General features: G+C 42.4%; 1 protein-coding gene and 1 non-coding gene across 5 annotated transcripts; one reads left to right on the plus strand and one right to left on the minus strand.

Annotated features, from left to right (window-relative positions):
* The first annotated feature begins 41,734 nt into the window (after window positions 1-41,734).
* Window positions 41,735-120,645, plus strand: EHBP1L1 (EH domain binding protein 1 like 1). 4 transcript variants are annotated; one of them, XM_075281579.1, is made up of 20 exons: window positions 41,735-42,425; window positions 70,090-70,147; window positions 78,360-78,455; window positions 84,522-84,575; window positions 89,521-89,699; window positions 93,379-93,518; window positions 94,552-94,587; window positions 94,712-94,771; window positions 94,856-95,114; window positions 97,149-102,405; window positions 104,242-104,387; window positions 106,217-106,265; window positions 106,673-107,422; window positions 107,515-107,578; window positions 107,958-108,040; window positions 110,009-110,129; window positions 110,363-110,462; window positions 112,414-112,487; window positions 116,974-117,088; window positions 117,177-120,645. In XM_075281579.1, exons 1-20 carry the CDS (start codon window positions 42,322-42,324, stop codon window positions 117,262-117,264), a joined length of 7,833 nt encoding a protein of 2,610 aa, XP_075137680.1. In that variant the 5' UTR covers window positions 41,735-42,321; the 3' UTR covers window positions 117,265-120,645. The 4 variants fall into 4 exon arrangements, with proteins under 4 accessions (XP_075137680.1, XP_075137682.1, XP_075137681.1 ...); XM_075281581.1 differs by having other exon boundaries at window positions 94,988-95,114; XM_075281580.1 differs by lacking the exon at window positions 94,552-94,587.
* Window positions 120,646-131,802: 11,157 nt separating this feature from the next.
* Window positions 131,803-131,884, minus strand: TRNAS-CGA (transfer RNA serine (anticodon CGA)). Its single transcript has one exon. It is a non-coding gene; the product is annotated as a tRNA-Ser (tRNA).
* Between the last annotated feature and the right edge of the window lie 10,171 nt (window positions 131,885-142,055).

Below are 142,055 nucleotides of genomic sequence, written 5' to 3' on the forward strand. Positions count from 1 at the left end.
GGGAGCCTCTAACCAGCCCAGTTTGGACCAATTAATGGTGGAGGGAGCCTCTAAACAGCCAAGTTTGGACCAATTCATGGTGGAGGGAGCCTCTAAAAACCCCAGTTTGGACCAATTCATGGTGGAGGGAGCCTCTAACCAGCCCAGTTTGGACCAATTAATGGTGGAGGGAGCCTCTAACCAGCCCAGTTTGGACCAATTAATGGTGGAGGGAGCCTCTAAACAGCCAAGTTTTGGGAAATTCATGGTGGAGGGAGCCTCTAACCAGCCCAGTTTGGACCAATTAATGGTGGAGGGAGCCTCTAAACAGCCCAGTTTGGACCAATTCATGGTGGAGGGAGCCTCTAAACAGCCCAGTTTGGGCAAATTCATGGTGGAGGGAGCCTCTAAAAAACCCAGTTTGGACCAATTCATGGTGGAGGGAGCCTCTAACCAGCCCAGTTTGGGCAAATTCATGGTGGAGGGAGCCTCTAACCAGCCCAGTTTGGGCAAATTCATGGTGGAGGGAGCCTCTAACCAGCCCAGTTTGGACCAATTAATGGTGGAGGGAGCCGCTAAACAGCCCAGTTTGGACCAATTCATGGTGGAGGGAGCCTCTAAAAACCCCAGTTTGGACCAATTCATGGTGGAGGGAGCCTCTAAAAAACCCAGTTTGGACCAATTCATGGTGGAGGGAGCCTCTAATCAGCCCAGTTTGGGCAAATTCATGGTGGAGGGAGCCTCTAACCAGCAGAGTTGTGGGAAAGCAGGGTGGAGGGAGCCTCTAACCAGCAGAGTTGGTGGAAATCAGGGTGGAGGGAGCCTCTAACCAGCAGAGTTGGGGGAAATCATGTTGGAGGGAGCCTAGTATTAGCAGAATTGTGCAACGCTTATGGTGGATGAGTATGAGGATGCGGAGGAATTGGAGAGGTTGAGTACAGACATGGAGTTTCATGTTGGGGTGCTTTACACAGGTGGGCACAAAAATGAAGGCTCTATCCAGTGGTGGTTCATTTTTATCAAAGTGAGCCGGTCGGCACTCTCAGCTGACAGACGGGTGCGCTTGTCAGTGATGATGCCACCGGCTGCACTGAACACCCTCTCAGATAGGACGCTGGCGGCAGGACAGGACAGCACCTCCAAAGCATATAGGGCAAGTTCAAGCCACAGGTCCAACTTCGACACCCAATACGTGTAGGGCGCAGAGGGGTCGGAGAGGACAGGGCTGTGGTCGGAAAGGTATTCCCGCAACATGCGCCTATACTTCTCACGCCTGGTGACACTAGGACCCTCCGTGGCGGCACTTTGGCGAGGGGGTGCCATCAAGGTGTCCCAGACCTTAGACAGTGTGCCCCTCGTTTGTGTGGACCGGTGAGAACTTGGTTGCCTACTGGAGGAACTGCCCTCCCTGCCGCCAACGTCACATGCTGGAAACATCTCCATCATATTCTGCACCAATTGCCTGTGGCAAGCATTGATGCGATTGGCCCTCCCCTCTACCGGAATAAAAGACGAGATGTTGTTTTTATACCGGGGGTCAAGGATAGCAAAGATCCAGTACTGGTTGTCCTCCATGATTTTGACAATACGCTTGTCGGTTGTAAAGCACCCCAACATGAACTCAGCCATGTCTGCCACAGTGTTAGTTGGCATGACTCCTCTGGCCCCACCGGAAAGTTCAATCTCCATTTCCTCCTCATCCTCCATGTCTACCCATCCGCGCTGCAACAATGGGACGATTCGAAGTTGCCCGGAAGCCTCCTGTATCACCATCACATCATCGGACAACTCTTCTTCCTCCTCCTCCTCCTCCTCCTCCTCCTCCATTAAACGCAGTGAAGCGGACAGATGTGTGGACCTACTCTCCAGCTGTGACGGATCGGATGCTATTCCTAACTCCTCTGTGTGATCTGAGTTATCCCTGATGTCAATCAGGGATTCTCTCAGAACACACAAGAGCGGGATTGTAAGGCTCACCATCGCATCCTCAGAGCTCACCCTCCTTGTGGACTCCTCAAAGACCCGTAGGATGTCACAAAGGTCTCTCATCCATGGCCACTCATGGATGTGAAACTGAGGCAGCTGACTTTGTGGCACCCTAGGGTTTTGTAGCTGGTATTCCATCAAAGGTCTCTGCTGCTCAACCACTCTATTCAACATCTGAAACGTTGAGTTCCAGCGTGTGGGGACGTCGCACAAAAGCCGGTGTTGTGGCACATGCAGGCGTTGCTGGAGAGATTTTAAGCTAGCAGCGGCTACTGTCGACTTGCGAAAGTGGGCGCACATGCGCCGCACTTTCACCAGTAGCTCTGGAACATTGGGGTAGCTCTTTAGGAAACGTTGCACCACTAGGTTGAAGACGTGGGCCAGGCATGGAACATGTTGGAGTCCGGCAAGCTCCAGAGCTGCTACCAGGTTCCGGCCGTTATCACAAACGACCATGCCTGGGCCCAGGTGCAGCGGCTCAAACCATATTGCCGTCTCATCGAGGAGGGCATCCTCGGAGGCAGTGTGCTGTCTGTCCCCCAAGCTGATCAGCTTCAGCACAGCCTGCTGACGTCTACCAACGCCAGTGCTGCAACGTTTCCAACTCGTAGCTGGGGTCAATCTAACAGCGGAGGAGGAGGCGGTGGCGGAGGAGGAGGCGGTGGCGGAGGAGGAGGCGGTAGAGGAGGAGGAGGAGGGGGGTGTTCTTCTCGTGTCCCTGCCAGGAATGTTAGGCGGGGAGACGAGGTACACCGGGCCAGTTTGGGAAGCAGTCCCAGCCTCAACTACATTCACCCAGTGTGCCGTCAGTGAAATGTAGCGTCCCTGTCCGCATGCACTTGTCCACGCGTCGGTGGTCAAGTGGACCTTTGTGCAAAGCGCGGAACTAAGGGCCCGCCTGATGTTGAGTGACACGTGCTGGTGCAAGGCGGGGACGGCACACCGGGAGAAGTAGTGACGGCTAGGGACGGCATAGCGAGGTGCCGCAGTTGCCATCAGGTCCAGGAAGGCGGGAGTTTCAACAAGCCGGAACGCCAACATCTCCTGGGCCAGCAGTTTAGCGATGTTGGCGTTCAAGGCTTGCGCGTGTGGGTGGTTAGCAGTGTATTTCTGCCGCCGCTCCAATGTCTGAGAGATGGTGGGTTGTTGTAAAGAAACGCCTGATGGTGCCTTTGATGGTGCAGGAGAAGGAGATAAGACAGGACCAGGGGAGGATGAGGTAGAAGTCAACAAAGTGGCGGAGGCAGATGAAGTGGTGTCCTGGCTCGTCCTCTGGAGTGCATCGCCGGCAGAGGCAGTGGCAGAGGCAGTGGCAGTGGCGTGAACGGCAGGCGGCCTTTGTCCTGCCGTTGCTGCCTGCCACTGATTCCAGTGCTTGGATTCCAAATGACGGCGCATTGAAGTGGTGGACAGGTTGCTCTTCTCAGAGCCCCTAATCAATTTCGAGAGGCAAATTGTGCAGACAACACTATATCTGTCCTCGGCGCATTCCTTGAAAAAACTCCACACCTTCGAGAAACGTGCCCTCGAGGTGGGAGTTTTTCGGGGCTGGGTACGAACTGGAACATCTTGGGAGATTCCGGGTGTGGCCTGGCTTCGCCTAAGCTGCTGACCTCTGCCTCTGCCTCTAGCTACCCTTTTTGGTGCTGCACCTGCCTCAACATCCACACTACTTTCCCCGCTTGACATCCCCCCTGTCCAGGTCGGGTCAGTGTCCTCATCATCCACCACTTCCTCTTCCAACTCCTGTCTCATCTCCTCCTCCCGCACAATGCGCCGGTCAACTGGATGCCCTGACGGCAACTGCGTCACATCATCGTCGATGAGGGTGGGTTGCTGGTCATCCACCACCAAATCGAACGGAGATGGAGGAGACTCTAGTGTTTGAGCATCTGGACACAGATGCTCCTCTGTTAGGTTCGTGGAATCGTGACGTGGAGAGGCAGGTTGAGGGACAATGAAAGGAGCGGAGAACAGCTCTGGGGAGCAGGGACAGTTTGGGTTATTGTTCTGTAAAGCTTCGGAATTTTGGGAGGAAGGAAGACAAGACTGTTGGGTAATAGGAGGAGAGGAGGCAGAGTCTGACTGGCTGCTGGACAATGTGCTGTAAGCGTTCTCTGACAGCCATTGCAAGACCTGTTCCTGGTTCTCGGGCCTACTAAGGTTTGTACCCTGCAGTTTAGTTAATGTGGCAAGCAACCCTGGCACTGTGGAGTGGCGCAATGCTTGCTGCCCCACAGGAGTAGGCACGGGACGCCCTGTGGCTTCACTGCTACCTTGCTCCCCAGAACCATTCCCCCGACCTCGCCCACGGCCTCGTCCACGTCCCTTTCCGGGAGCCTTGCGCATTTTGAATTCCTAGTTAGAAATTGGCACTGTATACCAGTAGTAAAAATTGTGGGTGCACGTAACCCCAATATATTCTTTGAATTACCAGTCAGAAACTGGCACTATATGGCAGTAGCAAGAAATGAGGGTATTTGTATTCCCAATATATTCTTTGAATTCCCAGTCAGACACTGGCACTATATGGCAGTAGCAAGAAATGAGGGTATTTGTATTCCCAATATATTCTTTGAATTCCCAGTCAGACAATGGCACTGTATACCAGTAGTAAAAATTGTGGGTGCACGTAACCACAATATATTCTTTGAATTACCAGTCAGAAACTGGCACTATATGGCAGTAGCAAGAAATGAGGGTATTTATAACCCCAATATATTCTTTGAATTCCCAGTCAGACAATGGCACTGTATACCAGTAGTAAAAATTGTGGGTGCACGTAACCCCAATATATTCTTTGAATTACCAGTCAGAAACTGGCACTATATGGCAGTAGCAAGAAATGAGGGTATTTGTATTCCCAATATATTCTTTGAATTCCCAGTCAGACAATGGCACTGTATACCAGTAGTAAAAATTGTGGGTGCACGTAACCCCAATATATTCTTTGAATTACCAGTCAGAAACTGGCACTATATGGCAGTAGCAAGAAATGAGGGTATTTATAACCCCAATATATTCTTTGAATTCCCAGTCAGACAATGGCACTGTATACCAGTAGTAAAAATTGTGGGTGCACGTAACCCCAATATATTCTTTGAATTCCCAGTCAGACACTTGCACTATATGGCAGTAGCAAGAAATGAGGGTATTTGTATTCCCAATATACTCTTTGAATTCCCAGTCAGACAATGGCACTGTATACCAGTAGTAAAAATTGTGGGTGCACGTAACCCCAATATATTCTTTGAATTACCAGTCAGAAACTGGCACTATATGGCAGTAGCAAGAAATGAGGGTATTTGTATTCCCAATATATTCTTTGAATTCCCAGTCAGACAATGGCACTGTATACCAGTAGTAAAAATTGTGGGTGCACGTAACCACAATATATTCTTTGAATTACCAGTCAGAAACTGGCACTATATGGCAGTAGCAAGAAATGAGGGTATTTATAACCCCAATATATTCTTTGAATTCCCAGTCAGACAATGGCACTGTATACCAGTAGTAAAAATTGTGGGTGCACGTAACCCCAATATATTCTTTGAATTACCAGTCAGAAACTGGCACTATATGGCAGTAGCAAGAAATGAGGGTATTTGTATTCCCAATATATTCTTTGAATTCCCAGTCAGACAATGGCACTGTATACCAGTAGTAAAAATTGTGGGTGCACGTAACCCCAATATATTCTTTGAATTACCAGTCAGAAACTGGCACTATATGGCAGTAGCAAGAAATGAGGGTATTTATAACCCCAATATATTCTTTGAATTCCCAGTCAGACAATGGCACTGTATACCAGTAGTAAAAATTGTGGGTGCACGTAACCCCAATATATTCTTTGAATTCCCAGTCAGACACTGGCACTATATGGCAGTAGCAAGAAATGAGGGTATTTGTATTCCCAATATATTCTTTGAATTCCCAGTCAGACAATGGCACTGTATACCAGTAGTAAAAATTGTGGGTGCACGTAACCCCAATATATTCTTTGAATTCCCAGTCAGACACTGGCACTATATGGCAGTAGCAAGAAATGAGGGTATTTGTATTCCCAATATATTCTTTGAATTCCCAGTCAGACAATGGCACTGTATACCAGTAGTAAAAATTGTGGGTGCACGTAACCCCAATATATTCTTTGAATTCCCAGTCAGACACTGGCACTATATGGCAGTAGCAAGAAATGAGGGTATTTGTATTCCCAATATATTCTTTGAATTCCCAGTCAGACAATGGCACTGTATACCAGTAGTAAAAATTGTGGGTGCACGTAACCCCAATATATTCTTTGAATTACCAGTCAGACACTGGCACTATATGGCAGTAGCAAGAAATGAGGGTATTTATAACCCCAATATATTCTTTGAATTCCCAGTCAGACAATGGCACTGTATACCAGTAGTAAAAATTGTGGGTGTATATAGCCCCAATTCTATTGCTAGGGGACTTGCAGGGTATTTCTGGGGTGAAGGTGGGGGGGCACACCGTTGGAACGGGTATCGGGGTATATATCGGGTATACGGGAATACACTGACAGTGTATTCCATTCAGGATCCTGGGAAAGCTGGGTTGCGGCGATTGAGCCCGTCAGTGCCACGTTACACTGACAAGCTTCTCCCTGGAATTTAGCTCTTACAAGAGCTGTTGTGGTTGTCTTCTCCTTCCTATCCTAGCCTGTCCCTGCCTACCCAGAATCTAACCCCTAGCTAGCTGGACGGAAACCTCCGTCCTCGGTGAATTGCAAGCTCAGAATGACGCGAAGCTGGGCGGCGCTGTTCTTTTAAATTAGAGGTCACATGTTTTCGGCAGCCAATGGGTTTTGCCTACTTTTCTCAACGTCACCGGTGTCGTAGTTCCTGTCCCACCTCCCCTGCGCTGTTATTGGAGCAAAAAAGGCGCCAGGGAAGGTGGGAGGGGAATCGAGTAATGGCGCACTTTACCACGCGGTGTTCGATTCGATTCGAACATGCCGAACAGCCTAATATCCGATCGAACATGAGTTCGATAGAACATTGTTCGCTCATCTCTATTTACCACGTATAGGGATTCTGCAGTTTTACTTGTTGCAGTCAAAATATTGTGGCATGTTGTATTACAGACGCTTTCTCTCCTGGAAGCCTTGTATAAATGTTACATCCACTCAGTCTATAATCACAATGCTAAAGCTTAAAAAGCTGTTTGTTCTGTAGTGTTTTGAGAAAACACATAATATTATTAGAATAAAAGCTTTTACATTGTTTTCCCTCAGTAATATAATAGTTTTTGGACAACAACTGTAAGATAAGTTTGACAGTTACAACTAGTATTAAAAATTGCATTGTGTAAAGGAAAATGTAGTAAGGATAACCAATCCCCAATATATATTTTATACAGTTTTTCTCCAATTCCATTCCGAATTTGTTTCCAACGATGGACAATTTGTGCCGCAAACAATATAATTCTATACAAATCACTGAACTAAGACAGCCATAAAGATAAAGAACCTGGGAACTGGGAATTGATTATTTGTTTTTATATGTATATAGTAATAAGCCTCTTCCCCCCTCCCTCATGTAATCCTATCCCTATGTGTCCAGTTGTGCATAAATATGCAGCCTGCAGAAACTGTTTTTAGATATATCTGAAGAAGAAGCCCAGAGTAAGCTTCGAAACGTCATATTCTGTCATCATTATGAGTTAGCCATTAAAAAAGGTATCACTTACTGAAGACTTTTTTGTTTTTTTTTATATTTCATAACCACTGGCTAACACGGTACCAAAACAAACATTTTCCTTTTTAGGCAGAAACTGGAGACCACATGAACCCCATTTTCGTAGGTAACCATTTTTAAAGCAGATTAGGTTCCCATTTGGGGAGGTCCCCAATCGGACCTCCATAACATAAACCTGAACGTAGATGTGAACCTAGCCTTATACTACCTACCTACTAATTGGCCAATTGTTTAATTTTTTTCGTTTTTTATTTCTATGCACCGCTCTCTGAAAACAAGAACATGACAAACACAAGGTGAACATTCACTCTAAATGATATTCTTTTATATTTCCTGTTACATATTACACAGTACTTAGTATTTGCATCAACCCCAGTCCACAGTGTGAGAGTTTATGGTAATTCCTTATCTCGGACACATTCTAGAGTCCATTTCATAGGAGGACAATTATTAGTATGTTTTTGGACTGTGGAAGGAAACCCACACAAACACAGGAATAACAGATGAACTCCATGAAGATATTTTCCTTGGTCACATTCAAACCAGCACCCTAGGGCTGCAAGACAACAGTGCTACGTTACCATACTGCACTCCACCTTTGTTAGTGCCATGTGAATTTTCAGATTTATTAAATTTTGCCATAAATTTTACACTATTTCTTTATGCTTTAAAAACAGTTGCTTATTTCAGAGATTGGTGTTATTTGATACAAATGAAGTATCTAGTGTATTAGGTGATCTGTATATAAATTCAGACAGGTTTCTCGTGCAACTGCTGTAAATTTAGAGGAAGAGGCTTATAAACAACAGTTCTCAAGCTGTTCATTTACAGAGATAGCTTGTTGCAAATTGCAGAGCATTGTATATGTAGCCCTAGCCTTAGGTAAGGTGTCTGATGGGTGTGTTTGCTTCATTTATATGGGTGTATGGATCACTTTTTCTAAATACATGTTTGTTCTCTGAATACATGTCTGCAAAATGAGTTTACAACAATGACTCATTGTAAAGTTCAAAAGATCCACGTGTGACAGAACTCTGGTGACTTCTAATAGTCTAATTGTTATTGTAATCAATTGTATTCAAATGTAAGCACTGTGGAATTAATGGTGCTATATAAATAATAATAATAATAATAATAATAATTAATAATAATAAGATTCCACTTTACTGGCACTTCAGGGACTCTGCAAACATGACATGGAAAACCAAACCATCTAAATCTGAACTCTTCAAGCCAAACAGCACTTCTGGTATTCTGTGCCCTGCTGCATGCCCAAAAGCAGTTTATGCCCCCATATATGACATTGTTGTATCTGGGATATATGTGGATATAAACTGCTGTTTGTGTACATAGCAGGGTGCAGAAGAGAAGCATCTCTATTTGGGATTTGGTGATGGTTTGGTTTTTGGAAGCTATGCCAGTTCGACAGCGTTCTTGAAATGCCAGTATAGTGAAATCACTAGTGTAAATAAGGTCTTCTGGGCCCCGATGCAAACTTTTGTCTGAGGCCCCCTACCCTCTCCTTAGAGCAAATTCTTGATAATGACAGTTACAGATGCTGCAGCAGTATCTCAGATGCTTGAAAGAGATACAGCTTTAGTACCCACAACTACATTTCTGAAGAATACTGTGAGTGAGCAGCGCAGTGCCAGCATGTAAAAAATACTGGGACAGTATTATATGCTCCACAGTGGCTCCCATGCAGCATTATATGCTGCACAGGGGCCCCCACACTGCATTATATGCTATGCATTGGTCTCCACGCGGCATTATATGCTGCACAGGGGCCCCCACACTGCATTATATGCTATGCATTGGCCTCCATACAGCATTATATGCTGCACAGTGGCCCCCACAAGACATTATATGCTCTACAGTGGCCTCCACACAGCGTTATATGCTCCACAGTAGCCCCTCATGGCAATATATGCTGCGCAGTGGCCCCCACATGGCATTGTTTACTCCAGAGTGGCCTCCACACAGCATTATATGCTCCAGAGTAGCCCCTACATGGTATTATATGATCCACAGTGGCCCCCACATGGTATTATATGCTCACAGTGGGCGATGCAGAGTATTATATGCGCTGTAGTGGCCCACACACAGTATTATATGCTCCTAAGAGTCCACCTCCCTCCAAAGTAGTATAATATTCAGAAGCCCAGAAGAAGTGATTAAAATTAACAAACACATACTTATGTTACCTCTCCAGGACATCCTTGGTTTGTCCATGTGTCTTTGTCATCTTCCATTGGTCCTTGGTGACTGAGGTTATGTGCCCCAGATGTCAGATGTCACAGGCTCCAGCAGTGAGGTCTGACCTCAGTCATGACACATTAAAATGATTCTGCCCTCCAAACACCTAATTGCACTCCTTACTTTCTGTGCCGAGCCCTGTGCCAAAACAGTAGGTTTCCTCAACATGTGGGGTATTTCCAAAGTCAAGAGAAATTGCATAACAAATTGTTGTTTGTCTCATTTTCTCCTTTAACCCCTTGTTAAACTAAAAACATTGTGGCTAAATCAACATTTTATTGAAAAAAATATAATTTTTCTTTTTCACTGTCCAATATTAATAAAATCTATGAAATAGCTGTGGGATCAAAATGCTCAGTATAGCCCTTGATAAATTCCTTCAGGGGTGTACTTTCCAAATGGGCTCATGTTTTGGGGTTTTCTGTTGCACTGGTATTTTAGTGGCCTGTAATGACATGTGAGAGACATGACACCCAAAAACAAGGAGAAAATGAGAAATTTGGACCCAATGTGACATTTTATTTGAAAAAAAGTAATTTTTAATTTTTTACATCCCATTGGTAGAATAGGGTTAAGATACAGTTAGGGCCAGAAATATTTGGACAGTGACACAAGTTTTGTTATTTTAGCTGTTTACTAAAACATTTTCAGAAATACAATTATATATATAATATGGGCTGAAAGTGCACACTCCCAGCTGCAATATGAGAGTTTCCACATCCAAATTGGAGAAAGGGTTTAGGAATCATAGCTCTGTAATGCATAGCCTCCTCTTTTTCAAGGGACCAAAAGTAATTGGACAATGGACTCTAAGGGCTGCAATTAACTCTGAAGGCGTCTCCCTCGTAAACCTGTAATCAATGAAGTAGTTAAAAGGTCTGGGGTTGATTCCAGGTGTGTGGTTTTGCATTTGGAAGCTGTTGCTGTGACCAGACAACATGCAGTCAAAGGAACTCTCAATTGAGGTGAAGCAGAACATCCTGAGGCTGAAAAAAAAGAAAAAATCCATCAGAGAGATAGCAGACATGCTTGGAGTAGCAAAATCAACAGTCGGGTACATTCTAAGAAAAAAGGAATTGACTGGTGAGCTTGGGAACTCAAAAAGGCCTGGGCGTCCACGGATGACAACAGTGGTGGATGATCGCCGCATACTTTCTTTGGTCAAGAAGAACCCATTCACAACATCAACTGAAGTCCAGAACACTCTCAGTGAAGTAGGTGTATCTATCTCTAAGTCAACAGTAAAGAGAAGACTCCATGAAAGTAAATACAAAGGGTTCACATCTAGATGCAAACCATTCATCAATTCCAAAAATAGACAGGCCAGAGTTAAATTTGCTGAAAAACACCTCAAGAAGCCAGCTCAGTTCTGGAAAAGTATTCTATGGACAGATGAAACAAAGATCAACCTGTACCAGAATGATTGGAAGAAAAAAGTTTGGAGAAGAAAGGGAATGGCACATGATTCAAGGCACACCACATCCTCTGTAAAACATGGTGGAGGCAACGTGATGGCATGGGCATGCATGGCTTTCAATGGCACTGGGTCACTTGTGTTTATTGATGACATAACAGCAGACAAGAGTAGCCGGATGAATTCTGAAGTGTACCGGGATATACTTTCAGCCCAGATTCAGCCAAATGCTGCCAAGTTGATCGGACGGCGCTTCATAGTACAGATGGACAATGACCCCAAGCATACAGCCAAAGCTACCCAGGAGTTCATGAGTGGAAAAAAGTGGAACATTCTGCAATGGCCAAGTCAATCACCAGATCTTAACCCAATTGAGCATGCATTTCACTTGCTCAAATCCAGACTTAAGGCGGAAAGACCCACAAACAAGCAAGACCTGAAGGCTGCGGCTGTGAAGGCCTGGCAAAGCATTAAGAAGGAGGAAACCCAGCGTTTGGTGATGTCCATGGGTTCCAGACTTAAGGCAGTGATTGCCTCCAAAGGATTCGCAACAAAATATTGAAATAAAAAATATTTTGTTTGGGTTATGTTTATTTGTCCAATTACTTTTGAGCTCCTAAAATGTGGAGTGTTTGTAAAGAAATGTGTACAATTCCTACATTTTCTATCAGATATTTTTGTTCAACCCTTCAAATTAAACGTTACAATCTGCACTTGAATTCTGTTGTAGAGGTTTCATTTCAAAACCAATGTGGTGACATGCAGAGCCCAACTCGCGAAAATTGTGTCACTGTCCAAATATTTCTGGCCCTAACTGTACTTTGTATATGCTTTTTTAAAAAAATTATTTAACGGGTGCAGTTTTGAAAATGGGATGATTTATGGGAGCTTCTTATACAGAGGCCTTTCATACCCCCTTCATAATTGAATTAGTCCCTTTAACCCCTTCCTGCTACAGACATTTTTCGATTTTCGTTTTTGACTCCCCACACCCCCTTCCAAACCCCATAACCCCATTTGCGGGACAACTTTTTCTTCCTGATGCTACCATTAATTATTCTGTACATTGTACTGGGAAGCTGGAAAAAATATTCAGAATGAGGTGGATTTGAATAAAAAGTTAATTTGTGCGACTTTCTTACGGGCTTAGTTTTTATAGCGTGCACTGTGCACCCAAAATGACATATCACCTGTACTCTGTGTTTCGGCGCGATTCGAGGATACCAAGTTTTATATGGTTTTATTTACAATGTAAACCCTTAACAAAAATCCAAAACTGTGCCAAAATTAGTTTTTTTCTAAAAATCGCCATATTCTGACACCCGGAACTTTTTTATACTTCCGTGTACGGGGATGCATAAGGTTTTTTTTTTTTGTGGAACCAGGTGTCCTTTTTAGTTATACCATTTCGGGGAATTACTATTACTTTGATCACTTTTCATTAAAATTTTTATCAGAGAAAAACGAGTAAAAAAAATGGCGGTTTAGCACTTTTAATTTTTTTTTCCCCGCCACAGCGTTTACCGTAGAAGAAATTTTTTTTTTTTATAGATTTGAAGAGTGGCCATTTTTGGACACAGGGATAGCTAATATGTAGATGTTTCACAGTATTTAAAGGGATCCTATCATTCAAAAACATTTTTTTTCTCACTAACACATCGGAATAGCCTACCTTTCGATGTTTTTTCCGTGCCGCCGTTAGCTTGAAATCCCGGTTTTCTTCGGTATGCAAATGAGTTCTCTCGCAACACTGGGGACGGGCCCCAGCACTCAAACAGCACTTGGGGCATCCCCAATGCTGCGAGAGAACTCTCCAACAACGCCTCCATCTTCTTCAGGAACGTCCTCTTCATGCATCTTCTTCCAGCACAGGCGGTCAAACTTATAGGCCTCGGGCAGAGCCGACTGCGCATGCCCACGGCCACAAGAAGAATGGCTGCTTACACAGCACGAAAGTGTTTGAAATGTTCTTGAAAATTTAGAAAATTGTTTGACTTGTAAACCTCATAATGTCCAGAATAAATTAAGGGATATTAAAGGGATTCTACCATTAAACTACTTTTTTTTTCTAATTACCACGTCAGAATAGCTTTAAGAAAGGCTATTCGTCTCCGACCTTTAGACGTGGTCTCCGCCGCTCTTGCAGTTCAATACAGGAGTCGGCCAGCGGCCATTTTGGGGTAGCCGCTCTTGCAATTCAATACAGGAGCCAGCCCGTGGCCATTTTGGGGTGGCCTCTCTATGCTCCTGTATCGAACTACAAGAGCAAGAGAAGCCAGAAGAGGCGGAGTTGCTGCAGAAGAAGGAGGCGGCACAGGAAAGAGCTCTCGGGCAGCAATGGGGATGCGCTCATCGGTGTTTCAGCGCCGGGGCCCGCCCTCATTGCTGCGGAGAGCTCATTTGCATACCAGTTAAAACTGGTATTTCTACGGAACGGCGCAGCGGAGACCACGTCTAAAGGTAAGAGACGAATAGCCTTTCTTAAGGCTATTCCGACGTGGTAATTAGAAAAAAAAGTAGTTTAATGGTAGAATCCCTTTAAAGTTTGATGCCGACATAAAGCAGAGATCTGGTACATTAGATTTATTATATAATTTGGGTGGTATGTCTATCTGTATGAAAAGCACATCATTTCAAACTGCATAGTTTTCAAAATTCCTATTAAACTTCCTATTTTTTCATAATTAAACACAAAACATATCGACTAAAATGCACCACTAAAATGGGGTTCAATATGTCATGAAAAAGCAATCTCAAAATCGCTTTGGTGAGTTAAAGTTTTCCAAAATTATTATTATTGTATTTAAAAAAAAAAAAGAAGACATTTTTTAAAACACTGCGCTTTCCACAGCATTTTCTTTTTTAATGGAATGTAAAGGGTAGGCCCAAAGCGGTTGTTCCCATTTGTAATGACGCATTAGCTATAGTATCCCTTGATGGGAGTGAGGATGCTATTATACTTGCAGGCTGTGTTGAGTGATGCTGCTTGGGGACCCGAAATACAGAAACCCAATCCACTTAAAAAAAAAGGTTACCCACAGACACCCATGGACCCCATAGACTATGATGGGGTCTGCCGGGTTTCTGCCTGACAAATGCAGAGAGAAAAGTTCTCCCCGAATAGGAGTGTAGCAGCACCTGAATAGAAAAGTACGTGAGAAAAGTGAGCGCCTTGTTTACTCTGGTTTGCATGACACATATTGCCACTTTAAATTTTCTTAGCTTCTCCAATGACATCACCTTTTTCCAGCTGTTTGGACCCCACCTTTTCTTAAAGTGGCCTAACCAGCAAGTTTGTAATGTTTTTCAAGTCAAGACAGGAAAACCTGCAGTCGCTTTGCTGAAGCAGATAACTGGAGCTGTGAATGTCCCCACCCTGTGGGCCTGCTTGTCACTGGCATTCAGGAAAATCCTTTCTGGAAATGTAAAACGTATGTTCGATTAAGGAACGTACTCCAGGTTGTATTCTGTCGTTACTGAGAAGCTGGAACCAACTGTAGATACACGTTATAGGAAACATACAAAATCTAAATAATGACAGCTTTATTAATAGGAACTGGAGATGAGTGAACACTATTCAAAACGGCCGTTTCGAATAGCACGCCCCCATAGAAATGAATGGAAGCAACCGGCACGCAGACTTTGCTGGCGGCCGGCCGCTTAACCCCCCCCCCCCCCCCCCCCGCTTGCCCGCTACGTCCATTCATTTCTATGGGAGCGTGCTATTCGAAACGGCTGTTTTAAATAGTGTTCACTCATCTCTAATATGTTCTAGGAACATATTAAATTAAAAGATTTTTTTTTAAACTCCATTGTCAAGAAACATGACACAAGTTAAGTGATCACCTTTGAAAAGCAGTGTTAAAATGCAAGTGTTTTTTTGCTGGGTTTCTGCTGCGTTTTACTATGTGTGACACTAACCTTAGGCTGGGGCCCCACATTGCGGAAACGCAGCTTTTTTTGTTGCAGATTTTGTTGCCATTTTTTGAGCCAAAGCCAGGACTAAACTGAACAAAAGTTAGAAGTTTAAGAGCTTTGTATATATTTCCCATTCCATCTGTAGACACTCTTGACGTTGACTCAAAAAACTGCAACAAAATCTGCAATAAAAAAAAGCTGCTTGGGTCCTTAACCCTAAAGGGGTTTTCCGGGCAAATATTATTTTTTTTAAAAAAGGTCAGTTAGTGCTATTAATAGGTTAATAAGCATACCCAAATACCTTTAGCAGCGTTTTAAGTGATTTCTGGGTTTCTCTAGGAACTTCTGGCATCTTCTGCATTTGTTTACAAGGTTTTTCCTACAACTACCATGATACATTGCTCCTCACTCAGATTCCCCTTTCACTACCTCTCTCTCCCTTTCTCACTCCCTCATACCCCTTCCCTGTCTCCCTAGCTAGCCTGAACACTGCTAGCTCTTCCCAACCAACTAACTCAGTACAACCCCCTGGCTGGAGCCGGGCCCAATGTCACTTCCAGGAGTGACATCATGGTGCAGCTCCAGACCGGAAGCAAGAGCAGCCAGGGTAAGTATTCTGTGCCGGATTCCCAGTAGTAGAATTCTCGCCTGCCATGTGGGAGGCCTGGGCTCGATTCCTGGCAAAAAAAACCCAACATAAACAGATGCTTAACATCTGTCATGAAACTATTTTTCTTAACGGACACAAAAGTCCTGTATGTAGGGTTTTTTGTCGCTGAAAAAAAAAGGACATTTGACGGACCAAATTAGGACATGACTTATATTTTGATGGACTGTGAGAACAGATTGTCAAAATCACAGAACCTGCAAAAAAAAATAAAAAAATGTTGTGATCTCTATTAGGACATAAGTGTCTATCACACTACTAGTGCTGGGACGCAGATGTGCTGTCTATGTTCTTGGCACCTTGTCGGACTGATGCCTAATTCGCAATTAGACTTCTATTAATCGATAACATTTTCTTTGTAGTATAGATCAATGTCATTGACCACATTATTGATCCATATGAGAATCAGTGAAATTGTTAGCAAACCTAATTAGAAATCTAATGGAATGCAAATTAGTAGGTAATAATACCCTGGCATGTGTATAGAAGCAGCAGGGGGGGTTACTACAGTTACTACAGAGGTAACACATTCTCATAGTATTTTACTCATGAACATTTTCTGCCAGTGGCTCAGACCTCTGGTACCTTTATCTCATGCCGAAGAATAATTATATTAATATATGCACCATAATGCTGACAAATTGGTGGCTCTAAGCTAGTCAGCTCTGACCTATGAGATTGCTGTACGGAGTACTGGCGGTGAGTGACAGTGACAGAATTAGTGTCACCTCTAGGAATATCTTGCAGCTGTCAATGCCTATCAGTCCCCTTTCATACATAATGACAATGACAGAGGGAACAGTGTGACAGCTGAGGGAAGATAGCATGAGGTTGGGGAATATAGAAGGACAGAGGGTGAAAGCATTTTAACCCCTTGTGCACTGGAACGCCCTATAAATCTTCACTTCAGGCACGTGTCTGTTGCTAATAACTTAAAGGTGTGAAATACAGTATAAAACATTTTAAAATATCTTCATTTTGGAGGTCAGATATCTTATATTACATTCACTCATGCAATTTACAATAATACCGTTGCTATAGTTCATTGACCGGTAATGAAGAGGTTTGGTTCACATTGACATTTAAGTAGTGTTTGGTATGTATTGCTCCCCAATGGGAAGAATAACATAGCGTGCTGTGCTTTTCTACTTGGTCACAGAATAAAGGATACTTGATGAATCCTATCATTTCTCAATTAAATATACATCTGTTATTCTGATCTCTCATGGACCCTCTCATGGAAAGTATAATGGCAATGAACATAGCTTCAAGTAAAGATTAGGGTGGCTTCCCACTCAATAAGATCTACAACTCAGGGATTTGACACCTGTTAGATTATATCTATATATAAAATGGATATGTTAATATACTCGAGTATAAGCCGAATTTTTAAGCACAGTTTTTGGGCTGAAAAAGCCCCCCTCGGCTTATACTCGAGTCAAGCAAAAAAAAATAAAATATATATATATATATATATATATATATATATATATATGTTATTTTTATTTTTTTATTTTTTTTTTTGGGGGGGGGGGGTCTATGACCAGCCGCAATAGTAATGTATAGAATCTCCCATAAAATAGTGAAATAAAAAAATATAGAAAAATAAAAAAAGATAAAAGCCAGGCTGAGTTCCAATTGGGGGTAAAAAAAACCCAGTCCTCAAGCTCGGAGAAGGGGCAGACAGATAACCAAACTTCCCCCCCAGCACCCAGCAACTACTGCACCCAAAAACCATTTTAATTTTTGAAATTTTCCAGTAGCTGCTACATTTCCCCCCAGGCCTATACTCAAGTCAATAAGTTTTCCCAGTTTTTTATGGTAAAATTAGGGGGGGTCGGCTTATACTCGGGTCGGCTTATACTCGAGTATATACGGTAATTATAATTATTATTATTTATATAGCACCATTGATTCCATGGTGCTTTAAATTTGGGGGTTTACATAAGGTACACAAAATATACAGACAAATATAATATATATATATATATATATATATATATATATATATATATATATATATATATATAATATAACCATGACAGACTGGCACAGTCGGTCGAGGGATTTTGTTTACAAACAGCAGTTTTGTTGAGTTTCCGATCCTTAAGGCTTTAATCACACAGAGCATGCATCCAGCAAGTTATATAATTCAGCAAGGTGTTAGCATTTTAAGAGTATGTTCACACAAAGAAAACTTCCGCAGATAAGGGAGTGGATTCCGTGATTTTAATGGCTGAGATCATAGTAAGACACAAAAAAAAACTGTGTCTTTCTTGATCTTGCTGCGGATTCCACGGCTTGGGAGTCCCTACCGATTAGGTCCATCCATCTGGGGCGAATCAGTAGAGGAAGGCTATGTCATGGCAATCATGCAGCCAAAAACAGGGGGAAAATTAAGAGGAATATCTCTTCATTTTCCGTGAACCTAGCCTTAGGCTGAGACTCCACAAAATGAATGGGTAATATATAAGACGTACTTGTACTTCTCCCTTCTGCTAAAAAGCACTCCAGGCTTTGGCGTGAATAAACACAGCAAAATCTGCAACAAGAAAAGCTGGGTTGCTGCAATGTAGGGCCTTAGCCTAAAGGAGTTGTCTTCAGATCACATTGAAACAATTGTAATTGTAAATAATCCTAAACTGTCAATTAATAAGCTTTATCAAAGCAGGTATCAGGTCATCTTATTTATTTATTTATTTATTTACTTACTTATTACTTACTAAGAGGTTAAAAATGCCATGCTCTTTTCATATATCAGTTGTTACAATAACAAAATTTTGACTTTCCTTCCTATACTTAGGCCCCTTTCACACGGGGGGCGGATTTTGACGCTGAATCCTCCTCAAAATCCGCCCCCTCACAATAGCGGTATATGTAGATCGCTAACGTCCTTTTTTCCAAAGAAGCAAGCTGCCCTTTCTTCAGGTGGATTCCGCGGCTTCTCCAGCCACGGTGTCCGCCTCGCGGCAGCACCCTCTAGACTAGGCCCATTCATTTGGGCCTACTCCGGAACAGGAAGCCGCGACAGTCGCAGCAGGCGCATTTTGGTCCTATTCTGACGCGTCTTCCTGCGTCAAAATCAGGACCAAAATACGCCATCCCGTGCCCGTGTGAACGGGGCCTTAATGTAGGATCACGATTCTCAATACCAAAACTATACTATTTGTAGCATTCTTGCAGCCTTACTGAAGCCCCACGTTGCGAAAACGGCATGATTTGGCAAAAAACGCAGCGATTTACAGTACCTGCAAAGTGGATGGGATTCTGGCTATTTCCATCCACATACTGCAGACAAAAATTAACAGTGGAAAAGCTGTTTTTTAAAAAACACCTGTGATTTTTTGAAAATTGCAGCATGTGAATTATACAATTAGACAGTGGTGTGTTCTCTGTAGTGAGTGGGACCATCCTGCTAATAAGTCTTGCAACTGCACAGATTAGTATTAAAAACACGTAACTATCGGTATTAAACCATTTGGTCTTAGGGTGAGTTCACACTGAGTATACGCCAGCTTATTCTGAACGTAAAACATGTTCAGAATCAGCGGCGTGTAAAGCAGTTCCCATTCATTTCTATGGGAGCCGGCATACGAGTGCTCCCCATAGAAATGAATGGGCTGCTTTTTTCACTACGAGCACTCCCATAGAAATGAATGGGAACTGCTTTATACGCCGCTGATTCTGAACGTGTTTTACGTTCAGAATAAGCTGGCGTATACTCAGTGTGAACTCACCCTTACAAAAAATTTTAAGTCTAGGCTGTGGCCCCACCTTGCATAAACGCTGCAGTTTACAGTCCCTGCAAAGTGGATGGGACTCCGCTCTGTTTTTTGCTGCAGCCTGCTATGTGGGGACTTAGCCTTACAAGCATTTTTTTCTGGGGTTTTTTTTTATTATTATTTTGTCATATTTCCTACTTGTCGTTTTTCACGTCCTATGGAAGATGCCTATGGAAAATTGGCAAGAAAAAACTCAGCACACATTTTCAATTGGATTTAGTAATGGAGTCATTTGGAGTCAATGACAGGGTCCTGTCCGTTCTTGTAGCATAAACGGTGGTAAAACTGTAGCGTGTGCCCCACACATTGATTTGCCTTATTGAATAGGGCTGATCAGTGAGCATATCCATAGCAGAAGTCTGAGACCAGGCCTTGGGCAAAATATAACGGCCTAAAAACTACATAAAATGACACGTGTGACAGCACCCTAAGGGCTCGTTCACATCTGTGCCTGGGGTCTTCGCTTTCAGGTTTCTGTTTCCTGTCCGAAACTGCGCAGGAGATGGAAACCTGCAGGCATTTTTCAAATCCATTCAAATGAAAGGGTTTGAAAAGTGTCCGGCCATGAGCGCCAGTAAGCGTTTTGTGCTCTCCGCAGCTAAACCATTTTTTTAAACTGGACACAAAGTCAGACATGCAGGACTTTGTGTCCGGTTTAAAAACACCGAAACACTGCAGAAGACAGAAACCTGAAAATGGAGACCGGACGCTAGTGTGAACCCAGCATAAGAATGTAAAAATGGACTTCTGATTTGTATGACTATTGGCCACTTTACACAAGGCAAAGTTCAGGCCATATAGAGGGATCCATGTATTGGTTGAATTTAATAGCCTGAACATGACTCAACTGAAGAGAACCAACAAGTGGAGTTCAGTGAACTGTGCAACACTCAGACTGGAAAATCTGGATGATACATTGTCTGTTTATCTCAGCCAAGGCTCGGCCATATGAACAGATTTTATTGAGCAGGGATAGTTATAGCAAGTTGTAATAAGAGCTTCCTTTATATTTCCCATTACTGTCAAAGCTGTTCTTGACTGTGGCTCAAAAAAACCGAAGCAAAATGTAGAACAAGAAAAGCAGCACACTTATAAGTTGCCAAAGGTTGCGTTGTTGAACGATAAATCTGGTGATCGGGCAGACCACGGAAGTGTTGTATGCTAGCAGAGACAATTCAGGGACACCATTGCTGTGTGTGTCCTGCTAAAAAATGGCATTTGGAAGGCCCATCATGTCCTGCACATGGCTGAGATGTTACTATCACTGTTTGGCATCACTACTAGGGGTGACTGACTACCGTATATAATGGCAACCACATTATCACACCAGCAGTTGGGGAAGATTGTCACTCCACATCAAAGTCGAAATTGAAGCACCTACTATGAGGTCTCCATACTCAAAAATTAGCAATGGCTACCTACTTTCATCCAGATTTTACCACTGTGGTCACCAGACTTTTGCTTGTGGGGCACCTTGAAGGGGAAAATTTATTGTAATAAGCCACAATCTATCCAGAAAATCAAGAGGAACATATTATGCAAGACATTGTTGCTTTGATACTGGACATGCTTACCAGGGGGTTCAGCGATATTGATTCATGTAAGCTTAATATCAGAGGACATCACATGTTTCTCATTCATTATGAATGTTTTGACCAAATTTCATTAAAAGTGTTCATTACTCTTGGAGTTACAGCTGATTTTGCCAGGCCTCCAGTACGTAGGACACCCTGTACAAGGAAGGACAGATGGCTGCTAGAGTAATTTGATGTAAAGTGCAAATAAGCAGAGGATACTCTGAAAATACATTGAACCTGCAAGGGATTTAAATACTCTGGTCTATAGTATAGAATATAATTTGGGATCTAGACAAAATATGTAATGCAATGTATGTAAAGAATTGCATTAATTTTACCAATGTATAGCATCACATACAGGGTTGGGCGAATATAATTGGTTGCTGGGGCCCAATGGCAAATAATTGCTTATTTCTCCGTCATTTGGGGCACAGGATTCTACTGGAGGTGAGAATTTATTGGGTGAATCTCGAATATTTACAAGGTGTGCCTAAAGGATTTGTTCAGACAAAACACGTCCAAACTGAATCTGCTATTATTATACAGTGGGATCTTTTCAGTGATATGATGCAAGTGTGACCAGTGTGACTGAGGCCTCAGTGGTCCTTAACATTATTCAGAAGGCCAAGGAGCTGTGCTAGAGCCCACGGGAGGTGGATAATACTGTTTGTTGTGTTTACTTACCTCCCTTGGGCCTCCGCTACTTATAGAATCCCATCCACTTTGCAGGAACTGTAAAATGCTACAACCAGACCATGGCGTTTATGCCATGTGGGGTCCCTTCTTTACAGTGTACAAACTTGTCAACAAACTTTGTATAAATGAATAGTGCAGACTGATCTACATAACTTTGAACAATATCTAAGGGCTCATTCACATCTGCGCCCGACACTCAGGGCAGGAGACGGAAACCTGCAGGAGTCTTTCTCATTCATTTGAATGGGTGAGAAAGCTGTCCGGCCGTGAGCGGCGGTGAGCGTTTTATGCTCTCCGCCGCGAAACCGGGTTTTATAATCCGGACACAGAGTCGGACATGCAGTAGAAATAGTGCTACTCATGCATACCTGTACTAGTGATATATTCAAAGTTTGTTAATGGTTAGATGAAACTGAAAATTCCCATTAACAGGACTATTCTCGGGGATCATTTAAAAATGAGTATATTTCAGAGAGCGAGAAAAAAATGTGAACAGAGCCTGATTTCTATCTATATAGAAATGATATACCCTAGAAGTCACTAAGGGTGGAGAATGTGATTATGTCATGCTCAAGTGGTTAGAAACCTGTTTTATACGTATATCATCACAATGTCTGAACTCTTGAATATATGGATTCTTATTACTATTATTATTCACTGATTGATTCATTTATGTTCTACTTTCTGTATCACAGGATACATAACTATTTGGTACACAACATCACGAGCTGGTGTTATAGCCTTGTTCATACACATCAGTTTCCAAAGAATTTCAAACAGTGGACAAATTCTAATTTTCTACTTTTTATTCTTGAAGTACACATCTCCTGTGAGCATAGTGATCCCTGATATCTGCTCCCAGAGAGAATATTACAAAGTCAACAAAAATGCATTTATAATTATACCATACCTTGCTAGGAGTTTCCTTTAAGGCATCTGGGAAAGCTGGGTAACATACCAGGTAATGCAGTAACAGGGAATGCTGAATATTAAAAATACCAAATAAATCTTCCTGCATGCTCCCATATTATGCCAAAGCTTGCTAGAATTGCCTTTCAGGGTTCTAGGAGAGCTAGTGAATATGTGATAGGGAATTCAGAATGCTATATTTATATCTAAATAAATCCTACTTTTTTTCCATAATTGTACAACACCCTGTCAGATCTGCCTTTCAGGGTTCCAGGAATGCTGGGTAATATATCAAATAATACTGTAATAGGGATGGCTAAATAGTAAATATGCCTAAATAAGTTCCCCTCCTAGCCATGTAATTGTTCAATAATTTTCCAGTTATGCCTTTCAAGGTCTCATAGAAACTGGATAATATGCCATTGTAAGCTGTAATAGAAACCATGTAAACAAAATCAAGTTAAGTAAAAATAATTGTGTTATGACATATTAAATTTCAGGGTCCCAGAAAAGCTGAATAATGCTGCAATGTGGTAGTATAGTAACGCTTTTCAGTTTCCTGGAAAAATATAACATACCAGTAGAGATGAGCGAACACTGTTCGGATCAGCCGATCCGAACAGCATGCTCCCATAGAAATGAATGGAAGCACCTGTGACGCTGACTTTGCCGGCGGCCGCCGGCGTCACAGGTGCTTCCATTCATTTCTATGGGATTGGCTGATCCGAACAGTGTTCGCTCATCTCTACATACCAGATAATGCTGTAATAGAGACTGAAGAGTTCTAAGTATACCTAACTAAACTCCCTTCCTTGCTTTGTAATTGTTCTTTAACTTGACAGATATGGCTTTGACGGTCCCAAGAAAGCTGGGTAGTATGCTAATAAGTGCTGTAATAAGGACTGGCGAAGCAAAATCTACCTATATAAACCCAAATCTGTATTTCCAAGTTATGACACAGATAGCTACTTTTGACTTTCAGCAATCTGGCAAAGTTGGGTGACTTTCAAAAAGTAATTTAAAACTGCAAACATGTAAGGTTGCATTCACATCATGTTTTTAGCAGATCTAGCAACGGGGCACATAATTGGAAAGCCGACAGTGAACTGAATTCAGTGTGTAATACTGCACATTGATGAGAACATGAAAGGTCCTTTTTCAATATGGTATCCTGCCTGTCCCACCAATGGCGGGGCTCCAGCTTCTTCCTGTTGTCATCACATGGTAATTATATATCGATTGACACTCCATGGCCACAGTAACCAATCCCAGATTGGATTGATGACAAGTCATCCATTGTGATATTACTGTAATATCCTAGCCAGCTGCAAACTCAGTGACTGAAACCCCTGCATAGATCTTATGGTGTGGTGTCATCATGTCAGAAGGATAAAAACCCAGACACTCTTTAATAAAGGAACCAAAACTTTAGTAATCTTGTTTATAGGTAACAACTCCTAAGCCACAAGTCCCGCCTTCTTCCTAGCTCTTTAAACACTAACCTGGGAGACGGGGGCAGCGAGTTGAAGAATAACGAGAATACCGGGAACTGGAGCAGCCATCTCTGCAGGTAAGTAGCTACTAGAGATGTTAGCTAGTCTCCCATTACAATGAATGGAGGCAGCCGGCGCGCAGGGGGTTAAGGCTGTGTGCCGGCTGCTTCCATTCATTCCTATGGAACCGCATCGGAGCTTTCACACTGAGTATACAATACTCAGTGTGAAGGCTAACATTGTTAGCTTTTCCCACAATGATTGGCCAGTAGCAAAGCATTCTGGGAAATAATCACCAATCTCGATCCCACCTTAAACGATCGTGTTCGGAATTCCGATTGCGATCGTGAAAATTTCTCGATCGCCGATCGGAATCTGATCTTTTCCGAACACGATCGCTCAACCCTAGTAACAAGACAACTGATTAACTCTTAAGTGTTTAGCACACTACAGTAACTTGAGTCTCCTAGAGCATACACATGTGAGTCAGCGGACATCACTCCTGTTACCACTGGCAATGCTCCCTAATGTACTTGCAGACGTCAGGTTCCTTGTGATGCAGTAGCTGCTATACTGGATGGCACAGGCTGACCAACCAAATGTACTCAACTCGTAAAGGCCAAAGCAAGCTGTCACCCTGGAATATCTTGAAGGTTTCTCCACAGCTTGCTCTGGGACAACCATGGTTTGTGCCAAAAATCTATTCCCATGGTACAACTCTTAGGCACAACAGAGGTTCTGCCTCCACTTGTTGCATCCGCAAAGGATACACAGTAATACACATATTGCATCACCAAGGGTAACACAATATATCCAAACACAGTCAAACACAACATCAAATAAAAACCATTAGCCAGCAAATGCTAACTTAGTCTTGGGTAGGGACACTGTACATGGTCAGCTACACTATCAGCCACCTAATGTTGGGTAACTAAGAAGGATAACCTTCACCTCCTTGTAATGTCATGACTCAGAACAGGAAGCAACAATTTTAAAAGGAGTTAGATTTTTTTTTTCAACTCAGATCTATTTAGAAATATTTTGGTAAAGTTTTTTTAGGGGTTTTGAAAACTCCTTTAAGCCAGGGCCCCACATGGCGTAAACGCTGCAGTTTGTCCATGGCGGCAAATCCGTGGCATTTTACAGTCACTGCAAAGTGGATGGGATTCTCGTGAATCCCATCCTCAGGGAGCCTTCACACGGACTTTATGCTCACTCATTCTGAACGTAAAATTCGTTCAGAGTGAGTGGCGTAAAAAACAGATCCTATTGACTTCACATTACAGAAAAATACGTGCAGCAAAAATGCTGCAATTTCCATTTAGAAATTGCAGCTTGTCAATTATACCTATGGAAACACAGGCAGTTTCTGTCAGGATACAGAGTCGCCGCGGTCTCCTTGCTGTGCGGCGTCTCTCTGGGAGACGTGTTAGGAGTTCTATTGGGTGTGCTTAGGTCATTAAGGGTTAATCTTTTCCTTGCTCTCAGTCTCCATGCCATTAGACATCAGGTGTGTTCTCTGCTGCTATTTAAACCCCACCCAGGCATGGATCCTTGCCAGCCATTCACTTTGTGTTTCCTGGTTCCCCTGCTCAGTCTGTTTCCCTGTCTGTTTGTATTCCATATGTTCCTTGGTTATATATCTGGCTTGTATTTTTGACTATCCCTTGTCTTTTGATTCGGTACCTTTTTATATCTCCTGGCTTGACCTCTTGCTCGTCTGACCTCGCCTTCTCTTCTGTGTCTTGCTGGGACTTGTGGTCCTCCCTGGTTCCATGCTGTTTAATCTTTTGTTTTGCATTGCAGTTACACTGTGCTTTCTGTTTAGGTGTGACCCCGTGACTCCAGTCCCTAGGACTTTCAGGGCCTCCTCTCCCCTTATCCTAGCCGCCGGATAGAAGTGTAGGAGTCGTGGTAGGCGCACTTCAATTAGGAAGTGCATTGGTCTGCCTCATCTCAGATATTACAGCATAGTTATAGCTGCAGGGCCTGCGACCCCTTTTGTCATTAGTTGCACAGTGTTGCTTTCCCAGCTATGTCACTTTGCACTGCCTGCCCCTGACTCCAATCCTTACATAATGGCTGGCCCTTACCCTAGGCAGGCCGCCCGGCGGTTTAGTATGGATGCCGAACACTCCGTAACTGACCGACTGGACGAACTGTCAAGGCAGGTGCGGGGCATGGCTGGGTTAATTAACCAAGTCTCGCAGCGTCTGGAGGCTTTGCCTGATCCAACATCAGCCGCTGCAGGTTCTTCTATTCAAACGCCAGGTCTTCCTATATTGAATACCCGTCAGGATCCTAAAATGCTCTTGCCTGACCGTTTTGACGGTAAACCAGACAGATTCCGAACATTTCGGGAATCTTGCCGTTTATTTTTTCGTTTTAATTTCCTTTCTTCTGAAGCAGAGCAGGTGGCGCTGGTGGTGTCCCTTCTACGAGGGTCACCACAAGACTGGGCCTTGGCTCTACCTGCTGGAGCTCCTGAATGGAATTCATTAAATAAGTTTTTTCAAACATTAGGTCAGATTTATGATGACCCTAATAGAGTTGCCTTGGCCGAGTCCCATCTGTTGTCTATTCAGCAGGGAGTTAGAACGGCCGAGGACTATTCTACGGAGTTTCGTCAGTGGAGCTCTCAGTCAGGGTGGACAGACAGACCTTTGTTAACCCTTTTTAGACAAGGCTTATCTGATTCTGTAAAAGATGCTCTAGTAAGTCATCCAGTCCCTGAAAATCTAGGAGACTTTATGTCCTTGGCTATTTCTATTGATAGGAGGCTTAGGGAAAGGCGTAGAGAGAAATTAAGCAAACCTGGGTCCTCAGCTAAATCCTGGTCTGTCCTTTCGGAACCTATACCTCCTTCTGCTGTTCCTACCTCTAGTCCTATACCTAAAGAAGAACCAATGATATTGGGGTCCACATCCGCCTCCAGGAGAAAGTATCGCCTAGAAAACGCTCTGTGTCTGTATTGCGGCAAACCTGGACATATCCTGAGAAACTGTCCAACCAGACCTAAACCACCGCCGGGAAAACGCCAATGCCTGAGTGATTGCCGGGAGGGTCACTCAGGCACACAGGTACCTCCTAATAATATTGAGAAATGTTTACTCCCTGCTATTCTTGTTAATGGTAATAAAACTTTTGCATGTCAGGCGATGGTGGATTCAGGTGCCGCCATGAACTTCATCCATGAAGTGGTGGTACAAGCCCTAGGAATTGAATTGATTCCCTTGAAATACCCATTTCAGGTATCTGGAGCAGATCTAACCCCTTTGTCTGAAGGGAAAATCTTAGCCCGTACTGCTGAGGTGCAGTTTTTTGTCGGCAGTTTACATGTTGAAAAAGTGTCATTTTTTGTTATGAAAAAACTGGCTGCAGACGTTATTCTTGGTTTACCCTGGTTGCGTGTACATAATCCAGTGTTTGATTGGGAAACTTCGGAGTTGGTTAGATGGGGAGATTCCTGTACTTCTCATATTAATACTATTTGTACTATCAAAAATGATATCAAAATTCCGGAATTTATTACCGAGTTCAAAGACGTCTTTGACGAGCTCAGTGCGGAGGCCTTGCCTCCACATCGACCTTATGACTGCGCAATTGATTTGGTTCCTGGAGCTAAACTACCCAAAGGTCGCATTTTTAACCTTTCAGCTCCAGAGCGCGAGTCCATGCGCCAGTACATTAAAGAGAGCCTATCTAAAGGACATATCCGACCTTCAGTTTCTCCTGTGGGGGCGGGGTTTTTCTTTGTTGAAAAAAAAGATGGTGGCCTCCGACCTTGTATTGACTACAGGGAATTGAATAAAATTACGGTCAAAGACCAACATCCTCTACCACTCATCCCGAATCTTTTTAACCAGGTGGTGGGGGCTCGGTGGTTTTCTAAAATTGACCTCCGCGGAGCTTACAACTTGATTCGGATAAGAGACGGGGATGAGTGGAAAACCGCATTTAATACCCCGGAAGGTCATTTTGAATACCTAGTTATGCCTTTTGGTTTGAGCAATGCTCCGGCGGTATTTCAACGTTTTGTGAATGACATTTTTAGGGATCTGTTAGGTAGATATCTAGTAATTTATTTAGATGACATCCTCATATTCTCACCGGACTGGGAGTCACATCAGCAACATGTAAAAGAGGTTCTTCTTAGGCTACGTCAAAACCACCTCTGTGCTAAGTTATCCAAGTGTCAATTTGGAGTCCAGGAGATAGGTTTTTTGGGATACATCCTTACTCCTGGTACCATTGGTATGGATCCCAGAAAGGTATCTGCAGTACTTGAATGGGAGAAACCTACTACCTTAAAAGAAGTTCAAAGGTTTCTAGGTTTCGCCAACTATTACCGAAAATGTATCCGAAATTTTTCTTCTATTGTTAAACCTCTCACCGATTTGACCAAAAAGGGGGCGGATCCTGCCTCCTGGACACCAGAGACGGAGGTAGCGTTCGCCACCTTAAAACAACTCTTTACTTCTGCCCCAGTCCTGGTCCATCCTGATCCTGAATTGCCCTTTATTGTAGAGGTTGACACTTCAGAAGTAGGTGTAGGAGCCGTCCTGTCTCAGGGCACTGAACCATTTACCAACCTCCAACCTATCGCCTACTTTTCCAGGAGGTTCTCCACTACCGAGGCCAATTTTGATGTTGGCAATAGAGAGCTTCTGGCGATTAAGTGGGCCTTTGAAGAGTGGAGACACTTCCTGGAGGGGGCCAGACATAAAATTACTGTACTAACTGACCACAAAAACTTATTATATTTAGACAAGGCAAAAAGATTAAATCCCCGTCAAGCCAGGTGAGCTCTATTTTTGACTAGGTTCCACTTTGTAATTACCTACCGTCCCGGCTCAAAGAATATTAAAGCAGATGCCTTGTCTAGAAGTTTTGGTCTTAGTGGTAGTTCTGATGGGGAACCTGAAAATATACTTGCTCCTGGGGTGGTAGTGGCAGTTTTGACCTCGGATCTTGAAACCCGTATTTTCAACACTCAGGATGCTGCTCCTAGTGCGCTACCACCAGGTAAATTGTTTGTCCCTAGCCACCTCCGCTTGGAGCTCTTAGAGGAGATCCACTCCTCTGTTCTGGTGGGTCATCCAGGCATTGCTGGTACTGGGAATCTGTTATCACGAACGTATTGGTGGCCATCTTGGCAACGAGATGTTAAAAATTTTGTTCATTCTTGCGAGACCTATGCCAGATCTAAGGTGCCCCATGAACTTCCAGCGGGTCTTTTACATCCACTCCCGCTACCCAATAGACCCTGGTCACACATCTCCATGGATTTTATTACCGATCTCCCGTCCTCTAAAGGGAAATCGGTAATTTGGGTTGTAGTAGATCGTTTTTCTAAGATGTCCCACTTTGTTGCCTTGAAAAAATTGCCTTCAGCTAAATTGTTGGCCTGGTTGTTTATCCGCCACATTTTACGTCTGCATGGTATTCCTTCAAATGTGGTGTCGGACAGGGGCGTACAGTTTGTGTCCAGGTTTTGGAAAGCCTTTTGTAACAGGTTGGGAGTCTCGCTTTCTTTTTCCTCAGCCTTCCACCCAGAGACTAACGGTCAAACAGAGAGATTGAATCAATCTTTGGAACAGTATTTGAGGTGCTTTGTGTCTGATTGCCAAGATAAATGGAGTGAATATTTGCCCATGGCTGAGTTTGCACTAAATAATCATGTCAACTCCTCGACTCGGTCGTCTCCTTTCCACATTAACTATGGTTTTCACCCGAGATTCTCCTCAGGAACAGGCAATGAATTCGCCTTTTCCTCAGTAGAGGACGTTGCTAAATCTCTCTGTACAGTATGGGCTGAAAGCCTGGCATCACTGAGAAAAGCCCAGGCTAATCAAGTCAATTTCGCCAACAGAAAGCGCCGCCCTGGACCTGACTTTGTGGTGGGTGACAAGGTCTGGTTATCCACTAAAAATCTCCAACTTCGTGTTCCATCTACTAAATTTGCCCCGCGTTTTATTGGTCCATATCCCATTTCTGAAATAATCAACCCTGTGTCATTCAAATTATCACTTCCTAGGTCCCTCCATATTCACCCAGTTTTTCATAAGTCCCTACTCAAAAAGTATGTTCCGGCAATGGTCACTCGTTCCCCACCCGAACCAGTGATCAGAGGGAATTAGAGTATGAGGTGGAACGGGTCATTGATTCACGCAGAGTGCGGAATTCCCTTCAGTTCCTCATACATTGGAAGGGGTATGGACCAGAGGAGCGTGTTTGGGTGGCAGCCAGAGACCTTCACGCTCCTAGATTGGTGGAGAAGTTTTACCGTTCTTACCCTACTAAGCCAGGGGGTCCTCTTGAGGGTCCGGAGGCCCCTCCTCAAAGGGGGGGTACTGTCAGGATACGGAGTCGCCGCGGTATCCTTGCTGCGCGGCGTCTCCCTGGGAGACGTGTTAGGAGTTCTATTGGGTGTGCTTAGGTCATTAAGGGTTAATCTTTTCCTTGCTCTCAGTCTCCATGCCATTAGACATCAGGTGTGTTCTCTGCTGCTATTTAAACCCCACCCAGCCATGGATCCTTGCCAGCCATTCACTTTGGGTTTCCTGGTCCCCCTGCTCAGTCTGTTTCCCTGTCTGTTTGTATTCGGTCTGTTTTTTGGTTAATCTGCCCGGCTTGTATTTTTGACTATCCCTTGTCTTTTGATTCAGTACCTTTTTATATCTCCTGGCTTGACCTTTTGCTCGTCTGACCTCGCCTTCTCTTCTGTGTCTTGCTGGGACTTGTGGTCCTCCCTGGTTCCATGCTGTTTAATCTTTTGTTTTGCATTGCAGTTACACTGTGCTTTCTGTTTAGGTGTGACCCCGTGACTCCAGTCCCTAGGACTTTCAGGGCCTCCTCTCCCCTTATCCTAGCCGCCGGATAGAAGTGTCAGGAGCCTTGGTAGGCGCACTTCAATTAGGAAGTGCATTGGTCTGCCTCATCTCAGATATTACAGCATAGTTATAGCTGCAGGGCCTGTGACCCCTTTTGTCATTAGTTGCACAGTGTTGCTTTCCCAGCTATGTCACTTTGCACTGTCTGCCCCTGACTCCAATCCTTACAGTTTCCCTATAGATATAATTGAAGCAGAAAGTTCTGTGAAAAGCAACAAAACCACAACGCTTTTCCGTCACGCTTTTTCCCCACAGCGCTTCTATGTTGCATCCTACTACATGGGGCCTTAGCCTTGGGCACCTTCAGTGTTTTGGCTGCGACAAACAATGCAATGTTTTACAGTACCTGCAAAACACCTATACAAACATTGCAGAATAAAAAAAGCCCGCGTTTTTGAAAATCGCTCCATGGCAATTAAACCTGCGGAAATACTGGCATTTTCCATAGAGGTATAAACCAGCAGAAAATCTGCAGAGGAAAACTCTGCAAAAACACAAAGAAAAACTACTTTCGTTTTTTTCGGTAGCATTTTTTTGCTGCAATTTGCTACATGGGCGTTAACTTCTTCCACACTTTTACTGTACATATATACCAGATGGTGCCTGCTCAGCTGCATTTTATATAGCAGGGTCCCCGCAGCAGCGTCCATGAGTAGACAACTCTGATCGTAGGCAATTATATCTCAGGTGTGACTACAGCATATGAGAGATTTATTTTTACTTTAATCTTGGTTCAGAGGACCAAATGTCTCCCATGCTGCAAGATTACAGAAGCTGCCATCGCAGCCAGGCGCTTACTGGAGACTATTAGATCTGACAATGCCATGTATTGGCTTGTGGTAGGCCTCAGTATGGGCATAGCTAATTCCCCATAGACTGCAATAATGTTGCACTGCAGTTTGTGGCATAGGGGGTCTATAGATCCCACGTTCAAGCCACCATGCACTTCAACATAAAAAACAAAAAATATAACAATTCAAACCACCCTTTCCCTATATTATATACAAGGAATCACCAAAAATGCAGAATTCCAGAGCGCTTTGTGTTTGTCTTTTGTGCCTCTGCGTTGTGTTGGTATGTCCCGTCCTCTATGTTCTGTCATTGTATATATGTTATAGGTAATTTATGAAAAGCAGGCATTCTATACAATGCCTAGGCAATGTATAAAATGGGAGAATTGTTACATGCTTTGCCTAGGCATTGTATAGAATGACAAATGCTATTTAGGCAAAGTATGAAAAAGCCAAATGAGCTTCATAAAGTATGTGAAGAAATAACTCAGAGTCTGTGACGTAATACTGGATAGTAGTTACTGACGCCTTTAACTGGATAAATGAGTTGACTTTTGTTTCCTACAATCATCACATCATAGCGATTCAGCAACCAATAGTCCCTGGGTTTATTCTTAGTAGTCATTTTTGGCGTTTTTGGACATCATTAAACAACTTCTGGTAAGTAGTTTGGCTTAAGCAAATACTGTTTTTGGCAGCGTTCCCTCGAATTTTGGACAGTTCCTAGTCGAACCGTTGTTTCATGTCCTTCTCCAACACTCCAGCTTGCTCCTCCTCCTCCCACATTTTCATGGACATTCATTCTTGAGAAAAAAAACTAAGGGTCCATTCACATGGAGTAATGTGCCGCAAAATAACACGGCGTATACGATCCAGGCTCCCATTGAAGGCAATGGGAGCTTTTACGGTGCGCAAAGTCTCACACGCCGTATACGTGCCACATCACGCGGCGCGTTACTCTGTGTGAATGGACCCTAAGTCTAATTTAAAATGCCTGAGGCAACGGCAGAGACCGTCGGGTTCATGCTAGCAGCGAAGCATGCGATCGTAGATGTTGAACTAAGTGTAAGCCTGAGCAGCGGCAGAGACTGTCGTATTGCGAGTGGCGGGTTCATGCTAGAAGCGCGTGCGATCGGAGATGCTGCTGCTAGTGCCTTGCCTAGCCGAAGCGAGAATGAAGGGGCCCCGCAGAGCTGTATGGCTCTGGGGGACACATGGTAGCATGGTTCCAGCATAACTAGTTAACTTTGTGTAATAAAATCTAATGTTTCTCCTCAGGGAAGTAATTTATATTATTGACCAGCACAGGAAGGGTTAACCTTCCCGCACTTTTTTTAATTCACCTCAGGCAGCTGAATCTGGGGTAAGGGCTAGTTCACACGTGAGTATAAGGGGAGGTTTTTGACAGCGGATTTCGCGCCCAAAACCTCCCCTTATAATGGTGGTCTATGGAGACCGCCGGGCTTCTGTTCTCCGCTAGCGGCGAGCTGCTGCTAGCGGAGAAAAGAAAGGACATGTCCTTTCTTCAGGCGGAAGCCGCACAGGCTCAGCCGCGCGGCTTCCGCCCCCGGCAGCTCCCTCCTATGTCGGCTCATTCATTTGAGCCGACAGCAGAGGGTTAAGCCGCGACAGCGATGGTCGCGGCAGGCGGGTTTTGACAAGAGAGAGACGCGGCTCGCCGCGTCTCTCTCTGTGTCAAAACCCGCGCGGGCAGTTCACGTGTGAACTAGCCCTAAAGGTGAACTCCAGTCAGCTGACGAGACCTTCTAGAAGCTTCAAAAAGGGTCAAAAAATCAGCTGTTTAGGTCTCGTCAGCTGATTGGTTCTTGACAGTTTTATGGCGGGAATTTTAAAAATAAATATCGGCTCAATCAGCTGCTTTGGCCATTCGGGAAGACGATCTTCAATCAAGTCCCCGCCCTCCCTCCCAAGGAAAAAGCTATGTTTGAAAATGTTGTCGTGGTGTTTGTTGAAGGGGGTTAGTCGATCACTTTATGCTGATTGACTTTGCTTTTATTGAGAAGTTTAATTTGTGGATTTGGTTGTTTTTAAATTATTTATGAGTAATTTATTATTTATTTATTGATGAATTATTTATTGTTATGTAATTACCTTAATAAACACCGTGGCCAAATAACATCCACAAATGAATTTTGGTTGTCTTGTGTTTAATTTCAATTCTAAGTTTAATTATTTATTTCTAAGTATTGGGTATTTACTTTTATTTATGCAAATTGGGACCTATGCTGCCATGTCACCTATTATTTCATACTTTGCCGCTTTCTCATTTGGCATTATATAGTATTCCTAGGCAATGTGTGAAATGACACAATCATTTCATACATTGCCGGCTACTTATAGGCATTCCATAGAATGCCGGATTTCATGCATTGCCGGTAATATATACACTGTTTTGCAACTTTTCCCTTGTTATTTTCCCGCTATGTGTTCAAACATTCCCCTTGGTTCAACCCTGGCCAATCACAGGCCATTGGGCAGGGTTGTAGGAGAATTTTATCTTCAGGGAGACCATTGCGGCTTCAGTTTAGTGGAAGTAGAGATCCTGCGCAGGTCATGCTGGACTGTACAGAGAGGAGATCACCAGCACTGAGACTGTGCTCCAGCAGTCATCTATACAGCCTCTAGCAGGATTGTGACTTGCCCTAGGCTCATCCAGCTCATCAAACAGCCCTGAGAAGGGAGTTCGGCTTCAGGAATTTTCGATTCCGTGCCAGGAGGAGCAATGGAGGACACTGACAGGAGGAGTTGACTCGGGCCTAAGCAAAGGTAACCAGATCTACTGTCCCTGGTATCTTAGCAGGGAGTGGCATGAGAGGAGTGATAGTTGGAGAAAAGTGGCACGGCGTGAGGAACAAATTCAGCAGCAGGACAGCTTGAGAGCTGCCGAAACGCCAGAGCAGGCAAACCATCGACAGCAGCAATTTTCTGAATAAAGGTGGATCATTGACACCAACAACAAGCAGACGAAGTCGAGAGCGGAGGCTAGTATAGAATATTATATGGTATTACGATGAACTACAATGTATCCTGCAAAAAAATAAGGCCTCACGTGACTCTATGAACACAAGTATATGCCTTATGGAAAATGAAAAATGGTTGCAGCAGGAAGGGGTTAAAACACAGCAATGTCAATTTCACAGACTGTCCATTCTCATCTTTTGAACCTGTTACAGAAGAGGAAGTCTCCCAACTACTTTCTTCATCTCGCCCTACAACCTGCAGTAGTGACCCCTTCCCCTCACACCTTCTCCAATCTCTGTCACCTGCTGTCACGACTTACCTTACTAAAATATTTAACCTCTCTCTCTCTTCTGGAATCTTCCCATCCTCCTTCAAGCATGCTGTTATAACTCCACTATTGAAAAAAACTCTCCCTGGATCCGTCCTGTGCTGCTAACTATCGACCCATCTCTAACCTCCCCTTCATCTCTAAACTCTTGGAACGCCTGGTCTATTCTCGTTTAATCCGGTATCTCTCTGCTAACTCTCTGCTTGACCCCTTACAATCTGGTTTCCGTGCTCTGCACTCTACTGAAACGGCTCTCACAAAAGTCTCCAATGATCTCCTAATGGCTAAATCCAATGGTGGCTTCTCTCTTCTTATTCTTCTGGACCTCTCTGCAGCTTTTGACACTGTTGACCATCAACTCCTCCTCACTATGCTCCGCTGAGTTGGCCTCAATGACACTGCGCTCTCCTGGTTCTCCTCTTATCTCTCAGACCGTACTTTCAGTGTATCATTTGCGGGCTCTGTTTCCTCCCCTCTTTCCCTTGCTGTTGGGGTTTCTCAGGGCTCGGTCCTAGGCCCCCTGCTCTTTTCTCTCTACACAGCCCCCATTGGACAAACCATTGCCAGATTTGGCTTCAGGTACCATCTTTATGCTGATGACACCCAATTATACACATCTTCCCGGGACATCACCCCTGCACTCATACAGAACACCAGCAACTGTCTCTTGGCTGTCTCAAATATCATGTCCTCACTCTATCTGAAACTAAATCTCTCTAAGACTGAACTACTACTGTTTCCACCATCTAATAGATCTGTCCCTGATATATCCATTGTAGTCTCAGGCCTTACTATAACTCCTAGGCAGCAGGCCCGCTGCCTCGGGGTCATGTTTGACGCAGACTTTTCCTTCACCCCTCATATTGAATCACTTGCACGTTCATGTCACCTCCACCTCAAAAACATCTCCAGAATACGCCCTTTCCTCACCAGAGATACACTAAAGACACTTATTGTCTCTCTGATTAATTCTCGCCTTGACTACTGTAACTCCTTACTAATTGGTCTTCCCCTTACTAAACTCTCCTCTCTACAATCTATTCTGAATGCAGCGACCAGGCTCATCTACCAGGCTAGACGCTGCAGCGATGCCTCTGGTCTGTGCCAGTCGTTACATTGGCTGCCTATTCATTATAGAATAAAATATAAAGTTATCACCCTCATCCACAAGGCTCTCCATAATGCCGCACCTCCATACATTTCCTCCCTCATCTCTGTCTACCGCCCAACCCGTGTTCTCCATTCACTCAGTGACCTAACACTTACATCCTCTATTATCAGAACCTCCCATGCTCGTATACAAGACTTCTCCCGAGCTTCACCACTTCTCTGGAATTCTCTACCCCGGACAATCAGATTAACTCAAAATTTCTACAGTTTCAAACGCAAACTAAAGACCCATCTTTTCAGACAAGCCTATCACAATGTCTAACGTAAACCCTTAACCCTCCTCTGTCCCCGCTCCCACATTTCCCCACATGATATGATGTCATCTCATGCTAACTTTATAGGTCCAAGCTCCATCCACATGTTAAAGGACACGACTGTCGATGGCTCATAAAGTCTTATGTTTATGTAATGACACTAACCTCTATTACAGAAGTGTCTGACCTCTGCATAAGCAATGCCGCCCCTGCTACCTCTTGTATCACCCCCTCTACCTCATAGATTGTAAGCTCTTGCGAGCAGGGCCCTCAGTCTTATTGTGTGAAATGATTTTCTTTGTAATGTATCTTTCTGTCTGTATTTGAACCCTACAAATTGTACAGCGCTGCGGAATATGTTGGCGCTATATAAATAAAATTTATTATTATTATTATTATTATTACAGTGATCATACTGACCGGCAGAATGAAGGTGGGATGTTATTTTTTCATTTCCTCTTCATTCTGAATTTTTTTTTTTACTTCCCCAATTCATTAGACAGAATATTAAATGCTTTCATTAGGAAGTGCAATTTGTTGTGCAAAAAATAAGTTCCTCATATATCTCTGTGATTGGAAAATTAAAAAAAAATTATGGCTTTTTAAAGGCAAGGAGTAAAAAACTAAACATGCAAAAATGAAAAATACTACAAACATTTCATAATTCAATTTTTTTTTTTATTGTTTTTAGGATTTCATTGCAAAGTCACCAACTTGTTGATGATGAATGACTGCAATAAATAACAATTCCCAGGTTACTTGTTACTTTTACAGATCATTTTTCTTCTGGTAAGGTTGCTCAGTCATTTCTTAGGTACACCTTAGCAAGATTGGTCAGAGCTGGTATGCTCAAAATTACAATGCCTAAAGGGTAAGGCTGGGGCGCAATGTAGTATAAAAGTCACAGTACTTGCCAAATGGATGGGATCCTGGCTAATCCTGTTCAAACATTGTAGAAAAACATCCGCAGCAGACATGCTGAAATTTTAAAAACCCTTGCGGTTTTGTAAATTGCAGCATGTCAACTACACCTATGGAAACAATGACGTTTTCTGTATAGGTATAACTGAAGTGAAGTGTAAAGCACACCACGTTTTGCCGTGGAGTTTCCATCCTGAACAAAATGCTGTGTATTCATTATGTGGGGCCTAAGGCTGAAGCCCTACATTGTAAAAATGCTGCATATTATATTACCTGCAAAGTGAATGGATTCTGGCTAATCCCATCCACACATTGCAGAAAAAAAGTTCTGCAGCGGAAAAGCTGTGTTTTCAAACACCCGCATTTTGAATATCGTAGCATGTCAATTATACCTGTTTTCCATATACAGTCCTATGAAAAAGTTTGGGCACCCCTATTAATCTTAATCATTTTTAGTTCTAAATATTTTGGTATTTGCAACAGCCATTTCAGTTTGATATATCTAATAACTGATGGACACAGTAATATTTCAGGATTGAAATGAGGTTTATTGTACTAACAGAAAATGCGCAATATGCATTAAACCAAAATTTGACCGGTGCAAAAGTATGGGCACCTCAACAGAAAAGTGACATTAATATTTAGTAGATCCTCCTTTTGCAAAGATAACAGCCTCTAGTCGCTTCCTGTAGCTTTTAATCAGTTCCTGGATCCTGGATAAAGGTATTTTGGACAAACAATTCAAGTTCAGTTAAGTTAGATGGTCGCCGAGCATGGACAGCCCGCTTCAAATCATCCCACAGATGTTCAATGATATTCAGGTCTGGGGACTGGGATGGCCATTCCAGAACATTGTAATTGTTCCTCTGCATGAATGCCTGAGGATTTGGAGCGGTGTTTTGGATCATTGTCTTGCTGAAATATCCATCCCCGGCGTAACTTCAACTTCGTCACTGATTCTTGAACATTATTCTCAAGAATCTGCTGATACTGAGTGGAATCCATGCGACCCTCAACTTTAACAAGATTCCCGATGCCGGCATTGGCCACACAGCCCCAAAGCATGATGGAACCTCCACCAAATTTTACAGTGGGTAGCATGTGTTTTTCTTGGAATGCTGTTTCTTTTTGGACGCCATGCATAACGCCTTTTTTTATAACCAAACAACTCAATTTTTGTTTCCAAAATGAAGCTGCCTTGTCCAAATGTGCTTTTTCATACCTCAGGCAACTCTATTTGTGGCGTACGTGCAGAAACGGCTTCTTTCTCATCACTCTCCCATACAGCTTCTATTTGTGCAAAGTGCGCTGTATAGTTGACCGATGCACAGTGACACCATCTGCAGCAAGATGATGCTGCAGCTCTTTGGAGGTGGTCTGTGGATTGTCCTTGACTGTTCTCACCATTCTTCTTCTCTGCCTTTCTGATATTTTTCTTGGCCTGCCACTTCTGGGCTTAACAAGAACTGTCCCTGTGGTCTTCCATTTCCTTACTATGTTCCTCACAGTGGAAACTGACAGGTTAAATCTCTGAGACAGCTTTTTGTATCCTTCTGCTGAACAACTATGTTATACAATCTTTGTTTTCAGATCATTTGAGAGTTGTTTTGAGTAGCCCATGATGCCAATCTTCAGAGGAGATTCAAATAGTAGAACAACTTGCAATTGGCCACCTTAAATACCTTTTCTCATGATTGGATACATCTGGCTATGAAGTTCAAAGCTCACTGAGGTTACAAAACCAATTTTGTGCTTCAGTAAGTCAGTAAAAAGTAGTTAGGAGTATTCAAATCAATAAAATGATAAGGGTGCCCATACTTTTGCACCGGTCAAATTTTGGTTTAATGCATATTGCGCATTTTCTGTTAGTACAATAAACCTCATTTCAATCCTGAAATATTACTGTGTCCATCAGTTATTAGATATATCAAACTGAAATGGCTGTTGCAAACACCAAAATATTTAGAACAAAAAATGATTAAGATTAATAGGGGTGCCCAAACTTTTTCATAGGACTGTAGGTATATTATGGGCAGAAAGTCTGCAATACAAAAAGAAGCTTTTTTGTATTTTTTTTCTGCAGCATTTTCTTTGCTGCATTTTGCTATCTGGGGCTTTAGCCTAAGACTTTAAGGGTGCATTCACACTGAGTAAACGCTAGCTTATTTTGTAAAGTAAAATTACACTTGTAAATTTTGCTATCCCATTGACTTCAATGATATTTTTTTACAAGTGTAAAAATACGCCTGTAAAAAATACGCCTGTAAAAATACGCCTGTAAAAATACGCCTGTAAAAATACGCCTGTAAAATGTCATTGAAGTCAATGGGATAGCAAAATTTACAAGTGTAATTTTACTTTACAAAATAAGCTAGCGTTTACTCAGTGTGAATGCACCCTTATTAGGCTGAGGTCCTACATTGCGGAAATGCAGCTATTATTGCTGCAGATTTTGTTGCATTTTTTTTTTTTGAGCCAAATCCAAAAATGTCTACAAAAGGAATGGGAAATATATAGGAAGTTCTTATCCTTTTTACCTTCTGCTCAATCAAATCCTGGCTTTGCTTCAAAAAACGGCAGCAAAGTCTGCAACAACAAAAAAGCCCCACGTTGTGGAAATGCAGCTTTTTTGTTGCAGATTTTGTTGCATTTTTTTGAGCCAAAGCCAAGTATGGATACAAAAGGAATGGGAAATATATAGGAAACTCGTATACTTCTCCCTTTTGCTGGAATCCACTCCCGGCTTTGGGTGCGTTTCCGCAATGTGGGGCCTTAGCCTTAGGCTGAAGCCCCACGTTGCAGAAACGCAGCTTTTTTTGTTGCAGATTTTGTTGCAGTTTGTTGAGCCAAAGCCAGGAGTGGATTAAGCAGAAGAGAGAAGTATAAGTGCTTTTTATATATTTCCCATCCCTTTTAGCTATTAGCTATTCTTGGCAAAAAACGCAGCAAATTCTGCAACAAAAAAAGCTGCTTTTCCACAACGTGGAGCCTCAGCCTTAAACCGTCTTTGTTGCGGAAAGACTGTGTTGCTGAGGCAACACAGCAGGAAAAAATACAGCGTTTAACAGTAGCAGCAAAGTGAATGAGAGTCTGACTAATCCCATGCACATACTGCAGGAAAAAAAATTGCTGCGGAAAAGCTGCGTTTTCAAAAACATTTTTTTTAAACACATAGTGTGTCAACAATACCTGTGGAAATGCTTGTGCTTGGTTTCCCTATAGGTTTAATATGGGCATTAAGCCCGCAGTGAAAAATGCAATGACAAATACTGCGGAAAAAAAATGTGATGCGTTTCTGCAGCATTTTTTAGCTGTGGTTTACAACTAAACAGTCAAAGGCCTGTTTCACATCTGCGTTCAGTATTCCGTTCAGAGATTCTGCTTGGGGACGGAATACCAAACGCAAAGAAACCACACAGACCCTATAGACTATAATGGGGTCCATGTGTTTTCCGCACGAATCTTCTTGCAGCACTTTTTTCTCTGCATGATTTATGCGGACATTGCGCAAAAAACGCAGTCTGGGGTCATGTTTGCGGATGATTATATATCCCAACACATTAATATGTGATGCAAAGTGTCGTGCAGGGGCATCATAAATATAGAGTTCAGTTCAAATGCCATACTTTCTCAGAAAACAAATGTACATACATTGATGAATCTGTCCCATAATAGTTGGAAATGCAACAAGGACTTCAGTTTCCTGGAGGGCATTTGATCAGAGTAAAAAATGCTGATAATTTCTGCAATGAGGAACCGACGTATACAATTACTAGTAAACATTTCCAGACTACACCAAATCTCTGCATCTAAGGAATTTCTATCCGAAAAAGTGAATTTGTTAAAGTATGTGACATGGTATAATGATTTATTATTCATGTGCAGGGCGACACATACACAGACAGTTCTGTATACACAGAGATATATATATATATATGTATATATATATACAGTCATGGACACACCCTCTGCCCTCCCTCCTTCTTCAAGTTTTACTTCTGCTTAGCTGAGGGGAACAGGCTGTCTCTAACTCAGAGGGAATGCGAAGACAGAACGACTTAAAAAAAAAGAAAAAAAAACACATAAAGACATACAGAGCGGGAGAGACAGAGAGGAACTTATAACCGAGACAGGGGGTCAATGTGAGAGAGACTGGCCAGAAGCAACCATAAGGCTGAGACTGTCAGTGCAAACAGGAAAGACTGAGGTAGATTGAAAGAGACCTTACTCCAGTGAAAGAGCTGTCACTGACAGGCGAGGTTATTACATGGAGGCGCAGTCACCGTACTTGGCTCTGACAGCCAGACACACTGAAAAGTAAGGTAAAGTTTCAGAACAGACATCAGGATCTGCTCCTCTACATAGGAAAGAGAAGACAAGGAACAGCTTCAACAAACAAATGCTGGATTTTAAGAAAATGACAAGCATATGAAGTGTGAGACAGACTGAAGGCACACAGGAAGGGAGAGGCAAGAAGAGAGAGCTCAACTGAGTCACCAAGCAGCAAGGAAAGAGAGCATTTGTCATCTGCACCCAACATCATGCTGGAGACTGTCAGAGACTGTCACTGAGAGAGACAACCATGACTTCAGTATGGAAAAGACTGCAGCGTACTGGCAAGAGAGCGTCCCGCTTCCAGTTTGTGGCCTCTTACCAGGAATTGATATTAGAGTGTACCCAGAAATGGTGAGATGACCGCACTTTGTCACATTATCTCAGAGTCCATTGTACGGTGTTATATAGTGGAGAGCAATATGATACGCATGTGCCTATTATGTGTGGAGTGAATGTGTGCTCTCTACTCAAGTGTCTGCAATGGAAAAGACGCACTCTTTATACCATGATATATCATGTTCCAAGATTTATCGCCATATTTATATATGTACAACGCCCTGATCTATATACAGTTATCTGCTAAGTCATGAGAAGTGCCATAGTAAGGTGGATCTATAGTAGGTGGTGGGAAAAACTCATGTACAAATCTTATATCAGGTTTATATCTATACGTCTCCATTTATATAGAGGATTGCTGCTGTAAGTGGCGTCTCTAAATGGTGCATGGGCCATGATTATTGAAGCGTAACCCCAATGTTTGATATTTGTCACTACTTTCCAACGTGATGACGGTATTAAAACTTTGTGCAGTATTTTCTCCCTTACAACAGGAACTATATGAAACAGATACGTTACAAATAATATATATAATGAGCACGAAATACCCATCTCCTGCCTCCAAGCTGAGTGCTGTGGGGACTCAGGTTTGGAGAATATGTCAACTCATTTCATCCAGTAACTATTTCACCACTGGGGGCGCTATTCCATTTGCTCCTGTATTCTCTATCAACATAGCAGCCATTACATAGCAAAGTATGCGCAGTGTTTACAATGTATATACTCTGTTATATCACTTTCTTGGACATGACAGTACTGCTCTCTATATTACAAGAAGATACTATCAGGATTGGGCGCTGTGATAATACGCAACAGATAATAAATAGGTGTCTATGAATAGGCACAAGTCATGCTAGACGTAGAGTGGTTATCATATTACATAGAGCAGGACTGTATTTACTAACATTCCTGTCTTCACGCTATTCTAAGTCCTTTATTGACTCCAAATACTGGAGAGCGACCTTTGTGCCTTCTGACCATCTTGTTACGGCCACTTTTTTTTGGGATCGGTGAGTAATCGCTGATGGAGCTGGAGACAAACGTGCTCTGGCTTGGCCTCTGCCGCAGTCACTCTCTTCAGGAATGCAGTCCTTTTTTGGGGATTTTAACTGCTTGAAGTATTCAAGAATTTCCTTTATACATTGCAGATCTGTAAAATATTCTCACTTTAAACATCTCAGATTAGAATTTATTCATCTGCCCCGCTAATGGCTTGTTATAGGGTGTATAGTAAATTCTGGTCCTGCTTTCAGTCAGTATTTTGCTTTTTCTCTTCTTTCTGCAAATTTAGACACTTTGTAATACTTTCCTTCTAAACAAGGAACATTATCTGAGCCTGGTACGTCATAAAGTACTAGAATATTGTTAGATATGAAGAAACTATATAACTGTGGGCTTTATGAGGGGCATGTGACAGCTTCCTGGAAGAAGCCTAAGGGGCAATGAATATTAGGATTCATTGACACTGACTGATGTGCGCCACGATATGACCAGCTGATCGGTGCTCATGTAGGCCCTTATACACTACACAATGCAAACTGTATGGAGATGAAAGATCACAAAGACAATCATTCAGTCCCCATAGCATATAGCAGCACTTCCTTTGTATACTACTGACAACAATTATTTTTTTTGCCTTATGTACAAGCCAAGAAACCAGCCTATGTTCATTTGTTGGACTTGGACATTTTACATAGGCCATTGATGTTTCAGAGATTATTGACTTGTGTACAAGGGTCTTAACCTCCACTAGAGATATACTATCACAGTATCTGTAGGCTTAATGAGGGGTGGTACGTCTGAAAAGGAAGAAGGAAACTTGCTTCCTTTACCTTAGGTTTCTATCATGGTTTCTTAAGAGCTGTGGTTCCTTATTTTTGTTCTCTGCAGGAACAAGCTGAAAAAATGTTTTTTTTTTCAAGGCCAGTAAGGAGCTGCAGCCCTTATATCCTACCGTATATATCCACCCCACTGTTTGTAATGACTGTCTTCAACATGTGGCTTAAGTGACATCTGTGAATATCTTTGAAATGGCAATGGGTGGTGCTGCCTATAGGAAAAAACAGTTGCTTTCAGTTTCACAGAATCCGCAGAGTTGGTGATGGTTGATATATGATACTTGATGATATATGATATATATGATACTTGATGGTTGATATATGATACCAACTACAGAGTTGGTGATGGTTGATACTGTATATATGTACAGTGGTGGCCCTGCAGATGATATGTATACCTCTTACTACGAAATCGACTGAAAAATGTACAAAATTGCCAAAAGACAAGAAATCATTTTCACTACAATAAATATATTTTGTGAAATGGTGCGGTTTTTTTGGCCACCACTGTATATGTATGTGAGATCTACAGTTTAATTCCCTGGCAAATGCACTTTTTGAGATGTTTTGGAATACACCATATAATAGGAATGGGAAAGAGAAAGGGTTAAAAAGGTGTTATCAAGAACTATTCTGTACCCCTAATTTTCTTTCCATTGTGACACACCCCATGTATTTAGGCGTATCTGTTTTTTTTTATCAATCTCAACATAGCTGTACTGAATTAAACCAAAGCTAAATATTCAGAAGGGTTTATATGTGTGACAGGGGAATAATCCAATTTCAGGCCTTTATATGACTTATATTCTATATTTTGTAGCAGTTTTCCCCTCTCATTCTCAGCCGTCTCTGAGCTGGTTGGCAGAGACGTGATGCTGTGATGTCTTCCATTGATATGATATGGAGAAAACAGGAGATTCTGCTCCCTAATTCTCGCACTTAGAAGCAGCCGCACCACTTGATAAGATATTATGGAGAAGTATTGAACTGTTTTACACTTGGGTTGAGATAGAAAACTTACTGTGTTCTGCAGCAGTATAACACTTTTGTGGGCACATGTAATTTCATACTCCATTGAAAGTCTATTTTGGGAGACTAATACAGATTCAGCTTAGATTTTAGAGTAAAAGTTAGATTAAGACTATGGATAAGGAGGGGAAAAAATGATAGGTTGAAAAAAGCATGTTTTGCTTGTACTATTGATTTATACAAACTTTATTGAATATTAGCAGTTATTTGTGCATATGTGTAAATATAATTTCTGTTTTCAGCCATAATTCCCTCACTATTGGATAAAGCTGCAATAATGTTATTGATATTGGGTATAACTGTATCAATATTGCAAATGGTGTGTCCTTTATGCAACATAATAACACAATATACATCGATGTCAGATTAGTGTTGATCATTTGGGGTGTTGAGTGTCCAAACCCCATCAATATGATATTGATGGCCTATAAGGATAGGCACTAGAGATGAGCGAACACTATTCGAAACATCCGTTTCGAATAGCACGCTCCCATAGAAATAAATGGAAGCGGCCGGCACGCAGACTTTGCCGGCAGCCGGCCGCTTAACCCCCGTGTGTCGGCTATGTCCATTCATTTTTATGGGAGCGTGCTATTCGAAACGGCTGTTCGCTCATCTCTAATAGGCACCTAAACAGCAGAAAAAGTGAGATAAACAAATACTGCCCCAAGTCAGACATTATGGACCTCTCTTCTGGAAGTATAATCCATGGCTATGGCCATGTTTGGATTATATGCCGTTTACCTCACCGCTATTGGATGTACAGTGTGTGTTGAAGTACTTGGGTTAACCTGTCAACTAGATCAGTCCAACCCTCAGAGGGTTTGGATGACATATTTCTATCATAGCTATTAGTTCTTGTGTTCAGTTGGCCCACTCTGGGGCAGCATTTTTTTTTTTTTTTTTTTGTACTGTGTTGGTCTGGATATGGATCCTAAGTATGATCCAAGGTATATGCATAGTAGCACCTGAGCTGCTGCGTGTCATCCATTGTTATTGGTGTTTTTTAACCATAAGTATTAAAAATTACCTTCGCTGCTCTACCAAGACTTATGAGCAAAACCTTGCATCTTACCATAGCAAGCTACACCTGTACTTACCCTGTCCGGCGTGCCATCTTCTCCATATCTATGCATCATCACGCTATTACTTTCTGTCTTAATATACAGTCTGTAGTTTGTCAGGATCGGAATATTCTGATATTTTATTCCTTAGGTGAGTCCATCCTTTGGAATTTGGGTCTTCCTGAGCCTAGTCAGAACAATAAGAGGTGACAGCTTTACATTAGGAATGGTTTAGTTGTACAGTTTCTATTTCACAGAGAAATATTTTGACAGGCGTTTCTCCGTGCTTAAAGGGTTGCGAATTTATGTCTGTAAACCCATTTATAAAAGGTGAGGTGCTCTGTTGTAGCTGAGATGTCTCCTGATTTTCAGATCCCAGGGGCACAGCAGGGGCAGGAGTCTTTTCTGTAAGGGACGGTAAGGCTAAGTTCGAGACTTCCATTGGAGACTGCTGCAGAAACTGCCAAAAATCGGCAGAGAGAAAAGTCCTTCATGGAGGACTTTCCTTCCGCTGGTTTCAGTTTTGAAATGGTGGATACCTGACGAACCCCATTATACCCAAGACAAGTGCAGTTGTGAACCTAGCCTAAGCAAGAATAAACTGTTTCCTGGCCATACAATAGCCAATGCTTGGTCCCATTATTGCATTTTACAGATAGCTGGAGCATGCATGCTGAACAATAGCTTTGAAGATACAAAATGCTTCATGTTAAACTAAAACAAGTTTAATGTAGCTTAGAGCCAAGGACTGAAAAGTGGAGGAAAGTCTACCTTACACACTCATAGCCTTCACCTTTGCTCTATCTACCTGTTATCTTGTTGTGTGGCTCCTTCCGTCTTATTATGCGTAATACATTTGTTTGTTCTCAAGGGCCAGGATTCAGGTTATTGTTATAAATGCGTGTGTACAATGAAAACTATGTGTAGACGGCCAGGCTATGACTGGCATTATTCTGCAGGCACATGACCCTTTGTTTGATAAATAAGGTCACCCCTTTTTAACAAAGGCTATGTTGTTCTGTGCACAGGTTACCCATCAGGCTCCCAGTAATAGCTTGTGTAAGTACAGCAAATGACTAGATAGAAGCAGACGTTATCTGATGACTATTAGGCCCTATGTCATAGAGGTTGTTCTCAGAGTCTACTTACATCTCAGGGCTGAGGGCGATAGATCACTGCTGTGAAATCTGTTTGCAACCACATTGTGACAAATGCAAATCCCATGAGATAATATAAAGTCATGTGTAGAATTACCCACAGGGCATGTATTATGCCTCCTACACCCATACTTCACTACTTGCTACTATGTGTAATAGATAATGGGTTTATACAAGGTAATTCAGGGACACGTTAATCATAGGACAAATGGTGCATCTGCACTGGCCCCTATGGTAGCGGGGCCCCCTCAGCATCAAGCAGCCATGTTTGTTATGAGGTGCAGCTGTATGGTCCCCACGCACTCACATGTGGAACAGTGGGTGCCTTGTTTATTTATGGGAGCTTGATTTTTTTTTTTACTTGTGCGGTGTATAGCTGACACACTTTTCATGCACTGTGTTACTATGTAGTAGGACTAGTGGCAGGAACATATCACACAGGGACCACCAACAGAGACTCCGCTTTTCCCAAGCAGAAGTTTTGGCTGTAAATTTCAGCCTGTTCTCCACATGCTGCCTTGCTGTATAGTCCCTAAGTACTGAAAATCTAGTGGCTTTTTACTTGTAGTCCTATGTAACACCTCAGATAACACCCTATCACTATGTCTTAGGGGGCGTTCACACTACCGTTTGTGTCCGACAGGTAGTGTCCGCTCCTAGTGTCCGCTCAAAATCTGGCACGGACATTAGGAGCGGACACTAGCTGTGTCCATGACACCTGTCATTTATTTAAATGGTGATCAGGTGCGTTCTTTTGCACTCCGTGCCCGTCCTTCCCTGTCCGCATGTAAAGATGTCCGACTTTTTAAGCGGACAGAAAAACCCTACAGCCTTCACAGAATGGAGCATTGTGGGAAAGCTTCTCACTTATTGAGCCCCCCCAGCTAGTGCTAATTAAACCTCATTAACATCCTAGCTGTCTGACAACTATATGGAAATACCCAACTTTCTCAGATTTTCACTCCCACCCAGCTTTTCCTGGGTGAGACGTTCATTTTACAGAGGACTTTTCACGTCCTCATAGATGTTCGGTGTTATATACCAGTAGAAAGCTGGCAGTGTACTGAATTCAGAGGACTGTCGGCTTTCCCGGTATGCGCCCAGTGCTTTAGATATCGTCCTGAAACTTAACTATGGAAGCGTACAGTCAGAGGGGGCGTTCTTGGTGATGCTAGGATGTCAGGTCCAGTGGTGCCAATATCTCTAGCATTAGGGTGCATAAAAGGATCAGCGCACTGTCACATTTTTGTTATAGGATCAATACAAAGCTGCCTTTAAAAAAAAATGTTCAGCATATAGGCAGTCAACAGGGTTTTTGGCATACAAGGAATAAGAAAAAGTCTAAAAAATTTTTTGCAACTGCACAGCAATTTTTGAAATTTATAACTTTAGTGCAACCCTTGTGTATTCTTCCCCAATATCAGAGCTATGAAGACCAGCGTTAAATACCCCGGTCCAAGTAAATCACCCCCATCAACTGTATAAATTGCCAGTCCACTAGCTGTTTAATTGCCAGGCCCCCTGCAATTTGCCCGCAACAGAAATGCTGCGGAAAAATTTGCGGTGTTTTACGAAAAGGGCAAACTGGATCGGATTCTAGGGAATCCCATGCCCACTTTGCGGTAAAAACCGCGGTGTGGACATCTCACTATTTCTAAAACTTAGCGCGGTTTTGGAAATTACAGCATGTCAATTACACTGACGGAAATGCCAGCGGTTTCCCCATAGATATAATTGTAACAGAAAGTCTGTGGAGGAAAACTCCATGAGCTTTCTGACTAAGGCTCCGTTCCCACGGAGCAACGCGCCACGCATTCAGACATGTATACACATGTCAGAGTGTGAGCGCTCAAAACACATCCCATTCACTTCACTGGGTGCCGGCTTACGGGCGCTACACATAGAAATCAATGGGAGGCTTTTTAACCCATTGATTTCAATGTGTAGCGCGCATGAGCCGACACACATTTGCGGCCGCAAAATCATGGTCGTGAAATAACGTGGCGTATACGATCCAGGCTCCCATTGAAATCAATGGGAGCTTTTACGGCGCTCAAAATCTCACACGCGGTATACGTGCCAGGTCACGCGGCACGTTACTCCATGTGAATGGACCCTTAAGCTGCATTCACACGATGTAAACGCGAGCTGATTTTGTCAAAATTTTTTACACGTCTATTTTGACAAAATCAGCTCGCGTTTACATCGTGTGAAGGCAGCCCTAGTAGTAGCATGTAGTAGTTCTTCATTTTGCGAGGATCATATCCACTTTACCAGTTGTGGTCGGGTTTTTTTAGGCTGCTATTTGAAGCAGCATTCCTTGGGCTGGCATTTTTCGTCTATGAGAGCATGCTAGCTGCAGCATGTGTCGTCTTCTGAAGCTTTTTATCAAAAAATCAGATGAGTATTTTCTTCCGAAGATTATCAGACGGTACAGACAGAATTTTCATTGTGTGAGAAAATTATAATTTTAATCAAGTCCCATGGCTGCAAAGAGTTATTACTGAAGCAATCACAAACAGTTGGCGAATTCTGTAAAACGTTATCAACATGGAGAAGAATATTGAAATGAATTATAACATGATAACATGCAGTTACTTATGATCTTTATTCTAGACTGCATGGTATATACCCTACTGTCCCCTACACCTTTATTTCCAATTCTGAGATTGCCATCTTGCAAGTTTCATCTGGAACCAGTAAGGGCTGGTTTTCTAAATATAAGCACCAAAGACTCCTGAGCGAAATCCAAAGCAATAGCCAAAGTGGACATCAGCAACTTGCAGTTTATCTTATCATGCATTAGTGCCTTATCTCAACCTTCCAGGAGGGCTTGATATGTGATAAGAGATGATAATATCTAGAAGACAATACCAAGTTTTTCCATTTATCATTCAGCTTGTGTCTGATTTTGTTGCAAATTAGCAGGTTAAAAGGTCATAATTGCCCAAAATTTGTTGTCTTCAAAAATACAGGCAGTCTAAACAAGTCTGTTCGGTTGAGTGATAAATTTTTAAAACTTATTTTTTGTGGGATAAGTTACATTTTTAATTCCATCATTTTCCACCATGTTATGTAAGTAAACTTTATTAGTCTTTATTTAATTACTTCTTAGTCTCACTAGGGACCTTCACAATGTGATCAGCTGAATGGTTCTATAAAACCTTTGGTATACTCCGCACATACCTAATAGGAATAATGCCAGGGCGGGACCAGCCATGACAATCTGTGAACTGTGGACACCAAAGGGGTGACAGAAGGAATTATGCACCCATGCATTGCATAGTTTTTTGTTTGTTTTTTTTTCTTACACAAAAAAAAATATTTTGTGACAAAGTAAAAAATAAAACAAAAACATAAAAAATTCTTATAAGGCTAAGGCCTCAAGTAGCAGGGCGGAACAAAAAAGCTACGCGGTTTTTCCTGCAGCATGTTTCACAGAAACTCAAAGCGGTTCAATTATACTTATAGGGAAATCGACGGGATTTCCGAAAATACAATTAACCTGCTGCAATTTCCAAATCTGCAACATTTTTGGAAATCGCAGTGTGTTTGCTCCACATATTTTTCAAAAAGTTTGTGGATGGGATTTGCCATGTGGGGCCCCGGAACTAAAATTCCCCTCACACTGAGAAGGGTATAGAGATGATTTTTAGGCATTTTGCACTGTATAGCAAAAATAGTGTGCAGTCCGGGCCAAACATTTAAAGTATGCAGTCCTGTATTTAGTCCTGAGCTCATTGTAACATTGCACTGTATACCTAAAGTAAGAAATGACTTGCTGCCATATTTTATTTTTGTTACAAATCTGCGTTTATGTTTTAGTAAAGGGCTCCTTCTCCAACCAGTCTTGAGTTACTGGTGAAGTATTCCACTCACCATCTTTCTTTATGGTTTAACATAATAATTTCCATGATTCATCCTCTACCTTCCGCTCTTTTAACAATTGTGATTTATTTAACCCTTTTGGAAGATTGAAGAACTTCTCCTTATAACTTCCTCCTGAGAAGAAAAGAAGAAAAGTTCCATTCTCTGCAGATCTGCAGATGTCTACTGGGGAAGGGAAGAAGAAATGACAATAGCAGTATTAGTAAACTTATACCGCTCGCTGCCTCGCCCAACAACTACCCTCGCCTTCCAGAATAAGACATTGTGCTAAATGGAGGGGTAGGAAAAATTCTAATTTTCATCTACAAATGTGCTGGGAGGGAAGGAATTCCTATAAAATAAAACAATTAAAAAAAAAACATAGTCGAAATATCCAAAGCAAGTTGTTCCATACAAAGTACTACATGCCCACACCGTCCTATCAACTCTCTCATCTCTTACTCTAAAATTACCTTTTGTTCCCAAAACACATCCCCCTACTGCTCACACTTAGCTTCAGGCCCGGTTCACATCTGCGTTTGGGATTCTGTTCTGAGAATCCGCTTGGGGACCCCCCACAAACGGAAACCTAGATGCATAGAAAACCGGTTACCTGGGAAAACACGTGGACCCCATAGACTATAATGGGGTCCATGTGCTTTCTATTCGGTTTCCGCACGAATCATCCGGAGAGAGAAGTGCTGCTTGCAGGAAGCAGGCCCCACTCTCCTCAGCTTAATCTTGCTCAGACCCCACCCAAATACATTGTCCCACAGGACAACCCACCAGAACTCATCACTCTTTTCCTTCTTCTTTTATCCTTCTATATCAGACAGGGACATAGGAACAGTGTGAATAAGGTTTTCGGTGGCTCAGGTTTCTATTGAGATTTATGTATCACTTTCAGATTTCAACAGTTCTTTCATTATGAAATTGCATGGACTGTGCCATAGAAGTTTCCACGGGATGGAGCAGGGGGGTTGCAGAGCTAGTAACAAGTAGCTCTAACTGCCCATGTAATACTGTGCTGAAGCTTCATGGGATTCATAACACAAGCACAGTATAAATAGAGTGCAGAGACAATGAGCTTGGAAAGTTGTGTTTCCACTGGATGGTCAAGGTCCCACGTGGCGTTTTACAGTCACTGCAAAGTGGAACGGATTCTAGCAAATCTCATCAACACAGTGAAGAAAACTATGCGCAGCGGAAACGCTGCTATTTCCAAAACCATTGCCGTTTTGGAAATCACAGCATGTCAATTATACTTGAGGAAATGCTGATGGTTTCTGTAAAAATCACTGTGGGACGCGATGTGTACGTAGCGCCAAAAACAAAAATGAGCAGAGGAGTGGGAAATGGGTTAAATAAAAAGATTTATACTGTCTTTGCCTTGCCACAAGTCCTTGTCCCAGCTCCTTCCATTCCCAGACTTTCCTGGACCTCACTACAGAGGTTCTGGCACTGCCGCAATGATATACTTGACTACCACATGTGACAAGTGAGAGCAATAATTGGCTATAGAGGCCATTTGGGTGACAATTGATGTCATTGCTGGAGTGCCGAATCGGAGACCTGCACAGTGGAGTGGGGAACCTGAACGCAAATGTGAACCTAGCCTTATATGGTTTTCCAGATCTCTGCTTGCTGTCATTCTTTATTTTCATTGAGTGGATAAAAATCAGTTCATGGCCATGTGATATACAGTCTCTTATCGTGTGATGGACATCTGTGCGTGTGTCCATTATATGACCATAGACTTTTCTTCACATGGCCATGGGTTTTTATCCACTGAAAGTAAATGAAGAATAACAGCAAGCAGAGATCTAGAAAACTATGAGGAATTGATGCAGGAAATATATTGGAAGATTATTATTTATATAAACAATAAAAATTATTTGCTATCATGATCTCAGCAGACTGGTGCTGATATCAACATGGCTATGTATGATTTCTTTTGCTTACTTATACAGCACCATCATACTCTGCAGCGCTTTACAGACAGTATCAGTCATTGTCCCATATAGGGCTCACAATCTACAGTCCCTATCAGTGTTTGGAGTGTAAATGTCCTCACCATAGAGATTATTACCAATAATAACCAATAACACAGTATTTTCCATCAGAAGGTGTTCAGTAAAGGACTGAGTAATCCTGATGTATATCACAGTCCTGTCCCCTATACCACCCCTTCATAACACTATAATATGGATTCCTTTTGTGTTTCCTATCCCTCCAGCCATGGTTTGCTATCCTTTCTCTTACATTCCTTTTATGGACCTTATACCTAGATGTTTACATACAGGGACTCTTCCTATGGAAACAGTGAGGACTATAATGTTCTGCAAGTCTGATATGGAGATGCTCTATGGCATGCTGAATATACACTGCCAACATGAAATATGGGTTTAATTAATGCTGTAGTGATCTAGCTAGTGACTGCAGATTTGATAATGCAGATATAGCTGAGTTGTATTTGTAATTTAATCCACTGGGGCTTTATCATGATGACTCTGATTTAATATAATGCAGCAATACCTGCTTCATATGTAAAATTACAAACCCAACCCTGATACCTATATTAAGATAAACTATTAAAACTCAATATTAAAACTCAATAACTTTATTCAATTTACTAAAACTAGTGACCTATCCTTAAGATAGGACATTTATTTTTCATTGATACGGGTCTCAGTCTCAGCACCCTTGCTGATCAGCTGTTTGAAGGGGCTGCAAATCCTGTGCATGTGGTATCCTCTTTATTCCTTGTATCAGGTGCTTGCACTGCCAATATTCAGAACTTTTTGTAGCAGCTATTTTAGGTATTGCAATATTGTCCTATCCAAGAACAATGGCGTTCTGAATACTGGCAAGATCTGCATTCGATATCAACAATAAAGAAGCTGCCGTTGCCCCATCAAATAGCTGCTTGGTGTAGGGATTGAGAGTTAGACCCCCATAAATCTAAAATAAATCAGTGTTCGGGAGGTCACCAATTGTAATACGTTGGATAAGTTGGTGGCCCTGATCAGCTCCTCCCTCCATATTTGTAGTTGTACAACTGATTAGAAAGTGTCCGAGCAATATCAGATTACTGTCAGGAGAATAGCTATATACTGTGAACAAAGCAGTGAAAATAAGACTGTCACTCTATATGCAAATATACCACATTCCTCCCGCTCATACCATTCATCTTAATCAGAGACGTATACATAAAGCTTCATATTTGCTATCCTGGCATATTCCCCTACTACAACATATTTATTTTAGCGCGGCTTGTCCTGTCTCACTGTTGTCAAAATAAATCATTCTGCACCTAGGCTATAACCCGTAGAGACTTGGGTTTTCCCATGGGGTCTATAGTACAGTTTTAGTACTTATTATATTACAAATGGCTCGGTGATAATTAAATTGTGAGTCTTATGTTCCATCGGTTTCTAAAGCTAAGGCCGCACTTAGCGTCTTAGCGTTCCTCAGCAAAAAAGCACTGCGGGATTTCTCCAAATTACTGTAAAAAAAATAAAAAATAAAAAAATAAATATATATATATATATATATATATATATATATATATATATATATATATATATATATTTCTCCTGCAGCGCTTTTCACAGAAAATCCACAGAGGTTTCCTCTGCAGACTTTCTGCTTCCATTATACCTATAGGGAAACCGCCGCTGTTTCTGTCCGTAGGTATAATTGACTTGCTGCGATTTCCAAAATGGATGGTATTGGAAGTGGCAGCATGTCCACTGTGCGTATTACACCATATTGTGGTGAGGGGATTCGCTAGAATCCCATCCAATATACACTGACTGTAAAACGCCGTTTTCTTTTCCATGGCGTTTACGCCACATTGGGCCCCGGCCTAAAGGATCTTCTTAACACATTTCAGTAAGTATCAGAGTATCTTCATAACAAGTACACCATATCATACTCACAAATGTTCTTGACATTAGTCTGTATTAGTACAGTATATTGTATAAACTGGGGCAGCCTAGGTCATTCTGTGTGGCCCCCCAACCATGAGGCTGTCAGTATTATGGGGGTACTTTGTAGTTAGTATTAATATAGGGGGATGTAAAAGTTTATGTTTAAGTTATAACTGATAGTGTTCTGAATTCCCCCGTGTCGACACTATTCGTACCACAACACAATATATTCTGCCCACATTTATTTTATTCTTCTTTCAATCAGTATTCATATTTAAAAAATTTTTGCATTTCAGCAGGATACCCCATAAATGTCTGTTTGGCACTCAAGAGAGGAATACACAAGGTGGAGAGCTGGCAATATGTGCTGTACAGTAATTTATGTGACTTATGAAACCCTCAGCTGTTTCCTTAACACCCATAAACTGGAATGGAGATATTTTCGGCCACCTTGTCTCCCTTCCTCTACAGAACAAGAGAACAGGCAACTGCTGACCTCTTACTAGGTGGGAGTTGTACCTGTGGGACTCCCACCTATCATACTTAGAGTGGTTAGGGTAATCTAAGGGTCTCCTTGGTTTATGGGCCAGATGGAAGCTGCAATCTCAATACTGATGCCAGTGCTTATGGGCCCACAAAGGCTCCTGGGCCCTGGTGCTTCTGCACCCTCTGCACCCCCTCAAGTTATGCCCCTGTCTGTCAGGTAACAAGCTGTGCACCTGTGTCCATCACATGACCATGGACTGTCCAATCCATGATGAGGAACTTATTTTTATCCACTTGGAGTAAACAAAAAATAATAGCAAGCAGAGATCTAGAAAACTGAGGATTTGATATATAAAGTATATTGGAAAATTTAATAACATTTCATTATAAAAACAATAGCTGAAACTAAGTACTACTGGTATGCAGTGGCGCAACTAGGAATTGTGGGGCCCCATGGCGAACTTTTGACATTCTCCCCCCCCCTCCCCCGACCGACCCCCTCCTACGCATTCCTGCGCGCTCTATTATGCCCCATAGTGGCCCTTTCACACAGTATTATCCCCTATAGTGGCCCCTGCACACAGTATTATGTCCCTTAGTGGCCCCTGCACACAGTATTATGTCCCTTAGTGGCCCCTGCACACAGTATTATCCCCCATAGTGGCCCCTGCACACAGTATTATCCCCCATAGTGGCCCCTGCACACAGTATTATCCCCCATAGTGGCCCCTGCACACAGTATTATCCCCCATAGTGGCCCCTGCACACAGTATTATGTCCCTTAGTGGCCCCTGCACACAGTATTATCCCCCATAGTGGCCCCTGCACACAGTATTATCCCCCATAGTGGCCCCTGCACACAGTATTATGTCCCTTAGTGGCCCCTAGTTAGACAACTAGGCCGAACATTGCACAGATCGTGGAGAGGTAAGTTACAGTGTTTTTTTTATGTTTCTTACCTCTCCCGGTCCGCCAATCATTATACTCGGGGGTCCGAAAAGACCCCCGAGTATAAAGATAGCAGCGGTAGCGGCTGTCACCGGGCCCCTAATGTCCCGGGCCCTGTGGCAGCTGCCTCTGCTGCTATGGCGGTAGTTACGCCACTGCTGGTATGGGTGGCCTAAACATTTCCAGTGCTGATGAAAGGTTTATTTTTGCCATGAATATAACCCTATTTAACCAAACTAGTATAATATATAACCACATTTTTGCAAAGGTTTATCATTTTTGCATTACAAAGAAGCAGACAGGGGCACTACATGTCCGAGAAGGTAACTTCACCACAATATGGAATTCATTACTATCAAGTGCCAGACCATAGAAAGTTCCTGCATTCATGGCTTTATGCATTGGCACCAAATCAAGACAAAACTTTCTAAAAAATGCAAAACCTAATAGACAGAAATTGCTATTTTTCTTCATGTGGAGACACTGTACTATTGATTTATGCAAAGTTTGTTGAAAGGTTAGGTATGCTTTAAGGCTATGGTACAAGTAGTTCCTTATGCTTCCGTCACAGACATTTTTTCACGTGTTTTGTGTTTTCTTTGGTGTTTTTGATGCTCTATAGAGAATCCATTAGAGAAAAATGAAAGGAAATAATCTATACTTTCAGCATACCGTGCTACTAAAAATGAAAGTTATTTTATAAATGTATTATATTAATATAATTAAAGATGAGCGAACAATAAAATATTCGATATTCGTTTCGAATAGCCCCTCAATATTCGACTATTCAAACGAATATCGAACCCCATTATAGTCTATGGGGAAGAAATGCTCGTTTCAGGGGATCCCACTCTTCGACTCAGGAGAGTCACCAAGTCCACTATGACACCCCAGGAAATGATGCCAAAACCTCTGCAATGCAACTGGGACAAGCAGGGGAAGCATGCCTGGGGGCATCTAACAAGCCCAAGTCACTGTATTACGTTGGGATCCCTGTCAGCTTGCGATATGCGGGAGCTGACTTTTCCTATAGGAATGCATTGACCAGCATTGATTGGCCGAATGCCATACAGAGTATAGCATTCGGCCAATCAACGCTGGTCCTGCCAGAGGCTCGTCTGTGAGGAGCCGGAGTCTAAGTTCGGACCAGAATGGAGATTGCTGTGGACCGATCTTAGACTCCGCCTCCTCTGGCAGAACCAGCATTGATTGGCAGAATGCTGTACTCTGTATGGCTTTCTGCCAATCAACGCTGGTCAGTGCATTCCTATGCCGAGATGTAGCAGTTCTGGTCGTGCGCTCATCTCGACTACACCGGAGATGCAGTCGAGCTGAGCGCACAGGTAAGCTGGGTGACAAAAAGAACTTCCACTACAGCTTCCATAATGGTTTATCCAAGCTTTCCCTAGCTCCTGAATGGCATTGTTCCACTTATGTAGCAATATCGATTAGTGCCTACTTCTATAGCTAAATAAAATGTGGGTGATAACCAGCGTGACTGCAATTCCAGCTTTCATAGTGGTGTGACCCAGCTTCCCCTAGCTCCTGAGTGACATTTTCTTTACTTATGCAACAATCTAATAATTCATAGGCTGCAATAACCAAACATTCAGAATTTTGGACTCTGGGAAAGATGGGTGATAACCAATTGACTGCCATTCTAACTTACTTTCTTACTTTCGGAAGAAAGAGTTATAGAAAAAAAACATCTTAGCTGGATCATATAAGACGTTTAAGGTCAGGTTCACACAGGTTTTTTGGACTGGATTTTGACGTGGTGGCCGCGTCAGAATCTGATCCAAAAAATGGCTAGCCGCGACTGGATACCAGTGCAGTGCATACAGTGCACCAGCATCCAGTCACAGTATTTCGCTCCGGATTAGGCCCAAATCAATGGACCTAGTCGGGTGGGAGTGTCACAAGGTGGACATCCGCCGCGGAATCCTCTTGAAGAAAGGGCATATCACTTCCCATTGATATCAATGACAGGCGGTTTTTTTGAGCCGGATTCTGATGCAGATTCCGTGTCAAAATCTGGCCCAAAAAACCCTGTGTGAACCTGACTATTCACATCACAGATAGTCAAGGGTCTTCTTATTTTCTATTGTTTGGTTTGGTATGTTATATATTATTAATAGAGATGAGCAAACACTGTTCGATTGAATAGATATTTGATCGAATATCAGGCCATTCGAGGTATTCGATTCCAATCGAATACCACGAGGCAAACGCACTAAAAATTTGTATCCCCTCCCACCTTCCCTGGTGCTTTTTTTGCACCAATAACCACGCATGGGAGGTGGGACAGGAACTACGACAACGTAGGCATCGAAAAAAAATCGGAAAAAGTAATTGGCTGGCTAAATCAGGTGACTTCCACTTTCCACTTTATACGAATGGTGGATTTAACATTCGGTTAATTTGAGACTGTGAGACAGGGATAGATGTACAGGCAGGGTTAGCTAGGGATTACCTTTATTTAGAGGGGAATGTCACTCACCCAGCTCTTTGGGGCTCTATCTGGTTGGGATCCCTGTCAGCTTGCGATATGCAGGAGCTGACTTTTTCCCATAGGAATGCATTGACCAGCGTTGATTGGCCAAATGCCATACAGAGTACAACATTCGGCCAATCAACGCTGGTTCTGCCGGAGGCTTGTCTGTGAGGAGGCGGAGTCTAAGATCGGACCAGAATAGAGACTGCTGAAGACCGATCTTGTTGTACTGACATGTTAGAATGATAAGTGATAACAGCGCAGGACAGGGGACTGTAAGACACGAGCCTTTATGGCCACAGGTAGACTTAGCCGGGCAGAGAAAAAGAAATGTATCTTGTATGCGAACTAAGTAAAAAAAAATGCCCCAATGCTAAGACCCCACGTAGCGAGCTACAGCAAAAAAGCGTTGTGGGAAAAACTTTGGTTGCAATGCATTGTGGTTTTTCCAGCAGTGCAGCATATCTGCTCTGCATATTTTTCTGCAGTATTTCTAGTGAATCCCATCCACTGTAAACGCCACAGTTTATGTCATGTGGGGCCCTGGCCTAAGCCGAAATGCAAAATGGCTGTGAAAAAAGTCAATTTTACACAGCTGTTGTGCACCCGAGGGGCTTTTGTTTTCATGGATCCCTCATACATTTCAGTGTTTGGAGGAATCAGGGAAAACAGACAAAAATAGAGCATGTGAATAGGCCCCATTCACAGACATTGAAAGTAATCTCCTTGATATTTCCCATTCCTTTTGAAGCCACTCTTCGATTTGGCTTAGGTCTGGTTCACATCTGCATTTGGGCCATTACGTTTCCCTCTGAGAATAAAGCTCTGCAGGCAGCACTTTTATCTCTGCATTTTTCATGCGGAAATTGAGCAAAAACCATATGGACCCCATTTTAGTCTATGGGGTCTGTGGGTTTCCTAAGGTAACCATTTTTTTTTAATGCAGATTAGGTTTCTGTTCGGGGGGTACCCAAGTGGACTCCTCGAACTGAAAGTCGAACGCAGATGTGAATCTGGCCTTAAAAAAACGCAGCAAAATCTGCAATGTGTGGCCTCAGCCTTAGGGTCCAGCAATCGCTTTTCATCACCCAGTGCCTGATTTTTGGTCTTGATAGACGGCTTCACCATTTTGAACAATCACTGTGAGTATATTTGTAAGTGCTGGTGAAATTTCCAGATTTGGGACCACCTTGGACTTGCACTTGCAACTTCATTTATGTACACAACAAACCTATTACTGCCCATTTTCTCTTTTTGGCACAGAGATATATTTGCACTTGCCCACCGAGCTGCACCCTGCCTAGTACTAGTAGCCATAAAATAAATGTAGATTTCTGTTGAAGCAGATTTTTTCCATATAAATAGCAACTGCAAACCCTTCACAATAAAGGATGTGTCATTATTAATGTATGAAAATACACTAGATATATGTACAGACTTTGCAGCCAAGATGTATTGGATTTTCTCAGTTTTATCCTTCATGCTGTTTTCTCTATACATATTGAAATAGCGACAGGGTAATTTGGGGAATCCAGTATTGCTATTAGATATCAGAGCTCTCCTGTTGTATCTGAGTAAAACAAATTTAATCTTAAGATTGAAATTGAAAAACTGCTGTATGACAATGGCCCAGTGCCAAGGATGGTTCTCCCATAGAGAATATATTCAAGTGGGAACAATACACTAAATTTGCAAATCAAATGTTGAAGTCACTATCCAAAATAGTCCATGCGGCAGCTATGAAACTGGGAGTCAGAAAAAAACGCCCTGGAGCGCCATGAGTATTATCATTAACCCTTTACCACTTGACACTTTGTGATGAAGTGCAGGTAAAAAAGATGCTAATGAGAATACACTGTCTACTAGAGATGAGCGAACACTGTATGGATCAGCCGTTCCGAACAGCACGCTCCCATAGAAATGAATGGAAGCAACTGGCACGTACACTTTGCCGGCGGCCGATCGCCGTGCCAGGTGCTTCCATTCATTTCTATGGGATTGTGCTGTTCGGAACGGCTGATCCGAACAGTGTTCGCTCATCTCTACTGTCTACCAGTAAGTATTTAGACACCAGTGGTGGAATAGAAAAACAACATTTATTCATATTCAATAGTTGGTATAACCCAGCAGATGCTTCCTTACGGATGGTATTGATAGACACAATACTTCTGGATGCCTGGCGAAACCCCTGGTGTATGTGAGCCATCAGTTGGGTGCGGTTTCTCTGGCCAGCGCTCGTCGGTCTCTATATCCCAGTTTCGGGGGTCTGCCAACTCGGGGCACATTCCAACAATCACCATTCACCTTCCACTTCGAAATCACATAGGCCACTGTCGATTTTGGGTAATTCAATTCACTTCCTATGTCCCTTAAGTTTCGACCATTTCTGTGGTACCCCACAATTACCCCTTTCTCGAAATCGGACAACTCTGCACTTCATGGCATCTTGCATGCGACTAATGCCAATGTTTCCTATTTAACGGCAGAAGGCATGACATACATCATGACCGCAGATATCTTCATTTGCATTGGTGTCCAAATACTTATCGGTAGACAGTGTATGATGGTGGGGAACTTTACAATCAACAAATTTGGAAACCCCTTCTAAAAACCCGCTTTTGTACAATCTTTAACACTTTGACGTAACTTTTTATAACAGCAATGTATGACAATTTTTTTAAAAAATGTGTGAAAATGCTACGTCAATTTTAATGCAGAGTAAGGGCCGTAGGAACAAAAAGCAAAAAATAAAGATAAGTGTGAATAAAAGTGCCAAATGAAAGTGCAACTCATCACGCAAAGAATAAGCCCTCGCACTGAAAAATAAAGATGAATGAGTTTTCAAAGATGGGGGAAGGAAAATATGAAAAAATCCGCCGGGCGTTAATATCAATACTACCCTTCATCCTTAAAATGTTAACTGCATATCAAAACAGGCAAGGTGCAGGGAGGCAGATTTACTAATACTGTCTAAGACTCAGGCTCCACGTAGCAAGCCGCAGCCAAAAAACGCTGCCGAAAAGACCACAATGGAAATCTTTTGCATTTTTCTGCTCCGTTTTTCACAGAAAGCCCACCGAGTTTTGGGAAACGCAGATTTTCTGGTGCAGATTTCTCTCTGTGTGGATATTTCATGCTTGCTCTGAAAATACAATATAATTCTACGGTTTTAGTAAATCTGGGCATGAAAAAGACTGGAACCCAAAAACTTTGCCCAGTGGGGAGTGCAGACACTTAGCTCCATCAAGCCCCAGCAGTTTTCCTTGCCTTCACTGTATGACTATAATGTCATTTTTTTTTTTATCAGGCAGCTGAGCAATAAGAGTATAAGCAGCCAGATAATAAAGGGGTAGAGTTCACTGATATTGATATTCACTGGTATTTACTGATAGATATACAGAAGCAAGATAATAAAAAGAAAAATTGCTAATACAAGGAATAATTAAAATATTATTTGCCAGTACACATATGTCTAAAAGAAAGAATTTATTTACGGAAATTCAGAGTTTTTACAGAATGTTTAAATATGACCTATGGCTAGGTAATGTGTATAGGAAATAGGGGATAACGTTATAGGGTAACTGCTGGCCTTTATGTAGGTATAATTGAAATTTCCAAAAAGGCAACGGTTTTGGAAATCACAGTGTATCTGCTATGCATATTTTTCCGCAATTGGTAGATGGGATTTGCTTAAAAATGTTGCGGTTTTTGCCACGGCCATTTGGGGCATCCTCCTAAAGGGGCTATATGGGGGAAAACAGCTCTTAGCAGGCATTCACTGCTCTGGATAAAGTTTCTTACTAATGTACAAGCAGGTACCCCAGGGTCGCCCAGGGTCTTAATGATTACATTTGTAAAGTACAGGTGGGTCATCGAAGTCTCTTAAGTCTACTCCTGCTACCACTTCACCGACTCTGCTCTTCTCCTGCTGAATAATCCTAGAGGACAGCCAGTGACAGAAAGCAGAGAGTCAGAAAGGGAACTGCAGCAGTGCTGTTTTAACACATTGGTGGGCCCTGTGCAAACATTTCAAAAGTGGGCCTCCTCCATCACCATCACCTAGAAATACCCAACCTGTACAAATTATAATGCTCCCTCAATGTCCCCCCCCCATATAGTGCCACTTAGCGGTCCTCGCACAGTATAATGGCTCAGTAGTGGCCCCATACAATATTCCCCTTATATTGTCCTCCTCCAGGTTGCCCCTCACAGATTCATGTCCCCCTACAGGTTTCTCCTACAAATATATGTTGCCAAACACCCCTGGTTGTCCCCACTGTGTCACCCTTCCCCCAAGTTGCCCCTACCCTGTCATGTCCCAGTCAGGTTCACAGTATCATGTCCTCATCCCAGGTTGCCCCCACAGTTTCAGGTTTCCCCACCCCCCAGGTTTCCCCATTGTCATGCCCCCATTGCTCTCATAGTTCCATATATATATATAAACACTGTAATATTAACCTTTCTCCATTCCCCGTTCACTCCTCTCTGGTCCCAGAGTCTTTTAGGAGCAATAGGTGTGATGCAAGTGACCACTACATCGCACCTCCTGCTCCCAGAACAGTGGGCAAAAGACATTGGCCAGGTGGTGAAGCAGGGAGCAGACATCTATTTCATCATTGGCTTCAACTCATCAGTTTCCAGAGGATGCCGATGAGTTGGGGTAGCTCGGACTAACTGCTTTGGACAGCTGGGCAGCAAATGTAGAACTGCCCCGCTGTCAAAAGAATTTTCTCGATCGCCAATCAGAATCCTATCTTTTCCAATCCCAATCGCTCAACTCTAGTGGTGGTGTCTTCAACAGGAGTCTTTCTGCCAGAAAGATGGAGTGACAGTTGTGCTTGCACAGTGCCAAATACAGCATGGTGACCCATACACCCATACATTCTAATGAAATGGTACGGCAGCAGCTCATGGACCCTTAAAAGGATCTCTAGGTCAAAATTAGGAAAGGAAAGATAAAAGGAAAAGGATCTTATGCCATGATGATGCACCACCACCAATCATCATAACTGATATGTAAAAAAAAAAAAGAAAGATATTCATATGGGGCAAGAAAAACTTGTTCAGGCACTAGAAACATTTCTTTCACTCACTCTTGCTATGTAAACAGAAACATAGAGTATAATAATACTACATTTGCTTTATATAGCGTCAACATATTCCATAGCACTGTACAATTTGTAGGGTTCAAGTACACACAAAAAGATACATTACAAAAGAAATAGTCATTTCACACAATGGGACTGAGGGCCCTGCTCGCAAGAGCTTACAATCTATGAGGTAGAGGGGGTGACACAAGAGGTAGCAGGGGCGGCATTGCTTATGCAGAGATCAGACACTTTTGTAATAGAGGTTACTGTCATTACACAAACATAAAACTGTATGAGCCGTCACTAGTCGTGTCCTTTAACATGCAGATGATGCTGGACATATAAAGTTAGTCTGAAATGGCATCATATTGTGTGGGGTAATGTGGGAACGGGAAGAGAGATAAGTTCATTTTAGGGATTACATTAGGAATTGTGATAGGCTTGTCTGAAAAGATGTGTCTTTAGTTTGCGCTTAAAGCTGTAGAAATTGGGAGTTAATCTGATTGTCCGGAGTAGAGCATTGCAGAGAAGTGGTGCAACTCGGGAGAAGTCTTGTATATGAGCGTGGGAGGTTCTGATAATAGAGGATGTAAGTCTTAGGTCATTGAGTGAACGGAGAACATGGGTTGGGCGGTAGACAGAGATGAGGGAGGAAATGTAGGGAGGTGCAGCATTATGGAGAGCCTTGTGGATGAGAGTGATAACTTTATATTTTATTCTATAATGAATAGGCAGCCAGTGTAGTGACTGGCACAGACCAGAGGCATCGCTGTAGCGTCTAGCCTGATAGATGAGCCTGGCCGCTGCATTCAGAATAGATTGTAGAGGGGAGAGTTTAGTAAGGGAAGACTGATTAGTAAGGAGTTACAGTAATCAAGGCGAGAATGAATCAGAACAAGAATAAGTGTCTTCAATGTATATCTGGTACATTATAGGGGTATAGTTGTGTAGTAAAATAATAAAATCAATACAAAAATATTGTCTTCTAGTTTAAAATACTGGACTCTTCAGATTTCCTCCTCCATTGCTAAGCAAGTAAACTAAGACCAGAACAATGGAGATGTGACGCTAGTGTGAACCTAGCTTAACTCCCTTGTATTAGGACATTACAGATACTATAAATTACTGACACATTATCAAATGAAACTTTTGTGGCATATTAAACATTCTGATTATTTCATCTTGGAAATGTGGTAGACACTTTGCTATAGTTACACGTTGTGAACCATGAATATAAAATGCGTGTAACCTGGCAAAGACAAGATACTATAATTCTTAAACTGGAGATTCTGGGAATGTGTAAGCACAACAACATAGTTTAACTTTGAGACTGGTTTATAATAGCGGTGTTACGCAGGATCAGCTGAGGATGGTAAATTTAGAAAAGCTAATTTTAATCTAATAAGGTCATCTCTGAGGCATGAAGACTCCACTAGAAGTCTTCACTGTAAAATCACAGGGGGAAAAAAAAATCCCTGCTGTTATAGGAAGTATTCTTATACTGTATGATGGTCAGGACTGTACAATGATTGATATCTCCAAAATACAGACATTTGTATATGGCCAGTGGACTGTATTATGTATTTTACTTCTTAACTTTCTGTGTTTTAATAAATGAAAAAATTAAAAAATTAATTTAATTCCAAATCTTCTTCCAATCTCTATAAATTGATCTTTGGGATTGTATTGATCAGCTTGAGGTATACTTAGTTAAAGGGAGCAGTGAAAGAGCTGTCCATACTGCTAGGATCATGTTACAGAACAAGCTCGGCATATTCAGTATAACATATCAATTATTGTAAAATCCATATCATGATTCTTTTGAGTGGAAGGTCACACTTTATGATTGACAGCCTTCCTTATGAGCAAGTATAGAGAGATAGCTGTCATTCACTAAATAGGACCGCCCACCGGACTCCTAAACACAGGAATATTAGTTATTTCAGTCAATAAGTTAAATTTATATAGAATCTATTCTCACTAAATAAATATAAATATATATATATATATATATATATATATATATATATATATATATATATATATAGTATATCTCACAGTGCTTTATAGCTGCAGGTCGTCCCATGGGGCCTTAGCCTAAAACTTTTGCACTGTAATGTATGTTTAATACTCTAGCAGCCATATGTACTCCTGTCGGACCCCCATTACAGCTTATGTCTATATGTTGGTATGTGAAATTTTAGCAGTCTGCCTATCTCTTACTCTGGTCCTCCGATGGACCAGAGTAACAGAAAGCCAAAACTAATGTGAACATAGCATTAATTTATTTTCTTGGTTTCTGTTATCGGGCAAAATATGCAATAATCATTGATTGGGCAACACGGTGGCTCAGTGGTTAGCACTGCGTGGAGTCCTGCGTTTGAATCCCACCAGGAACAACATCTGCAAGGAGTTTATATGTTCTCCCCGTGTTTGCGTGGATTTCCTCCCATTCTACAAAGACATTCTGATCGGAAAAAAATGTACATTGTGATCCCTATATCATATATCCCTATATGGGGTTCACAATCTACATGTAAAAAAAAAAAAAATGATTGATTATAACAAAAAATAAATGATTCATGATTATAACATGAAAAGATTGCATGTATGCACATTACAATGAAGAAGCCATATACCTTTCCTAGCCACACAGAAATCTGTTGCGACCTGTCTGTAGAAGTTACAGGTGAGCATTCTGTGACTATGCCTTTGGCACTTTCACATTTACCTACTTTTTTTTAACATCACTTATATCTTGGATGTCGCTGTCGACGCCTCTTCTATTAAAAATGTAATGTACAGCTGAATGTACAGCTTGGAATACCAAATATAGCAGCAGTAACAGTGAGAGGTTTATTCCACACCACACCTTGGTTAACCATGTATGACTTCAGACAGGACCACATACAGATGTATATACACACTTACATTTATTCTGGAAGTATTAGTGGAGCACTTGGAATAGTAATGGGGCAAATGAAGAGTTTCAAGTACCCAGGTACAGCTACTGTGTGTAATGTCACCCCACTGTCATGCTATGGACATCCAAGTGCCCCCAATTAGTAAGGGTTTTTTTTGGCCCCAAGTAGATATTTCATACTGATAACCTATCCACAAGTCATCAGTAAGTAATCTGTGGTGGTGCTACATCTGGACCCTGCACAGATCAGCTATTCTGGGTGCAGGGAGTGTGTGCAGGCTCTCCTGTTCACTGCAGAGTCACATTCCTATTACCAGCAATAAAATACAGGAAAACAAACTATGTTTAATTCTCACTTTATTGTGATTGTATTGTTGCAGCAAATATCTTCTAAGAAGAAGGGATCATGGCACTGTCTGAAGCACTGTGGTGCTTGGTAAATGTTTTCCCGCACAGGACTAGAACTCAGCCCTAGATATTTATACCAGGCTAGATTTGCTATTCTGGGCACAGCATATAGCCAGATGAAAGAGACCCATAATCATAATACTCCTTGCAATTGAAGAGAGCTTTTCACCACCTCCAGTTCTGCATCCCTTAGGTACCATCCCTTTGATTCCAGTGCATTTGGAAATTTATCTATAGCCTCCACCATTCTGGTGCAATCTTGGTGCTAGGGGTGTAACTTGAGGGGGTTCAGTAGCACCAGGGCCAAGGAGCCTTAGGGGGCCCATAAGCACTGGCATTAGAATTGAGATTGCAGCTTCCATCTGGCGCATAAACCAAGGAGACCTATAGATTACCCTAACCACACTATGGTTTGCACTGGGGCCCACAAGAGTTTAGTTACGTCACTGCTTGGTGCAGTTAGTTTCAGAGTCTGATATACTGATTACAATGACTACAATGTCCAGTAGGTGATGTAGGGCAGGCGAATGCAAGGGGCTATTATTCAAAGATTTCTGAGTCTAACCAAGCACAGGCAGCCCAAGACCACCCACTTAAAGGCTATTTAGCACATCAGGCAGCAAAACTAACTTCACCGATGGCTCTGGAATGGTGGGGACTAGCGAAAAAATTCAAGTGCATCAGAATCCACTAAGTGGGGTCTATTAAAGGAGTGATGTGTCCTCTTTAAAGGGATCCTATCATAAAAACCCTTTTTTTATGAGTAACACGTCGGAATAGCCTTAAGAAAGGCTGTGACAGAACTCTCTCCAGCGCCGCCTCCATCTTCATCAGCAGCGTCTTCTTCATCCTATTCTCCCGGAGCAGGTCTCCGACTTCTAGGCTTCGGCCTTGGGCAGAGCAGACTGCGCATGCCCACAGGCCACGAGAAAATGGCCGCTTGCACAGTAGTGTAAAATAGCCTTAGTAGAGAAGAATAACCTTTTTTAAGGCTATTCCGACGTGTTACTAATAAAAAAAAAGGGTTTCTATGATAGGATCCCTTTAAATTCTCTTGATTTGAAAGTACATAAATACTTATTGTTTGAAAAAAATATGTATAAAGTTGTGTAAGGTGACTTGTGAAAAGATTTAGATATTTGACCTTTATTTCGCTCACTTCATGCTATTCCCTATTATCAAGCATTTGCATTTCTGGGAGACTTCACACAGTGCAGTTCTAAAGCCTTATTGACAGAAAATGTTGTGTGCATTAGCAAAATGTGACTCATGTCTAAAAGGTTTTTGAGTGGCTTTTTTTTAACTTTTTTGAATGGTATGTGCAATTTTATATCCAATAATTCACAGAAAACATAGTTTTTAGGGCTTTCTTACCAAGTAATATTTAGCATGAGGCAAAACACATAGAATCAGTTTTAAGTCCACGTAGTTATGTAAGTCCGCATAATTATATAAGTCCACGTAGTTATATAAGTCCACCTAGTTATATAAGTCCACGTAGTTATATAAGTCCTCGTAGTTATATAAGTCCATGTAGTTATATAAGTCCATGTAGTTATATAAGTCCACATAGCTTTAAAAGGTCCATCATTGATGGAGCAGATGGATAAAACCAGAGATCGGGCTGACATCCTCCAGATAAATAAATCCTTATAATCAGTCTTGCAAGGTCACCATCCAAACTGGGACTGAAAACCACAGAATTCTCCATCCTTCAATCACTAAGGAGTTAATGCTTCAGTCTTCAGTTGCCATTTTGGTATTGCACCATCCACTCTATCATTATTCTATGGTGAACTCTTTGCAGCAGCTGAAAAGCACACCCTCATATAGTGTAACTCTACAACCAAGTAATAATAATAATAATAATAAAACATTTTATTGTTGTTATTATTAATTATTATTATATTTATTTATTTATTTATATAACACCATTAATTCCATGATTTACATACAGTACACAAAATATACAAACAGATAGAAAAAGGAGAAAATGAAAACAAGGAACCTCACAAAGGCTTTCCTTGGTTGCATCATTTTATTGTGCCTGCCTTTTTAGGGAGAGTTCACATGGAGTAACGTGCCGCGTGATGTTGCATGTATACGGCGTGTGAGACTTTGAGCGCCGTATATGCTCCCATTGATTTCAATGGGAGCCTGGATCGTATACACCGCGTTATTTTGCGGCCGTGATTTTGCAGCTGCAAAATCACGGCCGCAAAATAACGCGGTGTATACGATCCAGGCTCCCATTGAAATCAATGGGAGCGTATATGGTGCTCAAACTCTCACACGCCGTATACATGCCACATCACGTAGCCCGTTACTCCGTGTGAACTCCCCCTTATTGTTAATTCTCTTGGGGTCTGGACCGTGATCATGTCACTAACTTGTGCCTATGTTTAGCCTTGTGACTAATGGCTTTTTTTTGTTTTTTTCTCAGGCAACCAGATAAAATAGTGGTTGTATGGACTCGCAGGAACAGAAGAGTCTGCACCAAGGTATGCTTATCTGGCAATGTTGCTTGTTTGCATGTTTATTTTAATGGAGAAAACCAGACTCCTTTGGGAGTAGCTTATCTCCCACAAAAACAACATCCTAATCCCCCTGGAGAGAACCATATGTCTGGTCAGTGTGCTATCCGGGTTTTTCCCAGATAGCACACTGATTCATTCATTTCTATGGGCACGTACATATAACAGCGAATAACATGGTCGTGTTGGGCCGCAAAATATCGAACAGGTCCTATTCCTGTCCAGTTTTGCGGCTCTGTTTCCGTGGCCTCCTATTCATTGAATGAAAGGGGTCGTGGAAGCTTGGCCAGCACACCGGTGATATCTGTGTGTCGACCGTGCACTGCCCGTGCTCTTTATTTATGGCCACCACTTTAGACTAAGACCCCATGTAGTGAGCCGCAGCCAAAAAGCAACCATGGCAGAAATGCATCACTTGTTTTCCGCAGTGCTTTTAATAGGAATTCTATCTCTTATATACCGTATATGTAAAACGCCAACGTCTCCATATAATTGACTCACTTCGATTTTCAAAAACACAAGAGATTTTTTTTCTTTTCTTCAATGGATGGGATTAGCCAGAATTACCTTAATTACTCTTTTCCCTTACAATAAAAATTTGGGGGGCGATAAATAATTTATTTCAGACAATCCTGCTAAAATCTTTAGATGCTTTTTTTTTTTTAAAAAAAAATATATATATTTTTGGCGACAGAAAAGTAAACAGTACATTAATAGTATATACGTATATATTGTTGTGGGTTACCTGCTCATGGCGCAGATCGTGTATCCTTAAAGAGCAGATCTGGGTGCGCTCCATATCTGTCGCTAGTTTCTGTTCTTTTTTCCAATGTGACAATTTAACTAATGACATTGATAAATGTAACCTACACAATCTGCCATCCGCATCAGCTGTTATTATGTAAGAGCACTGACACCTTCCATTTCCTATGACAGTTATCTCAATGTTCATGTCACTATCTGAGAAAGTTTATAGAAAATCTGATATGCTCAGAAAATGTTAACATGATGTGTCCTACTGCAAGCTGAAAATTGTAGTCTATTGTATTTACTCAAGACTAAGTGCAGTCATTCTTGTATATATAACGTTTCTCTCCCCTGTTGCTTCAGTCGCTGCAGGTCCTCAGCATGTAGGAAAGTTTTCTATTAGAATTCCCCACTTATCTCGGTAGGAAAGGTGTATGATGATCCATGTGTCTTCTGTATGAAGTCCATCAGTGACTCATCCTGATACCTTCCATCAGGGGGTCTATACATTAAAATACACTTCTGGTACAAAGGAGATTGTCAGAACCCAGTTCTCATTTCAGAAATCTTTCTTTAAGGCTGGCTCTTGTTTAGGATAATTCCTTATTCAGGTATCAATGAAAAACAAGAAGGCGTGATGCCCATTTTTCAGCACATTCATTTCAGTGAGGCTTTTCACACATGTATTATTTTTGCCCATTGTGGCAACCACATTGGTGCATTACTAGTCATTGGGTCTGTTTTTAACACTACCAAAACGGATTTCAATGAGTGACCACCATTAAAAAAAAAAAAAAAAAACCTATAAAATTCATCTTTTTTTTTTTTTTTAAACATGAATTTTTTTAAAGTTTGTTAAAGGGGATGACAAAAAAATGTTAAAAACAGTCAGACATGGGAGTAGGGGCTTAATGAAACTTTGCTTTGCTTGACAGAGAGAAAGCGGAGTGTTGAAGAAGCACTTTTAGACTACTTCAAAGAAAATGATACTTTTTGTGTTATTTGGGAAGCCCCTAAATTGGTGATCAGAGGGATTTTCAACAACTTCAGGTCCATCCAAAAAAAAAAAAAGAAAAAAAAAAGTAATATTGAAAGGAGGTTGATACACTTCTTTTGCAAATTTCTAAGCTTGAGAGTCAACAAAAGAGATCAGCAGCTCAGGGGGTCCGTTCGGATCTTGTGTTATGCAGAGAGAAACTTGAAAATTGCCTAAACTTAAATACTGCCAAGATGGATCTTTCTGCCTCCCACAAGCACTATATACATGACAAATAAAGGCAGCAAACTGATGGCCTATTTAACAAATAATAGACATATTCAAAGTTTCATATCTGAGATTACCTCCACATCTGCAGAGTCCTTCAAAAACACCTCAGACATTGCTCCAGAGTTTTGCTCTTTCTATCAGCTTCTATGTGATCTGAGAACTAGTCAGACCCCTACTGAGGAGTTTGATCGCAATGCACTTGCACATAGATGTCTCCATTTGCTAGTCCTCCTCCGACTCTCGATGTTCACGTTTTGATAATTCGTAAAACAGCAAAGACCCTACTAAATGTGGTAGCTACTTGGTCATATCATTATTCAATGTGGATGTGAAATTGTTTGCCAAATTACTAACAAATAGGATGATCACCCTCTTACCTGACTAGATTAACCTTCGACAGACATGTTTTGGGTCAGGTCAGGAGGGGAAGCACTATACGATACACATACTGTACGTGATCCAGTCTACTGGTTAGAGAAAACTCACTTTCAACTGATGCTGACAAGGCCTTTGAATGGATGGACTGAAATTGTATGACCTTGGCCCTTGAGAGGTTTGGATGAACTCCAGAATTTCTCCATAAGATTATGTCTCTGTACTCTATGCATAGTGCCAAAGTAAGAGTCAACGTTTTCCTATCCAAACCATTCACTATTAGAATTGGTACCAGGCAGGGATGCCCTTTATCCCCCTACAGTTTGTTCTAACTATATAGACCTTAATTCAGAGCCTGAAACAGGAACCAATTTGGAAAGACTTCAAATTAGGTGACAAGATCCACATAACAGTGACATTCACAGATGATCTTCACATGACTATTACAAACCCAACTGAGGCTCTCCCACCTTTAGCTAATCTATTTGATCACTTTGGCTCCCTTTCTAATTTTATAATGCAAGCAAATCTGGTGCCTTGTGTATCACCTGCCCACAGAAACTGAAGACAGAACTAGGCAGACTATCCCCATTTCCACTTCAAATTGACTCGGTTAAGCACCTCGGGAGAACATTAACTGCATTTTCCAAACAGTGGTACAATCAAAACTATGCCTTGCTGTTGGCGCAAATTAAGTCCAGAATAACCTCATGGCACATACAGTATGTTTCTTGGATAGGTAGAGATAACCTTTTGAAAATGCTGTCCCTTCCAAAAATCCATTATCTCTTCAATCACTTGCCATACCACTCCCTAAATCTTTCTTCACCTCCTTAAAGGTTTTTTTTTTTTTACCAGCTATGTTTGGAATATCTTTCATCTTAGAATGGGAAACTACCAAACCAAACTCTAACCTTACCTACGAGATTTGGAGGTATTGGTTTTTTGAATACTTGATTGGTTCACTCGCTCCTTGTCTAGATTATATGTGCCCGTGGAGGAATCCACATTAAGTCTCACTGACTCAATTAGCGGTCTGTGAAGACCTGTTTTGGCAAATGACACTAAACTTAGCAACTCTTGTCAATGGACTGGTTATTTTCTACCCATCCCACACGATCCAAGCATTAGTGCTCTCAAACAAAATATCTTTGGCATTTGTCCAGCTCATGCAAAAGTAGCCTCACCACACCCTCTCTCTGTAGGTGTCCCCCAAGGCTCCATCCTAGGACCCCTCCTGTTCTCCATCTACATCCTTGGCCAACTCATAGAATCTCATGGTTTCCAGTACCATTGCTATGCTGATGACACCCAAATATACATCTCTGGACCAGACATTACCTCTCTGCTGGCCAGAGTTCCAGATTGTTTAACGGCTGTAGCCTCCTTCCTCTCCTCCCGCTTTCTCAAACTCAATATGGAGAAAACGGAGTTCACGCAAACCATCTATCAAAGTCAATGGATCCACACTTACCCCTGTCCCACAGGCCCGATGCCTTGGGGTAACACTGGACCCCGACCTATCCTTCAAGTCACACGTTCAAACCCTCAACACTTCCTGCTGCCTCCAACTCAAGAACATCCACCAAATCCGCTCCTTCCTCACCCCTGAAATGACTAAGACGCTCGTCAAGGCCCTCATAATCTCCCGCCTAGATTACTGCAACACATTTCTCCATGGACTCCCAGCTAACACCCCTGCCTCCCTCCAGTCCACCTTAAACTGTGCTGCTCGCTTAATTCACCTCTCCCCCCGATCTTCATCAGTTGCTCCCCTCTGCCAGTCCCTCCACTGGCTATCATAGCCCAGCAAATTGTGCAAGCTACTAATATTAACATACAAAGCCATCCACAACCTGTCCCCTCCATATAACTCGGACCTTATCTCCTGCTACCTGCCCACACGTAACCTCAGATCCTCCAATGACCTCCTACTCCGCTTTACTCTCATCCATTCCTTACACAACCGTCTCCAAGATTTCTCCCGTGCATCTCCCATACTCTGGAACTCCTTACCAAGACACATAAGACTGATCCCCACAATCACAGGCTTCTAGAAGGCCCTGAAGACTCACCTATTCAGGAAGGCCTACAACCTCCAATAACACTACTGCGACCACACCACCATCTGAATTCTCCCCTTCTCCTTCTGTCTATACCCCCCTTCCCTCATAGATTGTAAGCCCACTGTGCCAGTCAGTCACTGTTACTTTTATATCTGCCTGTATATTTTGTGTACTGTACGTAACCCCCAAATGTAAAGCACCATGGAATTAATGGTGCTATATAAATAAACAATAATAATAAAAAGGAGCTGGCATATGACTTGACCCTCACAGACAGCGCTTTCCCCTCCTATTTGGAGATCATATCACAACTAGGGTTGAGCCGATCTTGAGATTTCAAGATCGATTTTAAAATCTGATTTCCGATCATTTTCCAGCCGATCTCGATCCCGATCTCGATCGTGAAATTTACTCGATCGCCAATCGGAATCCGATCTTTTCCGATCCCGATCGCTCAACCCTAATCACAACCAAAATTTGCTTTAATGCATTACTCAATCCATTAAATGTATATACCTGGGAGTGCTGAAATAAGAATGTAACAAACATTCAATTACATGGCTGGAGAAAATATTCCAAAGAGACTTCATCCTTAAATAGTCCCTAAGCCCTTCTAGATGAGTCTGCATTCAAGAGTCCACTTATATGCTCTCAAATAGATGGTACAAAACACCAATTTTTCTCCACAAATATTCCCAAGAAATATCCCCACTCTGCTGGAGATGGCTTAAGCAGCCAGGCACCTTTCTACACCTTTCTAGGTGGGTATGTGAGTGAATCCCTCACTATTGGTCCCAGTTCCCAGAAATACCGGATCACATCTACTGTATAGGTCCACAGTATCTCTCTTCCCTCCATTACCTTCTTGAATCTCTCCACTCTCCAAAGGATTCTACAAGCACTTATGGCGTCAGCGTCTTTCTATACCTATAGCACTCATTCCCCTTTACTGGGTCACTATAGCACCACCCCAGATCTCATACTCAAATTGTGTTGATAGAGGAACTTTCGCACCTTGAACTGCTCTCTTACCTTAAATATAAGTCAATTTGGGTACAACGGTTTCTCCTTCTTGAGACTGCTTCCATAAAATAGCTGTGGAAAGAATTACCCAATGAATGGAATCTCAGCAGACTCATCCTCCCCCCCCCATTATGAACCCCTTCTCTATTTCCTCTTATCCTTTATATTATTGATACTCTGATGATCTTTATGAAAGATATGCCGTACTATCTATGCTGAGATATGACTGTTTCTAACCTTCATGAGCAAATCCTTAATAAAAAGATATTTTACAACGGTTTTGTGAATACAGCCTAAGGCGTGAATATCTAAGCAATGATGAGATGATATAAATGAAGTCATCACCGCCTGTCTTGTTAATATAGAAATGCATGATCTACGGATAGAAGTATAGCTACATTTTCTGGCTACTATGGAGATGATAACCAGATAATGTAAAATCCGATAAATACAAACATACAAACTATACATCAAGGAAAATGAAATGAGCTGAAAAATCTACATGTAATATATATATATATATATATATATATATATATATATATATATATATATATATAGTCCTATGAAAAAGTTTGGGCACCCCTATTAATCTTAATCATTTTTAGTTCTAAATATTTTGGTATTTGCAACAGCCATTTCAGTTTGATATATCTAATAACTGATGGACACAGTAATATTTCAGGATTGAAATGAGGTTTATTGTACTAACAGAAAATGTACAATATGCATTAAACCAAAATTTGACCGGTGCAAAAGTATGGGCACCTCAACAGAAAAGTGACATTAATATTTAGTAGATCCTCCTTTTGCAAAGATAACAGCCTCTAGTCGCTTCCTGTAGCTTTTAATCAGTTCCTGGATCCTGGATAAAGGTATTTTGGACAAACAATTCAAGTTCAGTTAAGTTAGATGGTCGCCGAGCATGGACAGCCCGCTTCAAATCATCCCACAGATGTTCAATGATATTCAGGTCTGGGGACTGGGATGGCCATTCCAGAACATTGTAATTGTTCCTCTGCATGAATGCCTGAGGATTTGGAGCGGTGTTTTGGATCATTGTCTTGCTGAAATATCCATCCCCGGCGTAACTTCAACTTCGTCACTGATTCTTGAACATTATTCTCAAGAATCTGCTGATACTGAGTGGAATCCATGCGACCCTCAACTTTAACAAGATTCCCGGTGCCGGCATTGGCCACACAGCCCCAAAGCATGATGGAACCTCCACCAAATTTTACAGTGGGTAGCAAGTGTTTTTCTTGGAATGCTGTTTCTTTTTGGACGCCATGCATAACGCCTTTTTTTATAACCAAACAACTCAATCTTTGTTTCCAAAATGAAGTTGGCTTCTCCAAATGTGCTTTTGCATACCTCAGGCAACTCTATTTGTGGCGTACGTGCAGAAACGGCTTCTTTCTCATCACTCTCCCATACAGCTTCTATTTGTGCAAAGTGCGCTGTATTGCTGACTGATGCACAGTGACACCATCTGCAGCAAGATGATGCTGCAGCTCTTTGGAGGTGGTCTGTGGATTGTCCTTGACTGTTCTCACCATTCTTCTTCTCTGCCTTTCTGATATTTTTCTTGGCCTGCCACTTCTGGGCTTAACAAGAACTGTCCCTGTGGTCTTCCATTTCCTTACTATGTTCCTCACAGTGGAAACTGACAGGTTAAATCTCTGAGACAACGTTTTGTATCCTTCCCCTGAACAACTATGTTGAACAATCTTTGTTTTCAGATCATTTGAGAGCGGGCTGTCCATGTTCGGCGACCATCAAACTTAACTGAACTTGAATTGTTTTGTAGAAAGAAATGGTCCAAAATACCTTCATCCAGGATCCAGGAACTGATTAAAAGCTACAGGAAGCGACTAGAGGCTGTTATCTTTGCAAAAGGAGGATGTACTAAATATTAATGTCACTTTTCTGTTGAGGTGCCCATATTTTTGCACCGGTCAAATTTTGGTTTAATGCATATTGCGCATTTTCTGTTAGTACAATAAACCTCATTTCAATCCAGAAATATTACTGTGTCCATCAGTTATTAGATATATCAAACTGAAATGGCTGTTGCAAACACCAAAATATTTAGAACTAAAAATGATTAAGATTAATAGGGGTGCCCAAACTTTTTCATAGGACTGTATATATATTTAAGTACATATAGCTTTTAGTTTTAGTTTTCCATGCAGACATCCCTGTGTTTCGACACAGAATGAAGCCACTCTGCTCCGCCAGCAGCTGTATTGCATGCATGTAAACTTCATGTAAACAAAGCCATGTCTCTATGTATCTCTGGCCATGGAAACTCCCTCAGGCTCCTCATCCCTTTCATGGCTTTACAAATGGAAGTTTTGCTTTGACAAGGGGCTGAACACTTACCTTTCAATAAAAATAAAAATGTGCAAGGTTGTCAGGACATCAGTCTAGACTTGCTATTTCCGTGTCACATTATGTTTTATATGATGGCAAAGCTCATTGCTGGTATTAATATCCTCATATTTTTAGTACTGATATGCATAAGATTCTTTAAGACCCCACATAGCGAGCTGCAGGAATAAAACACTACAGAAATATTGATACTCCTTTAACGTCTTCTCTTTTTTCTCACACTTTATATTCTATAAGTTGTCTATAACTTTTTGCTTTGTAAAATGCCTTTGTAGTATAAATATGCCTTATATACTGTTGTATTCAGGCTCATAGCTGGCAGCCGGGAATCAAGGACCCGTTTCGTGGATCGGTTGTCTGGGCTGTACCTGAAAATGTGGACATCACAGCAACACTATATCGAGTAAGTGACGAACATAATGCAAATAATTCATATTTAAGAATTCTGCATCAATTTTGATACTGGATACTTATATAGGTTTTTAAATTTCCCCATGTACAAATGTAAGAGAGATCACCCAAACTTCTGCAATTGGCTGTAGTGTGATATATTATCAAAGACAACAAAAAACTATGAAAAATCATTGAAAAATTTGATTTCATTTGATTTTGTTGTGATAAAAAATGATTACAGAATATATATATAATACAGATATCACACCTATTAGTCTATAAGACTTCAAGCTCCAAAAATTGTAATTCATTTTCTCTGTAGGCTTAAAATGAATGTGACACCTATGTTTCTATGTATGGAAAATACAGATGTAATACAATGTAATCCTGCTTGTGACGATAATGTGATGAGTGCTGAGACGTGAACAGGAAGTGTCAGTCTTATTAGGGTTAGTGTTCAGAGTGAGAATTTCAGGATTTTTATAACATCTAGATATCATATAAAGCCAGCAATTCTCACTCTGAACACTAACTCATTATAAGACTGAAACCTCCTGTTTTGTGAAGATCACATCTGAGCATGACACAATTTAATAAAACAAAAGCATCATCAATCCTTAAAGAGGACCTTTCATGGGTTTGGGCACAGGCAGTTCTATATACCGCTGGAAAGCTGACAGTGCGCTGAATTCATCGGCTTTCCCGATCTGTGCCCCGGGTGAAGAGCTATTGGTACCGGTACCGTAGCTCTTCACAGTCAGAAGGGCGTTCCTGACAGTCTGTCAGGAACGTCCTTCTTCACAGCAGTGCCTATAGCGCTGTACAGTGTGAGCGGGGAGGAACGCCCCCTCCCCTCCTGATAATACTCGTCTATGGATGAGCACTGTGAGCAAAGGGAGGAGGCGTTCCTCCCCGCTCACACAGTGCAGCGCTATAAGCTGTGCAGAAGGACGTTCCTGACTGTGAAGAGCTACGGTACCGCTACCGATAGCTCTTCACCCAGGGCACAGATCGGGAAATTCGACAGTGTGCTGAATTCAGCGCACTATCGGCTTTCCAGTGGTATATAAAACTGCCTGTGCCCAAACCCATGAAAGATCCTCTTTAAAGAATATCTTTAGCTTAAAACAGATTTGTAATATCACACTTGAACACCATTTTGCAGTTTGTGTAAAGAGACACTGCAGGATGTAACACGTTTACCGTAAACTGTGCAAAGAAATCTCAGAAGAACATTTTACTCAACTTTACCTTCTCTAGTTTGGAGGATGGGGGGATCTTTTTACTATTTGCTTTAAGCAGTAAATTGGACAGCAGTATAGCTGGAAGGGCTCTTCAAAAAAAGTTTACTAACTTAGTAAAAAATTTGCTTCAGTCTCATGAGTTCCATTTCTTAGCTCTGGTCCTTAGCAGCAACCTGCAGAGCTGTATTCACAATTCTGCTGATCGATGTTTCACTGTTTATTGACAAGCACATGCCTATGAGCTTAGCGCATGCCTAAAATATCAAACAACTTTACTAGGAATGATTGTTACTAGAGATGAGCGAACAGTGTTCTATCGAACACATGTTCGATCGGATATCAGGGTGTTCGTCATGTTCGAATCGAATCGAACACCACGTGGTAAAGTGCGCCAAAATTCGATTCCCCTCCCACCTTCCCTGGCGCCTTTTTTGCACCAATAACAGCGCAGGGGAGGTGGGACAGGAACTACGACACTGGGGGCATTGAAAAAAATTGGAAAAAGTCATTGGCTGCCGAAATCAGGTGACCTCCATTTTAGACGAATAGTGGATTTCAAATCCGGGTCATATGAGAATGTGAACTTTGTGACTATGAGACAGGGATAGCTGTACAGGCAGGGATAGCTAGGGATAACCTTTATTTAGGGGGGAATGTTATTAAAAATAACTTTTTGGGGCTCTATCGGGTGTGTAATTGTGATTTTTGTGAGATAAACTTTTTCCCATAGGGATGCATTGGCCAGCGCTGATTGGCCGAATTCCGTACTCTGGCCAATCAGTGCTGGCCAATGCATTCTATTAGCTTGATGAAGCAGAGTGTGCACAAGGGTTCAAGCGCACCCTCGGCTCTGATGTAGCAGAGCCGAGGCTGCACAAGGGTTCAAGCGCACCCTCGGCTCTGATGTAGGAGAGCCGAGGGTGCACTTGAACCCTTGTGCACCCTCAGCTCTGCTACATCAGAGCCGAGGGTGCGCTTGAACCCTTGTGCACACTCTGCTTCATCAAGCTAATAGAATGCATTGGCCAGCGCTGATTGGCCAATGTATTCTATTAGCCTGATGAAGTAGAGCTGAATGTGTGTGCTAAGCACACACATTCAGCTCTACTTCATCGGGCTAATAGAATGCATTGGCCAGCGCTGATTGGCCAGAGTACGGAACTCGACCAATCAGCGCTGGCTCTGCTGGAGGAGGCGGAGTCTAAGATCGCTCCACACCAGTCTCCATTCAGGTCCGACCTTAGACTCCGCCTCCTCCGGCAGAGCCAGCGCTGATTGGCCGAAGGCTGGCCAATGCATTCCTATGCGAATGCAGAGACTTAGCAGTGCTGAGTCAGTTTTGCTCAACTACACATCTGATGCACACTCGGCCCTGCTACATCAGATGTAGCAATCTGATGTAGCAGAGCCGAGGGTGCACTAGAACCCCTGTGCAAACTCAGTTCACGCTAATAGAATGCATTGGCCAGCGCTGATTGGCCAATGCATTCTATTAGCCCGATGAAGTAGAGCTGAATGTGTGTGCTAAGCACACGCATTCAGCACTGCTTCATCACGCCAATGCATTAGCCAGTGCTGATTGGCCAGAGTACGGAATTCGGCCAATCAGCGCTGGCTCTGCTGGAGGAGGCGGAGTTTAAGGTCGGACCTGAATGGAGACTGGTGTGGAGCGATCTTAGACTCCGCCTCCTCCAGCAGAGCCAGCGCTGATTGGTCGAGTTCCGTACTCTGGCCAATCAGCGCTGGCCAATGCATTCTATTAGCCCGATGAAGTAGAGCTGAATGTGTGTGCTTAGCACACACATTCAGCTCTACTTCATCAGGCTAATAGAATACATTGGCCAATCAGCGCTGGCCAATGCATTCTATTAGCTTGATGAAGCAGAGTGTGCACAAGGGTTCAAGCGCACCCTCGGCTCTGATGTAGCAGAGCTGAGGGTGCACAAGGGTTCAAGTGCACCCTCGGCTCTCCTACATCAGAGCCGAGGGTGCGCTTGAACCCTTGTGCAGCCTCAGCTCTGCTACATCAGAGCCGAGGGTGCGCTTGAACCCTTGTGCACACTCTGCTTCATCAAGCTAATAGAATGCATTGGCCAGCACTGATTGGCCAGAGTACGGAATTCGGCCAATCAGCGCTGGCCAATGCATTCTATTAGCCCGATGAAGTAGAGCTGAATGTGTGTGCTAAGCACACACATTCAGCACTGCTTCATCACGCCAATACAATGCATTAGCCAGTGCTGATTGGCCAGAGTACGGAATTCGGCCAATCAGCGCTGGCTCTGCTGGAGGAGGCGGAGTCTAAGATCGCTCCACACCAGTCTCCATTCAGGTCCGACCTTAGACTCCGCCTCCTCCAGCAGAGCCAGCGCTGATTGGCCGAATTCCGTACTCTGGCCAATCAGCACTGGCTAATGCATTGTATTGGCGTGATGAAGCAGTGCTGAATGTGTGTGCTTAGCACACACATTCAGCTCTACTTCATCGGGCTAATAGAATGCATTGGCCAATCAGCGCTGGCCAATGCATTCTATTAGCGTGAACTGAGTTTGCACAGGGGTTCTAGTGCACCCTCGGCTCTGCTACATCAGATTGCTACATCTGATGTAGCAGTGCCGAGTGTGCATCAGATGTGTAGTTGAGCAAAACTGACTCAGCACTGCTAAGTCTGCATTCGCATAGGAATGCATTGGCCAGCCTTCGGCCAATCAGCGCTGGCTCTGCCGGAGGAGGCGGAGTCTAAGGTCGGACCTGAATGGAGACTGGTGTGGAGCGATCTTAGACTCCGCCTCCTCCAGCAGAGCCAGCGCTGATTGGCCGAATTCCGTACTCTGGCCAATCAGCACTGGCTAATGCATTGTATTGGCGTGATGAAGCAGTGCTGAATGTGTGTGCTTAGCACACACATTCAGCTCTACTTCATCGGGCTAATAGAATGCATTGGCCAGCGCTGATTGGCCAGAGTACGGAATTCGGCCAATCAGCGCTGGCTCTGCTGGAGGAGGCGGAGTCTAAGATCGCTCCACACCAGTCTCCATTCAGGTCCGACCTTAGACTCCGCCTCCTCCAGCAGAGCCAGCGCTGATTGGCCGAATTCCGTACTCTGGCCAATCAGCACTGGCTAATGCATTGTATTGGCTTGATGAAGCAGTGCTGAATGTGTGTGCTTAGCACACACATTCAGCTCTACTTCATCGGGCTAATAGAATGCATTGGCCAATCAGCGCTGGCCAATGCATTCTATTAGCGTGAACTGAGTTTGCACAGGGGTTCTAGTGCACCCTCGGCTCTGCTACATCAGATTGCTACATCTGATGTAGCAGTGCCGAGTGTGCATCAGATGTGTAGTTGAGCAAAACTGACTCAGCACTGCTAAGTCTGCATTCGCATAGGAATGCATTGGCCAGCCTTCGGCCAATCAGCGCTGGCTCTGCCGGAGGAGGCGGAGTCTAAGGTCGGACCTGAATGGAGACTGGTGTGGAGCGATCTTAGACTCCGCCTCCTCCAGCAGAGCCAGCGCTGATTGGCCGAATTCCGTACTCTGGCCAATCAGCACTGGCTAATGCATTGTATTGGCGTGATGAAGCAGTGCTGAATGTGTGTGCTTAGCACACACATTCAGCTCTACTTCATCGGGCTAATAGAATGCATTGGCCAATCAGCGCTGGCCAATGCATTCTATTAGCGTGAACTGAGTTTGCACAGGGGTTCTAGTGCACCCTCGGCTCTGCTACATCAGATTGCTACATCTGATGTAGCAGTGCCGAGTGTGCATCAGATGTGTAGTTGAGCAAAACTGACTCAGCACTGCTAAGTCTCTGCATTCGCATAGGAATGCATTGGCCAGCCTTCGGCCAATCAGCGCTGGCTCTGCCGGAGGAGGCGGAGTCTAAGGTCGGACCTGAATGGAGACTGGTGTGGAGCGATCTTAGACTCCGCCTCCTCCAGCAGAGCCAGCGCTGATTGGTCGAGTTCCGTACTCTGGCCAATCAGCACTGGCCAATGCATTTCTATGGGGAAAAGTTAGCTTGCGAAAATCGCAAACTGACAGGGATTTCCATGAAATAAAGTGACTTTTATGCCCCCAGACATGTTTCCCCTGCTGTCCCAGTGTCATTCCAGAGGTGTTGGCATCATTTCCTGGGGTGTCATAGTGGACTTGGTGACCCTCCAGACACGAATTTGGGTTTCCCCCTTAACGAGTTTATGTTCCCCATAGACTATAATGGGGTTCGAAACCCATTCGAACACTCGAACAGTGAGCGGCTGTTCGAATCGAATTTCGAACCTCGAACATTTTAGTGTTCGCTCATCTCTAATTGTTACCTGTAATGGCAGTCTATGGGCATCGATTAATGGCCAGAGAATCTGGAATACCATAGTATTCCCTGTAACGCTAGGTTCACATTAGGTTTCCATCCTTCTGGTTCATATGGAGAACCAAAAGATGGAGATCCTGTCTGCTTAAAAAGTAGTTACACATGGAAACCTATGGACCCCATAGACTATAATGGGGGTCCATTGGGTTTTCCTACGGGGACTCAAACGCTTTAAGTAGAAGAGAGTGGTACCAGCCTCCTGGTGTCCATTACACATTGAACTGAGGAGGTGCATAAGCTAGCACCAGAGGGTGAAGAAGACGTCAGACCTTAACCCATAAGTTAACATTATTATTTAAAATATACTATTATAAGAATATACCATTATTGTAATACACAATGTGATAATCACTCATTTTCATCACTGGGGAGCCCTGGCATAAAAGATGGCCAATAAAACCAAAATCCATAAGATAATAGACAAGTGACCATTTATACCATTGTTCTTTGCAGGACCCGCACTCCGATCACTTTGAGGAGAAAGAATGGACATTTCAAGTTGAGGGGGTAAGTGTGACCCCATAGCCCGGTGTTGTAATCTAATCATTTTTCTTCCACACTGTCTCTCCTTGCAGGCTGATGTATTCTTTGTCAGTAATAACCTCATTAGCCATTAGTGATGCTCCCATCCTGTATGGTTGTGTAACTTGGATATACAGCAATGTAATTACAACTAGGGGCAGACTTATTATTATACCGCCTAAGGCAGAGACAAACTTATGAGGTTAACACGTTGTCTGAGAGAAAACATTGCTGTTATATTCATATTAAACCACAATATTCCAATCGGTGCATTTTACATAGCAGGTTAGTAATTGGTCTGTAAATCTGTTTCCTGAGGCATCAAAGCTCGAAACTGGCAGCAGATGTTCATTGCTAGGAATGCAGTAATATTATTGTGGAAGGTAATAAGAGGAGAGGAGACGTAGGACTCTCATAGGCAAAGCCAATACTTGTGTTTAGGGCATAAGATAATCTATGCACTGCTCATTTTTGGTCTTCTCAGACCCTATCATGTCCTGCTTGAGGCAGATCTGGGCCTTATTCGCCTCGACCATTTTGATGTGCCAAACGCCTGTGAAAAACGGACATGATGGTCCATTTTTAATGGCCATCAGATGAGATGACGGCCATTAATAACAGATCCCTTACCTTTTATTGAGTACTGTGAAGTGGACAAGTGTAGGACATGTCAGTTTTTTTCACAGACAATTTCCACAGTCCATTAAGGGTGAGTTCACACGGGGTAACGTGCCGCGTGACGTGGCACGTAGATGCCGCGTGAGCTTTTGCGGGCCGTATACGCTCCCATTGATTTCAATGAGAGAGTGGATCGTATATGCGGTGCTATTTTGCCCAAGAAAAAACCCTAAAAAAACGATATATACATGCATCCATACACTTCTAAAGGCTTAAAACTGCCAAGTGACAACCATTAAAAAAACTGACTTCAAAAGAACATTTTCCACCGTCACGTGACTACAGCGCCTTCAGATGACCGTCTGCTGGATGCTGGCCGTGATTGAATGACATAGCCGGCGCACAGGCCGCACACAGATGACATCCATGCACTGCCTCGTTCATTTAATGAATAGGTGCCACAAAAGCACGGCCGCAAAACCGAACAGGAATAAGATCTGTTCATTGCACAGGACTGACCCCCACAATCACAAGCGTCAAGAAGGCCCTGAAGACTCACCTATTCAGGAAGGCCTACAACCCCCAATAACACTACTGTCACTACACCACCATCCAAATAGTCTCTCCCCTCACCTTCTGTCTCTATCCCTCTTCCCTTATGGACTGTAAGGGGGTGGGGGAGGATAATGTGATCGGCTGCACAGATGCATGGCCAAGTTATTATCAAATGGATCCTCCCGTTTTGCCAATACTGCCTCCAAATCATAAAGAGTTTGTCTTTCTGCAGGAGAGGAAAAAATTGCTTCCTCCATACTTCTGCTGAAGTGACAGGTAAAGTCACAGATATGTGGTGATAGTAACAGCACATGGCTTAGCCCAAATTCCCACACTACAGCTGTACTTGCCTTGGCTTCAGCTATAAGTACAACATAACATGTAGTAGTAATGTGTGTACAATTACTGTGGCTTGGCCGCACATGAAATAGCACCCTTGGGATAGAACCAATGCTTTCTAATGTCAATATAAAGGAGTTGTCTGTCAAATATGTTTCAGATTCTGTTTACAGGCTACAGTCATTGTGATTTTTGAGAAAATTTATAAGGTCATTAGAGAGCAACAGGCCATTTACATACACAATACAGATTGATATAGATCTGACTGGACAGAAATTGGCCAGATATCTGTATGTGTATAGGCATCCAAAGTATTATTTACTCACACAGAGCATCCCATTGGTTGTACACAGAAAATAGCGCATGATGTTAATCCATAAAAAGCACTCACCCCTTCCTCAATGGTGGACTAGTTGCGTGATCATATAAATCATTGGTGCGGCCCTGTATGGTATATGCAGTTCAGTTCTGGGCACCAGTTTATAGAAAAGATATCTAAGACTTGGGAACAGGTACAATGGAGGACCACAAACCTAATAAGGGGCATGGAGGACCTCAGTTATGAGGAGACATCAAAGAATTAAAATTTGTTTAGTCTTGAGAAAAGGGGTCTAAGGAAAGCTGTATATATAAATGGCCTATAAAAGAAATATGGGGAGAAGCTGTTCCATGTAAAATCCCTTTGAAAGCTAAAGGGAGGCTCCTCCATTTGGGGAAAAAGTTTAATCTCCAGAGGCGGCAAGGCTTTTTCACTTGTTTGTGAATCCGTGGAATAGCCTACCCCAGCCAGCACACAAACAATGTCTATGATAATCTTGGACATCACGTGTCCGCATAATATGTGTGAATAAACTCTAAATATGATGTATTACGTTAGGGAATTCTCTTAATACAGCTTCTGGATATATCTGGAGAGTCACATTAAAAATCCCCGAGGTGCTGTGTATACCAAAGATACCCTGTAGACTAGTTACATTGCACAATCCATATCGAGGTGCTAAAGGAGTAATGACATGTGAAGTGCTGAACTCCTTTTATAATTATAGCGCTAGTATCAGACCCTTGTAAGTGGCGGTAGAGTAACACTTGAGATAAGAGTAAGACGATTCTTTACAGACTGTATTACAACTGCTGTGTGTATAAACATATGTGTACCTTCTGTGTAGACCATCATTGCACATATTCTCATAAGGAATAAATCAATTGACCATAAGGAATGACATTAATTAATAGTTACTGTATATCAAATATTAAAGGGTCTCTTACACCCTGTCCACATGATATTGGGTAATTGTCTGATCAGTGGGGGTCTTCCCACTGGGACCCCAAGCCATAACAAGTACAGAAAGCTGTTCAGCCGTTCCTATTGTCATAGGTTTGTTTTGCCCACACTAGTACGTTGTGGCTGGATTGTACAGTGATACACCACACAGCTACGTGTATACATCATCTAATAACAGGAATTCCATTTCCCGGCATTGCCGGCCTTGTCTGCTGACATGTTACTGTGTTTATCTTCCCACTTCTTTGGTGAGATATTCTCACATTGTCTCTTAACATTTCGGTAATAATGTTTATCAATCTTGTGTCTCCATTGTGGCTTTAGGAAGCCCACACAGGAGGGGGTTTCTGGTTTTTCTACAAGTAGTTTAGCCATTGTGCAATGAACAGTTTTGCAACTTTCTAATATACAGTACTTTGAATGTATTGACTGTCAGTGAATTCTGTACTTTATATACAGAGGCTTGAAAGTAGAATACTTCTCATAGATCTGAGTATGTTACCATTGTGTCCAGTCTGAATAGTCCTATGTGAACGAAAGCATGACAGCAGCAAAAATCTTTTTCCTTTCCTGATAGTTTGCTACATCTCTCTACTGCCTAGACTGTAGACCTAGATAGCTCATTCAACTTGACTCCCCAAACACAGGCATACTTGCTTTTCCCTACTGAACAATGTATGTGTACTGAAATGGAAGAGGAACTTCTTGGGCAGCAGCCTATTCTCCCTGAGAACAAAAGGCCTGTTGGAGAAAGTTGGGAGGTCCCAAACACATTAAAGAGGACCTTTAGCCATCTCCACCAACTCTAGTTCTTAGCATCTGTTAATAGGCACAGTTTCACTGGTTCTAGCACAGATGGCATTTTTTCTCTAGCCGCCACCATTCCTGAACAATAAGTGCAGGTAGTTTTGGTACATAATATGCTATATAGAATCTGTACTGTCATGACGGTGGTGTCAGGCAGGAGCAGACAGGAAATGTGATTCTGAGCTCTGACACTGGCTGCCTCTGATTGGAGCTCTGAATCATGGCCCCTGCCTGACACCACCGTTCTGACATTACAGAGCTTAAATTGCATATCAGGCACCAAAACTACCTGCACTTGTTGCTCAGGAAGAGTGGTGGCTAGAGACAAAATTCCAACTGTGCTGAAATCACTGAAATGGCTCCTATTAACAGATGGTAAGCATTTGGATTGGTTGAGGTGGTGAAAGGGCTCTTTAACCTGATGATTTTGATTAACTCCCAACTGTATCATGGGGGAACCTGCGAAAAATTTATATTCTGCTCCTGGAAAACCCCCTATGTCTACTGCTGTTCCACAAAAAATACTGCATAGACTGGATAAGGCTTTGTTCACAACTAGCCCGGTCTCCTTTCGGGGTTTACGTCCCCAAATCCACATATTTTGAGTGGAAACCCAGCGGTCTCCGAGGCTAACCACTTTTAAAACTTTTTTAACCCTACGCAGGTGTGAACCTAGCGTAACATTGTAGCAATCTTTGTTACCAGGAAAGTGTCTATACCTGCTCTTCTACCTTTAAAGGTAAACAGTAATGTTTCTAGTGATCTATTATGAAATGCTGAACTAAAATAACAAAGGATGTTAGAAATGTGAATAATAGAGATGAGCGAGTACTATTCGAAACGGCCATAGGAATGAATGGACGCAGCCGACACGCAAGCCGGGGCCAGCGCCCTGCGCCCTTGAAGACCTGCACTACACATATATCTTGCAGTTTTTTTTGCACAGCATGTGGTTGAGATTTATTTCTTACTGTATCCCCTGTTCATAACAGCAAATTGGCCAACCGCAAATCCACTTTGAGTATTTTTTGCGTGTATAAAGCCACTCACAGCAATTATCGGTCTTATATAACAGTTTGATATAGTTCTAGATTTCAGTAGGTGTTCGCAGAAGTCTTAACAAACTGCAAACTCTCACTACATAGCAATTTCACTGTTTTTTTTTATAGACATTTACATCCCCTCTTAAATACTATTTATTTTTTTGCCAGCTTTCCGTAATTTTATGTAATAGCGATCATTTTAAAATTTGGATTTTTGCCACGGCATTTCCACCGCAACCAAATTGTTGGGGCTCTGGCCTAACTTATACTTTTCTCTTCTCTTTAGGAATCTCGAGGCCACAAAAAGCTCCTGGCTGTGGCTCCTATTGACTTGCGTAAATTTGCAGCTATTAATTCTGCTCCACGAGAACTGAGGCTGACGCTCACTCCACGGTCTGTAAAGGTTGTGTCCGCAACACTCACCGTCAGTATTACCTGCACTTTACTGCGAGAAGGCAAAGCTACGTGAGTACAATATACCTTTATACAATTATGACCTTTGTCATAGGGGAATATATGTTAACTTGGTTTCACCACTAAGCGTTGGGCTCACGCAATGCACAATCATGTTCATGTCATTTTTCATGTCAATTCTTCTATGTGCCACACACCTGGTATCTCCCAGAGGAATACAAAGCACATGGTCACCGAGTGATGTTAGTAATATTACCAAACATCTCAGATGTTAAAGGGTTTTACTGTTATTGACACTTTTCCCTACCTAGAGAATAGGGGATAAATGTCAATGACGGAACAATCCCTTATTAATAATTAATATTACTTTGAAGAGAAGATACTCATGTGATTGTCCAAGAAAAAAGAGGGGAACAGAGAAGTCCTCAACTATTACAGTTCAGGATGGGTGTAGGTATCACATAGATAAATGACTAAACTCCCAAAATTGTAGTGATTGTATCTGCCAAGTGTTCTGATACCAAAGTCACATAATATACAGTGAGCCATTCAATTATCCATAATTGCAAGAATGTATTGCAATGTTTCGGGAGCAAGTCCCTTCATCAGGCACAGATCCGATATTGAAAGATACAGTGGTATGATATAATTGGAATCAGAATAGAGGCCGCTGGTGGGTGGTGACCAGGAGTTGCATGGCGTGTAACATGTAACACGTAATTGTAGCCTACATCTCGAGTACCAGTCAAAGTGTCTAGATACGGGTTGCAAAATATCTTTTCTCCAGCAGGTGAAAAACTATGTGTCTAGTGCCACGTACTAGTAGTTTTTTTATGGGGTGAGGAGCATCAGGGGTGAGCTTGATTTGACAGATTTGCCTACAAACAGTTGCAAAAATTCTGTCTCTCCCTGGAAATCAGTTCCTAATGTCTCCCCTTTAGGCAATATTGATAAGTTTTGTCTTCATCATACGGTAGCAGTCTGTAGGCAACTCTGGTAAATCAGGCCCTGCCCCTGATACATTTGTAGGCTAATTTGCATAACCAGAAAAAGATTATTATCTCTGCGTTACTTATATATTGTGCTATATGCATGCAACAGCCAAAAATGTATACTTTTAAGGGGTTAGACCAAGTTTACAAGTTATCATCTACCATAGGAACTCCATCTCCTATCTTCATCAGTCTTAAACAGATGATTGAAGCAGTAGCTTACCTGCCCAACCTGTCACACCATTCATACAAGAAGATGACGCCTGTTCTTGTGATCAGTGTAGGTCCCAGTGGTTGGACACTTACTGAACAGATAGTTATCATCACTCCATTCCTACAGGGAGCAATGTCTGGCAGCAGTAGTAGGTTTATGCATTTATATAGGCATATGGTTTTATACAGTTACATATCATTGCAGTATATGTGATGAATGTGAGCAAAGACTTAGTTAAGAAATAGTGTACATTGTTTATGAGAATTCATTTGCACACATGAGATTTAATTATTGCTTTCATTTCTGCTCAGGAAGTAAACCTTAACCAATATGTGTCTTACTTTATGCAATGTCCATCATTTATCATATTTATTAGTTTAATATGTGGAATATATATATGAACTATAAGCAAATTGTTTTGAAACAATACAATAAAAAGATATGGTGCAGTAGGGATTTCTTCACAGTACATTAAGCACAAAACCTTATTTTATATAATGACCTTTTATTAATATTTTATGAATCCTGTATGTATAAAATACAGTTCAGATAAAAGAGAATTCCATGTAGGCAGTAACCTTTAAATTAAAACAGTAATAACACTAAACTGGTAGTTGCAATATTCCCTACTGAATAGCCCTACAATGTGGAGCCCGTAGGCAGGAAATTTAACGTATTAATGACCAGTCACTAAAGGACCTTATTCTGCCACACTTGACTTTCTACAACAGTCGCACACTGAGTGTCTCGTGCACACTCAAACATGGATGCCTGCTCCTAATGCCCATGATCAGAAAACCACCTAACCCGGGCATTTAACCCCTTAGATGCTGCTGTCAATAGCAACTGCAGCATCTAGGAATTTTGGAGGGAACAAGTACCCTCCTGAAAGCATCAGAAGCCCTATCAACAAGATTTCAGGAGTCACATGCCTTTACATGGCAGCCCCATGGGCCTGATGAAGGCCTTCAGGGCTGTACATTCCTATTAGACCATGCCAAAGTCATGGCCTACTAGAATGAATGTCAATTAATGACACGTAGCGTAATACATTGCACTACATAAGTAGTGATCAGCACATCGCAGGTCTCATAGGGGGGACAGAAAATTGTCTTAAAAAAAAGTTTCTTAAAAAAAAAAAAATCACAAATTCTCACATCCCAAAATGTTTAATAATAAATAAATAAATAAATAAATAAAAGCAACACACATATTGGTTATTGCTGCGCCTATAAGGACCTGAGCAATACAACTGTAATGTTATTTTACCAGCCCGTTGGACGTTGTTAAAAAAAAAAAAAAAAGAACAAAATGATACCAGATTTGATGTTTTTTGTTTTGTCGGCCACTGAAAAAGCAATCGAAAAGCGTGATGTACCCCAAAATAGCATCTTTAAAAAGGTTAGCTATTCCCACTAAAAATAAGCCCTCCCACAACTCTAGTAGCAAAAAAATAATTAAGTATTTGAAAGTGGCGATGCAAAAAAAGTGTTATTACAAAAAAAAATGCGGCCGCAAAATAACACGGCGTATACGATCCAGGCTCCCATTGAAATCAATGGGAGCTTTTATGGCGCTCAAAATCTCACACGCCGTATACGTGCCAGGTCACGCGGCACGTTACTCCGTGTGAATGGACCCTAAGGTTAAGTTCACACGGGGTTTTTTGGTCAGGATGTTGAGGCCGTATCCCCCTCAACATCCTGACCAAAAAGACGGCTCCCATTGAAATCAGTGGGAGCCGGTCAGTTCTTATTTCCAGGAGCCGTTTGTTCCAGCTCCCGGAAAAAGAAGCGACATGCTCATTCTTTCATGTGGATTTACCTCACGATATCTGCTGGCCCATTCATTTGAGCCTAATCTGGAGCGGAGTGCGCAACTGCAGTGCACTGGCATCCAGTCCAATAACATGGAAAATGTTTGCTAAAACTCGCCAAAAGTTCTTAAAATATTGGTTTAACATAAACAAAAAACGTAAGCACGTCCTTTGTTTTTTCACGGATGTATGACATCAATGAAAGTCACAGACAAAATATAAAAAATTAAACAAAAGTAAATTGATCTTTTTTTCACAGATGTGAAAATTGGATCAACCACAGACAGTATACCATCCACAAATGAACATGGTAGGGTGCTGTCCATGAAAAAGCTTTAGGCCTCCTTCACACGACTGAAGTGATTTTAATGACCACAAATATTGATCTGCAATCTGTAAAAAATATGTATATATTCAATCATCCAGCCATAAAGATATAGTCTTAGCAGTTGGACCTCCACCTACCAGACACATACAGAAAAGCAAATTGATACTTCATAAATGTAAACTGAGAACTACACTTACTAACTTGAGATACAATTTGTACTTTAACAAACTTCAGTATATTAGATATGATATGGGATTGGTGGTTATCTAGATGGATAGATTAAATAGACAAGCCAAGACAAACAGATGTTTTTGTTCAATTTGGAGTTCTGTTTAGTCATATTGTGTTGTAGAGTAATTGTCTTTTTGGCCGTACACCAGGGATGATGATATGCAGAGTATTGCCAGTCTTTTGAGTCTGAAACCATCAGACATTGCAGACCTCGATGACTTCAATGAAGATGAAGAGGAGGACAAATGGCAAAGACAGAATCGCAATTCTCTGGGCGCAGCACCTCGAGGTGACATTTGGACTGAAACCATTTCCTTTGCAATGTTTTCCTAAAACTTTTTGATTTTTTGCTTAAAATATTTTTAACCTTGATGGTTGATATCTTGATGGTCCAAAGGCATGCATACTTGGTGTGCTAACGTTGGCCTTTTGTAACACAAGTAAATGGAGTAAAGTATTGATATATATATATCCACTTTAGAATATGAAATTAATATTCGCTGGAAAGGTCTGAACATGTTAGTAGAGGTGTTAAGCTGGTAATGCACCAGTGATAGTTGCAGGCCAGCAGCTTTCTCTTCTGATGCCACCTTAAAGATTTATCCAGTTTTAAGGAAGTGTTAAGAAGTTGTTGCTATAATTTTCAGCTAAGCAAATCCCTTTTGTTCTCAACATTTTCCACCAGGGTATAGCTGACAGGGCCCTATAACTATTAAATTTGGATTGGGGGAAGGGGTTAACCCAGCGGTGTATCTTGAAGCTCTTGGGTTCTAATGTGAAATCTAATACAGAACCATCCACCTACCATGTGCCATTTATAATGCAGCTGTTTTCTTATGTGACAAAGTGGGCTTTCGGGCCCATCAAGCACCAGAGCTTGGACAAGACTTCCACCACTGCGTCCCCTGTTGCTTTTTGTTCAGTTGACTTTTAATGTATGTGTATGGCCAGCTTTAGAGATCTTGCTCTCTATACAACCAACATGTATAACCATTTCTGACTTCTAAAGAACAGAAACTAACTGAAGCCATAAGCCATAGACTTGCTCAGTTAGGTGATTTTGCTATGACTTTGCTTACATTCATGTATTTCTTGTAATGGACCAATGCTTGAATAATAACACAACCAAGGATATCATATTTGTTAAAGGCTGTGTGTTGCAGCAGAGGAAGGGCAGGGTGTGTTACAGATAAATGACTAAGAATATTCTTATCATTAGGAAGGGTGTCATACAATTTTCTATAATATAACGGCTCCTTCACCTTTTCCTTCTTTCTCTCCACTATCTGTTATATACTGTCTCTCCTTGCTTTCTTCTTCAGGATACCTTAAAAACATATTGTCTGACTACTTGTCAGGTAAACACAGATCCTTGTTTTCTTGTGTCCTACAACTGACATCTCAAAATCGTGTGTTATGTTGTATTTTACACTTTTGATCTCTGGTCAACTTCTGTATCTCTATCCCAATCTATCTTTATAGAGCCAGCACGGGAGCTTAGTACTCTTGCTGAAGAAGATGATGAAGCCTCTCTTTCGTCAAGTAGGTCTCCTTGAGTATAGTTTACTTCTACATCTCATTCTTAATTTCTCCTTTACTCTCTAGCTCTGTCTTTCCCTCTTTCAGAGAAAACTCGATCTCTCCATGATACCTCAAGACCTTCTCTAAGACCTTCTCCTACTGCTCCTCCACCTGTGCCACCATTTTTTCCAAGAATAAATAAGAAAGTTAAATCTGACAAGAGTTCTTTCTCTACAGCCAAAAAAGAAAGCATTAAAACTGATGATAAACATAGCCACCCTAACAATGATCATGAGAAAGGGTTGTCTAGAAGATCTGGGGAATCAGCTACAAGAATGCCAGAAGCCACAAGCCAAGACCAGAGGTCAGTACAAAACATTATACTAAATATGGTGAAGTGTATACAGAGGTCAATTTACTACATGTCCTACATAAATGTCACCAATACAGCATAATAATATTAAGACCGTATCAATCAATATGTTGTAATCATTTTACTGGATCATCCATCTCATTCACTTTCCTAGTGGCAGAAAACTAAGAAATTTAAGACTATTTTCAAAAATGTGTTCCTAAAAATAAGTACAATAGACAGAATGTCCATTAAATCTATTAGTTATTAGGGTTTATAAACTTTTCTAAGGCTAGACTCACACGGACAGATTTGGTCTGTGAAATATAGACCAGATATCGGCCATATTTTCTGGACCAAATGGAGAGTCAGGACTCTGATTACAAGCATCATATTCATCTGTAATGCTAGGAGTCCCTATGTATCCACGGGACTACTGTCTCATACTATAGTCATGTTTTCAGTACAAGAGAGTAGTTCTATGAAGAGGCCCTCCAAAACTATGAGGCTTGGAGTCCAGGTCCTGGCTCAGGTATAAAATAAAGCTGAGGAACAGAAGGGAGGGGATAGTTCAAAAGTACAAAAAGATTAGCTTCACATCAATGTATATCATATATCTTTCTAACAGACCAAAGAACAAAACTTTTTTGTGGGTGTGCTATTTCAGCTTTAAAAAAAACATCAGTCAATCCTTTTAAAAGGGTTGTCCAAGAGTTGAAAAAAGTAGAAATGTAATTAAAAAATAAGGAAAGTAACAGTAAAGGTGCTCTGAGAGGTTTACTGAATTACAGGTACTTGGATTCTAGGGGAGAACATGGAGACTCAGGAAATAAACTCTGCATACCTCCATGTAAAGTCAGAGGAGAATAGAAAATTTATGGTGAATTATTATTGCTCCATGCAATTCAGAGTGTATGGAATTTTATAAATATACAGTATTTGCTTATTAGGCAAGTAACTTTGGTGCAGATAGTATGCGGTGAACTACAATAGATAACCATAGTCTTAGCATACCCTTAGATTTTCTAGATCTCTGCTTGCTGTCATTCATTCTGTTACTTCTGGTGGATAAAACTCTGACCATGGTCATGTGATTTACATTCCATGGTCATGTGATGAGCACACAGGTGCTGCTCATTATAGTCACAGCACAGTAATCAGACCTCTGCCTGGTAATCAGCTGTGCACCTGTGTGCTCATCACATGACCATGGACCGTAAATCACATGACCATGGTCAGAGTATTATCCACTACAAGTAACAGAATGAATGACAGCAATCCGAAATCTAGAAAACCGAGAGGAATTGATACAGAAAGTATATTGGAAAATTATATATCTTTTTATTGTACATTTGTTTGTCATTATTGGTCTGAAAGTGGCCAACCCCTTTAAGTAAATAGGGCCTATGTACAAAAAAAAAGAAGCAGGGGGTCCATCCAATCCTCTAAGGCCACAGACCCCGTAGAAGTAGTAATTACACCCCTGATGTTGATGTATTTTTAATTTGTGAAGTATTTTTAACATTTAGCAAGGGAACAGAACCTACATATCTGGTGTTATGGCCTTAATCTATTTTTGGAGTGTAGAAAAAGTAATGTGATATATTTTATTGTAGTCATATAAGTGGGTACTTGAATTGCTACATACTTTTAAAAGGAACCTATCGACTGGTTTTTCCACCATTAATTGGCCTCATTATCCCATCTCCTGGGCATGATTGACCTCCCTCAATGTCCCCTCAGTCTATGAGATCACAGGAAACATATATATCATGCTCAGGAAGTGTTAATAGTAAAGGGACAGTGTGACTAGACTAAAGCTTCCCCCGCCCACATGACTACTTAGGCTACAGAGGGACACCAATAGATCCTGCACATGATGGGACCAGCTCACAAGGGAAACTAACTGACAGATTCCCTTTAAGTATTACTAAGTATACAGTAAAAGAAATAAGAGGAACGTGTACTTATTGAATAACTCTGTTTCTATGAAAATACATTTTACCACTCATTCCCTTCATGTACTTTTTCTATCTCTTTCTTTAGGCCTAATGAGGTATGGAAGATCCGAGGAGTCACCCCTGACAAAAGGCCACTTCTCAGTGACACAGCCATGGAACAGCCAGAGTCAGCCCCTAGGGATGGGTATAGGGAGACTAGGGAGCGTCCAGACAAAGTGGTATATCTACAAGATATGTCACCAGAGCCAACACTGGATCCTGAGGATGAAACATTAAAAAAAAGAGGTCACACAGTAATATTAACAGGCGATGAAACAGAGGTCAAGATCCCTCAAATACCAAGTATACCTAAAAGAGTAAAAACAGCCCATATAGAAGAGAGAGAACAAGTTGCAGACAAACCAGTAGAAATAGCTCCCGAAACTGTACAGTTTCCAGTCAGAGAAACTGCACTGATCGATCTGCCACAAATAGAGACACCAGAAAGAACATCTTTTAGTAAAGATGTGGCGTCTCCTGAGAAATCACTTCATGAAGAGAAGAGTCCAGAAGAAATATGTCAAATTCCTGAGGTTTTGGTCAGGTGTGCTGAAAAAGATGTAGAGATGACAAATGTACATGAAACAGCAAGACAGTCAGATGACAGCGAGACAGCAATAGGTGACGCGCTACATTCTCCAAAGGGGAACAATTTAGCGAATGCGCAAAACGTTTATGAAGAAAATCTTGTTATAGAAGACAGAGTAGTGGAGATAGCTCAACCAACAGAACCAGCAAGTGCTGCAGATGAGAATTTGGAGACAAATTATAGCGACATAAATCAGATATTGCTGAATGTTAGTGAAAATACGTGTAACACATTTCAGGATAGCAGTGATATACAAGAACTACAAGAGCCAAGACTATTTGTAGAAGAGAGTGTAGAGGAGAGCTCTACAAATATACAAGAGGTAGAAGGAATAAAAAGCATAGCCCATATAGAGGAACAGTACGCATTTCAGGCACCAGAGGGTGAAAGCAAGATGAGTAATTCACCAATAACAATAGGGCAAGAAACTACAAGTAGAGCTGAAGAGACTGTGGTTTTGGAAAAAATATGTGAACCTGTAAAGGAAATTGAAATTTTAGTTAGTGCACCTGATAGAGAAATAGAAAACATAATGGTGGTAGGTGAGACACTGGAAGATCCCGTAGGTATTAAAGACACAGTACCAGAAGATACATCTTGTAATATAGATGCAAGACTGCAAGACACAAAAGAGTGTGACATAGAAGAACAAGCAGACAAAGATATAAAAGATACTATATCAGATAATACACATGGAGATACATACATTCAGGAGAGCACAGATACTAGCACGTTTCAGAAAGAAGTTTTATCACTAAAAAAAGACTCTGAGACTGATCACACACAAGATTCTTCAGCTGAACAACTAAGTACACAACAACCAGTAACTATAGCAGAGAATACAATGCAAGACGTGTCAGTGCAAAACTACACCAAAGATGAAAGCCGAGAAAATAAAGAGGAAAAGCAAGATGGGGCTGTGACTACCATGGAGAATCAAAAGGAAACATGGATCAAAGAGCCTGCAGAAAGAAGTAAAAATAGAGTGAGTGAACCTGAAAAGGTAAAGGAAAATGCCACAGAACTAGATGAGAGACTGTACCAAATGACAGATAAAGACAAACATCTACAGGACATGACTGTGGGTAGAGGTGACAGAGGGACGGAGACCGACAGTTACATTACACATTGCTTCATACAATGCTCACAAAGAGAAATGAATAGGGATACAACAGACAAAATAGAGGATAAGATACATAGAGCGGAATATCAAACTGTGGTTAGGACTGAGGATATACAAACACTTGCTGAAGAGGCAGCGGAGTCCTCTATAGGTGTACTAGAAAGTGGAGTTCAAGATAGTGGAAAGGGAAAAGACTTCATCAGTAAACCACAGTATGTAGTAATATTGGAGGAGCATGATATAGCAACCAATGCAGAACCGGAGGAACTAGGTATTTCTGAGGAAAATAAAGTTAGTGAGACAGAAACATCTCAAGAAATGAACACTGACAAAGTTACATGTGAACAACTTCAAGATACACTGGAAGTAAAGATGAAAGAGGAATATCAGTACCCCGATGATACATTAGACGTAGGGTCATATAGAGCTGATGAAACAATTGAGCCAAATATACTTAGAGAAACACATACGTTGACTAATGAGAGACTTGAAAAGGAAACAATTAATGAAAATGATCAACTACTTGAGGACATCAGTAGATCTAAAGAAGCAGTAAATCGAGTTAGCACGAAGGAGATATATATTCAGTCATATGGACAGTCGGACAAGGAAATATCGACAGATATAGAAATTATTAACCTTCCAAGAAAAGTAGATGGAGATAAAGAGACAGGAAATCAAGAAAGTGAACTGGAGAAATGTATTGTAACAAGTTATAGTGTAGCCATCGATCGAGATGGAACTGGCAAAGCAACAGAATTCAAAGAGAACATAGAAGAAATAAACCTCAGAACAGCAAAGACCCAGAAGACAGACACAACTGAGCAAGCTTTGGATCAAGAGAAAGCAGAAGATTCATTACCTTGGACAAATAGTAAGGTGGGTGAAGATGTTCTAACAAAACAGGAATCCATGAATCAAAAGGATGAGGCTCATACGTTTGGTATCTGGCCTACAGAGATATTAGAAGAGAAAGCCGATGAATCAAAAGATGTTGCTGACCAAGAAGATTTGAATACTTATCTTTTGATAGATGGAAGTCTAAATGTAGAGGAGGTATACCTTGGGTCAAGCAAGACTGAGCAGAAAGATATGGATGAGCAAGGATTAGATCAAAAGAGTGAAAAAGACTCCTTCCTTTGGGCAAATAATAAGCTGGATGTGGAAGCATCAAAGGAGAAAATGGATCAAAAAGATCAAGTTCAGAATACAAGTATTTGGGCAATTGAGAAATTAGAAGAGGAAACCGATAGTTCACAAGATTTACCTGGTCTGGAAAATTTGAATACCTGTCTTTTGATTGATGGAAATCTAAATATAGAAGAAATAAACCTTGAGACAGCCAAGACTAGAAAAATAGACCTATCTGCTGAAACACTACATCAAGAGAAGGGGCAAGAGTCGTGTCTTCGGACAGATAATAAATTGGCTGCAGGAGATGAGGAGATTATCAATCAAAAAGATGAGGTTTTTCATACAGGTATCTGTTCAGCTGAGAAATTACTTAGGGAAGCAGATAGCTCAAAAGAGAGACTAGATGAGGAAAATGTAAATACTTGCCTTTTGATCGATGGGAGTCTAAATATGGAAGAGGTATACCTTGGGACAACCGAGTTTGCGAAGACAGATGAAAATAAAGAAGTATTTGATCAAGAGAAAGATTCATGCTATAAGACAAATATTAGACTGAATGTAGAAGACGCAACAAATGAGCAACCTATGAATCAAAGAGGTGAAGTTTATAGTACTGGAAACTGGACAATAGAAAGATTAGAAGATGAGGCAAGTGGATCAAAAGACATTGTCCATCAAGAAGAGTTGAATACTTGCCTTTTGATGGATGAGAGCCTAAACATGGAAGAGCTTTACTTTGAGGCACCCAAAATTGAGAAAACAGACATAGATAAGCAAATACTCGATCAAAAACATGAAAATGATTCATGTCTTTGGACAAATAATAGTGTGAATATGGAAAACTCAACAAATGATAAGAGTATAGATACAAAAGATGAGGTTTATAATACAGGTATCTGTACAGCGGAGAGATTAGCAGAGGAAGGTCATACATCAGAAGAGGTACTTGGTCAAGAAAATTTGGATACTTGCCTTTTGATAGATCGGAGCCTAAATATGGAAGAAGTATTCCTTGGGGGAAGCAGCATTATACAAACAGACATAACTGAGCAAGTATTAGGTCCAAAGGATGAGAAAGTCTCACATTATGGGGCAGATATTAGGCGGGGGGAAGAAACAGCAGCAAATGAGAAGCTTATGGATGAAAAATTTGAGGTTTGTCATATAGGTATAGAAAGATTAGAAGCGGAATCAAAAGACTTAATTGATCAGGAAGATTTGCAAGCGTACCTTTTAATAGATGGGAACCTAAATATGGAATTAGCCAGAAATGAATCTCCTGGGAGTCAAGATGATGAAGCAGAAGAGACATGGTTCTGGGCAAATGAGGAGCTACCAAAGGAAACAGATACTAGTGAAGTGGAGATAGATGGAAAATATAGAGTAGAAACCAAAGGTGAAGAAGCTTTGCTTGAAAGAAAAGACAACGATGAAGCACTGAGCTTAACTGAGGGAAATGACAGAGCAGCTGATAAAAACAGATATGAGTCAAAACCTGAGAATAAGGGAAAAAAGGAGGAGAATGTAGAGGTAAAAGATAGGACAGAGGACAGTGTGTCTGTGGTAGATCAAGCTGGGGAAATACAGGACACAGAGACTAGAACAGAACAGGCACCAATGGAAAACACAAAACTCAATATTGAAAATATATATAAGGCAGAGACAGTAGAAGAAATAATATATTCTGAACAAGACTCAACTAAAGAATTGGAAAAAGTAGATGAAGAGACAACAAAGACCAATGAGAAGGTAAATCAGACAGCTGAACTGTCATTGGGTGTGAAGGGAGAAGGATTAGTACTAGAGGCAGTATCTGATGAAGGTAAGAGACAAGAAGGAATAGCAACCATTATACAACAAAAAGTACAGGATTTCACCAAAGCAAAAAATATCATCCCTGTCACAATGATAAGTCATGAGGATGATGCTCAAAGTTCCTCACTTAGATCAGGAGAAACAGAATTAGATATGAAGGAGCCAGAGATAAAAGAAAAAGAAGAAAGTAAATCTATGTCAAACGAAAGGACGTTCGAGGAAACCGTATCCCAAGAAACCCTCAAGGAATTGATATCTCAAGAAACCCAACATATTAGAACTGAAATCGTCATTTCTGATGACCTTATACAGGTAAACAAATCTTATGATACGACAACCATGCAAGAAAATGATCTGCCACAGACAATACATGTGGAGGAACGTAAACAGTTAGACCCCGGAGATAAAGACACTGAGAATATACTGGAGAAACTAGAGCCAATAATCCAAGAGTTTCATCCTTCTCTTACACCCAGTGATACATGGCAACCCTATTCTGTAGGTGATAATTCACCAGGGGTGGAGGAAAGCAAAGCTGACATGTTGTCAGAGTGCACATTTTCTGTATCTCCTCAAATCTTTGGACAAGAGAGGAGCAAAGAAAAGAAGACACTCAGCCAGAGCACAGGGCAAGTAGGGGAGGTATGTGACAGTCTGTGACCTAGAAGAGGACGAGACACTGCATGGGATGTGGTTACTGTGATCCTCTACCAGAGGAAGGAGAGTCCTGTTCTTTGGGGATGATGGAATACAAGGAAGCACCACACAATAAAAACTTCTTGATGGCACTCTGCAGTTATAACATAATGGAGAACATGCGAGGGAAAACATTTTAGGTTTAAGTTATATCCAACACTCTGTATAGTACATTATTACCTTTGTAGTATGGGATAACATGTTTTCATGTGTCTTTTTTTCACTCGTAGACATAAAGATTTGGCATTAAGAGCACTTGTAGGCTTCTCCAAAACGAGAGATTCCACTTTTGCCTTATTGCTAGATTGCATAACTAGGAGGTGTAGGAGGAAAACACTGTCTCAGTAAAGTTCTTCTCTAGTTAGCACCACCAAGAAGAGACTCCAGTTTGTGAATTGATACCAGGCAAATACATTGGCATTGCTGTCCCTAAATGGCAGGTTGAATCCCTTTGCTGGCTACAGCTAAGACTTCCTTCTTTGCTGCGATGTAAGGATACGTATAATTCACACCTATACCGGCAATGCCAGATTTTTTTTCATAGCTTCCAAAAAAAAAGCGTAACAGCAATGTCCATCTTGTAATTTTGTAGAACCTGTAGGAATTATAATGAAATGTTTGGATGACTTTGCTTTTGCCAGAAGCTTAAATAACATACCAGGTACTTGGTCATTGACTCTTCCATTATTCAATTCCATTATATAACTGCAGAGCGTCCATCACACCTTCAATACTAATAGCAAGTCCACTCCCCATGCTTTCTACAATATTCTCCTTCTTCAGTCCCGTAGAGCATTCTGTTTGGTATGACGGCTTTTTCCTGTAATGCTGCACCGTGCTTGTATACTAGTGCACCTCTCTACAAGCTGCTATACCTCCATATATCATTGTGCTATACTGCTCCTGCTCTCTTCTTGGACTGTGCTCTGTATGGATCTAGTTAAGTAAAATTCTCCAGTTAATGGTTCCCAAATACAGCTGATGTACATGCAATGCACAGGGTTCAGTCCAATAATCTCTTTGTAAGCAACATGTTTCTCTACCAGTAAAATCTATAAATGTCACCGCTAGTGCCTCTATGACAGTAATGTTGTTTCTAACTCCCTGGTTAAAGCAACATTGCCTTTTTTGGTGTCTGCAATGTGCTAATTTTATTGTCCCGCTTCCTGCTGTATCCTGCCTGATACCGCACCGTAACGGGTCCTTCAGTAACCTCTGCTACTTACTCTGTAGCCTGATCCTTCCATTTTCATAATCCTACAGAACGGCTTCATAACAATATTTGTCTTCTGCGCTGTCACCCTTAATTTGCTCAGTGTCTGAAACCTTTTCTATCGCTGCCACATGGTATAGAGCTGAATATAATCCCTATCTTAGATGGTTCTCTCTCTGTGTAATTTAGGTTGCAAAGTGTCATTCCCCTGCGATGCTGTTTGATGTATAAAATATCGCTCCCCAGTCTAATGCTAGTTCGGAGAACTGTAGTATATAACTTCTTACTGACAAAAATGTAGATTTATTTCTCTTTGCTGCAATCCTGCAAAATAAACCAAAAACCCTTGAACTTACAACTTGCATGTAGGAATGGGGCTATCTGTGGCTGTACTGGCAAATGCTAAGCTGCTGGTCTTGTGTTGGGGTCTTTTCCATTATATAAAATTGTCATGAATTTAATTGCTTAGTATGTTGGTACTAATAATGGTTTCTACTTTTATAAACTGTAACCCACTCACGCACTTTTGGCCCATACATATCAGTTTTTACTTAATTTTGTCTTTACAGGAAGCACCAAGCACAGATTCCCTTCTGCGCTGGTGTCAGGAAGTTACGTCAGGATATCGCGGCGTACGTGTAAATAATTTTACCACATCATGGAGGAATGGTCTTGCCTTTTGCGCTATACTTCATCACTTCCACCCTGAACGCATGTAAGATGGAAGAGTTGTTTGTTTAAGAGTCTAAGGGGTCATCCAGTTTATCTGAGAGGGTCCAATAGCCAAGACCCCTGCAAATCATCTGTTTGGGCACAATATAGCTCTGGGTATTAACTACATACTGGAAGTCGTGCAGTTCACTCGCTGTACACTTTGTAGTGATGGGTTTCTGTTCTGCTACCCCACTGAAGTCTATGGGGCAGTGCTGCTGCAGTACCAAAAACGGGTTTCGGCTGTCGGATTCTCATAGATCTAAAATCAAGACCTTTCCTAAAGAAAAGCCATCAATTATAGAAACGGAATAATAATAACATATTTTATTGCTATAATTTTACCATAAAGATCTAATTTCACATTTTAAGATGTAAATATGTTACAACAAAACTAAAAAAGCACTTTTTTTAGAATAGAAAATAATTCGAATTTTTAGTTTCATAGAATTTATTAGATTTGTTAGAATTTTATGGTTTAACTGGCAATATTTTGGTATCACACACTAGTTGAAAAGGTCAGCAATCCATAGGGGTAAAATGGGTCAGAAACAATGGTGAAGACGAACAAAGCAAATAATAATGGTCAGTAATAATACAAGATAACAGCAAGTGCAGGGTGATAGATACTATGACTGGTATGAAATATGGCTCCCTGTTGTCTAATTGACGTTGGGACCATATGCCATCTTTCATCCAGACTATTATCACTATAGCGAGGGTGGTGAGGGACAGAGGTTACTGGAGCAGGCCAAGGTACATTTAATACAGAAAGTTGGAATTAAAAAAAAAAAAAAAAAAAAAAATCACAAATGTTCCGTTAAAAATACTAGTCTCTAGTAGTCTCTAGTAGAGATGAGCGAGTAGTACTCGATCGAGTAGGTGTTTGATCGAATACTATGGTATTAGAAATACTCGTACTCGATCGAGTACTACTCGCTGTTCGAAGTTAAGATTCAATGCAGAACCAGCGTTGATTGGCAGAATGCTATACATTGCCAATCAACGCTGGTTCTTCTCTTACCTTTAGAAGTCTTCTCCCTGCGCAGCGTCCCCGCGTCCTCTTCCGGCTCTGCATTCACTCTGCCAGGCATCGGGCCTGGGCAGAGCCGACTGCGCATGTCCGCTTGTAGTGCGGGCAGGTGCAGTCGGCTCTGTCAAGGCCCGATGCCTAGCAGACTGAATTCAAGGCCGGAAGAGGACGCGGGGACGCTGCGCAGGGAGAAGAATCCAGCCCGACCCTCACTCATGGACTTGGTAAGTAGAATTTGATCGAATGTTGCCTACCCCTGAAACGAGCATTTCCCCCCCATAGACTATAATGGGGTTCGAAACCTGTTCGAACAGTCGAATAGTGTGCGGCTGTTCGAATCGGATTTCGAACCCCGAACATTTTAGTCGCTCATCTCTAGTCTCTAGTACTAGTTTCTAATTGTAATGGAGCTAAGTGTGAGAAGCAAACATGTAGTACATGATATTTCAGTCCAGGTGTGGACCACCTTAAGACACTACAAAAGTGATAACTGGCGCATCATGCAACTGTGGTGGTGAAAATCAAGAAAAATCATGTATTGACCCCAAAAAAATATTTTTTTTCTAGCGTGACCCAGAGACGTTATTAGATTGGACACCTGTACTCTAGAACAAGTAGTGGGAATGCCGTCATAACAGCATGAAATGCCGCAGTTCTATGGCACAGAGTAATATTATAGTAAAACCTGGGAGAGCCTGAAAAACAGTAGATGGAACATTACAGTAGCACAAAACAATAGGCTCTATGAAGAGGATATAATGGTGAATGCTCTATATAACATGTACTTTGCTTTCTTACAGTGATTATGACGTTTTGGATCCATTAAATGTAAAGGAAAATAACAAAAAGGTAAACTTACTTGCTTAAAAGGAGCTGCCACCAGATCTCAGCATATTCACCCCCACAGTTAGATAGGTTAGGGTCACTTGAATCTAATGGTCTTTTACCCTTGTGTCGTCATGTCTTGCCTCTGTTGCCAAGATATCACTTTCTTGTCTATATACAAATGAGCTCTTTGGAGCAATGAGGGTATATATGAGTTTCCAGAGCAATGTCCATTGTTGATACATAGAGCTCACTTGCATGTTTACAAAAAAGGTGATATCTGGATACGGAAGGCACCAATATACAAAAAGAAAACATTGTTTAATTCAAGTGTCCCTCTGCTATATATCTTTGGGTCTGGGTTTTGTTAACAGTTCTCTTTTTAATGTTTTTGCATCTTTTGTGTCTCATTTTTATACTTCTTTTTATAGGCCTATGATGGTTTCGCTGCTCTTGGGATACCACCACTTCTTTCTCCATCAGACATGTTGCTGCGCCCTGTCCCCGACAAACTTATCATCCTCACATACATTTGCCAAATACAATCTCACTTTACAAGCAATAAGCAACTCGATAATCCACCCTCTTCCTCTCAGGCGGCCTCTGCTCCACAGGCAAGTAGTGATGTGGAGAAACCAGACACTGTCTTTGAAGTGCATGAGAAGTTCAATGCTGCTTCAAAGGAACAGATTGCAATGTCCGTGGGAAAAAGCATTAAAAGCTCCACCCCTGAGGAACAAGATGAGCATCAGGAGAAAAAGCCAAAACCTGACACTGCTGAAGAACATCCCTCTGTTGAGCATAAGAACAAACAAAGAACAGAAAATCTAGAGGCCACTTCTGAGAGACAAGATGTACCAGTATATTCTCCAGTTGATAGTTTACCAAGATATTCCACTGAGGAGAAGAGGGCAAATGAATCTGAACGCGAGCAACAAAAGAAGGGAAACACTGTTGCTAAAGCACAGAATAATTCTGGGGTAGTGCCCCCTCCTCGAATTAAAAAAAGACTAAGTGTAAACGGGAGTTTATTAGATATGAGCTTGGATGAGGGTGACTCTTCTGCATCGGCACCAGTTGCTCCTCCACGAAAGGCAGGAGGTTTAGGTCACCTGCGAGACGCTGATCTCGTGAAGAAGAGACGTTCCCTGATTAGATCACAGTCACTTTCTCAAGATGAGGTGAGCTTAATACAATGTGCGCTTATTTTACCCTTTTGTATTAGCACATTTCATCATGGTTTGTTCTCCTGCTGTTTCGTCTTTTTCTACAGGAGATGGATGTAACAGGAAAAAGTCATGAAACAGGTTCAAGGCCATCTTCTCAGATTATCAGCGGTAAGTAGCATATAAAATTGACTGCCTGATTCTTGACAATGGCTTTTATCGCTTCCCGAACTCTGCAGGCTGAGAAAATTCTAAGAATTCTATTACTGCTCCTCAATAGAGTCTCTAAATCATACACTATGTTATGTAGATCAAAATGTCATCATTTTCTAGGACAGAATGACGGATAATGCAGAATATAGAGATTTCATCTATGCTATATATAAAAAAAATGCATAAAGAGGGTCTACATGGGGATGTACAGATATGTCACTTTCCATTAACTACATAGTAACAACACCATACATCTGCATGTTTTGCACCAAGGGAATAAAGCAGTGTCTGCACATGTTGAAAGCTTTATTTTAGCCTGAAAATGTGTTTATTACAGAACCGTATCCTTCAACCTCCACATCCTCTTCTTCCACTGTGGTTCCAACACCGGAAACTCCAGTAAAAGAGGAAGAAATTGTGGTATGTTTAGTAATCGTTATTAACATTATTATAATCCTTTATTGTATCACTTCATATATTGTATCGAGCTTACTAAATCTATCATTCGCTTGAGTTTCTTGGCAAGTACTCTTGACACACAAAGGTCCCAGTGTCACGGTTCAGTGAAAGGGAGTCCAGTATAATCCAAAAATAAATATATTTCAGGATTAGATCAAGTCCTTTGTACTTACTACCATATTACTCTTACAAGTCAACATCCTATATTTATAGACTAAACATGAAACACAAACCCTGGTGTGGGGCCAAGCATTCAAGTTCTTTACCGCCTTCTTTCATATTGAGATATATTTTTGTAACACGTCAAGAACTTTGTCATGTTGATATCAAAATATATTTTATTTTCTTAAATTTATATCTTCTTCTATGTAATACCTCATATCTGTGTGCATTTAGACCATAATAAGTAACCATGTTTTAGGTTACAGCCCCTCGTAGCGAGCTGTAGCCAAAAAAGCGCTTACGTAGGTAACATGCTGCAATTTACAAAAACACTTGCGTATTTGAAATTGCAGCATTTCTGCTGACAATTTTTTTCTGCAATGTGGGGATGGAATCAGCCAGAATCCGATCCACTTTGCAGGTAATGGTGTTACAAATTTTCAGAAAATTTGAGGTTTGGCTGAACCTGAAATATTTGGGGTTCACTGCCAACAAAACTATATTAGGGGGAGTTCACACGGTGTAAAGTGGCGCGTACCGTGTGAACTCCCCCTTATACTGACATCATTCTGGAGATTGGCCCAAAGAAGATACTGAGCATCCAGTGGATGCTGTAAAGGAGCCCAAGATACTGTATGCATTGCGTTTTTTCCCATTGCGCTTTTCACAGAAAGTCTGCAGAGTTTTCCTGTTTCAATTTTACCTATACAGAAACTGCCGACATTTCTATTGGTATAAATGACACAAAAGCATTTCTTAAATTGCAGCATTTCCGCTGTGGATTATTTTCTGCAACGCATGGATGGGATTAGCCAGATTCTAATCCACTTTGCACAGACTGTAAAGCACCGTGGCAAAATCACAGCATTTACGCTACATGGGGCCCCAGCCTAAGACTGTTTATTAGTAGAGATGAGCGAGTAGTATTCGATCGAGTAGGTATTCGATCGAATATTATGGTATTCGAAATACTCGTACTCGATCGAGTACCACTCACTATTCGAATGGAAAAGTTCGATGCAGAACCAGCATTGATTGGCCGAATCCTATACAGTCGGCCAATCAGCGCTGGTTCTTCTCCTACCTTTAGAAGTCTTCTCCGTGCAGCTTCCCCGCGGCGTCTTCCGGCTCTGAATTCACTCTGCCAGGCATCGTGCCTGGGTAGAGCCGACTGCGCATATCCGCTTGTAGTGCGGAAATGCGCAGTCGGCTCTGCCCAGACCCGATGCCTGGCAGAGTGAATTCAGAGCAAGAAGATGCCGCGGGGAAGCTGCACGGAGAAGACTTCTCGGAGGATCCAGCCCGACCCTCACTCGTGGACTTGGTAAGTATAATTTGATCCAATGTTGCCTACCCCTGAAACGAGCATTTTCCCCCCATAGACTATAATAGGGTTCGATATTCCATTCGAGTACTCGAACATTGAGGGGCTACTCGAAACGAATATCGAATCTCGAACATTTTACTGTTCGCTCATCTCTATTTATTATGTTACTCATCTCCCCTGGACCTCTGCTCATTATATTCTGGGGCCTGAAGAGGCCAGAGCATAATAATAGCAATTTCAATTGGGACCGAAACAAAACTGCCAGGTGAATCCATGAATATTCGAAAATGCTAAATGAATCTTACAGGGTTAACACTATCACTATCACTATCCAGCAACACTATCCCTCACTTTTCTTCCTAGTCGTCTATAACAAGTTAAAGGTGACTAGTGTCTTGCATACTCCTATACAATCTTCTATGCATTATATTTCTTCTCAGGTTCTCAAAGACACCAGCCAGTATGTCACTTCTGAACTTGCTGCCCTGGAGCATGAGCAGGAAGAAATTGATGAAAGGGCAGCCATAGTCGAAAAGGACCTCCGGCTTCTGATGGAAAATGGTATAGATTTATAACCGATATGTTTATTACATTGTGTGTTATTTTTCTGCTACAATAAAATCCAATTGTCCATGAAAAGAAACACATAAATCACCAAAGCAATGACACAATCTCAATCAAAATGTTAATATGAAAAGATACTCCTTTTCTCTAAAAGCACACGCTGCCAGAAATCCAGAAGGGGGCAGAAGATCCTCATTCTTTTTTTAACCATTACTTTGTTCATTTCCTAGGTAATGACAAGGAAGCGGAGGAGACATTAATCCAAGAATGGTTTACACTGGTGAATAGAAAAAATGCATTAATTCGCCGACAGGATGAGCTTCAGCTGATGTAAGTAATGGAGAACAAGAGGCCATATTACCCCTCGTTCACATCTGCGTTTGGGAATCCATTCGGGGAGTCCGCATGGGGACCTCCCCTGCCCTTGGGATACCAAACGCAATTGCAAGCGCTGTGCAGTAAAAGCACATGGACCCCATAGATTATAATGGGGTCTGTGTACTTGCCGTGCCCTGCCCAGATGAATCATGTAGACAGGAAAGTAGATTGTGAACTACTTTCCTGTCCGCATGATCCCTGCGGAGAACTTGCAGCAAGTACACAGACCCCATTATAGCCTCTGGAGATCCGTGTGCTTTTATTACACAGCGCTTGCAATTGCACTTGGTATTCCGTTTGGGGGCGACTCGCCTGCAGACACCCCTGGACGTAATACAAAACACAGATGTGAATCAATCCTGGAAAAAAGAAGCGGGATGTTCATTCTTCAGGCCGAGTCGCCTCACGGCCTGAAGACACACCCTCCTCCGGACTAGGCCCATTCATTGGGCCTAATCCGGAGTGGAGTGCGCAGCTGGATGCCGGTGCAGTGCACCGGCTTTCAGTCGCGGCTACCAGATTTTTGGATTGGAATCTGAGGAGGACTCCGCCTCAGGTTCCAGTCCAAAAAACTCCGTATGAACTTACTCTAAGGCAGTGATTTTCAACCAGTGTGCCGCGGGGAAAGTTCCCCAAACGCGTGCCAATCTGAGACCTATTTTGCTGGCACAGCAGCCAGTCCCCGACGTTCGTGTACTTGTAAATGTAGACGGAGCGTCCCTTCACTGCTCTGGTAGAGCTGTGGTGTAGGACACGCCCCCTTCTCTCCCTGCCCACCAATCAGAGATGAGCCTCTCACTGCACAGGACAAGGGCTCCCTGGACCTGCTGCTACACGTGAGGAGCTCCTGCCGTCTGCAGCCCTTAATAGGAGAGGAAGCTGAACAAAGTGAAAGTAAAAAAAAAACACCAGGTTAGTAACTATTCTTATTAATGTCAGGCATTTGGGGTTATTACTTTAGTTTTAGTAACTCCATGTGCCTCACATTAATAGCAATTAACCCCATCATGTCCCTCATATTAACCCCTGTGTGGCTCACATAAGAGTTAATAACATGTGTGACATATGGGGGTACTATATAATGAAGATATTTACTTAATTATTACCTCCATATGTCTCACATATCAGTGTCCCTTATGTAAAGCACACAGGGGGTTAATGTGAGGGACATGATGGGGTTCACTGCTATTAATATGAGGCACATTGAGTTGTAACCTGCAATGCACATGACCAGACTTTTTTTTACACAACTGTGGATAAAAGTACAGACTTATATATTTCTAAGGACCCATATATACAGCTATTCGTTTTGTGGCTGTGTATCTGGGCCAAATTGAAGAGCTGAAAATTATAGAGCAGGTCCTATATCTGTCCTATACATCCCCTATATCTGTCCTATACCTACGCTATATCTGTCCTATATATACCCTATATCTGTCTGCATTTGTGGCCCTGTCAATTAATTTTTAATGTTTATATCAGTGAAAACCACATGCGTGCCACTTGTATGCAGGAGGCGTAAGGCTGAGGCCCCACGTTGCATAAACGCAGCGTTTTTGTTGCAGATTTTGCTGCAGTTTATTTCAACCAAAGAATCAACCATTTAGAATCTATATTATTAACTATATGTATAATATGTACTGTTTTAGTGTCATTTTGTGCCATTTTGGTTGGTGGTGTGCCCCGGGATTTTTTAAGTGTAAAAAGTGTGCCGCGGCTCAAAAAAGGTTGAAAATCACTGCTCTAAGGCACCAGAGTTATATGCCTGCTATATTCATACGAACCATAATGAAAATCTTCAATTAAACAAATTGACATTTTCGGGAAGGTTTTTGCATTTTTGATCTGACAGAGAATTGAGAGCTAGTTATACAAAATATAAAATATTTTTTTCCTCTTTTAGGGCAGAGGAGCAAGACCTGGAAAGGCGCTTTGAACTCTTAAGCAGAGACCTGCGAGCTTTGCTGTGCACAGATGGTAAGACTACTAGCATAAGAATACACCCAAACTGGAAAGATCACACTGGTCTATGGCAGCAGCATGCTGTGTTCTGCTGTGTGTGTATTTCTTCTTCTAAAAACTCCTAGAATGACTTAAAATAAAATAAGAAATATTAAAATATAACCAGTACTCACTGATACCCTGCTATAGTCATTGAGACACTTCTGTATCTCTACTGCTTTTACTTAGAGCCTATTCACACGGAGGTTTTTGCAGGCGGATTTTGATGTGTAATCCGCCTCAAAATCCACCTGCAAAATTGCCTCCCATTCATTTCAATGAGAGTCACTCGCAGTTTTTTCCGCTAGTGACTTTTGCAGCTAGCGGGAAAAAAAAGTGACATGCCCTATCTTCACACGGATTCTGCGACCGAGTCAGCCGCGGCATCTGCGACTCGAGATTCCCGCCTGGTTAGGGCCATTCATTTGGGCCTAATCAGGAGTGGGATGCCATGATGGAAATGCGGATGCACTGCATCGGCATCCAGTCGTGGCCAGCCGCTCAAAAATGCCAACAGCGTAAAGTGTTCCTCGTCACTTTCCGCCATGTTAACTTACCCTTTCTGGTCCATGTTTTGGCTGGGAATACCTGCGCAGTGACTAAGGAGGGTTATGACTGTGTTTAGTGACTGGTTGACCTAGGATTCACAGCTACGCCATTTTGGTGTAGTGCGCTATAGAACAGCATACTGAGCAGTATGCTGAGTTCTATAGCGAGCTACAACAAAATGGCGCTTGGATATGCACAGTACCGCTCTGAATTCAAATGCAGAAGCGCGATCTGGCTGGAAGAACATCCAGGGAGGAGGAAGGTCAGATGCAATAGAGGGGCATGAATAAATGTATGATGTGGGTGGGTGCTCGGAGGCCCTGGAGAATGCCCAGGGTGCTCTGTGGGCTGATTTACATAAAATAATTAACCAGGATTATAACGGAATGGTGGGTCGAAAAAAAAAGGTAGTAGTAGAATAGCCTTTTTAAAGGCTATCCAGGCATGTCTTTATTTCAAAACCACAGACACCAATGATAGAATCCCTTTAAGAGGTCCCTGCCTTTTTGTAATTCTAGGACATGTAAGTTCCTCTAATCACAAATCTTTGTCATTCAGGAACTAGTATAGATTTGTTATATAACTTTCAACAGTTTCCTGGAATTATAGTAAATCGGTTGGACCTCGGCCAACGTTGATTCCCTGCACTCTCTGCCCACTATCTAAAAAAGTAGTGAGTGGGCACCAGGGCTGAGCTGCAAAACAGTGCACCAGAAATGCCCCAAGTTGCGATGTGTTTTGGCCACTTTCTAGACACATCTGACTTAGTAAACATGAGCCAAAGTGCATTTGCTTTTCTGACATTTTCATTTTTTGATCTACTCATATGTTTTCAGTTATAGCCGTCCATGATAATATTAAAAAAAAACAAAAAACATCTATCGTAACGGCCAGCAGCTTATGCCAAACTTTGTCCTAGCTTTCTAGGCTATAGAGTTTTGTAATCCTTAGCATTGTGTAAGTCTTGAACTTGCTGGGGTTGCTGGCGCCATGCTTGCATAGAGTTCGCCAAGTCGGACAGTTTTATAAGAGCTGTAGGAATTTGCTTTTAACTGCAGAATATTTAGCATTTTTAATTTTCTGCAAATATTTGTTTTAGAAATTCTAATTTAGAGGTGACTCAATAGTTTTTTCTTTACACGATCTGGAAAAAACGTGTGCTATTGGTTAAAAGATTTTATTTTTAATGGCTTAAATTGGTATGTTTTCTGTGATTTGTGTATTTGCTGCAGATAAAAAGTGGGCTGACGGGCCACACGGTGGCTCAGTGGTTAGCACTGCAGCCTTGCAGCGCTGGAGTCCTGGTGTTCAAATTCCGCCAAGGGCAAAAAACCATCTGCAAGGAGTTTGTATGTTCTCCCCGTGTTTGCGTGGATTTCCATCCCATACTCCAAAGACATACTGATAGGGAAAAATGTACATTGTGAGCTCTATGTGGGCTCACAATCTACAAAAAAAAAAAAAAAAAAGTGGGATGAACATCCTTTAAGTGGGGTAATTCCATAACTAGCGCTATCGGTACTAGACTGGGGTTCTGGATAAGCAGACCAATCATTTATTTTGATGCAAGAACACCTATTGTCTGAATGAAGTTTTTATGTTTAACATAAAATCTGTATTCGGGCCATTGATAGGGGTTAACCAGTTTTTAATAATAATGGCCTAGTCCCGTGATGGTGAACCTATGGCAAGGGTGCCAGAGGTGGCACTCAGAGCCCTCTCTTTGGGCACCCATCCGTGGAACAGATTATACTGTGTGTGGGCCACCGTGGAGAAAATTGTACTGTGTGGGGATGACTGTGCAGCAGATTATACTGTGTGGGGACCACTGTGGAGCTGATTGTACTGTGTGGGGGTCACTGTGAAGCAGATTGGATTGTTTGAGGGTCACAGTGGAGCATAAAGCTCTATAAAGCCCCATTTGTATGACCATATTTTGCAGGTCTGTAATTGTGTGCAATTGTGGATCTGCATATTATTAATAAGGTTAAATTGTCATGTTGGCCCTTTGTGATAAATTATTGGGTTTTGGGTTGTAGTTTGGGCACTCGGTCTCTAAAAGGTTCACCATCACTGGCCTAGTCTCTGCTCACAATTTGTAGTGGCGGGTTTTGGTACTGCAGCACTAAAGTATACTGTAGAGATCATACAGTGCAGCTCCCAGCATGTACACATTAATAGGATCTGTGCTGTCATTTGAACAAGTTTGCATAAATGAACAATGAGGGCGATCCTAGGACATCAATATCAGAAACTGGATAACCCCCTTTAAATAGATACTGTTGTTTTAAAAAAAACTTTGCATAAATGAACAGTGCAGGAGTTTGTAAGAAACTTTGAAAGACAACTTTCACTATGAAAACCACTGCTCAATCCAGCTTGATACAAACTGCAGGATATATGACTCATCTTCATAGAAGTCTACAGAGAGGGGGTGGGGAGAAATGAGCAGAGGGAGATAGTATGAGCATACAGGGCTAGGCTGATGCCAGAGAGGAATAGTCTTCTATCTCAATAAAAGCAGTTTATTCATATCAGTACAGGTCAGTACTACTTTATATATTTCTAGCATAGTCCTGGGGCTACTACTGAATGAGAGAAAGACAGATCTAGGCAGATTCCTCCTGTACCCATTGTGTGCAGTTTAGAGCAGCTAGTCTCCTCACTCCAGTTCAGAAAGGAATGCAAAATACAGATCGAGCATGCAGAGGGGGAAAGTGTTAACTATATAATCTAAATCATAGAATGACTATATATAATGGTATTCCTCATGTACACACATAACAGCTTTAGGCCCGATTCACATCTACGTTCGGTATTGTGTTTGAGGAGTCGTCATGAGGACCCCATGAACAGAAGCCCACCACTTGTCAATGCGTTCGGTATTCCATGTGGGGGGTCCCCATACCAAATGCAGATGTGAACCAGACCTAATTTAAAAATAATCTGGAAATATTTGCATTTCTCACCAATAAGCTCATCATCATGGGCAAGAAGTAGAAATGAATGAATCGCCTCCAGACTACTAGCTCCAATATGCACTATATAGCTGCTATATCTAACCTGCTCTTCATAGAGCAAAGCAACAACTCTAATAACATAGATGTCCCATAATCCTGTATAGAAAACAGAATTTAAAATATCTATATCCATTATATCCTTATCATAATGTTATAAAATACCTTCATGGGAATGGCTCATTTTCTGAACAAGTCATATTTAAGCTGATGCTGCAGAATATGTTGGTGTTATATAAATAAAATGTATCATTATTAATAGAGATGAGCGAGTAGTATTCGATCGAGTAGGTATTCGATCGAATACTACGGTATTCATAATACTCGTACTCGATTGAGTACCACTCGCTATTCGAATGTAAAAGTTTGATGCAGAACCAGCATTGATTGGCCGAATGCTATACAGTCGGCCAATTAATGCTGGTTCTTCTCCTACCTTTAGAAGTCTTCTCTGTGCAGCCTCCCCGCGGCGTCTTCCGGCTCTGAATTCACTCTGCCAGGCATCGGTCCTGGGCAGAGCCGACTGCGCATGCCTGCTTGTAGTGCGGACATGCGCAGTCGGCTCTGCCCAGGCCAGATGCCTGGCAGAGTGAATTCAGAGCCGGAAGACGCCGCGGAGACACTGCACAGAGAAGACTGCTCGGAGGATCCAGCCCGACCCTCACTCGTGGACTTGGTAAGTATAATTTGATCGAATGTTGCCTACCCCTGAAACGAGCATTTTCCCCCCATAGACTATAATAGGGTTCGATATTCGATTCGAGTAGTCGAATATTGAGGGGCTACTCGAAACGAATATCGAATCTCGAACATTTTACTGTTCGCTCATCTCTAATTATTAATATTATTATAATATTATAGGATGAAGGTCTTTATGTTTCACATCTTTTTTACAGAATGCTTAAAAAGTGAAGCCCAGAAGCGGAGGGAAAAGCTCTTACTTGATGAACTTGTATCTCTTGTAGACCAGCGAGATGGTCTGGTTAGAGATCTGCATAACAAGGAGAGGAAGTATGTATCTGCCTTTTCAAATATTATTTCAACACTCCTATAACATTTCATCCATCCTGACATTTAGTCTTGTAATAATTTGTTGCAGGGCTGTAGAGGAAGACGAACTCATAGAAAGAAGTCTTGAGCAGAGGAGGAGAAAGCTGAGCAAAAAGGATAAGTGTCAGATCAGCTGAGATGATGGGGCCAAAGAAAACCTGAACAATAATCCAATATATATTACAAACTTTTCAATACTGCAAGAAAAACCAACACAACAGAGACATATAGAGAAGAATATTTGGAACATATTTAATGCATGTCACTAGGCTAAAGAATGGCCCATAATACAAGATGCCAAGATACCTTTCAAGCACTATCCACCTTCCTTGTTCCTGTATATTTCTATTTGCTGCTAGAGATCCATAGAGAATGATATTTAACTGTGTGATAAAATATGTGATATGCATTGAGCGCTGTTCTACATTAGTGTTATTAGACGTAGCTGTGAGGTGACCGTTCTTTTCGTGTGTAAAATGATCTGTGATGATGATAAATATACCAGTAAATATCTTGGACCTACTGCTTAAGTAGTTCAGTTTCATCAAGAGGACTATAGACCACCCAAGCTTATGAAACCTTAGGAACCACGTTACCTTCACAACATTAACAATGGATTGGGACTTTTGGTTCAAGAAGTTAAAAATGTTCACATGGTCTTCGGTTGGAATCGGTCTAACGTCTATAAAGCTCTATAAAGTAAAGCCTATTGATCTTTGTGATGGGTTGTGTCCAAACACAACGACAAGGACTTCGCTATTGACGTTCCTGAAGTGCCTTAAGGGAAAACAAAGACTTTACATGCTCTACTAAGGACTACTAAAACTCTGACTTATGGACACAAGATTTGTTTTATGATTTCTGAGCTCAGGTTATAAGAAAAATGCAGCCTTATAGTGGTATATAATGGATAGAGGGCCCGTAGGAAAGATCGAAATGAACCTCTTATGATAGTGCTGAGTTGTGGCACCTGGGATGCTTGTTCCCTGTCCTAACTATTTCCATTAATGTATGTCCATTTCTTTACTCAAACAATACAGTTTGTTGGGAGAGGGGAGTCCTTTTTAGTTTTTCTCCACCGAGGGACCGAACCCACTCTCTCTAAGGGCCCCAGAATATCTGCCATTTTGGTATGGTTGCCCTTTAGGACTGGTAAAACAATGTACAAACCATACTTCCATTGAGGACAGTTGTCTCAGAGATTCAGTATTTCATAAAGAGACATGTACAAAGTATCTTTACAAGCCTTTATTATTAACTTACTGCCATGATCTTAATTTCCATGTTTGTTCCATTCTAGACACAGTTGCTTTCTTATATTAGAGATTATGTCTATCTTGGATGATTACAACAATATTCTATTTTCTGCTCCAGATGAATTAGTAAATTTATAGAAACCGCTTACATATCTGTCAGCCACAAGACCTAGGCATTTGTAAGTCACCCAATGTATCCCAATTCTATCGACTATCTATAAGATCACATCTATTCTGCTGCCTAACACTTGACTACGAATAAAAGGGAAAGGCTACAGCCTCAATTTTTTTTTTAAATTTTTTTAATGAATTTCATAAAAGTATAGCCAATGATTTTTAAATGTACATTTTCTATCAGTATTAATATAATGTGCTTCATACATTGAGTGCATTTCAGATCCTCACTTCTCTTGTACAATGCATTTTATTTCTATTTGAAGTGTCAAATTCCCATTTTGCCTACTGTCTTATGGTTTTTATGATATACAGTATATCAGTTAAATAAATCAGGGAAAATTTAGCTAAAATATTTTTAAAAGGTTGTGTGGGAATTTCCATAATTAAATACTGAAATTATACCTCGTGATAAATATATTCGTAATTACTTTACATTATTTATTTCTGCTCATTTTGTCTAGGGGGCCATTACTACTGGAACTCAAATGTCTTCCGTCCTCCAAATCTAGCAGGCTGCTTTGTGCCAGGCTAGAGACTTGAGACTCTAGTGTTGGGGTTACTGTTTTTCGGGTCCTCTTAGGGACACAAAAATGGAAACCCTATCCATTTAAAAGCGGTTAGGGCCCCTTCACACGTCGTAAGCGCGCCGCTCATTTAGACCTGTACATGCGAGAGCTTCAAAACACATCCCATTCACTTCAATGGGAGCGCGCGTGAAGCCGGCTTTACGCGTGCTCCCATTGAAGTGAAGGGGATGTGTTTTGAAGCGCGTGCATGTACGGGTCTAAATGAGCGGCGTGCTTATGCCGTGTGAAGGGGCCCTTACCCTCAGACCCCATAGGCTATAATAGGTTATGCCGGGTTTCCACCCAAAGTCAGCGGAGAGGAGAGTCTTGCTTGTAGGACTTTTCTCTCTGCATTTTTCAAGCAGAATGGGGGATGTAGTCCCCAAACGGTCACACAACGCTAACGCTGCAATGCTAATACACTGGCATATCCCTAGTTACTGCTATGTCTGACCAAACTATGTGTGTACTTTGGATGGACACAAACTCAAATGTAGCCAAAGGAAGAGGAATGAGACCATTGCCGTAGTGTTTGTATCTACTCATCCCCCATAACAGCACATGTCTTGTCCCTCCTCCCATGAGCTCCAAGTCATTGACCATCTGAAGCAGACATACACATCCCTCCCTACCTTACATATAGATTAATCATTGAAAATTGAACATTTATTTTGCATATCTATTTCTCCAAAAAGGAGCAAAGATGGAATTTTTTCATCAAAAGTAGTGGCCATCCCTCCAAAAAGTAGATATTGATATATACAGTTGTGATCTTATCTTGGCTGTGCCATATTGTATTCTTTTCAGACAGGCATAGCGGGAAAGAAGGGTAGATCAGCCTCGAGCCCTCTGATCTGGCACGAACCTGCTGGATCTGGAGGACGGCAGACATTTGAGTGATTGACCCTAGATCCATAGATAAGACGAGCAAAACTAATTAAATAATGAAGTAAAAGTATTCCGGCTGGGTTCACATTTGCACTCGCTCACCGTTCAGAGATTTTGTTCCCCATTCCACTTGAAAAATGCGGACAATAATTTTATGGTCTATGGGGTCTGTGGGTTTCCACCAATAGCCGCTTTTTAAGCCGGTTGGGTTTCCGTTTTTCGGGGTCCCCAAGCAGACCCGAAGAATGGAAAATCGAACGCAGGTGTGAACCTAGCATTAGGCAAATATTTATCCTGAAGTGTCACTGTAGTAAGCATATCCCTACACAACCCTTTAGTAAATATTCATCATAAAGCAGGCCATGGTCTGTTCATATATAAGGCAGATTATCTAGATACCCAGAGAGTTTGTCTCCATTATAAGCACACAAATACAGCTTTAATGGCTAAGGATGACTATGGTACCTGCAGGTCATTTCCCACCACATTTATTTTGCTTTGTTGGCACAGCTTTGCATAGCATTCTGGGTAAATGTTATTGTCATGGTACGAAAAAATACTGAAAGTCTTCATGAGATTGTTGCATTGCTTGATGTGTTAAATAAATGCAATAAAACATTTTATTGTTTAAGTTCTGTCTCCTTATTTTTGGGTAACAACTACCCATATTATGAGTGGTGTCTTCTTGCCTGAAGAGGTGGCCAAGATACAATGTGGTCCCAGAATGAGAGCAAAATGTGTTGAACAGGTGAGTAACTTGAGGGGATGCAGAGGGTACAGTCACACCGGGGCTCAGGAGACTTAGGGGCTCCATAAGCACTGGCATCAGTATTGAGATTGCAGCTTCCATCTGGCCCATAAGCCAAGGAGACCACAGATTACCCTAACCACACTAAGGTGGATTAAACTCCTTAGCTCTTGTAACTATCACTATCAAGAATTCGCTGTAGGGATGAGATAGGGGGCCCCAGACAAAAGATTGCACCGTGCCCACAAGACCTTAGTTACACTACTGGTGTTGAACATGCAATACTGCAGAAGGAAGCAACTGGGATCAAGCATAAATAATACATTTTTGACTTTAGAGCGGACCCCTGGATGGTGGATGAGAACTTATTAGTATATTTATTTCCCATTACATATATATTCCACAGCGCTGTACACATTACTCTATACTTCTTGGTCAGCAGTTTGATAACAACCTAGTCCCAATACCTTGTAGAGGTCATTCTACAGTTTCCCAATATAGCTTTCTTATTAAGCTTTGGGATCCATTTTCATGTACATTGCCATTTTAAGAAAATACAGATGGATATTTGGAAACTAGAAGAAACAACACTACAAAGCATTGACTCCCTTTAATCCTAGGTAGCTATTTCACTGTGTCTGTCAGTGGGAGAACATGAGCGGTTTCCTCTGTGTAGTCTTCTTTCCTCCCACACTTCAAAACCATGCTGACAGATTAATTGTCTTGTATGTGTGTGTTAGATAGGGAATTGTGAACTCCAATGATGTCCGCGAATTATGTAAGTCATGAAATACTCTGTACAGAACTGACGGTATATAATCATTTAGATGTAATGCCTGCATGGAAAAAATATGGGAAAAATTTATGAAAAAGGGAGCAGAATGCACCTTTTTATTTTTAAATCAGGCACATCCTTTAGTGGAGCTTCACCCATTCATAGGTGGATTCAATGCAGCGCCGCACCTCCCATGAGTCGACCTGAAGCGACCGCTTCAGGCGGCGCTATGCCAGGGCCCCGGGCGGCATTTTTGCTTACCTAAACCAGTCCAGGACAAGTTGTCCTGGACTGGCTTAGCGTCACCGTCTCCGGCAGCCCGGCACGGGAAGCGAGCGGTGGATTGGGGAGGCCCTGTGGACGCAGCGCTGCTCCAGCGGCCTCCCCTCACGCTCAGGCAGAGAGCAGGTCCTCTCCCTGCCTGCTCTCTGCCTGCTAACGCTGCTCCGCCATGCCCCCTCGCTCCGCCCCGTCCCCTCGCTCCGCCCCCTTCACTCCACCCCCTCCTCCCGGGGGGGGGGGCTTTCTGTCATCCGCCTAGGCAAAAAAGGTAGGTTCACCCCTGATTCAATGGAATTTTCAGGAATCGTGTACACCAGTAAATTTGCATGAATTATCATAAATCTAATTAGGCTGGTGGCCCCACCCACACACTGACCCTCAACACATCCACTTTCAGGAAAGTGGGGAGTTGTAAGATTAAAAAAAGTAAATTTTTCAGTTAAAAAAAAAAAAACTAACGTAAAATAAATTGTAACTTTTTCATACTATGTATGACAAACAACTGGTTAAAAAAACTGGATAAACTCTAACTGAAGGATGATCTGGCATCTGTGTATAAATATGTCAAAGGCCAATGCAGGAACTTCCCCCATTATCTATTTATCTGTAACTGTTGTCAGGGTCTGGAGTTGCTAAGCAGTTGGCATGGACACACAACTCCAAAACGTCAGTCCAAAATTGTAGAGTTTTATTTTCGCTCCAACAGGACAACAATGTAGCAACAAAGCTCTAACTGAACATAAAGTGCAAGTTACCTCACCTATAATAGCAAGTTCAAGTAGCCACAACCTTCTTGGGGGCTTTCCAGCCAAGCTCTGTCCAAAGCCTGTTCACCCAGCAGACTACTTAAGCCTCACTAACTAGGATAATCCTCAATAACTGAGTTGCTGCAGGAGCGTCCATGGAATAACAGGTCCCACTACCAACCTACCTGCCATTCCTAAAAAAAAAATAACGCCCTGTGCATAGCACTGAAACAATGCTCGGCAAATGGTGCAATGACATCTGCCCGGTGAGCAGCTGACAGTCTCTCTCTATCAGCCACCCTTTCAAACACGGTGAGGTAGCCCTCTATATCGTCATTGGTCGTCATCTTTTACAAAGCTCCTTGCACAGCCCACTTTACTTCTCTGAGCTTCACAGGTCTCTGCAGACTAGTGACACCAGTCCCTTTGATAATCTGCTCTTGTTTCTTGTTAGTCTCTTATTGCTGCATGTTGGACTGCACCAGATGCTTCAGTAGCTCCTCCATATTCCAGGTCTGGTCTTGTATGGCGGTGGCAGCCTTCACTCAGGACATACAGAATTTTTTCAGCAAGGAGTTGTCGTGTTATTGTTCCTAGCAACCACTTTATGCCCGTATCCTCCACCAACTGTCCGGGTCTGGGGGTGCTGCGTGGTTGGCAATTGCACAGACAAGGTTACAGTCCAAGGGTTGAGTTTTATTTACTCCAAACACATGGATTGATGCAGCATAAAAAAAAAATACTAAATAAACACCTGCCCATCTGGGCTCTAACTAAACAGAAATTGGTTACCTCACCTAGAGTAAAGATAAGTTCAGATAGTCAAGATCATCTCCAGCAGTAGCAACCTCCCTTGTGGCTTTCCAGTCAAGCTCTGTCATAGTCTGCTCTGCTAGCAGACTTCTTATGACTCCCTAACAAGGACAAACCCGAGACAGCTGGGTTTCTCCAGGAATGTCCACAGGATGTGGACTGGAGGAGATGGGAATGGCAAGTCCCACTACCAGCCTACCTGCCATTCCCTAAAAATCCAACCCAGTGCACAGCACTTAAATAATGCTCAGCAAATACAGTTGTCTGCTGAGAAACAAACTTCCTGGATTTCCATCATCTCAGCCATCTGAGCAATCTGGGTGAGATGTACATCCCTTCCAGTATTATACCTGTCATCGGTTTACATTCTGATTATCTAGCTTTACAAAGTTTACACTTTGATTATCTAGCTCATGTCTTTCAGGCCATGTCTTTATATTTATAGCCTTTCTTTTTTTTCTAAATATTTCTATCTAACATATTTATCTGTTTGCTTATCATCTATCTATCTATCTATCTATCTATCTATCTATCTATCTGCCTGATTCTGCTCCTATTTATCTGCTGTATATTTCTCCTAGCTACAATAATAATACTTATTTTTTATATAATTATATAATTTATATTCTGCAGGACTTAAATTGTAAGGATCAAGTACATACAAAATGAGACTTTACAGAGTAATAAATCAATTCACACAATGGGATCGAGGACTCTGGTTGTAAGAGTTTACAATCTCTCTCTCTCTCTCTCTCTCTCTCTGTATATATATATCTGTCTTCTATTTATCTGCTGAATATATTTCCTAGCCATATATCTGTCCTCTCCAGTTTATCTACTATATCTTGGGTGGTGAACTACCCTGCCTACAGTCCAGACATTTCACCAATAGAAAACATTTGGTGCCTTATGAAACAAAAAAATCCAGCAAAGACGACCCAGGACTGCTGAGCAGCTAGAATCCTACATCAGACAAGAACAAGACAAGATTCCTCTCCTGAAATTTCAGTAATAGATCTCCTCACTTCCCAGACACTTAAAGACTGTTGTCAAAAAGAAGAAGAGATACACAATGGAAGGAGACATGACCCATACATAACTTTTTTTAGTGTGTTGCTGCCATCAATTTCTAAATTAGTTAATTTTTGAAATGGAAAGATGTCAATGTTTCAACTTCTGATAAATATTCCATTGTAAATAAAATATGGTTATATGAACTTTCCAAATATTGCATCCTAATTTTACATAGAGTCCTAACTTTTTGCAATTGGGGTTGTACATTAGGAAATTGTCGGTTTCTGTATAGGTATAATAGAAGCAGAAAGTTTGCAGAGGAAAACTCTGTGAAAAACGCTGCATAAAAAATGCTATGCGTCTCCTCCACAGTCTTTTCTGCAGCATTTTTTGGCAGCAATTCGGTGTGTGGGGCCTTAGTCTGACTATTTTTTGTTCTTTTGCATTCAATGGCGTTTTCTGCAAGTTATGACAGTGCAGCGAGTAATCAGATTGAAGTTAAGCATGGCTACATCTATAATTACAAATAATTGTAATACCTGAGCTAAGCCTATAGAAAACAGATTGATGAGAGCCACTAGTCTCTGCTATTTTATTTAGATTAATCCTTACAAATCTCTTTGGAACCAAATGTTTTTGTGCATCTAGATGCCACCAATACCCAGTTTTACAGTGAAGTAATCCTCTTACGTAGTCTAAAACTAAACTAATGCAGCAAGGTACCAAGCTTATTATAGGGCAGCACATGTGTTTGCACTGGTGAATGTGTTTTGCCTCCTAGTTTGGATTGTATTTGGTAAATTAAATTTATATTCCTGGTTTTCCATTAAAAAAAATAGTCCAAAATGTTATCATGTGGTTTTACAATTTGAACAAGAGGGTTACAAAAATATTAAAGATGTTAAGAGGATAAAGGATATATGTATGTACAGTGAAACCTTTAGGAGCCGACCCCCCCCAAAATTTACATAGAATATACAGGATGCAGGTTAAAGAGTCTAATGGAGCCACCAAACATGTACACCCCCCCCCCAAACCCCAAATAATGATGACAGAGCCAGAAATCATGTATTTTACCCTTTAGCATATGACACAGAACCAGGTATCACATCAGTAAATCACAAAGAACCAAATCTAGACTGGGAATTATACACCAGCCATGGTACCAACCCACACTCATAATCACTGGGGACCCAAACTCTTTCTTGGTCCCATGGTGATCTGCACATTTCCTGGTTCCAAGAAGGCCCCATCATTCTTGGTTCCCAATATGGCATCTTTCAAAATCTTGGTCTGCAGCATTGCTTTTCTCTTGTTTCTAGTTGCCAGCATGGTTCTCCTCTTATGTGTAATCCCCAGAAGATTATTCCTTTTATTCTTGGTCCCCAGCGTGTCTCCCTATCTGGCTGGTCCCCAGCATGGCATCCCTTTAAATTGTGGTCCTTTGCATTCTTCCCCTCGTATTCCTAGTCCACAGCACACAATAGCCTCTTAAATTTTGGTCCTCAGCATAGTCCCCCACCTGGACTCCAGTGTGACTAGCCCTTTAATTTCTGGATCCTAGCATGGTATAGCCCCTCATCCCTAGATTCCGACATGACTCCCCTTTCAATATTCCCCCTTCATTGCTAACCTTAACAATACATGCTGATATTTCAAAGAATATATTCCAACTTCACCACCCTAAGAATGTCCGTTTTGGTCTGGGGTATACATAAAACCCATCCCTTTTGTAACCCAGTTCCTGAGATTTCCCTGGCAAAATCAGGACAGGTGGCATGTATGCTTCTAAACTCAGTGGCAGATTGCATAAAGATGTCTATGTCCAGTATATGTTTATTTACAACTTCTTGTATACCTATACTATTGCATATCCCACTATATGGGGGGCTAAATATATTTCCTTAAGGCATTATGCCTCATTCACACAACTCGACCCTGCATTTGGCAGCACCCATTTTTTTCACGGACCCATTTACCTCCAAGAGTCAATCGGGAAATGAAAACTGCCATGATACTCCAAGTTCTGAAACAAAAATAGAAAATGTTTTTTCACTGATCAAAGATACCATTTGTTCAATGTACTCAGCCATGTGAATAGACTCCAACTGTAACACCTTTTACCAATTATCTCTTGGAGGAGTCAGTACTGCAGAGGTTTGCCCACTTTCTAATAAAAGACACGAACAGTACAATTGTATGTGTGTTATTAGTTTAGATACAGTAGATTGTGTTTGCCTACAATTGTGTAATATTTTTTTTAATTATTTTAACAATTGTCTTTAGTTTATCTCTGAGCACAATTCAGTTTGGGTCAAATGACTGAGAGAGTAATTTTGTTCTTAGGTTCTTCAGAAATATCTTCTTGACGGACTTGTTCACTTGTCTCTACACCAAGATACTCCAGCCAGTTTTCTGGTACAATGATCAACACTATTCCAACGCCGATAGCTGAGATCCCCATCAGCTTCCCCATAGAAGGAACTTCGAACTGCTGATCCATAGCTAAGAAACAAAGTAATAAAACCACATTGTATTTACAGGACCTATAACATGAACCAAACACAAAGTCCCCAAAAAGTAAGTACAACACAGATTGAAAGACTGACTACGAGTGATTATGAAGATAATCTTGTTTCCCTTAGTCCTAACAGCGGCACAATGTGGGGTATTTCTGCCCCTGTGTGCTGGTAGGACAGGCGGATATTTAATTAGCCAATCAAATGCGTGGCAGGCCCTATAAGAGGGCACAAGAACCTCCCCTCTGCGTGTAAATACAAAAGTACCTCCATTACATTTATATACAGTTTTATACATAAGATATGATTCCCAGGGTGGGAAATCTTGTGCCACTGTTAGGACTAAGGGAAACAAGATTATCTTCATAATCACTCGTTCCCTGTCGTCCTCAACAGCGGCACAATGTGGGGATATAGCAAGCAGGTCCCCAAGATGGGTGGGACAAACCCATGACCGAACTTAAACTGGTCTGGGCAAAGGCAGTGGAATCTGCCACTTGGTCCTTCAGGCGGTAATGCCGAATGAAGGTGGATTCAGATGCCCAAGAGGCAGCTGCATATATTTGGTCCACAGACAAAGCACTTCTTTCTGCCCGTGAAGTGGACACTGCTCTGGTTGAATGGGCATGAAGGAAAGATGGAGCCGACAGCCCTTGGGCGGTATAGGCGACTCTAATAGTCTCGGTAACCCACCGTGATATTGTAGCTTTGGCGGCTTTGGCGCCCTTGTTTTTCCCCGTGTAGCTGACCAACAGGTTTTCAGTCCACCTAAAGGGGCGAGTGCGCTGCAAGTAGATCTGCAGGCATCTAACCACATCCAGCTTGTGCCATCTTTCTTCTTCAGCAGAAGAAGGGAACGGAAAAAAATACTGGAAGGGAAATCAGTTGGTTCCTGTTTACAGCAGATGGCACCTTGGGACGAAACCCAGGGAGGAACCTAAGCTGTACATGGTCAGAGAAAAAGGTGGTATATGGCTCCTCAGCGGACAAAGCTTGTAGTTCACTAACGCGTTTGGCAGGTGTGACTGCCAATAGCAGCGCCATTTTGCCGGTTAGCGACTTGAGGGAGACCTCTTCCAGAGGTTCAAATGGCTGGCCACATAGGGCGTTCAGGACCGGAATAAGGTCCCATTGGTGGACAGGGGTGTTTACCACCGGTCTCAGCCTAGTTGCCCCTTTAATAAAGGTGCTCACTAAAGGATCCTGAGACAAACGCCTCCCCAGATAGGCGGACAGGGCCGCTACGTGTACCTTGAGTGTGGCCGCAGCAAGAACTCTGTCTAGTCCGTCTTGAAGGAAGTCCAGGATCACCTCCGTAGGGGGATCGGTGGAGTCCACTTGATGCTGCAGACACCAGGCATTAAAGATGTTACCTATTCGACGGTAGTTCCTGTTAGTCGAATCTGCTCTGGCGCTGGATAGGGTCTTCAAGACGGCTTGTGACAGTCCTCTATTTCTCAATAGGGACTGGTCAACCTCCAGGCTGTCAGGTTGAGTCTCCTCAGATCCTGGCATCTCAGCTCTCCTTGGGTTACCAGGTCTGGGAGTGGGGGAAGCCTCCAATATATGCCCTGACTCATTTGTATGAGCTGAGCAAACCAAGCCCTTTTTGGCCAGAACGGGATTATGGCTATTCCCGAGGCTTGGTCCTGTCTTATTTTTATCAATACCTTCGGTATGATTGGAATTGGAGGGAATATGTAAAACAGCCTGAACCTCCATGGGATGGACAGGGCATCCACCGCCAAGGGATTGTCCTCCTGGTACAGAGAGCAGAAGGTCCCCACCTTGGCGTTGAGTCGGGTAGCCATAAGATCGACCTCCGGGAGACCCCATCTCTGGACGATCTGTTGAAATACGTCTGGATTGAGAGACCATTCTCCTGATATGGTAATACCCTGACTCAGCTGATCCGCTACTATGTTCAGGGAGCCCTTTATGTGAACAGCGGATAACTGGACCAGATTCTTCTCCGCCTAGGCAAATATGAGATTTGTCTCTCTCAGCAAGGTTGGTGACCTGGTGCCCCCTTGTTTGTTTATATAGACTACCACCGTCATATTGTCTGACCGGTTTTTGACAGACTTGCCTTTCAATTCTGGGGCAAAGTGTACTAGGGCCAGGTACACTGCTCTGAGTTCCTTGAGATTGGATGACCCCAGCACCGGACATCTCCATCGTCCTTGTACAGTTTTGTCTTGACAATGGGCTCCCCATCCCCACTGGGATGCATCTGTTGTCAACAGGGTCCACACTGTCGGGACCGTGGACCTTCCGTCTTTCAGGTGTATCCACCATCTGAGGGAAAGACGGGTAGCGGGAGAAAAGCAGATCTTCTTGTGCAATCCCCGTGGAGACCTGTTCCAGGTTCTCAACACTTCCATCTGCAGGGGACGCAAATGCCATAAAGTCCAAGGCACCGCCCTGGCCGAGGATGACATCAGGCCCAGGACTCTCATGGCGGTCCGGATGGTTACCTGCCGAGTGCGCAATAGGAATCGTGCACTGGCTTGGATTCTTTCCTTCCTTGGACTGGAGAGGAAGATCTGCATCGCTTCTGAATCCACAATAAATCCGAGGAATTTTCTTCAGGTGGATGGAACGATTTCGGACTTCTCCCAATTGATAATCCTAACTCCTGTAGGAAGTTGATGGCAAGGTTGAGCTGCTGGAGGAGAGCAGCAGGAGACTGAGCTTTCAGTAGCCAGTCGTCTAGATAAGGGACGATGAAAAGACCCTGAAGTCTGAGGGCCGCGGCGACCGGAGAAATCACCTTGGTGAATACCAGTGGGGCGGATGTGATGCCGAATGGCAGAGCTGTGAATTGATAGTGCTCCCTGTGGCCGGCCATAGCGATGGCAATCCTGAGGAACTTCCTGTGGAAATGAGCAATGGGGACATGTAGATAGGCGTCCTTCAAATCGAGGGTAACCATCACCTCTCCTGGCTGAAGAAACACAGCCACGGAATCCACGGTTTCCATTCGAAATGACCTCTTCCTGATAAACTGATTGAGGTACCTCAGATCTATTATCATCCTCCAGCCCCCGGTGAACTTGGGGACCAGAAAGACGGGGGAGTAAACTCCCAGACCGAGGTCTGAGGCTGGTACCTTCTCCAGGGCGCCCTTGGTAACATAGTCGGCAACCAAGGCTTCTAGACTGGCCTGCTGAGAAGGTGGAAGAGTTCGGGTGGAAACGAACCGATCTGGAGGTGGAAGATGAAAGTCGATGTGATACCCGTGTTGTATGATCTTCAACACCCATGGGTCTTGGATATGGGTGAACCATGCTCTGGAAAAGGAGGAAAGACGTCCTCCCACAGGAAGGGGGGCCACAGGGAGCTGCCCCACGTCAAAACTCAGGCTTCCTCTTGGTGTCCTCCTTGGAAGCGCCACGACCAGCTCCCCTAGGGCGATATCTAAAACGCCGTTGTTGGGAAGGGCGTCTATAATTAGAGGAAGAACCTCTGCCTCTAGGGGGAGCACGTCTGCCCCTGGATGCTTGAGGTAGGGACCTTCCCCTACCTTCAGCTAATCCCTCCATAATGGCGTCTAAGCTTTGGCCAGACACCCTTCCCGGCTCAAAGGGGAGAGCACAGAGTGCTGCTTTAGACGCAAAATCTGCCCGCCAAGGCTTTAGCCAAAGGGGTCTACGGGCCGCAGTAGACAACGCCATAGATTTGGCGGAGATTTTAAATTGATGGCAGGAGGATTCCGCCAAATAATCTGCAGCCCTATGAACTCTTTTCATAGAGGCCAGAATCTCATCTCTGTCTACGCCCAAGTCTATATCCCGCTCCAAGGCGGCTAAGCGGTTGCGCAAAAAGTCACCAACCATAGAGGAGGCTATGGCCACAGAGGCTTGCGCGGAGGAAGCTGAGTAGACCTTCTTCAGAACGGAGTCCGCCCTACGATCCAGAGGGTCCTGAAGATTTGAACCATCTTCCAAGGGCACCAGGTTCTGCGGGACAGCTTTGCTACGGCCAAATCCACCTTCGGGGGAGGCCCCCAGGAATCCCACTTGAAGATCCTGGAAAGCGAATGTCCTTTTTCTGGCTGTTTCCACTGCTGCACCATAAGGTCGGTCAGCGTGGCGTCCGCATGGAAGGCAATATGTCCCCCAGAGGCAGACGTGGAGGCTTCCCCGTCAACATCTCGGCCCACTGTAGACCGGATGGACTTCAGCAGCCTGCCCGTTTGTTCATAATGGAACGCAGGTCTGCTGGAATAACTGAGTCGTCCTCGGAGGAATCATCCTCTGCCACCCGCAGGTGTTACAAGGGGGGGGGGGGGAGAGACGAGGAACGGTGCTCAGAGCATGGTCTCCTGGTGAGCTGAGACAAGGTGCAATGGATCCCTTTGAGGGAATCATCCTGCAAAACAAAAAGGAGAGTACAAGCAAGGGAAAAACTATTTACCCAAGCGATGCCCAAACTCACCATCTCCTTGACCCAGGCCATCATATCTCTGGGAGAGGGCTCCACAGGTGGAGGACCTCTGCTCCCGCGACAACGGGCCCACACGTAGCCTGAAAATAATAGGCAAGTTATAGGACCAGTAGTACCCCGCAGGGAACAACCTTTCAAGCCGCTACCTACCATCAGGGAGCGGTGTGTCGCAATCGAAGCAGGAAAGATGTTTCCTCTTGGAAGAGGTTTTCCTCCTACCATCCCCAGGAGGGGTAGTAGAGGATGACATATCCTACAGAGAGAGATAATAGACCATGCAACACTGTCACCATGACATCATACCAGCTTTTTAAAAAAAGGGTAAATCTTACCAGGTCCTGTAGACCGGACAGCGAGGTGACTTGGCGCCCAACGTGCGACTCGAACCCACGACCTTGAGATTAAGAGTCTCATGCTCTACCGACTGAGCTAGCCGGGCTGGCGCTGTGAACAGGATCTGAACCTGTGCGGGGAGACCCCATTGGATTTCGAGTCCAAAACCTTAACCACTCGGCCATCACAGCCGGTTCCCAATAAAGTTTGCAAACTGGAAAAGAGTTCAAGATCAATGAACACCACAATCGCACGCCTTCAGCAGATACTGCAGGAAGGTCTCTGACACCAGGCCAGCCAGCCTCTTAATTCTGGCCGGCTGGAAGTGGGCGGAGCCACAATCAAAGCAGGTGAGGCAACCTGCCCAGACAACTAACCCTGTAATCAGGGGTCTGCAAAGATATACATTCCCCCCCACCAAGAGGCCCTTAACACGGGCACTTACCCCCACATCTCCCCGTCTTTTCCGGCCTTTAATAAGGCCTGAATCTTCCCTGAGTGAGCGGCCGCCAGCGCCAGGCCGTTGCCATGGCGTCATGATACTTCCGGCGAAACCGGAAGTGCGCGCTTACAGCGGCCGGCGGGGAACAGGATACACAACAGTGTGGTTCCACCCGCCGGCAGTCCGCGCGGCCACCAGAGGCAGCATGCGGAGTCCCCGGACTCTCACCAAAATGTCAGGTAAGTCACAAGGAGCAGGGGAAGCGGAGGAGAGGGGGGGAGGGGGGATAGAGGGGGGTAGCCACACATGGCTAACAAGCACCTTCTCCCCGCAGGGCACAGAAGGTGACAAGAAGAAAACAACCGCTCAGGAGGTGAGTGATCCTGCTGAGCTTCTCAAAGAGGACACAAGTCCTCCCACCTGTCCTCTGTCCACACAGGACAGAAAAAAACACGCAGAGGGGAGGTTCTTGTGCCCTCTTATAGGGCCTGCCACGCATTTGATTGGCTAATTAAATATCCGCCTGTCCTACCAGCACACAGGGGCAGAAATACCCCACATTGTGCCGCTGTTGAGGACGACAGGGAAAGCATAAAAGGATGATGAAAGAAAATGGAGAGACATTTGATGTAAAAAATAAGTTGATAATAATCAGGCCTGTATATCATGCAGATTCTCACAGGAGAAGGGGGGACCTGCCACTATCTGCAAAGTAAGTGGGGGATTTTTTTTTTTTTTTTTTCATTTTTCCTAATTGGCTGCTCTATTGGGTTTATTCTATAAATAATAGTCAATGTTAATTTTGTAGGTGTTGAGGGTATGCTCCTAGAACAACAGGGAAGAGGGAAAATCATCCACTATGTAGACAAAAAAAAAATCACTGTAATGTGGATGCTCATAGATATAAATAAAACTTAAATTTTAATTTTATATATATACAGTACAGACCAAAAGTTTGGACACACCTTCTCATTCAAAGAGTTTTCTGTATTGTTATGACTATGAAAATTGTAGATTCACACTGAAGGCATCAACACTATGAATTAACACATGTGAAACATCTGAAAATATGTCTTATATTCTCGGTTCTTCAAAGTAGCCACCTTTTGCTTTGATTACTGCTTTGCACACTCTTGACATTCTCTTGATGAGCTTCAAGAGGTAGTCACCGGAAATGGTTTTCACTTCACAGGTGTGGCCTGTCAGGTTTAAGAAGTGGGATTTCTTGCCTTATAAATGGGGTTGGGACCATCAGTTGTGTTGTGCAGAAGTCAGGTGGATACTCAGCTGATAGTCCTACTGAATAGACTGTTAGAACTTGTATTATGGCAAGAAAAAAGCAGCTAAGTTAAAGAGGACCTTTCACCACTTTTGGGCACAGGCAGTGTTATATACTGCCGGAAAGTTGACAGTGCGCTGATTTCAGCGCACTGTCAGCTTTCCCGATCTGTGCCCGGTGTAAAGAGCTTACGGTGCCGGTACCATAGTGCTCTATGGTCAGAAGGGCGTTTCTGACCATTAGCCAGAGACGTCCTTCTGCCTCGCAGCGCCAATTGCGCTGTGCTGTGGAGCGGGGAGGAACGCCCCCTCCCTCTCCTGATAATACTCGTCTATGGACGAGCTGTGCGAGCAGAGGGAGGGGGCGTTCCTCCCCGCTCCACAGCAAAGCGCGATTGGCGCCGCGAGGCAGAAGGACGTCTCTGGCTAATGGTCAGAAACGCCCTTCTGACCATAGAGCACTACGGTACCGGCACCGTAAGCTCTTTACACCGGGCACAGATCGGGAAAGCCGACAGTGCGCTGAAATCAGCGCACTGTCGGCTTTCTGGCAGTATATAACACTGCATGTGCCCAAAAGTGGTGAAAGGTCCTCTTTAAGAAAAACGAGTGGCCATCATTACTTAAAGAAATGAAGGTCAGACAGTCTGAAAAATTGAGAAAACTTTGAAAGTGTCTCCAAGTGCAGTTGCAAAAACCATCAAGTGCTACAAAGAAAATAGCTCACACGAGGACCGCCCCAGGAAAGGAAGACCAAGAGCCACCTCTGCTGCGGAGGATAAGTTCATCCGAGTCACCAGCCTCATAAATCACAGGTTAACAGCAGCTCAGATTAGAGACCAGGTCAATGCCACACAGAGTTCTAGCAGCAGACACATCTCTACAACAACTGTTTAAGAGGAGACTTTGTGCAGCCGCAGGCCTTCATGGTAAAATAGCTGCTAGAAAACCACTGCTAAGGACAGGCAACAAGCAGAAGAGACTTGTTTGGGCTAAAGAACGAAAGGAATGGACATTAGACCAGTGGAAATCTGTGCTTTGGTCTGATGAGTCCAAATTTGAGATCTTTGATTTCAACCACCGTGTCTTTGTGCGATGCAGAGAAGGTGAACGGATGCACTCTACATGCCTGGTTCCCACCGTGAAGCGTGGAGGAGGAGGTGTGATGGTGCTTTGCTGGTGACACTGTAGGGGATTTATTCAAAATTGATGGCATACTGAACCAGCATGGCTACCACAGCATCTTGCAGCGACATGCTATTACATCCGGTTTGCGTTTAGTTGGACCATCATTTATTTTTCAACAGGACAATGACCCCAAACACCTCCAGGCTGTGTAAGGATTATTTGACCAAGAAGGAGAGTGATGGGGTGCTACACCAAATGACCTGGCCTCCACAGTCACCAGACCTGAACCCAATCGAGATGGTTTGGGGAGAGCTGGACCGCAGAGTGAAGGCAAAAGGGCCAACAAGTGCTAAGCATTTCTAGGAACTCCTTCAAGACTGTTGGAAGACCATTTCAGGCGACTACCTCTTGAAGCTCATCAAGAGAATGCCAAGAGTGTGCAAAGAAGGAATCAAAGCAAAAGGTGGCTACTTTGAAGAACCTAGAATATAAGACATATTTTCAGTTGTTTTACACTTTTTTGTTAAGTATATCATTCCACATGTGTTATTTCATAGTTTTGATGCCTTCAGTGTGAATCTACAGTTTTCATGGTCATGAAAATACAGAAAACTCTTTGAATGAGAAGGTGTGTCCAAACTTTTGGTCTGTACTGTGTATATATATATATATATACAGTATATATATTCTACAGCCCGAAATGTGGAGCACTATAAAGTTGCTGCAGTAGATATACTGATGTGATATTACGGCCGCAGTGTAATTGCACTTCCTTCTGAAGCTGAATATCATACCACTCTAATATTTAGATTAGGGACTAATGGGTTATCTCCACTAGAGTAGCACTTTGCATCTCCATAAAATTGTGGACAAGACGTCAGTCCACAATTATCTCCAGATTACGGGCATCACTGTATTCTGACAAGCCAGGAACTTGCTGTCACTGTTGTGCTTCCAAAATATATTCATAAGAGGTAAGAAAAGCAACAAGCACTACACTAGGCAACAATAGTAAAAGGCCTTCCAAATAACTACTGTGCCATTGTGTATGGGTACAGGAGGACATCTATTACACACTATCTACATTTAGGTTCAGCGACACAAATACAAGTTGCCCCCAGAAAGATGTCTCCACTAATGGACCTGGATACTTTGCCTATATACCCCAGGTAATGTTCCCAAATTAACACACTTGTGATCACTGTCTCCATTAGCAAAGATGCTGACTGCAGTCACACTGTGAAGAATAAAATGGACCAGCCTAATCTAGGGATTCTGCGAGAGGGATCAGCGCTCACCCAGGGATGGATAAAAAAAGCTTCTTTATTAAGTAACAGCACACAACATGTTTCGGGCCTAACGTGGTCCTTTTCAAATGCAAGATATTTTCTCATCCTTCCAGGCCTCCGTACATCTCTGCTTAATGTCTTTAGGTTCTGCTTGATGCCACAGTCCACAATCCGCTCAGTATGAATAGACCCAGCTCCGGAGCTCTGGAGGAGACACAGATCATGGAACACAGCCGGAAAAGCTACGTGGAACGCATTTGTATCTTGCACTCACACTGTGTCACTGGTGAACTAAATTGTATATAGAAGGGAGTTAGCACTGGGCTACAATCTCCAATAACACTACTGTCACCATACCACTATCTGTACAGTCTCTACCCTCACCTTCTGTCTCTACCCCCCTTCCCTCATAGATTGTAAGCCCTTGTGGGCAGGGCCCTCCATCCCACTGTGCCAGTCGGTCATTGTTAGTATTATATTTGTTTTGTATATTTTATGTACCGTATGTAAACCCACAAATGTAATAATTAATAATGACAGTGAGTTTGGGGATGAGATGTGACTGGTTCGGGTCAAGCGCGCAGGAGGTGAGGTGGGATTTGGAGATTAGGGAGGAGAGTTTTTCATCAGTGATGGTGGAGAAACAGGTCAGGATGAGGATTAGCAAGTGGTTGCGTAGAGGGGTTGTCGGGGGAGTAGGGTGAGACTGTCTCTGATGGTGTCAATTTTAGTTTTGAAGTAAGAGGCAAAGTCATCAGCTGAGATAAGTGACGTCGGAGGGGGAGCAGGAGGACGGAGGAGGGAGTTGAAGGTGGTGACTAATGTACAGTACCAGGAATTAATATAATAATGTACAGTACCATGGAATTAATATAATAATGTACAGCACCATGGAATTAAGATAATAATGTACAGCACCATGGAATTAATGGGCTATATATATAAATAAGAATAATAACTAGGCTAAATAATCAGCCCCTCTATACATGCATATGCACTCTTGTAGGAAAGCTTTTTACTACTGACAGACCAGTCCCCACTGTGGTTTTTCTGTAAAGATAGTTATTGTGAACTGCCTGTACTCAGCCTATACTCTAAATGAATAGATCTCTCTACACGTTTCACTCCTAACAATATCAGGAGAGCAAGATAAACTATAGAATGCAGTAAAAACTGCAGTTCCCGGAACCCTGATGGTGAGTCCCGGTACTTTATGGAGATGGTAAGTGCCGCTCTAGTGGAGATACACCATTAGTCCGCACTATCTAAATATTCTAGTGATATGATATTCAGCATCGGAAGGAAGTTCAATTATAACCCGGCCATAATATCACATCAGAATATCTACTACAGAGTAACTTTACAGTGCTCCATATTTTGAGCTGTAGTCTTTTCTATTTATACTATTAAAAGTTAAGTTTTGTTTCTATCTACTACCATCCACATTACAGTGAATTTTTTGTAGAGCAACAGGGAAGAAGCGCTGACTATTGCTTGAGGGAGTGAAGACAGGCAACAGAGACAGACAAGATGGATGGGACATGAAATAGCTGTTCGCTCCTGTCAGTCTGTCATCAGGAATTGGAAGGAAAGAACAAGGATAGTGGCCTGAAGAAGGAGGCAGAGCAAGTGTGAAGAACAGAGCAGGAAAAGATAGGACAAAAAGAGAAATAAGGAAAGAAGTCAAGAAGGGGAAATAGCAGAGGAGAAGCGATCAGAGACCAGATCAGAGCGGCAGATGTTTTTTGTCCCACATCCTTGTGCTACTGCCATAAGCAAACAATGCAGGGATTTATGGCCCTTGTCAGCACCCAGCAATCCTGGGCAAATATGGGGCTACTGGGATTAAGCCATTACCACTGTGTGCCATGCTAATATATTGCGCTGAGCGAATAGTTGACAGTACAGGAGCTGCACATGTTTTCCGGGTCTTGGCTGTATTACACATACATTTGTTAGTTATGCCGTTCTATAAACACACTGTCTTCTGAGTATTAATCCTACATGGCCATCCACCCTGGTACTCCAACACCCATGAGGCTCAAGACTTACAACTATTAGGATGTGCTCCAGGAGAACACACAACCAGCACCACCAATCACCTGCAGCCTCTGCAGCCCTGCTCCAGCCCAGGAGAAGAGGTAGAGGATTAGGTCCAGATCTTAATATTATTTAAGTGCTCTACACTAATATTTACTTCTTGTGGGTTTGTATTGCCCAGCTTAGAAAAAATAGTGCCCAAGCTCCAAACTCCCCCGCTCAGCAGCTACAAAAGTCTTTTATTTGCATCACAAGTTAGTTTCAGGCAGATGAGACGCTTTCAGTTTCATGACAACACAAGTTTGTTAAAATAAGGTAAAAAATTGTGACATCAAAAGTGGCTTTTAGACTGGTAGAATTCTGTAATTTCACAGCTAGTTTTAGAGAGACAAGCTCAATGCTGAGTATACCGCATGTAATTGTCGGTGTAATAGCACCGGCTCTGGGGGGGGGGGGGGACTCTTAGGTACTCATAGTACTCTGTGGGGACCACTGTGGAGGACATTATGCTGTGGGGGAGGCTACTGTGGAGGACATAATGCTGTGTGGGGGCCACTGTGGAGGACATAATGCTGTGTGGGGGCCACTGTGGAGGACATAATGCTGTGTGGGGGCCACTGTGGAGGACATAATGCTGTGTGGGGGCCACTGTGGAGTAGTCCCAGTATTGTTTACATGCCGGTGCTGCTCACTCACTCACCGTATTCTTGATAACTGCAGTTGTGGGTACTAAAGCTTTATCTCTTTCAAGTATCAGTTATCACTGCAGCGTCCATAATCACCACTATCATAAATTCGGTCCAGGGAGGGGGCCCCGGACAAAAGTATGCCATGGGGCCCAGAAGACTTTAGTTACGCCACTGAATCTATTGTTAGGCAAAGTGAAATATTGAACCCCTGACCAGCTCTCAAGGAGCCCTACCATTCCAGATATCCAAAATCTGGCTGAAAAAAAATAGTCTTACAGTAAATTCCTGCTGTAGAAAGCAGCAGAATCTTCATTGAATACCAGGCCCAGTGCTATACATTATATATTTGACATATTTTTGTATTGTTTTTAGGAGTACACTCCTTACCTGTAGTAACAGCCACACTCAGATATACACCCAGAGACATTCCAGATGTGGGGAAGAATTGGCTTCCTATTTTCTCCATAAACTGAATTACTGAAGACAATAAAATATAAGAGTATTAAACATTTCTCCATAGAAGCCTTTCAATCAATTAAAGGGCTTATCCAGGATTACAAAACATGGTGGCTTGTCTTTCAGAAAGAGCTCAACTTCCTCTTTTCAGAATGTTATCTTGTGCACCAAATGAATGAGATTACACTACTTAATGGCAATGTTACCAATGGACTGAGAAGAGGAAGTGGATCTCTATCTGAAAGAGAGTAGCCATGCGGTTAAAGTTGCATGTTACCCTGTTCCTGTATACCTCTTGTGTTCTGAGTCTCACTCCTGCACCGCAATTCTGGGCACTCCAACTCCCATCAAGCTCAGGAAGACTGAGCACAAGAAGTATGTGTCCTATAGAAAATACTACCACCGTCATCTGGTGTGCCCCCAAAGCACTATGCCAGCCCAGAAAGAGCTGGAGTAATCGGTCAAGTTCTTAGTCACTAGAGATGAGTGAACACTGTTGGGATCAGCCGTTCCGAACAGCACGCTCCCATAGAAATGAATGGAAGCACCTGGCACGGCGACTGGCCGCCGGCAAAGTGTACGTGCTAGGTGCTCCCATACATTTATATGGGAGCGTGCTGTTCGGAACGGCTGATCCAAACAGTGTTCGCTCATCTCTATTAGTCACCATGACACGTTCTTGTACTACTACTCCCAGCCTCTGGGCTACATCCGACGGTTTCCTGTAGATCAGGTAACAACCTTTGCATTGATGCCTGTCTGTAATGTTTTGCTTCTTTTGTAACAAAGTGAAACCTATGACTTTTTATACTTTCTAAACATTTTTGTTGGAAATTAAAGAAAATGTCTTGCACATCTTGCACATGATGGTGCCAGTTTTTGACATGTTCCATTAACTAGTGCCCATGGACCACCCACAAAATGACCTATTCGTTGGAGTTATTGTAAGTCACATTTTCTGGAGTGGAACATGCCTGAATTGACTGGAACTGTTTCTGAAAATTCAGGGCTGTCTTTGTCAATTTTAGGACAGTTGATAAATATGCTGATGGATCTGTGAACTAATTTGATAAAAAAGTTCTTAAAAGATAGCAATTTGTCTACATGTTTAAGACATGCAGCAACACAATTGAATTCATAGAAAGAAATGACTATAAACCAATTGAAAAATAAGTCAGAGAAGTGAATGTAATGATTATTTGCTTGGTTACAATGTTAGCGCTGCTTGTTGTTTGGGCCTTATGCTGGCTATATATCTGCGTTGGGTGGTCATCTGACAAAAATCTGTCAGAAACTCACGGGCAAAGTCTTATTTTTTGTTTGGTGATTTCGGTTAAAAATAATTGGCAGCCACAGGACACCCGACCAACCCCATTTGGTTCCTCGGGCTCTGTCCACTATTTTTGCAGTCTGTTTTACCATTCAGAGGACCAAAAGGACAGAAACTCATTGCAAATGTGAACTTAGCCTTAGTTTTTTTTTTATCAATGTTGGTTAAATGGGTATAGCTGTTTTATACTATGAAAATAATATTTGCATTTTTCTTTGCGACATATAGGGCTATTTTTGATGTTTATTTTATTTCTATACAGGGTGTCCAGAAAGTAAGTACACAAAATGAAAGGGAGGACTGTAGCCGGTATATGAAGCATTTTATTTATTAATGAACAAGTGACCAGAAATACACCGCAGCGGCGCTGCAGGTAGACCGAGGGAGCACTCTCTGGGAGCGCCTTGCATCTTCTGCATTTGTTTACAAGGTGTAGCTTCCTGCTGCTTCCTTCTCCCTCCTCCCCCACCCTCTGTAACACCCCCTCCTCGTCTCCCTACCGTTTCCTCCCACTGCCATCTCTTCCCAACTCACTCAACCAACCCCCTACCCTATTATACTTTACCTGTCTTCCTTCTGCAGGGAACGATGTCACCAGGGCTGGTTTAAAGAGGACCTTTCATGACTTTGGGCACAGGCAATTCTATATACTGCTGGAAAGCCGACAGTGCGCTGAATTCAGCACACTGTCGGCTTTCCCAATCTGTGCCCCTGGTAAAGAGCTATCGATGCCGGTACCGTAGCTCTTTACAGTCAGAAGGGCGTGTCTGACAGTCTGTCAGGAACATCCTTCTGCACAGCAGCGCCTATCGCGCTGTACAGTGTGAGCGGGGAGGAACGCCCCCCTCCCCTCCTGATAATACTCGTCTATGGACGAGCACTGTGAGCAGAGGGTGGGGGCGTTCCTCCCCGCCTACACAGCACAGCGCTATAGGCGCTGCCGTGGAGAAGGACGTTCCTGACAGACTGTCAGGAATGCCTTTCTGACTGTAAAGCGCTACGGTAATGGGACCAATAGCTCTTTACCCGGGGCACAGATAGGGAAAGCCGACAGCGTGCTGAATTCAGCGCACTGTTGGCTTTTCAGCAGTATATAGAACTTCCTGCGCCCAATCTGATGAAAGGTCCAATTTAACCATAGGCAAATGAAGGGACAATGAGTGCAGGGTTAGGTAAGTCCATTGGAAAGCAAGTCATATTATATCTTATGTGGGAGCTACTTAGGTAGACATTAAATTATGTGCGGGGAGAACTAATCTATTAAAATGTCCATTTATTCCACTATATGAACAAACAGTAGCATACTTCAGAGGCTTCCGTTAGAGGTACACATTTTGGAAAACGCCCAATACTTATCTGACAGATGCTGAAATAAAGGGACCATACATGCAATGACATGTTCTTCAACAGAGTTAACAGAACAACTAGCAGCAGTGTTTTAGACAAGCCCTTTATATCATATACCTCCAACAGAGGCAACAATAAATGTGAACAGACCACAAGACACACCACATACGGACATGAACTTACATAAGAAGACAATTACTGTTACACATAGATATTCCATGGATGAGGCCGCTGAGACTTCAGGAACTTCTGCTTTTTGCTGGACATATACTAGTAGAGGTATCCACCATAGGAACAGGCTGCTGCAAACACTACACAGCGCCAAGAAAGTGACGGATTCCTGACAGTTCAGTCTACCAATAA

This window comes from Leptodactylus fuscus, chromosome 7 (genome assembly GCF_031893055.1).
Source record: "Leptodactylus fuscus isolate aLepFus1 chromosome 7, aLepFus1.hap2, whole genome shotgun sequence".
NCBI classification, from domain to species: domain Eukaryota; kingdom Metazoa; phylum Chordata; class Amphibia; order Anura; family Leptodactylidae; genus Leptodactylus; species Leptodactylus fuscus.

Coding starts and splice junctions, on each gene's coding strand:
- EHBP1L1 (XM_075281579.1), top strand. CDS start 42,322: ATGACTTCAGTATGGAAAAGACTGCAGCGTACTGGCAAGAGAGCGTCC. Junction 93,519..94,551: donor TCTGGGCGCAGCACCTCGAG/GTGACATTTGGA, acceptor TTTCTTCTTCAG/GATACCTTAAAAACATATTG. Junction 94,772..94,855: donor TGAAGCCTCTCTTTCGTCAA/GTAGGTCTCCTT, acceptor TCCCTCTTTCAG/AGAAAACTCGATCTCTCCAT.